Genomic DNA, 137,541 nt, shown 5'->3' with positions numbered 1-137,541 from the left:
TCCCTCCCTACATCTAATCAATCAGTAAGGAGTCATTTTATATAATGACTAATTTATTTATATTTACATTATTGTCTGTCTCCTCCTCTGGTGTGTAAATTTATTGTGGCCAGGAAGCATGTCTACCAACTCTGCTGTACTGTACTGTTCCAAGGGCTTCATACAGTGCTCCGTATGCAATAAACGTTTGATAAATACCATCTATGATGATGATAATGATGATTTTCATAATAATAATAATAATAATGGCATTTATTAAGCGCTTACTATGTGCAAAACACTGTTCTAAGCACTGGGGAATTTACAAGGTGATCAGGTTGTCCCACGTGGGGCTCACAGTCTTCATCCCCATTTTACAGATGAGGGAACTGAGGCCCAGAGATGCACTGTTGGAGCCAAAATCTTGGAGTAGTAGAAGCGTTAATCTTAGAGCCGTTTTGTTCCAATTTTAATTCTTTTGACACTTAAACTATAAACCATAGCATTGAACAATCTTCCTAGTTTTACACATGCCCATTCCCCACTCCACAAGGGGGAGAATGGGAACCCAAATTTCGAAGGTTAGGCTGAGTACATTCTGGAAGGTATTTCTTTTTGCAAATTAAGGGGGATTTCCACTTTAGCATCCTAAATGCCCTGTTCAATACGGAATCTGTGGGAACCTGATATTAAAGCCGGTGAACAATAGGCAACATGGATTGATGACTCAGGATATTCACAAGCCAGTATGATCAGTCTCCTGGTTTTTCTAATACTGAAGTTTTAGATTGTGACCTGCCATTTGAACCTATGGCCTTTGAGCTTGGTGGTTTTCCTGGTTAGTTTTGCCATCAACATTAATGAGAAAAAAAAAACTGGAAACGAACAAAAAAAAAACCCTTAAAAGGTTAATAATAAACCTATTATTCTACTATTTCTTTAGTATTGTACTTTCCCAAGCAGTGCTCTGCACACATTAAGCGCTCAATTATTGTTCTCCATTACAATGGAGGAATTTAGCAAGTGGCTTAGCAAGTGGTTATAGAAGAATGCTATTTTTAAAAAGTGGTTTGATGGCAATATAAAAACAAAATAATGAAAATAATTTTCATATCACTTTTTTCTTAAAAAAAGCAAAATGTGTTACATGAGTGAACAACTTTATTAAAAGGCTAGATGACTTTCTGATCTCTTATATCTTGGTCAGGATTTGAACTGAGAGACACCTTATCATCATCATCATCATCAATCGTATTTATTGAGTGCTTACTATGTGCAGAGCACTGTACTAAGCGCTTGGGAAGTACAAATTGGCAACATATAGAGACAGTCCCTACCCAACAGTGGGCTCACAGTCTTATCCCTAATGTAAAGTCCTTGTGGGCAGGGATCGTACTGTACTCCTATTACAGTGCTTTGCAGAGTAAGCATGTGATAAGTGCCATTGATTGATATTCTTAGTTATCATGTCTCTGTGAAATGCTTCTTTTAATTACAAAAATGAATAAAAGTAAAATTAAAATGGGGGAAAGTCATTTAAGTAGTAGTAGATGTATTTATTGAGCATTCATTTGGTACAGTGAACTGTACTAGCTCTTGGGAAGTACAGAATAAAAAAGTGACAAGTTCCATGCCCACAAAGAGCTTTATATTAATGTCTGTTTCCCCCTGTAGACTGTGAGCTCCTTGTGGGCAGGGAATGTGTTGATGTTATATTGTACTCTCCCAAGCGCTTAATCCAGTGCTTTGCAAACAGTAAGTATTCAATAAATATGATAATAATAATAATAATAATGATGACTTTGATATGCACCCCAGCCCCACAGCTCTTATGTACATTTCCTTATACTCTACTATTTCTCCTCTCTGTTATCTATTTTTATCTATGTCTCCCCCATCAACTCCACTGCATTCTATTCTCCAAAGTGCTTATTCAGAGTTCTGCACACAGTAAACAATAGATACCACTGATTGATTGGTTGATAATTACTAACAACATTTAAAGTAATCCAGCTATCTGTTCCTGTTGCTTCCTAAATCCTCTTTTCCAGGGAACATATTCTATTTCCAAAAATGAAGATGAGAAAGAACTACAATAAGTCTTGCCTCTCAATCCCAAAGAGCTATATTGTTTGATCCTCCAAGTTAGCAAAGAAGAAAAAAAAATTTCAAAGAAGAAAAAAAATCTCAAAGAAGACAAAGAACTAAATCTATTCTGGCAAATTCTTCTGACTGTTACAGTCCTGATGGTACCAAATAATCAACAATTATATCTTTTTAAATTTTTTATGGTATTTGTTAAGCTCTTACTATGTGTCAGGTGCTGTAACTAAGCACCGGCGTAGGTTCAAGCTAATCCTGTTGGACACAGTCCATGTCCCATTTAAGGCTCACAATCTTAATCCCCATTTTACAGATGGGGCAAGTCACTTAACTTCTCTGTGCTTCAGTTACCTCACCTATTGGATGGGGATTAGGACTGTGAGCCCTGTGTGGAACAGGGACTGTGCCCAACCTGATTAGCTTGTTACTACCCCAGCATTTAGAACGGTGCCTGGCACATAGTAAGTGCTTAACAAATACCATAAAAAATGAGGTAACTGAGGCACAGAGAATGTAAGTGACCTGCTCAAGGTTACACAGCAGGTGTGGCAGACCTGGGATTAGAACCTAGGTCCGTGCTGGGCAGAATTCCCATGAGTCATTAATTGTGACAACCTAAAAATCTCATTTTGAGGTGACTATGACTGTGTTTCCTCCATTTTGCGGATATATAACCTGAGGTTTAAATGATTTTTCAAGATCACAAACCCAGAAAATGACAGAATTGGGATAGATCCTATCAATTGTTCCATCAATGGCATTGATTGATTGATTATGAGCTCATTGTGGACAGGGATCCTGTCTACCAATTCCCAAGTACTTAGTTCAGTGCTCTTCACACACTAAGTGCTTAATAAATACCCCTGGTGAGGATGGTGATGATTGAGTGCTTACTGTGTACATAGGCATTTGAGAGAATACAATATAATAGGGTTGGTAAAAACAATCCCTGCCTTCAAGGAGTTTGACAGTCTAGAGGAGGAGGCTGACGTTGAAATCACTGATAGAGGAAGCATCATCATCATCATCATCATCAATCGTATTTATTGAGCACTTACTATGTGCAGAGCACTGTACTAAGCGCTTGGGAAGTACAAATTGGCAACATATAGAGACAGTCCCTACCCAACAGTGGGCTTACAGTCTAAAAGGCGGAGACAGAGAACAAAACCAAACAGTGGGAACATAAGTGCTTTGGGGCTGTGGGTGAGGTATCAAAGTGCTTAAGAGGTTCAGACTTAAGTACATAGGTGACACAGAAGGGAAGGAGAATAAGGTGGGGAAATGAGAGGTCAGGAAAGACTTTTTGGAGGAGATGTGATTTTAGTTGGGTTTTGAAGATGGGAAGAGTGTTGTCTATTGGAGATGAAAGGGGAGGGAGTTCCAGGTCAGAAGGAGGGTGTGAGCAAGGAGTCATCAGTGAGAAAGTTGAGATCAAGGTACAATGAGTAGGTTAGAATTAGAGGAGTGAAGTGTGTGGGCTGCTGGGGAGAGCTGATTGAGTACCTTGAAAGAAGTTGTGAAGAGTTGCTTTTTGATGCAGAGATGGAGGGGCAACCATTGGAAGTTTTTCTCTTTAGACTATGAACTCGTGGTGAGCAAGGAATGTGTCTACCAACTCTATTGTATTATACTCTCCCAAGCATTTAGTATGGTGCTCTGTAGTACCAATAATAACAATAACAACAATAATAATGTTTGTTAAGTGCTTACTATTTGCCAGGTGCTGTGCTAACCGCTGAGGAGGATACAAGTAAATTGGGTTGGGCACAGTCCCTGTCTCACATAGGGCTCACAGTCTTAATCTCCATTTTACAGATGAGGTCACTGAGGCACAGAGATGCCAAGTGAGTTGTCCCAGGTCATGCAGCAGATGTGGGAGAATGGGGATTAGAACCCAGGTCCTTCTGACGCTCAGGCCCATCCTCTTTCCACTAGAACCCACTGCTTTTCTAAGTACTCAGTGAACACCGCCAATTTTTGAGAAGTGGGGAGATGTGTGCAGAATGGTTTATTAGAAAAATGACCTGGGCAGCAGAATGAAGTATGGCCTGTAGTGGAGAGAGATTGGTGACAAGGAGGTCAGCGAGGAGGCCGATGCAGTAAATCAAGGCAGGATATGATAGGTGCTTGGACCAGAATGTTAGCAGTTTGGATGGAGAGGAAGGGGTGAATTCTAGAGACTCTCAGGGTAGAACAGACAGGATTTGGTAACAGGCTGAATATGTGGGTTGAATGAGAAAGATGAGTTGAGGATAATGCCAAGATTAAAGGGCTTGTGAGACAGGAGGGAGGGTTGTGGTGTTTAATGGGACAAGTCATGAGGAGGAGACAGAATGAGTGGGAAGTCAAGGGGTTTTAAATCCCCACTCTAGATTACCCTTTCTAAACCATAATTTGTAAACTGAATTTTCTACTTCTTTAAAACATGGGCATTAGTAAGCCATGCTTCTTTAACCTACCAAATTACCTGTGTATTGAGGTGAGACTATCTTTGAGTAAATCTCCCTTCTTTGCTGTCTAAGCATGCTCTATGCTTCAAGGAAAACAAGTCTGTTCTTGGTGATTTTGTCAGGTACACAATCTTCCCAAACAGTTGCCTTACGAAACTACACTCCTGATATCCAGGAAAAAAAAAAATCCATTCCACTCCCTCAAAATCACTTGAGATGCCATTCTCTTCTAAACTAAAGCTCAGGTGGTATAACTTTTTAAATGGCCCCATTAGGAATGACAACACATGTTACAAAAGTCAGTTAGGTATACACTTTCACTCGTGGCAAATTACTTGTTTACTTAAAGTACTGTAAAATACACATTCTTTCATTCAACCTGTGTTCGTATACGATAATACATATTTGCAGGTGATAAATTTGCAGGTGAGAAGGAGCAAGCATAGTGGATAGACAGAGCAAGGACATTGGAGTCAGAAAGCAGGGCCTGGCACAAAATGTCTTTACAAGCACCATTTTTTTTTTAAAAAGAAAGGACCTGGGTTCTAATCCCAGTTCTGCCCCTTGTTTGCTGTGTGACCTTGGGCAAGCCACTGAACTTCTCTGCGCCTCAGTTACCTTATCTGTAAAATGGGAGTTAAGACTGTGAGATCCATGCAGGACATCGACTGTCCAACCTGATTTGCTTATATCTACCCCAGGGCTTTGAACAGTGCCTGGAACACAGTAAGCGCTTAACAAATACCATTAAAAAGAAAAAGCGTCTGTAAGGCTCATTTGTAGATCTGAAAAAGCCTCTTCTAGGGCAAGTATCAAGGTACCCTCACAAACATTTATATTTATTTTAATGTCTGCCACCCTCACTTGATTGAAAGCTCCTTGAGGGTGGGGAATGTGTCTTTCAACTTTTTTGATTGATTGAGGAAATGGCCTGAAACCAGCATTGATTAGTGTGGATGTAGTAGACTGTAAACTCCCTCTAAACTGTAAACTAAATGTGTCTACCAACTCTGTTACACTGTACTTTTCCAGGTACTTACTACAGTGATACTAAGTGATACCACTGATTGATTAGGGAATGGAACATACTGGGCTTTCCAAATGCATCTGAGGAAAATTATTTCTCTCATTTTGATTTCAAGTCTGGAAGCATTTGGAAGTGACCAGTTCAAGGTGATGTGACCAGTTCTAATTTCTGTCATGGGACTTAATGAACATCCCACTTCTCACCTCTTACCCTCTCATCTTCCAAGAAACTAGTCCCCACCCCACTTTTCTCCCTATTTTTAATTGCTAACTCTCTAATGTTTTTTTTTCCCTGACTGTGGGGAAGCAGCGTGACTCAGTGGAAAGAGCACGGGCTTGGGAGTCAGAGGTCATGGGTTCTAATCCCGACTCCACGAATTGTCAGCTGTGTGACTTTGGGCAAGTCACTTAACTTCTCTTTGCCTCAGTTACCTCTTCTGGAAAATGGGGATGAAGACTGTGAGGCCCCCGTGGGACAACCTGATCACCTTGTAACCACCCCAGTGCTTAGAACAGTGCTTTGCACATAGTAAGTGCTTAATAAATGCCATCATCATCATCATGTTCAATTCTCCCCTGTACTATAAAAGTCCTTCCCAAATCCAGTTGTATTTTCCAACTATTGCCCCCCTTCACTGTTTCCATTCTTGTCTGAACTTCTCAGGCAGGTTATAAAACCAGCTGCCTTCACTTCTTCTCCTCCCTTTCTGATGCTCTTTAATCTGATTCCTACTCCACTTCACTGAGGCTGCACTTTCCTCAGGTTTTCAATGACCATGTTCTGGCCAAATCTAATTCTCTCTATCCTAATTCTCTTTGACCTCTCAGGTGCCTTTGTCATTATGGACCATTCCCTCCTTCTGGAAACTCTATTAATCTTGGTTTCACCAACACAGTTCTCACCTGGCTTTCCTCCTAACTCTCTGGTCACTCTTTCTCAGTTGCTTTTACTGATTCCTTTTCTGCCTCTCACCCCTTGATTGTGGATGTCACTCAAGGCTCTGTCTGGTTCATCTGCTCTTCTTATTTTGCCCTCATTTTCCTGAGGAGCTCATATGTGCCCAAAGTTTCTGCTACCATCTCTACATGAACTGCTTGTCATACCTATTTTGCTACCACTGAATCTCTCTCCTTTGCAAATCTTCCATTTCCTCTTGCCTGCAGCTCATTCTACATAAATATCTCCCCCCCGCCAACCTCCTTGATTACATAACCTCAATATTTTAAAGTCTTTCCACAACCTCAATTTTTCTGTCTAAACCCCAAACTTCTTGCCTAAATCCTCCCCTCTCCATTATTTTCCCATTGCATTTGGCAACACCTCCATCCTCCCTGTCTATTAAGTCCACAGTGTTAGTCTTGTCCTTGAATCCTTGCTCTCTTTCAGATCCCACATTTAGTCTGTTACTAAATCCCTTTGGTTTTTCCTATATATGTATCAGATTTCCCTGTTCTCATACTTCTAAATGACACCAGCCTGATCCATGAACTCTTCATATTTACTTACTCATATTTAAGCATTTCTTCCTCATTTCTCAAGATTATTTGGTGCCTGCTCCCCCATTAGATTGTCAACCTTGCCCACAGTCTGCCTCTGGCCTGAAGCTGTCTCCCCCTTCATGTCTGACAGATCACTCTCCCCACCTTCAAAGCCATATTAAAATCACATCTCCTCCAAGAGACCTTCCTCATCTCCCCTACGTCCTCTCCCTTCTATGTGACCCTTGCTCTTGGATTTGTACTCTTTATTCTCCTCACCTGAGCTTCAGAGCACTTACAAACATATTGGAAATTTATTTTAATGTCTGTCTCCCCCTCTAGACTGTAAGCTCCTTGTGGCCAGGGAACATGTCTATCAACTGTTATATTGTATTCTTCCAAGCCCTTAGTACAATGCTCATTAAATACGATTGATGGACTGATTGATAAACTCCTTATGGGCAGGAATCACACTTGCTTACTCTATTATACTCTCCTAAGTGCTTAGTATAGTGCACACTGTAGACACTCTATAAACACCATTGATTGATTGATTACCACTGCTTCCCTTTAGGATATAAATAAAAGGGATGAAGATACTAAGATAAAATTTTAATCTTCCTGTATTTTAGATGGAGCCATTAAGTTCACCATTGTCTCACTGTACCTCAAAGGGATCCTTCACTGTTTCTCCATCCTATGCTGAATTGCAAGGTGACCAGGTGTCAGAAACAAAGATTTAAGTCCCAAACTGTGATCCATCACCAATGCTAAATTTACAAATTCCCTAGCAGAGAAGACTGTGCCTCCAGAGGAGGGTGCTTAGTCATTCTTGTTTGGAGTTATTTTCAGGCAGGGATTTCTAGGACATAGCTGAGGGAGAAAATTCTTTCAGGCAAAAATAATCTCTGCTTTAGATTAGATTTTTGCTTCAAAGTTTGCCAGGCATTGATTTCTTAGCAAACACCACATATGCCATTATGATTACTATTTTATAGTATTTGTTAAGTGCTTACCACGTTCCGGGCACTGAACTAAGCACTGGGGTAGATGCAAGGCAGTCAGGTTGGACACGTTCCATGTCCAGCATGGGGCTCACAGTCTTAATCCCCATTTTACAGGTGAGTTAACTGAGGCACAGAGAAGTGAAGTGACTTTTCCAAGGTCACCCAGCAGACAAGCAGCAGAACTGGGATTAGGACCCAGGCCCTTTTACTCCCAGCCTTGTGCTAGTTCCACTAGGCCATGCTGCTTTTATTATTGTTATTGTTATTATTGCAAATGATAAGAATAATTCTAAATTTAAAATCAAAATCGATAATGTATTCTCCAGTCCAATTTTGGACGCATTCAGTGGGCTCTACGTTCAGCAGGAGCCAGCGAGACAATAATGCCATCTACTGGCTAGATAATCCAATTAATTCACAACCACCTAAGGAAAATCATAATCTAATATTTAGTACTTGCTACCAGATGGGCTCTTTTTCTTCCGGAAAAGAAATTCAGACCCATTGCGAGTGCTGAGCTAAAAGCCTGCAATTGGACCCTGGTCATCAAAAATCAAGAATTACTCTCCCTGAGCGGGTACTTTGTATTAATTAGAAAAGGCCTTACAACTAGATGAAAAAAGCTAGGGTTAATCAATCAATCAATCAATTGTATTTATTGAGCGCTTACTGTGTGCAGAGCGCTGTACTAAGCGCTTGGGAAGGACAAGTCGGCAACATAGAGAGACTGTCCCTCCCCAACAGTGGGCTCACAGTCTAGAAGGGGGAGACAGAGAACAAAACCAAACATACTAACAAAATAAAATAAATAGAACAGATATGTACAAGTAAAATAAATAAATAAATAAATAGAGTAGTATTTTGGGTTCAGTAATACTCACCTGCTGATCGCATGCTCTATCTTTGTAATGACCTTGTTACAAAAGTGAGTGTAAAATGCACCTTGAAAGTGTGGGAAAATCTATTTTGCATTGAGATTTGCATGTGTTCCAAATGTTCCTTTTCTCTGTCCTTGCATAAAGTGTTTGCACAACATTCCAAGCATATTTAATTTAGTAATGAATGTGGCAAGATTTCAAATTTTAGAAAATCCTGCCCTCAGCCAAGATAATTTCCTCCTTCCTAAAAGTAACTTTTCCATACCCCAGTAGCGCCTCTTATTTTCAGGAAATCCAGAAGTCTTCCTACCAATGCAAAATTTATGGAAACGCGTTGATTTCTGAGGCATAAAGTTGGTTTGTAATTGTCAGAGGCAATGAAGTAGCCATGATAAAGTGGAAGCAATCATACGCAAGACCTATGCCACGCCTAAAGGAGAAGCATTTTGTTTAGGATAAGAATGAACACTGGTGTGACGCCAGTCATAGGAGCAAGCTGAAATCATTTCTTTGCACTAAAAATAGCCTGACACCACAATAGAGATGATGCCGTCCCTCTGTAATTAACTCTGTAAGGAAAAGTTTTCAACATTGTACTCTGGTGCGAAAGAAAGAACAGTCCTAGCAACTTATAGTACTAAAATGAATGGGTGTTTGACTCTGGTGATGTCAAAAGAAAAAAAAAAGCCAACCCAGAAGCACGCATGTACCCAGAGACAAAGCAGCCATTACAATTCATTTAATCGTATTTATTGAGTGCTTACTGTGTGCAGAGCACTGTACTAAGGGCTTAGCACTATACCAAGATTACTAAGGTGTACTAAGATGTCAGATTGTCTGCCATATATTACAATCTGAGGGTGGAACTGTTTCTTAACTTGTAGGTTTCCTTGTCTTTATGTTTTTCATTACGGCAGTAGCTGTTTGCTCTGAAAAAAAAACCTGAATCAGCTGAGCCAAGAGGCAGAGGCCAGACAGTAGAAGTTTGAATACAAAAGAGTGAAATGGTGGATGAGGAATCAATCAATCATCAATCATATTTATTGAGCACTTATTGTGTGCAAAGCACTGCACCAAGCACTCCGGAAAGTACAGTACAACAAAGTTGTTAGACACATTCCCAGCCCACAAGGAGCTCACCGTCTAGAAGGGGAGAGAGACATTAATTTAAAGGAATGAATTATGGATATGTTCATAAGTGTTGTCGGGCTGAAGGAAGGGTGAATAAAGGAAGGAAATCAGAGTGATGCAGAAGGGGGTGGGGAAAGAGGAAATGAGGGCTTAGTCAGGGAAGGCCTCTTGGAGAAGATGTGCCTTCCACAATGCTTTGAAAGTGGAGAGAGGAATTGTCTGTCAGAAGCAGCGTGGCTCAGTGGAAAGAGCCAGGGCTTTGGAGTCAGAGGTCATGGGTTCAAATCCCAGCTCCGCCAACTGTCAGCTGTGTGACTTTGGGCAAGTCATTTAACTTCTCTGTGCCTCAGTTACCTCATCTGTAAAATAGGGATTAAAACTGTGAGCCCCCTCTGGGACAACCTGATCACCTTGTAACCTCCCCAGCGCTTAGAACAGTGCTTTGCACATAGTAAGCGCTTAACAAATGCCACCATTATTATTATTATTATTATTATTATTATATGAAGAGGGAAGGCATTCCAGACTATAGGCAGGACATGGGCAAGTGGTTGCTGGAGAGGTAGGCGAGATGAAGGTGCAGTGAGTAGGTTGGTATTAGAGGAGCAAAGTGTGTCAGTGGGTTGTAATAGGAGAACAGTGAGGTAAGGTAGGAGGAGGCAAGGTGATTGAGTGCTTTAAAGCTGATGGTAGAGAGTTTCTGTTTGTTGCCGAGGTTGACTGGCAATCACTGAAGGTGGTTGATCACCAAATAAGCAGGTTTAGAGAAAGAACTTGTAAAGAGAGTAGTTTTATTAAACACAAAAGCAATATTTTCCCTGAAGCATCAACTTATGATTCACAGTTAATACAAACCAGGGCTTTTTGTTCTTTGAAACTTTAAATCAAGTGCCTGTAGTATCAGTGACCATCGGATATGTTTTCTAGCCAGGGGTTTAATATGCTAATAGGTCCTTTCCTTGTTCCACGTACTTAAATTTGACCGTGTAGGTCACTGCAATCTGGTCTGGAAAAACGTAGAAACCTGAACTGGACAACTAGAGGGCAACTAAGTGGAGAAGTCAATTTTCTAACACTTTCAAGATGACCTTTGTTGGGAGGGTTAGAGCTAGCACCCAAACTCATTGAGTAATTTGGAGTAAGGAGGTTAGTTGAGAAGCAGCACAGCCTAATGGATAGAACAGGGGCCTGTGAGTCAGAAGGACCTGAGTTTTAATTCTGACTCTGCCACTTGTCTGCTATGTGACCTTGGGTATGTCATTTAAATTTTCTGTGCATCAGTCACCTAACCTGTAAAATGGGGAAAAAGACATGGACTGTGTCCAACCTGATTAGCTTGTATCTACCCCAGTGTGTAGTAATAATAATAATTATGATATTTATTAAGCGCTTACTATGTGCCAGGCACTGTACTAAGCGTTGGGGTGGGTTGGACATTTTCCCTGCCTATGTGGAACTTAAAGTAGCAAGAGCTTAACAAATACTATTAAAAATGTTTTCCTCTACCAGAGGGGGAATGGGCCATGGGTTTCCTCTCCATAAATATTTTAGACTCTGCATATGTAAGAAAGATTTTAGATCCTGTGCTAGCCAGTGGCAAGTCTTGAGTATGGGAGAGCTGTTGTCTGTCTGATGTGGGGAGGGAAGGAGTTCCAAGCAGGGGAAACAACAGCATGAGCAAGCAGATGGAGGTGGGAGAGTCAAAAGCGGAGTTTAGCAAGAAGGATGACTTGGGAGGAATGAAGGCAGTGGGTTGGGGAATAGTGGATGAAAAGAGCAGATAGATAAGGCCAAGGAAGTTGGTCGGTCTCCATTGCTTGGACTGAAATCACAGCCCTGCTCATCTGCCAGAGCTGCCACCACTTTTTTTTAATGGTATTTATTAAGCTCTTACCATGTGCCGGGCATTGTACTAAGTGCTGGGGTAGGTACAAGCTAATCAAGTTGGACTGTGTCTATGTTCCATGTGGAGCTCACAGTCTTAATTCCCATTTTACAGATGAGGTAACTGAGGCCCAGAGAAGTTAAGTGGCTTTTCCTAGGTCACGTGGCAGACAAGTGGTGGAGCTGAGATTAGAACCCAGGTCCTCTGACCCCCAGGCCTGTGCTCCAGCCACTAGGCCATGCTGTTTCTCATTTTTCCTATTCCTCCCTCCTCTTCCCTGCTTTCCTTAGAGCTGGAACTACTGCCAGGCTGAATCCTCCCATCCCTGCCAACTCTGACTCTAAAAGGAGGTGCGGGGGAGAAAGCAGGCCACCACCATATTCTACCGCCGCCCATTCCCCAGCCCCCACCCCGCAACACCCAGGAGCTGGGGTAGATACACCATCAGACTGGAGGAGGAAAGGTCCCTGACAGAAATATAAACAGAGGACACTGGCCAAGGGACCCTGTATCGCAACAAAAAGACCCCTAAATGAAGGTTCCCTTCAACTCTTGAGGGCAGGGAATATGTCTACTAACTCTGTTATATTGTACTCTCCACTGTAGTACAGTGCACTACATAGAGCAAACGCTCAATAAATATGATCGATTGATTCATCTAGTGGAAAGTGTCCCCAGGTCCAGAGTAATTCTGGAAAAGAGGTGTAAGTTTATCATGGAGGGATAATATAGGAGAGACAGGAGCAGGATTAGGGAAGGAGGACTTAGGTTTCTCATTCAGAGCCCAAAGAAGGGGGAGAAAGGGAGAGGACAGGGAACAAGAAAAGAAAAGAAAATATAAGAACAGGGAAGGGAGAGAGAAAAAAGGGGGCAGAGAAGAAATTGAAAAGGACAGGGAGGTAGGGAGAAGAACAGGGAAACTAAATGAGGAGAGGGAATAGAATGAGTCAGAGGTAGAAAAACAGATAAGAAAGACAGGCGCAGGAAGACAGAAATAGAAAATTTCAGAGAAGTAGTGATGGAGAGATGCAAAGACAGAAACACGGAGTTGAGGAGACAAAGACAGAGAAAGTTGTGATAAAAATACAGAGAAAGGTGAAGAAACAAAGGAACAGAGAAAAAAATACACAAGAACAGAGCAATGATACTGCCAGAGAGACCGAAATAAACAGTGGAAGAATTTATAGTAGGTTTGTGTAGTGCATAGTGAGAGAGAGAGATTAGAGGATAGGAAGGTGGGAAAAAGTGGGAGAGAGGGGGTAGCTAGGTAGGTGAGAGAAAGAAAGGGTAGGAAGTGGGCGTTATCTTCTGTTTAATCAATCAATCAATCAATCAATGGTATTTATTGAGCCCTTACTAGGTGCAGAGCACTGTACTAAGATCTTGGGGGAGTAGAATGCAACAGAGTTTAAAAAACACGAATGTTCCAAAGTGATTTGGGGCATTACTGAAGGGATATACAATATGTTGGGTATTTGTTTTTATTTGTAAAATTGTATTTCTTCCTCCTTATGCCTTTAGTGAGACCCTTCTAAATCAATCAATCAATAAATCATATTTATTGAGTGCTTACTGTGTGCGGAGCACTGTACTAAGCACTTGGGAGAGTACAATATTACAATGTAACAAGCACATTCCGTTTCCACAATGAGCTCACAGTCTAGAGGAAGACTCCTTTAAAAGAAGCTCAGAATAAGTCATATTTCATTAAAGTGAGCTTTTTTTTTTTTAAGAACCATTCTATCTAAGAAGGAGCATGACCTAATGGATAGGGCTCAAGCCTGGGAGTTAGAAAACCTCGGGTTCTAATCCCAGCTCTGCCACTTGTCTGCTGTGTGTCTTTGGGCAAATCACTTCACTTCTCTGGGCCTCAGTTACCACAGTAAAATGGGGATTGAGACTTTGAGCCCCATGTGGGACAGGGACTGTGTTCAACTAATTAGCTTTTGTATACTCCAGTGCTTAGTATGGTGCCTGGCACATAGTAAGCACTTAAAAAATTCTATAAAAAAGGATAAAATTATCAGGGTAACATTATAAGGTTAATTTTTAGGATTTTGCAAAAGAAAGTCAACTATTTACAGTTACCCATCCAGTCTATCCTGCTCCTTCCCAAGCATCTCTCATATGTAAACACAAAGTTTTTATATGTAAAAACTTATATGTAAACACAAACTAAGGAATCTCCCTTCCTGTTTTACAAGAACTAATATGAAATGCATGAACTTGAAGTTCTAGGCAAACATTTATGAAAGTTCTATGACGTTTCTATTTTCTCCTTCGTGGATTTTTCCATTTCTCTGTCTGTCTCCTTGAATCCCGGATTTTTGCCTTTCTTGCCTTTACTACCACTACTACTACCACCACCAATACTTGTTAAGAGCTTAGTATACTAAACTCTGGAGTAGATAGAATATAAGCAGATCAGACAAAGTTCACAGTCCAATGTTTGTCTCTTTGATTCTTTTTCTCTACCTTTCTTCGACTCTTTTGGACTCTTGACTACTAGATTTTGCGCATCTAAAAATAAGAGGATCAGTTTTCCTCCTGCTCCTTATTATTACTTACTGCCACTTAGTCCAAATTCTTGATGGCGGGAAGAGTTTCTTTTTATCTTACTTGACTTATGACTTTGGAAATACAATTATGTGACTCTTAGCTCAGTTTTCCAAAAGGGTAGGCCCTTAGCCTCGAAAACTACTGAAAGCTAGATTATGTAATCAATTTAGTATTCAAGTCCTCCGTTTCTTCTCATTTACCTGGGGTTTTCCTATCTCTTTTCATCAATATCTATTGCCAATTTTATAGTCAAGGAGATTATCCACTACTCCGGAAAAGGTACAGGGAGTGGAGAGATGAATGAACTTGTGGGGAGCGCATTCAGGTGGCAGCCCGGGGTTGCCTAATTGTTGTGGACCCCCTTAATGTGCAGCACTATGAGGAATCCATTTACTGGGAAAGGCTCTAGCAGCTCGTCCTCCCACTGTCTTTTATTAAAGCACTTATTTTGCTGGGCCTGAGTTTGGACCTAGAGCAGCAAGCTGGAGTCTTTGCCACCATCCCCAATAAATCATTTTGAACTGTGTGGTTGACCAAAAAAACCCAAAACAAAACAAAAAACTAATCCAAGAAGCTCCTGAGTGAGGGATAGAGGCGGGTGAGGATGAGAAAAGTCCAGATCATGACATGCAACTGGGAAGAAGATGAAGGAGCAGAAAGTAAATCCAACTCTGGATAAACAAGGATGATCACCCTTTTGCCCCCCAAATAGCTGCTTGACTTGTAACTTTAGAAATACAAATGCGTGATTCTTAGTTCAGTTTTCCAAAAGTATAGGCCCTCAGCCTTGAAAACAACTGAAAGTCTAGATTACATAATCAATTTAATATTCAGTTCCTCCATTTCTGCTCATTTACCAAGAAAAAAAGTAGAGGATCAATCAATGGTAATTACTAATAATAATAATGATGATGGCATTTATTAAGCACTTACTATGTGCAAAGCACTGTTCTAAGCACTGGGGAGGTTACAAGGTGATCAGGTTGTCCCACGGGGGGCTCACAGTCTTAATCCCCATTTTACAGATGAGGTCACTGAGGCCCAGAGAAGTGAAGCGACTTGCCCAAAGTCACACAGCTGACAATTGGCGGAGCTGGGATTTGAGCCCATGACCTCTGATTACAGAGCCCGTGCTCTTTCCACTGAGCCACGCTGTTTCTCTTATTGAGCTTTTACCGCATACAGAGCACTGTATTAAGTGTTTGGGAGACTACAGTACAGCAGTGATGGACATGTTCCCTGCCCACAATAAACTTACAGTCTAGAGGATCATTTGTTTCTCTTATTTATTATTGTAGAAAGGGTGAGGGGAAACTTCTTTTCAGTAAATAGCTTGCTCCGGGTGTTTTCTGAGCAGGCATTTCTGCTCACGGGGCTCAAACATGGGCAGGAAGGCTAAATAAACACAGTCCAGCTGTTTCTTTTGCAGCACAAGCTGTAATGGAGGGTGATGTTGTCAAGATCAACACCTGGGAAAGGTGGCAGCCCAAGCTTCTCTCTTTCTGAATTCTAACAGAGAAGCAGTGTGGTTTAGTGGAAAGAGCACGGGCTCGGGAGTCAGAGGACGTGGGTTCTAATCCCAGCTCTGCCCCTTGTCTGCTTTGTGACCTTGGGCAAGTCACTTAACTTCTCTATGCCTCAGTTACCTCAACTGTAAAAATGGGAATAAAAAATATGAGCCCCGCGTGAATGTAATCCTCACGTGGGACAATCTGATTACCCTGTGTCTACCCCAGTGCTTAGAACAGTGCTTGGCACATTGTAAGCACTTAACAAATACCGTGACTGTTATCATTATTAACAGCTAGTACTGGAGTCCCTCCCACAAGTGCAAAAGGGCCACAGAGAGGATGCTAATTTGATAATCAAATATTTGCCCCTTTACATCTTTAAATAATAAATATTACTATGGTATTTTAAGTGTTTACTATGCGTTAAGCGTTGTTCTAATCGCTGGGGTAAATCCAAAGTAATTAGGTTGTCCCACGTGGGGCTCCCAGTCTTAATCGCCATTTTAAAGATGAGGTAACTGAGGCACAGAGAAGACGTGACGTGCCCAAAGTCACATAGCAGAACAGTTGCAGAGGCAGGATTAGAACCCAGGTCCCTCTGAATCCCAGGCCCAAGCTGTATCCATTAGACCACGCTGCTTTTCTACCATCTGCTTTATTTTTTAACTTGTGGAGAGAAGGCCTCAACTTTTAACCTTTTGTTCTCGGGTCTTTGATTAGGAGACATCTCAATGGAACTCTCCGCTCATCTCTCTTCTTTAAATCTGGAACTTTTTTGTGGTGTGTGCCTGGTGCTTTGAACAGAGGATATAAAGCCCAAACACTGGGGGAGCAATTGTCCATTAATGGAAAAGAAGAAATAGAGCCTCTGGTGCTGAGTGTGTAATTCAGTTCCTCAACCAGAATAATCAAAAATTTTATGATGTTATTTAACAGAATATAATTAGGGAATCATTCAAGGTGACGACACAATAATACATAATTCTATAAATTGCGTGTTATAATTAAGCAGACAATCGCTAGCTGCAGATGACTTGTAAATCCAAATCACTTCAGAAAATGAATTGGGATAATTCACTGAACTCATTTGGTATTCTGAGATACTCTTAAGGGTTTGCAATAAAACCACACAGCAGGCGTTAGGGTTCAGGGAAATTTGTAACACCTCATCACAGGGATTCCTAATTTTAATGAGATAAGTACACTTTTTGGTATAACTTTAACCTTGAAATTTAAACTCCGCTTCCGTCAAAAGATTGCCCAAAGTTTCACAGCTGATAAGTGGTGGAGCTGGGATTAGAACCCACAACCTCTGACTCTCAAGCCCGGGCTCTTTCCACTAGGCCACACTGCTTCTCCCCCTTTCAAAGTCCTACTGAGAGCTCACCTCCTCCAGGAGGCCTTCCCAGACTGAACCCCCTTTTCCTCCCCTCCCCATCACCCCGACTCCCTCCCTCTGCTCTACCCCCCACCTCACAGCACTTGTGTATATATGTACATATTTATTATTCCATTTATTTTATTAATGATGTCTATATATCTATAATTTCATTTATTTCAATTGGTGGTATTGACGCCTGTCTACTTGTTTTGTTGTCTGTCTCCCCCTTCTAGACTGTGAGCCCATTGTTGGGTAGAGATTGTCTTTGTTGCCAAATTGTACTTTCCAAGCGCTTAGTACAGTGCTTTGCACATGGTAAGCACTCAATAAATATTATTGAATGAATGAATTTGGATCAAAAGTGGATCTAAACAAATCCTAACTTTTGTCAAAAGTAGCTCAAGATATTTTTAGAACTGTGTTTCTTACGTTCTCATTTGAACGATTCACACACAGTATAAAAGTTATAAACTATTTATCCTCCAAAAGAGAATGAAAGCTTGATAATCTTTAAAAGAAAATATGAACCTGAACTTGGGGGTGCTTCAACCATGATTAAAAGTAGCCCACTGGGCAGTGCACTGAGTGAACTTGAGTAACACTGGATTTTTATTCTATTTGCTATTAGAGCTTGTCCACTTCAATTAACCTCTCTGGGTCTCTATCAATCAATCAATCAATCAATCAATGGTATTTATTGAGCACTTACTGGGCAGAGCACTATTCTATACACTTGGAAAAGAACGGTTCGGCAGAGTTGGTAGACACATTCCATCCTTGATCACTGTCACCAATCGTATTTAATAAGCAATAAGCTCTGACTGCGGCCCACTTCATTCAATTTAAATATAAATTATTAACTGCAGAGGCAACAGCAGAAAAATAAGCAAAAAGTTGCAACTCATTCCTTTATCAATATATCAAAAATGTTCTCAAGGCCACATTAGCATTATTACCACAATCCCCAGTATAACATCAAGATGTAACAGGAAGATCATGGAGGGAGCAGGGGGACTTCCCAGACTGAGCCCCTTCCTTCCTCTCCCCCTCGTCCCCCTCTCCATCCCCCCATCTTACCTCCTTCCCTTCCCCACAGCACCTGTATATATGTATATATGTTTGTACATATTTATTACTCTATTTATTTATTTATTTATTTATTTTACTTGTACATATCTATTCTATTTATTTTATTTTGTTAGTATGTTTGGTTTTGTTCTCTGTCTCCCCCTTTTTAGACTGTGAGCCCACTGTTGAATAGGGACTGTCTCTATATGTTGCCAACTTGTACTTCCCAAGCGCTTAGTACAGTGCTCTGCACACAGTAAGCGCTCAATAAATACGATTGATTGATTGATTGATTGACTTCATTCAGTTTAATGTTTAAGGTAATTTTCTTCTCAACCCCCAGCAAGTTCACAGGAGCTTCTTGGCATCTGTAGTCTCTTTGGCTTTGTCCTTCAGATCCTTCAAAATGCTGTCCATTTGCGACTCGGGCTCGAAGAAGAAAGGTCTGGAGAAGCGGCATGGCTCGGTGGAAAGAGCCCGGGCTTTGGAGTCAGAGATCACGGGTTCAAATTCCTGCTCTGCCAATTGTCAGCTGTGTGACTTTGGGCAAGTCACTTCATTTCTCTGGGCCTCAGTTACCTCATCTGTAAAATGGGGATTAAGACTGTGAGCCCCCTGTGGGACAACCTGATCTCCTTGTAACCTCCCCAGCGCTTAGAACAGTGCTTTGCACATAGTAAGCGCTTATTAAATGCCATCATTATTATAATGCACCTGTTGAGAAGCTTGGAGCCATTCTCTGGGCTAGGACTATGCACCACAGCAGCACTTCAGCACGTAGTAGGATGGGAAAGAGGACAGGAAGAGATTAGAGAGGAATTTGGCAATACTGAAGACATTTAACTGTCTCATGGCTACCCTTCTCTCTGTACCTCAATTTTGTCTATCTCACCACCAACCTCTCACCCACATCCTGCCTCTGGTCTGGAACTCCCTCTCTCCTGATATCAAACAGACTCTTCCCCTCTTCAAAGCCTTAATGAAGGCACATCTCCTCCAAGAGGCCTTCCCTGTCTAAGCCCTCCTTTCCTCTTCTCCCACTCCCTTCAGCATCACCCTGACTTTGTCCCTTTATTCATCCCTCCCCCTGCCTCACAGCACTTATGTACAAACCTGTAATTTATTTATGTATTTATATTAATTCCAATCTGCCCCACTAGACTGTGAGCTCACTGTGGACAGGGAATGTGTCTGTTTATGTTGTACTGTTCTTTCCCAAGTGCTTAGGTACAGTGGTTTGCACATAGTAAACATTAAAGAAATATGATTGAATGAAAGAATAAATGAACCATACACCACCTAGTAGCTCAGCCATGTGTGTCATCATCTTGTGGGTCCCCTCGATAGCTTTGTTTGACCTGCTGCATGAAATGTTTCCTTCAGTTGTTTTGAACCTCCCATTTTCAAGCTTCAATGAGTGCCCCCTCATTCATTCATTCATTCATTCAATCGTATTTATTGAGTGCTTACTGTGTGCAGAGCACTGTACTAAGCACTTGGGAAGTACAAGTTGACAACATATAGAGATGGTCCCTACCCAACAACGGGCTCCAAGTCGGGGGGAGACAGACAACAAAACAAAACATGTGGACAGGTGTCAAGTCATCAGAATAAATAGAAATAAAGCTAGATGCACATCATTAACAAAATAAATAGAATAGAAAATATGTACAAGTAAAATAGAGTAGTAAATCTGTACAAACATATATACAGGTGCTGTGGGGAGGGGAAGGAGGTAGGGTGGGGGGGATAGGGAGGAGGAGAGGAAAAAGGGGACTCAGTCTGGGAAGGCTTCCTGGAGGAGGTTAGCTCTCAGTATGACTTTGAAGGGAGGAAGAGAGCTAGCTTGGCAGATGTGAAGAGGGAGGGCATTCCAGGCCAGGGGGAGGACGTGGGCCGGGGGTCGATGGTGGGACAGGTGAGAATGAGGTACAGTGAGGAGGTTAGGGGCAGAGGAGTGGAGGGTGCGGGCTGGGCTGGAGAAGGAGAGAAGGGAGGTGAGGTAGAAGGGGGAGAGAGGATGGACAGCCTTGAAGCCGAGAGTGAGGAGTTTTGGCTTGATGCGTAGGTTGACTGGTAGCCACTGGAGATTTTTGAGGAGGGGAATGTGATGTGAGGAACAACAATTCATTGTTCAGTCTGCCCAAGTCTTTCACGATTTTGTAGTCTTCAATCAGGTCCCCACTCAATCTTTGTCTTTCCGGAATGAAGAATTCTAATCTCACTATATTGGATAGCTTCTCCATCCCCCTGATCATCTTGGCTGCCCTTCTCTATACCTTCTTCAGCTCTACTGTGCCCTTTCTTGGTTGGAAAGTATATTGTGAACAGGACTCTTCACTCAACAACACAGTGAAAGTTGCTGCACTCCTGTGTAACTGACAAAGTCATGTCTTTTTTTTTAATATCTATTCTCTGATTGGAGTCTCTCCCCTCTCTCTCTCCCTCAGGTGAATGTGGAAATGTAGGCAGGTTAACCAAATCCGATCAGGTTGACGAGGAGAGAGGATCTGTAGTTGATCACCAGGTACATGGCCAACAGCCCAATGGCACGGAGGGCGTTCCCTGCCTACATGGAGCTTACAGTCTAGAGAGGGAGACAGATGTTAAAACAAATTCCTGATATGTATATAAGTGCTGTGATATGGAGGGTGGGGTGAATATCAAATACTTTAAGACTACAGATTTAAATGCAAAGGTGATGCAGAAATGAGGGGCGTAGGGGAAATGACAGCTTGCTTTGGGAAGGCCTTTGGGCTGACAGATATGAAAGAGGAGGAAGTTCCAGGCCAGAAGGAGGATGTGGGCAAGGGGTTGGCATTGAGATAGAAGAGATCGAGATACAGTGAGTAGGTTGGCATAAGAGGAGCAAAGGATGTTGACTGGTTTGTAGTTGAAAAGCAGCATGTCCTAGCATGGGCCTGAGATTCAGGAGGACCTGGGTTCTATTCTGGGCTCCTCCACTTGTCTGTTATGTGACCTTGGGCCAGCCAGGAACTCAGAAATCAGGAACATACTTTTCTATTTTTGCAGCTGAAGAACCAATTCAAAGTCTCTACTTGCCTCTGAGAGAACTGACTCAGATGACGATGACACATTCTGAGCTATCACAGCCTATTGAGTGTGGGCTGTGCCACTCTAAATGCTATGATCAATGAGCTCAAAGAGCCGCGTGCAAAACCGCTAATGTTTCTGAATTTTCTTCTTGGATGAGTGAAAGACAGCCACTGTGAAAAACAGGGAGTGCCGGCTCCAATAGAGAACTGGTGGTAACTTATTTCTTTAACTCTAAGAGGAAGTTTCCCAAGCAGAGTGGCATGGGAAACTGTATGATGTAATGTATTAAGCAAAGATGTGTAAGCGCCACAAGACATCCCTAGGTAAGAGTAGAACCCAGAATGACTCATCTGGGCCTCATCCTGGAGAAGGGGCTTTGAAAAGAGGAAATCCGACCTTAAAACCCCCTCTTCTTCTTTGCCATGCTATGCCCAGATTGTACAGGGAAGGTAGGGCTCACAAGAGATGGTTAGCTGCTATGTCCCCAGAAGGCCCTGCCCCTCCCGGAAAGTGGCACTCTGGAAAGCTCCCATCACACAGAGGATGGGGGAATTGGGAAATGGGATGGCTGGCAAGGAAGTGCAGGAGCAGAGGGGCAGAGGTGAGTAGGGTCCATGGCTACTCCTGCTCTCCCTCCACTGTTCTGCACTGCTGCAGCTATCTGGAGTCCTGCTCACCAGGAAAGAGAGGAAGCGATCCCCCCAAAGAGTTCTGTTGTTATTATTATTATTAGCACTAGTAGTAGTAGTAGTAGTGATACTAGTAGTAGTAGTATTCATTAAGTCCTTGTTGTTCTAAACTCCCAATAGCCCTCGCTGTAACATTGGCTACCTGCCTATCAGTCTCTTCAACTGCAAAATGAGGACTACACAACCTGTCTTGGAATCGTGGCAAGAATGAGCAGGATCACACCTGGAAAGCTCATTGACTGTCTAGAAGTCATGAGCTGTGACCTTACGGCCTGTGAATATAATCAGCGGCTTTGCTTTCATGCTTCCAATGGTGTGGAGTCCCTTTTTATTCACTTAATTTGGCAACAGAAGCTGAAACGTGGTCCCAGGGGGTAAGGCTGTCTGTTGTTTAGCTTCTGTAAACTGCAATGCTGTTCTTGGTGAGTGGTGGGAAAGCCTTACATTGCTTATAAACCAAGAGAGGCAGGAGGGCTTTGTAAAAAGAGAAAACTGGTCAGCAAATTCATTATTTTCTAATAATAATAATAATTATGGTACTTGAAACTGGTCAGATAATCCATTTTTTCTAATAATTATTATTATTATGGTACTTGTTAAGCACTTATTATGTACCAAGCATTGTTCTAAACGCAAACTGGTCAGATAATCCATTTTTTCTAATAATAATTATTATTATGGTACTTGTTAAGCACTTATTATGTACCAAGCATTGTTCTAAAGGCTAGGGGAGGTACAAGTTAATCAGGTTGGACACAGTCCCTGTCCCACATGGGGCTCACATTCTTATCCCCATTTTACAATGAGGCAACTGAGACCCAGAGAAGTTAAGTGACTTGCCCTAGGTCACACAACAGACATGCGGCAGGGCTGGGATTAGAATCCAGGTCCTTTTTACTTCCCAGCCCATGTTCTATCCACATATTCAATGGGATATGGGGGTAAATGACCAGCCACAGACAGACCATTTTCGTGGTCCCTTTCCAAAGATGGTCCTGCCCTGACCGAAGGTTACCTAGTTTGGGGAATGATAGTTTGGGGAATTCCCTGCCGGGAAGGGTATGGGGGTCTGGAGAGGGAGGCTTCTTGGGGAGTGGCCATCCTGCTCAATCCTTTCATTTTATATTCAGCCTCGTGGTTCTCCCCCTCTAGACTGTAAGCTCGTTGTGGGCAGGGAACGTGTCTGTTATATTGTTGCATTGTATTCTCCCAAGTGTTTAGTACAGTGCTGTGCATGCAGTGAAGGCTCAATAAATGCAGTTAATTGATTGATTGATGGGCAGAGTTGTGGGATCAGATCTGTGGCTTCCAGGGGAGCTCAGCCCCATACCCCCTTATCCTGGGGAGGAAGGAGGGCAGGGAGGGGACGAGGAGGAGATCTCAGGCCTGGGGGTCTCCTGTGGCAGGGGATGTGCTCCTGGAAGAAGAGGGAAGAGAAACCCCCTTTATAAAAGCGTCCCATAGGGATAAAAATATGGGGAAGCAGTATGGCATAGAGAAGCAGCATGGCATAGTGGATACAGCATGGGCCTGGGCATCAGTAGGTTGTGGGTTCTAATCCTGCCACTTGTCTGCTGTGTGACCTTGGGTAAATCATTTCACTTCTAATATGTTTTGTTTTGTTCTCTGTCCCCCCCTTCTAGACTGTGAGCCCACAGTTGGGTAGGGACCGTCCCTAGATGTTGCCAACTTGTACTTCCCGAGCGCTTAGTCCGGTGCTCTGCACACAGTAAGCGCTCAATAAATACGATTGATGGATTTAGTCTCTGTGCCTCAGTTCCCTCATCTGCAAAATGGGGATGAACACCGGAAGCCCCACGGGAGGCACGAACCGTGTGCAACCTGGTTATCTGGGATCTAACCCAACACTTTAGAACAGTGCACGGCACACCAAGAAAGCGCTCGACAAAGGGCAGAATGATTATTATAAACCGGCAGAGGCCCCTCCTCCTGCCACACCCACCTCTCCGATCCTAATTTCGATGCCCCTAGAAGAGGAGAAGTGTCACTGGCCCATCCCCTCTGCCTCCTCCTGCCCAGCCTAGACACTCAACCAGCTAAGGATCGGGGGAAACCTACAGACTCCTGACCAGCAGCAGCCAAGCAGCAACAAAAGCAACAGCTGCTGCAGCAGCAGCAGGTAGGGAGATTCCCAGGTCCCTACCCTGGCTGGTTTGGGGTGGGATCCCCTGGGAGAGAAAGCAGGAGACTGCCCGGGAAGCCCCCCCCGGGGGAGATCCTCAGCAGGATTTCTCTTCCTGGTTCAGGGAGAAAGAGCTCCTTGACAGCTCAGGGGTGGGGGCAGAGCCTTTGGCTCTCACAGCTCCAGAGTTCCCTGTGGGCCAGTGGATTTTTGCCCCAAGCTGGTGAACTCACCCCCCGGATCCAACCTGAGACTCGGGTTGGGAAGGAGGGAGCCGGGATTTGGGAATTGCGGCTGGTGAGGGTGGGCAGCCTGTTTGCCCTGAACCAAGGATGGTGAGGGGCAGAGGGGAGGTGGGGGCGAGGGAGCCAGTCCCGGGACTGCCAAGGTTGGACAGGAGGCCTTCCTTCCTCTCCCCCTCGTCCCCCTATCCATCCCCCCATTTACCTCCCTCCCTTCCCCACAGCACCTGTATATATGTATATATGCTTGTACATATTTTTTTTACTCTATTTATTTATTTTATTTACTTGTACATATCTATCCTATTTACTTTATTTTGTTAGTATGTTTGGTTTTGTTCCCTGTCTCCCCCTTTTAGACTGTGAGCCCGCTGTTGGGTAGGGACTGTCTCTATATGTTGCCAATTTGTACTTCCCAAACGCTTAGTACAGTGCTCTGCACGTAGTAAGCGCTCAATAAATACGATTGATGATGATGATGATGACAAAGCCCCGCTGCCCACGGGCATGTCCGGAGTCAGTAACAACTGGTCAAACAAACTGGAATTTCCCTTATTATACTTTGCGTGCCTTTGTGGAGATGGCAGATAAGGGGAAATTATTTGGGAACTACCAATAACGACTCGGGAGGCTGTTAGTGCTTTAACCCTTTCGTCGAAAAAGACCAGGTTTGGAGCCTAGGGGACCCCCTCTTTAAGAACTACTGGTGGTCCAGGATGCCCCAGTGTATCCGAGTTTAAAAGCAGCATCTCAGGACCTGATGTTTTTCCCAGCAATCTTCTGGGGGTGTGGTTCCTGTCCTCTGGTTGGTAAATTGCCACCACTGCTTTTTTCTGCCCCCTCCAGGGATTCTTTGGGGAATAATCTCTGGGCTGTGGTGTTGGAGGGCTCTTAAAATCAGGCAGAGCACTTAAGAACATCCTTTCTTATCAGCCTGCGATAGGGGAGAGGCCATCAGTGGACCTACTGATCTGCACTGATGCTGCTTTTGGGCTCCTATTCAACCCTGGCCCCAGCTTTCTGCTGTATCACTTTTGAGTTCGGTGGGAGGGGCCTCAGGATTTTCTGGGAAGACTTTTTTTGCTAATAGCGGGTGGAAAAGTCCCCTTGGAAAATAGATTTAGCCCCTGACATTTTGAGAAATTTTTTTTCTTCCTCATTTCTTGCTATATATACACAGACCCAAATGTCATAACTAGGCAAGCCTAGCATTAGTGGATTTCTGAATGATTAAATGCCACGTTTTCATGTTCTGCATCTGGAGATTGGTTGATGGCATTTTTCCAAAAATAACTCTTTTTAAGAGCAAGGATGGAGATGGGGAAAGAAGATGATTGGGTAAGTCTTTTTGCTAAAACTTAGTACTTGAGATGTTGTTATTCTTAAAAGTTTTACCCATAAACATGTGACACTGACATACTTCAAACCACACTTCAGTGTTCTACTGAATGTTTTGTACTTCCAGGATAGTTTAAACAGTTAGTGAAAACAGGAGCAACAGTTAAAGGGGAATATTTCAAAATAATCTGGAGCTCCTTGCTTTGGGATTCATCTTTAGTCTCATTAGTATGGCAACAATTTTCATGTTTGATCCAATTTACGGCACACACAACACTGGATCACTGGGTGATGGAGATCTGGGAGAAACAAGAGCAGTATTTTCATTTTGAGGGTTAATTGATTAATTAATTAATTAAGGTACCTGTTGAGCACTGTCAAGAGGCCTTCCAGTACTTAGTATAGTGACTGGTACATAGTAAGTGCTTAACAAATACCATAATTATAATTATTATTTCCTGATTAAGCCCTCTTTTCCCTGGCTGCTTCTCCCTTCTGCACTGTTTATCCACTTGGATCTGTGACTTTTGGACATTTGATATTCGCCCCACCCTCAATCTCTCAGCACTTATGTACAGATCTGTAAATCATATACTGTAAGTTAGTTATAATAATGTCTGCCTCCCTCTGTAGTCTGTAAGCTTGTTATGGACAGGGAACTTGCCTGCCAACTTCGTTGCCCTCTCCAAGAAGCCATCCCTGATTAAACCGTCCTTCACTTCCCCTATTCACCGTCCTCACACCCTCCTCATGCTCAGTAAATACGATTGATGATGATATAAATTCAAAAATACAGTATTTTACTCTGTTTTATTGTACTCTCCCAAGTGCTTGGTACAGTGATCTGAACACAGTAAGCACCCTCTAGCCTGTAACATGTCTGCAAACTCTGTTGTATTGTACCCTCCCCAAAATTTACTACAGTGCCCTGCATGTAGTAAGCACTCAATAAATACCATTGATGATGATGGTGATAAATACCATTGATTGATTAATTACTGTGTGCTGGAGTAGACTGTGAGCCCGCTGTTGGGTAGGGACCGTCTCTATATGTTGCCAACTTGTACTTCCCAAGCGCTTAGTACAGTGCTCTGCACACAGTAAGCGCTCAATAAATACGATTGAATGAATACAAGATAATCATGTTGGACTCAGTCCCTACCCGACATGGGGCACACAGTCTAAGCAGAAGGGAATAGGATTTAATCGACATTTTACAGATGAAGAAACCAAGGTACAGAGAAGTTAATCGATTTGCCTAAGGTCACACAGAAGAGACGTGGCAGAGCTAGGATTAGAACCTAAATCCTCTAACTGTCAGGCCTGTGCATTTTCCACTAGGCCACGCTGCTTCAGAAAGGGATGATAATAATGAGTTAGGGTGAATAGAGGACATGAGCAAACATTCAAATATTGAAATAAAGAGTTTGAAGGGGCCTCCCTTAGTGGGGCACTCATGGAATTTAACTTGCGGGAGAGAGGAGTTTGCCAATGCTGAGGAACTGTCAGAGACCAGATGTCCTCAGGCCAGATTAAGGATGCCAGCAGGCCTGGTGACAGACTTGAGGGAAGGGAGCTGAACAGTTGCATGAGGGGAAGTGACTTGTTTTCCACCATGCCTCTTTCTTACCTGGCTCCAAAGTGCTCTTTCTCTTGAAGCCAGAGTGCCACGGAGAAGAATTTAAGAGAAATTCCCCTGATCGATGTGACCCACTCAGGCAACAGATCACTGGAGAGCCTAGAGCTGGGCATCTGGGAGCAATTGCTCCATTGCACCAGGGTGGTGCTGAAAGTATAAAAGACCCATCCCCCCGATTTTACCTCCTTCCCTTCCCCACAGCGCCTGTATATATGTATATATGTTTGTACATATTTATTACTCTATTTATTTATTTTACTTGTACATATCTATTCTATTTATTTTATTTTGTTACTACATTTGGTGTTGTTCTCTGTCTCCCCCTTTTAGACTGTGAGCCCACTGTTGGGTAGGGACTGTCTCTATATGTTGCCAACTTGTACTTCCCAAGCGCTTAGTACAGTGCTCTGCACACAGTAAGCGCTCAGTAAATACGATTGATGATGATGATGATGATTCTAACAGGAATGGCGGCAGCCTCCACCCAAGCCGTCGATCCCGCCAGCTGACGCGCCCACTTTTCACACCACCACTGCCTCCTCGCCCCTATTCATTCAATCATATTTATTGAGCGCTTACTGTGTGCAGAGCACTGTACTAAGTGCTTGGGAAGTACAAGTTGGTAACATATAGAGACGGTCCCTACCCAACAGCAGGCTCACTCCCCTTCTGCCACCTCCCCAGAGATGAGCAGGCTTTTCGGGCAGGGGGTGTGGGTGGCCTCCAGCCATGACAAATAACTCGTCCTCTAGACCGTAAGCTTGTAGTGGCTAAGGAATGTGTCCGTTTACTGTTATATTGTACTCTCCCAAGTGCTTAGTACGGTGCTCTGCACACCATAAGTGCTCAGTAAATAAGATTGAATTGAATGAATGACTCCCAACACACAGCCCAGGGGCTCAGGGTGGAAAAAAATGGGCGAGATGAGGGGACAGCTACTGCTGACGGAAGAGACAGAGGGACAGCGGGGACTGTGGGTGGGCTGTCCACCCACAAATCCTCCTCAGGCCAGCCCCAGGTGATCAGCAGCATGACCCTCTCCCACCCATAAAGTCCATGTAGGCCCTGGTCGGTTTGTTTCAGGCCTTTTTCTTACACTGGAGGCAAATTCAGGCCAGTTCTGTTTCCTTTCTGCACTGTTAATCTGGTTAATCTGGACCTTATTGTATTGCTAGTGCACTGAACTAGGGACTTGGAGAGCGTACAAAAGGAATAAAAGATGTGAGTCATGGCCTTGAGGCACTTACAATCTTTCAGGGGACCCAAACTGACAACACCGGATGAGTATACCACAAATTAGGGGTAAGTGAATAGATATAAATAATACACAAGTGAATAAATAATGCACAATTGTACAAATACATAAATGCCAAGGTGACGGATGGGATGACATGACCTAGAGGTGGGGGGGTTAATCAAAGAATGCCACCTGGAGGGGATGATGTTTAAAGGGGCTGTGAAGGAAGGGAGGAGCATGGCATAGTGGATACAGCATGGGCCTGCACTTCACTTCTCTGTGCCTCAGTGACCTCATCTGTAAAATAGGGATGGAGACTGTGAGCCTCACAAGGAACAGGGACTGTGTCCCAACAGATTAGCTTGTATTCACCCTGGCGCTTAGTACAGTGCCAGGAACATAGTAAGTGTTTAAAAATACCATAATTATTATTATTGATTATTAATAAAAACAACAACTGGGGTATTTGCCAAGCGTCAGAGTAGATGCTATTAGATAAGGTCCCTGTCCCACAGAGGGTATTTGATCTCCAATTTACAGATAAGGGATCTGAGACGCAGATAAATTAAGTGACTTGTGCAGTCACAAAGCAGGCAAGTGGCAGAGCTGGGATGAGAACCCAGGTCTCCTGACTCCCAGCCCTGGGCTCTTTCCTCTGGACCACACTGCTTACATAGGAGGTGGTTTGGCGAAGCTGAGTAGGGAGGATAAGGGGGAAAGGTGTGATTGTTGAGAAAATGGAGAGTGGAAGGACAATTGATTGCTTGGGAGGTGAAAAGTTTGTGCCCAAAGGATGTGGTGGAAGGAAAGAGCAGAACAGTGCTTGGCACATAGTAAGCACTTCACAAATACCATCATTATTATTACAAACTAGAGAATAAGAAGGAGGTGTACCCCAAAAACTATTTCCAGTCATAGAAGAGAGAGAAGGGAAGCTTTGGGGAGAGGAAGAGCAGTATTTAAGCAGCTGGTGTAAGTTAAATAGAAATATCTCCCTTCCAACCGGGGACATGTCTGACATTTTAGCAGCCGGTATGGTTTTTGAGGTTATCCCTAGAGCCTATATTCTAGTTTGACCCACTCTGCAATATGCTATCAGTACTGTGGTCTCCTGCAGTCGGTGAACTAGTTTGCATCAGCACTTTGAAAGAGAGGGCCTTGGTGCAAGTGAATGAGGATCTGCTGTGACCTGATTTAACAGTTTAAGGCAATATAATACTGTTCACCAAGTTCAAGGCTGCCTCAGTCATTTTTTTTGAGTGCTTGCTTTGTGCAAAGTACTGTATTCAGTGCTTGTACCATGACCAAGTAGAGAAAAGAGCTTTAGTTATTCCCCTCAGGACTGATGCCCCCTCTTTATGGAAAGCTTGATGCAAAGTGCTGGCAAATACATGAAATGGATTTATTTTAATTCTCCCTGAGATATGCTTGAGTCAGGCACTTCCACATTGGATATGCTTGAGATGTGTACATGAAAAAAAAATGAACACTGTTCATTAGTTAGAAAAGGTGTGGCTGCTGACTGTTGTTAGAATCATGTCCCGAAGCCATTTCTGAACTGTGTTCAGCTTGGCACTGTACATTTTAAATAGTGTTGTCATGAAAGTAAGAACAGTTCTCATTGTAAGTGTAAAATATGGTTAATGCTCCCAAACGCAGAAGTTACTGCTAAAATCCAGGCCTTTCAGTGGTCCCCGGGAATTTTGGGGTGATGGCTGTACCCCTTACTGTTCCTGTGTGATTCCAGCAGGAGAAGACCTAGAAGATTATATTCTGGTTGGATAGTAATAATAATAATAATGATAATGGTATTTGCTAAGGGCTTACTATATAGCAAACACTGTACTAAGTTTTGAAGTAGATACAAGTTTAATCAGATGAGACACAGTCCCTGTCCTACTTGGGGCTCACAGTCTAAGTAGGAGGGAGAACAGATATTGAATCCCCACTTTACAGATGAGGAAATTGTGGCACGGAGTAGTTAAGTGACTCACCCAAGTGACGTTCATTCATTCATTCAATCGTATTTATTGAGCACTTACTGTGTGCAGAGCGCTGTACTAAGCGCTTGGGAAGTACAAGTTGGCAACATATAGAGACGGTCCCTACCCAACAGTGGGCTCACGTCTAGAAGCAAGCACAGCAAGCAGGTGGCGGAGCCGGGATTAGAACCCAAGTCCGCTGACTGCAAGAACCCCATGCTCTTTCCCCCAGGCCAAATAACCCAAATAGGGACACGTCCATTTCCAAAATGCTAACTACCAAGAATAGAGGTAGATAAGAGTTAATTCAATGAAGGATCGTTAGCAGTTCTAAAAACTTTTTGTTAAGCATGATACATAGCAATTATTTTCTATGTGATATCTGAAGTTAATAGATAAAAGCTCCATTTCCAAAATGCCAACTACCCTGAATAGAGGTAGAGAAGAGTTAACTCAATGAAGGATCATTAGCAGTTCTAAAAGCTTTTTGTTAAGCATGATACATAGCAATTATTTTCTATGTAATATCTGAAGTTAATAGATAAAAGCCCAGCTCCTACGGAATGAATGGTAAATGCAAACCTTTCAGGCCTCAAGTCAGGAGCCTTGGGAAGAAACAGGTTCTTCCATAGTTCTGCAGGGGTCCTCAACAATCAATCAAGCAATCAATGGTATATATTTAGTTTTTACTGTGGGCAGAATACCGCACTAAGTGCTTGGGAAGGTACAAAACAGAGTTGGTAGACGTGTTCCTTTCCTACCACACGCTTACAGTCTAGAGGATTGTATTCACAGGAACCCAGTGGTGGTTTCTCGCCAGAGTGCCTAGGCAGGCTCTCAGAGTGTGGTATGTATGCCATGGTCCTCCAGTGTGAAAAGCTGTGTGGCCAAGTGGAAAGAACACTTGCCTGAGAGTCAGAGGACCTGGATTCTAATCCTAACTCCACCACTTACCTGCTGTATGGCTTTAGGCAAGTCATTCAACTTTTTTCTGTCTCAGTTTCCTCATCTGTAAAACGGTTTCAATGCCTGTTGTCCCTCCTACTTAGGTTGTGAGCCCCGTTTAGGACAGGGACTGTATCCAACCTGATTATCTTGTATCTACTTCAGTGCTTAGTACACTGCTTAGCACGTAGTAAGCACTTAACAAGTAATAAATGATTTTCATGTCACACAAAGCAGAGATGAATGCCCAGGCCTCTAGCAAAGCTAATAGTTGGTGCCCAGCATGGGTTTTGTGCTCCTGTATGAAAAGGAGCATAAAATGCCATGATATTTGAGGAATCTATGTTCTGGGAGAGGAAACTCGGTTTACTTTCTTCCTGAACTTCCAGTTTAAGAACTGAGTGTCCCAATTTTCCTGGGAAGAGGGTTCATTTTACAGTGGGAAAAGTTGAGGCTGGCAGTAAGACAGAACTCGTGATCTGTCCCTGGAGCCAGGCAGGACTGTACCCAAACCATCTCGGTCAGAAGGAGGATGAAGGAGGACCCGCTTAGCTGCAAAGGACTCCACCCAGGCTAAATTGTGTTTGCCAAGGACATTATTATCCACTTGGATCTGTCCCCTTTGGACATTTATTATTCACCCCACCCTCAGCCCCACAGCACTTGCGGATGTATCTCTAATTGATTAATTTATATTAATATCTGTCTCTCCCTCTAGATGGTAAGCGCGCTGTGGGCAGGGAATGTGTCTACCAATGTGTTGTGTGCTGTATTGTGTTATAGAGAGAAGCAGCGTGGCTCAGTGGAAAGAGCATGGACTTTGGAGTCAGAGGTCATGGGTTCAAATCCTGGGTCTGCCAATTGTCAGCTGTGGACTTTGGGCAAGTCACTTAACTTCTCTGTGCCTCAGTTACCTCATCTGTAAAATGGGGATTAAGACTGTGAGCCCCCTTTGGGACAACCTGAGCACCTTATATCCTCCCCAGCGCTTAGAACAGTGCTTTGCCCATAGTAAGTGCTCAATAAATGCCATAATTATTATTATTATAGAGAAACAGCATGGCGTAGTGGATAGAGCATGGGCCTGTGAGCCAGAAGGTCATGGGTTCTAATCCCAGCTCCACCATTTGTCTGCTGTATCAATCAATCAATCGTATTTATTGAGCGCTTACTGTGTGCAGAGCACTGTACTAAGCGCTTGGGAAGTACAAGTTGGCAGCATATAGAGACGGTCCCTACCCAACAGTGGGCTCACAGTCAAGAAGGGGGAGACAGAGAACAAAACAAAACATATTAACAAAATAAAATAAATAGAATAGATATGTACAAGTAAAATAAATAAATGGAGTAATAAATACGTACAAACATATATACATATGTACAGGTGCTGTGGGGAAGGGAAGGAGGTAAGGCAGGGGGTGGAGAGGGGGAGGAAGGGGAGAGGAAGGAGGGGGCTCAGTCTGGGAAGGCCTCCTGGAGGAGGTGAGCTCTCAGTAGGGCCTTGAAGGGAGGAAGAAAGCTAGTTTGGCGGACGTGCGGAGGGAGGGCATTCCAGGCCAGGGGGATGACATGGGCTGGGGGTCGACGGCGGGACCCCCGCTGCTGTATGACCTTGGGCAAGTCACTTCACTTCTCTGGGCCTCAGTTACCTCATCTTTAAAATGGGAACTAAGTCTGTGAGCCCTATGTGGGACTGGGACTGTGTCCAACATGATTACCTTGTACCTACCCAGCGCTTAGAACAGTTCCTGGCTCATAGTAAGCATTTAACAAATACCATCATTATTATATAGTTAATGTATTGTATTGTACTCTCCCAAGTGCTTAGTACAGTGCTGTGCATACAGTAAATACTCAATAAATACCACTGATTGATTGATTGATTATTCTTATCACTGTTACAATGTAATGGCAATTGCAAAAAAGATCTTCCGGCATCTTAGGAGGAAGGAGATGGGTTTGGGATTGAAGACTTGGCAGCCCAAATTGACATTGCTCATTCAGTCCTTTATTTCCTCCACACTGACCACTGTCACTGGTGACCGGTTCTCTCTCCTCCGGGACCTTGTTTCCATCATTTTACCTGAGGAACTTGGTGGGATTTCTAAGAATAACAGCAGCCCTTCATTTTAAAACAGTCGGCATAATTCCCTGGAACTCGACGGCATTGAGTCAAGTCATTCTGCCCAGCAGTCACACAGACATGCAAAGCTCGTCAAACAAGTTACATTTTATTCCCCTAAACTGCTTCTTTTGCTGAGAGCCACTCTTAGAGCAGCCTCGCCAGTCAGATAACGAATAATAATAATAATTGTTGTATTTGTTAAGCGCTTACTATGTGCCGAGCACTGTACTAAGAGCTGGGATAGATAAAAGATAACCAGGTCCTACATAGGGTTCATAGCATAAGTAGAAGTTAGAAATAGGTACTGAATCCTCGTTTTGCAGATGAGGGAACTGAGGCACAGAGTAGTTAAGTGACGTGCCTGAGGTCACACAGCAAGTAAGTGCCAGAGCCAGGATTAGAAGTCAGGTCTTCTCACTCCCAGGCCTGTGCTCTTTCCACTAGGCAACACTGCTTCTCCAGAGGCCTTAACATTAGTAAGAGAAATAGACAACCAGCCAAAAAGCTCAATTGTGCCTGAAAAAATGGGGAAAGAAGGCAAGAGGTTTGGGCAGCTGCTGGGGTCAGAGGCTGTTTCTCTTCTCTGCTCCATAACAAGCCCTGCACTCAAAGCTAAAAAGAGGCTTTTCATAAAGGAGACCGAAGCAGAAACCAAAACTTTTAAGTGAAGAACTAATTGTACCAATATCTTCCCCTGTTGTATAATGGAATCTAGGACAAAAAAGCTTCCTCAACCAGGGTTAAAGTGTTTGAAAACCCACTTTGCTATAGGATTGCCAGGCTTTGAGTTTTAACTTCAATTAAGGGCCTGAAATGTTGAAGACAGACATATGGTAAAGATTTAAATAAAGCTAATTATCTGAACACATTTGATTCGGATAATTAAAACAACTGGAAGAATTCAGATGAACTGAAACAAATTGCTCAATTTTATTTTTTTCTGCAAATTTTTGGTTCTCTAAACAAGCTATTGATTACTGAAGACCTCTCCCCGCCACCTCACACATACAACCCACCGTCTCCACCCACCCTCCCATTCACCTTAGCAAAGTGTTTTGATGAGTATCTTTCTCTTTCTTGTGGTGTTTTTTCTGTTTTTTGTCTTTGGCCAAGGATGTTGGGAATCCAGAGAGCTCTCAAGAGTTTTCTTTGCACCACTGGAGAGAGATCCTGGTCTATATTAAGAGTAAACCAGGGAGTGACTCAGTAGGAAACCATCCGAAAGGAAAAGGGAGGAAAAAAGCTTTGACATGTGGTTTGTATAATCATTTCTATCTAAACTACTTTTTATTAAGACTCAAAACAATTTACCGTCCACATTCTAGAATTTCTGAATCATTACTTAGACTTGTAAACCCCATATGGGGCAGGGACTACGTTCAACCTGATTATCTTGTATCTACCCCAGTGCTTAGTACAGTGCTTGGCACACAGTAAGCAGTTACCAAATATCATAATTACTAATTATTGTTACCTGCCTCAGATGAGTAGGTGCTTCCACTGTAAACTAAAAATCCAGTTTGAAAATAGTATTTTATAGTCCCCACCACCACCAGACTCAGCCCCATCCATCTGTCTATCATAGAACTCAAAGCAAGTCATGCAAGAGAACAGAAAGTGTAGGTTCATTCATTCATTCATTCATTCATTCAATCATTTGTATTTATTGAGAGCTTACTGTATGCAGAACACTGTACTAAGCCCTTGGAGAGTACAATAAAACAGTAAACAGACACATTCTCTGCCCATAACAAACTTACAGTTTGGAGAGGAGGATACAGACACTAATATGAATAAATGAATTATAGATATGTACTTAAGTGCTGTGGGGATGCAGAAGGGAGTGGGAGAAGAGGAAAGGAGGCTTAATCAGAAGGCATCTTGGAAGAGATGTGCCTTCCATAAGGCTTTGAAGGAAGGGAGAGTAATTGTCTGTCGGATATGAGGAGGGAGGGCATTCTAGGCCAGAGGCAGGACGTGGGCAAGGGGTTGGCGGTGAGATAGTTGAGATCGAGGTACAGTGAGTGGTTAGCATTAGAGGAGAAAAGTGTTTGGGCTGGTATGTAGTAGGAAAGTAGGTGAGGTGAGGTAGGAAGGGGCAAGGTGATTGAGTACTTTAAAGGAAATGTTGAGTAGTTTTTCTTGATGCAGAAGTGGATGGGCAGCCGCTGAAGTTTCCTGTGGAGTGGGGAAACATGGCCTGAATTTTTTTTGTAGAAAAATGATCTGGGCAGCAGAGTCAAGTATGGAGTAGAGTGGAGAGAGATAGAAGGCTGGGAGGTCAGCAAGGAGGCCGATACAGTAATCCAGGTGGGATAGGATAAGTGATTGGATGAACGTGGTAGGAGTTTGGATGGAGGGGGAAGGCTGGATTTTAGCGATGCTGTGCAGGTGGAACTGACAGGATTTAGTGATGGATTGAATATGTGAGTTGAATGAGAGGAGTCAAGGATAATGCCAAGGTTGTAGGATTGTAAGATGAATAATAATAATAATAATAATAATAATGAAACTTCTTAAGTGCTTACTATATGCCAAGCACTGTTCTGAGCACTAGGAGATATAAGGTAGTCAGGTTGGACACAATCCCTGTCCCACATAGGGCTCATGCTCTTAATCCTCATTTTACAGATGAGGTAACTGAGGCCCAGAGAACTGAAGTGACTTACCTAAGGTCACAAAGCAGACATGTGGTGGTGCCAGGATTAGAACCCATGACCTTCTGATTCCCAGGACTGTGATCTACCCACTAAACCATGGGTGGTGCCATATACAGTACTGGGGCAACAGGGTTTGGGTGGGAAGATAAGGAGTTCAGTTTTGGACATGATAAGTTTGAGGTGATGGGAGGACATCAAACTAGAGACATCTCAAAGGCAGGAGAAAATGTGAGACTGCAGAGAAGGAGAGAGATTAGGGTTGGAGATGTAGATTTGGGTTTCACCCGCATAGGGGTGGTAGTTGAAGCCATGGGAGTGAATGAGTTCTCCTAGGGAGTGGGTGTAAATGGAGAATAGAAGGGGACCCAGAACTGAACCTGGAGGGACCACCGAAGTTAAGGGGAGGAAGGCAGAGGAAGAGCCCATCAAAGAGACTGAGAATGAGCGGACAGAGATAAGACCAGAACCTGGAGAGGACAGTGTCAGTGAAGCTGAGACTGGATTATGTTTCCAGGAGAAGTAGGTGGTCCACAGTGTCAGAAGCAACTGAGGGGTATATTGCATATGGGCTGAGAAAGGCAGGGGTTTCTATTAAACCAGGATTTGTACTTAGGTGGAAGCTGAGAAGATTGTGTTTTCATTTGGGTTTTAAGTGTAATTTGGGGGAGATCTCCAGATCATATTGGCCTTAGAGGTTAGCGGGGATAGATGTTGTGGTGAGAGCTGTCGGCAATCATATACTTTCAAAGATAAACTTCAAAGGCCTAACAGGGGAATGTAAGTGTCTTCCCTTGCCTGGATCTGTCCCTTCTCCGAATGGTTGGTTCCTCCAGCTATTTCGTGAAGGTGTAGCTTGGTATAGTATATTGACCACAGGCCTGGGAGTCAGAAGGGCCTGGATTCTGATCCTGTCTCTGTCACTTGTCTGCTGTGTGACCTTGGGTCAGTCACTTCACTTCTCTGTGCCTCAGTTACCTCACCTATAAAATGGGGATTAAAACTGTGAGCCCCATGTGAGACATGGAATGTGTCCAACCTGATTATCTTGTCTCTAACCCAACACTTAGAACGGTACGTGGCACATAGTAAATAAATACCATTATATAAATACCATTATATAAAAAGTGGGGATCAAGCAGTCACTCAATCAGTGTTATTTATTGAGCTCTTACTGTGTGCAGAGCACTGTACTAAATGCTTGGGAGAGTGAAGTACAACAGAGTTAGTAGACACGTCCCCTGCCCACCAGGAGCTTACAGCCTAGAGGAGTTTCTAGGCTGATTTTCCCTTGATAACACCCCTGGATGCCAGGACATTCTTCAGTAGAGTTTGTAAACATAATCTCTGTCCACAAGAAGCTTGAAATCTAGTCTGGGAGATGGCTCTACAATAACATAGAGCTAGAATCAGTTAGATCTGTCTCACAGGAGGAGAGTCTTAAATGCTGAGAGCTCTCACAGATGGAAGATGGTGTTCTTCCCAAGCGCTTAGTACAGTGCTCTGCACACAGTAAGCGCTCAATAAATACGAGACTTAAATAAATAAATAAATAACTACGATTGAATGAATGAATGAATGAATGAATAGCCCTCTAGACTGTAAGCTTGTTAAGGGGAGGGACCACGTCTGCTAATTCTGTTGTACTCTCCCAAGCACTTAATACAGTGCTCTGTACATAGTAAGTGCTCAATAAATACCACTGATTGATTGATTGAAACACAGAATGTTTCTGTATGTTGAAGCCAGGAGAGAGAGCCCATGGGTAGGGCTGGCCCATTTCAAACTCTGCCGTGTTGCATCATTGTATCAATGTGTGATTCGTCCTTGACAGAGCAATCATTGTTTCCATTCAGGAGCCTGTACTGTGACATTCCTCTGAACAGAAGGGGTATGATAACCCCTGAATTCTCTCCCTACTCCTTTCGCTCTTCCCAAGTGTTCTCAATCCTCCTTCCTAGGACTCAAAAGCTCAAGGTTATTTTTAACCTTTCTTTATAAAACTGCATAGGCTTTCATGGAATTTTTTTCACTCATTTGTGATTATAGCACACTCCCTCCTCCCCTTGCCCCCATAACGCCCTCCCCATTAAGACCTCTGGTGTTTTAGCTCCTTGGTGGCTAGGAAGTTCATCTTCATGCATAACTCAGATTTCTCTCTTGAAGCACACGTGTTGGTTTCTTCCCTTTCCGCTCTCCACACCCCACAACCTCGCTCCGAAGAAGCATAGGGTCCACTCTGAGGTTGTAGAGTGCCACCCTTTGCACTCTATTCATCCCACTCTAAGCCCCATAGCACTTTTTTTCATTTTTAAGGTATTTGTTGAGCACTTACTTTATGCCAGGCACTGTATTAAGTCCTGGGGTAGATACAAGCTAATCAGGGGTTTACAGTCTTAATCCCCATTTTACAGATGAGGTAACTGAGGCACAGAGAAGTTTAGAGACGTGACCAAGATCACACAGGAGACAAGTGGAACAGCTGGGATTACATGCCAGGTCCTTCTGATGTCCAGGCCCGTGCTCTTTCCACTAGGCCATGCTGCTTCTCACTTAGGTATATTATAATTTATTCATATTAATCTCTGTCTCTCCCTCTTGTCAGCAAGCTCCTTGTGGGCAGGGAATATGTCTACCTACCAATTCTATTATATTTTATTCCTCCCAAGCACTTGGTACAGTTCTCTGAACACAGAGTGCTCAATAAATACGAATGCTCGATCGATTGCAGATGCACAAAGGAACCAGACCCCTGAGTTGCGGACCCTGTGTGTCTGCCCTTGGGTACCTGTTCTTACTGTTAACAGGCTGTCTCTGAGAGGCCTTGGCTCTGGGGAGGGTTCAGATCTTGCCACTCCAGGTAAGCCATGGGCAAACCCTCTTCCGCCTCCCCTGCACCACCAAATCATGGCTACAGGAGCCAAGTATGGACCAGTGGGATGGAGATAATAATAATAATTTTAATAATTTTGCTATTTGTTAAGCGCTTACTATGTTCTAAGCCCTGGGGGAGATACAAAGTAATCAGGTTGTCCCATGTGGGGCTCACAGTCTTTAATCCCCATTTTCCAGATGAGGTAACTGAGGCCCAGAGAAGTTAAGTGACTTGCCCAAAGTCACACAGCTGACAAGTGGCGGAGCCGGGATTAGAACCCATGACCTCTGATTCCCAAGCCCGCGCTCTTTCCACTGAGCCATGCTGCACGCTGCTGAGATGTTGTGTGGGTTTGCCCTAGAAGTTAAATCAAGAGGTCTTCAACCAAAGTGGCCAATGGGTGGACCACTGCCTGGATTCCAGCAGTCCCCTCACCCAATTCTTTGGAGATGTTTTGTTAGCCAGATCTCAGGTGGCTGTTCTCTTCAACCAAGAGCTGGCTGCATGGCCAAGGGGAAGCCAACTGAATAGCATTCAGAGAATTGCCCACTCACGGGGACTTTATTCAGTCTAGACTTTGAATGGCTGAGGAGCATCCAAAGAACACCGTAGAACCCAGCATTTCTGATATTGCATCCTTTATCATTAATTTCCTCTGGAGGAGTGGGTGTGGGACTTAAGAGGTTCTTGGCATTATCCTTTACTCCTCTCTCTCATTCAACCCACATATCCAATCCATCATTAAATCCTGTCAGTTCCACCTGCACAACATCGCTAAAATCTGCCCTTTCCTCACCATCCAAACTGCCACCACGTTAATCCAATCATTTATCCTATCTCCCCTTGATAACTGTATCAGCCTCCTTGCTGACCTCCCTGCCTCCTGTCTCCCTCAACTCCAATCCATACTTCACTCTGCTGCCTGGATCATTTTTCTACAGAAACGTTCAGGCCATGTTCCCTCACTCCTCAAGACACTTCAGTGGTTGCCCATCCACTTCTGCATCAAACAGAAACTCCTCACCATTGACTTTAAAGTACTCAACCGCCTTGCCCCCTCCTACCTCTCCTCACTACTCTTCTACTACAACCTAGCCAGCACACTTTGTTCCTCTAATTCTAACCTTCTCACTGTACCTGCATCTCATCTATCTCACTGCCGAACTCTCACCCACATCCTGTCTCTGGTCTGGAACGCCCTCCCTCCTCATATTTGACAGACAATTACTCTCCCCAACTTCAAAGCCTTATTGAAGTCATATCTCCTCCAAGAGGCCTTCCCTAACTAAGCCTTCCTTTCCTTTTCTCCCATTCCCTTTTGTGTCAGGGCCAGATGTTGCTCTGTTTATTCATCTCTCCTCCCAGCCCCACAGCACTTATGTACACATATGTCATTTATTTATCATTATTAATGTCTGTCTCCCCTTCTAGGCTGTAAGCTTGTTGTGGACAGGGAATGTGTCTGTTTATTGTCGTATTATACTCTCATAAGCACTTAGTATAGTCTCTGCACCCAGCAAGCATTCAGTAAATACTATTGACTGACTGACTCCTCCACAAACACCTTATTTCTCTGACGTTAAGGAATCTCCCTCTGTGAACATGCTGGAATAACGCCTATACATAACACACTTGCTGGAATCTCTCATGCAGAAACCTGCCCGCAGCAAACTGTCAGGAGTTGCAGGGTTATTTATCATGGTTAACTGCAGACAGAACTTCATTGTTAGCCCCAGCAGCCTGGAACTGGTGAGAGAGGCCAGGGCTTTATGGAAAGGCACTCCTCCTGTCACTGGGGAGGTGCTCTTTGCTCTTTCTGTAGCATCAGATGAAGCCCTGTTTATCTCACTTAATCACGGAAGCCTTTGGGAAAGGTCTGGGGATGGGTAGTTTTCTGGAAGAAATTTTCCAGTTTCCAGAGTTTGGATGATTAAGGCGCTTTGTGGCATGCACTTAGGTGATCACTGGGAAATAATAAAATTATGGTATTGTTAAAAAGCTAACTATGTGCCAAACACTGTGCTAAGCATTGGAGCAGGTACAATATAATCAGATTGGACACAGTCTCTGTCCCACTTGGGGCTCACAGTCTCAGGGGGAGAGAGAACAGATATTTAATCCCCATTTTACATATGAGGAAAATGAGGCACAGAGAAGTTAAGTGACTTGCCCAAGATCGCACAGCAGACAAGTAGTGGAGCTGGGATTAAAACCCAGCTCCTCTGACTCCCAGTCCTGTGCTGTTTTCATTAGGCAATGTTTAAAAGATGGGAGACGACTCCCTGAAACTGCATGTTAGTGTTACAGGGCTTGATTCTGATACTCTATTGAGTGGAGACTGAGAAGATTAGATTGTCATAGCTAATCCTATGCAGATTTTAAGTGCATGTGAGTAGAATATTTTTCTCCTGCCCCCATCAGGGCCACCAAGTATCAAGAAGTTCCTCCATCTCCTTGGACTGGACTGAGGGCATGCAGCACTTTTGAGCAGGGAGAATGTCTAGGGACAGTGGGTTTTTTCATCAGCATCGACATGACCTCCAGATCATTTTTTTACAAAAATATTCTGGCCATGTTTCCTCATTCCCCAAGAAATCCCAGTTATTGCCCATCTGCCTCTGCATCAAACAAAAACTCCCTCACCATTGGCTTCAAAGCACTCAATCACCTTGCCCCCTCCTACCTCACCTCACTACTCTCCTACTACAACCCAGCCCACACACTTCACTCCTCTAATGCTAATTTTCTCACTACACATCAGTTTGGTCTATCTGGCCACCGACCTCTCTCCCACATCCTGCCTCTGGCCTGGAACGCCCTCCCTCTTGATCTCTGACAGAGAATTACTCTCCTCTGCTTCAAAATTTTATTGAAGGCACATCTCCTCCAAGAGGCCTTCCCTGACTAAGTCCTCCTTTCCTCTTCTCCCACTCTCTACTGCAACGCCCTGACTTGCTCCTTTTATTCATCCCCCTCCCAGCCCCACAGCACTTATGTACGTATCTGTATTTTTTCATTTTTATTAATATTTGTCTCCCCCTCTAGAATGCAAGCTCACTGTGGGCAGCCACACAGGAACTACCAGGAAGATTCTGGAGTCCACACTTTGACTTCTAATGAGTCAGCCATGGTCTACCTTCCTTCCTACCCCCTACTATCCCCCCAACATCTTTTAGACTCTTTTATTTTATTTTATTTATTTATTTTATTTTATTTCTAAAATCCATGATGCTTACCACAGGCTGAAGCAAAAAGAGATATTAATAGGCTCTTCTAATGGCACTGGAATGCCCTTCTATAAACATCAAGCCCAGATTTGGAGTTTGTCTCCCTCAAACTGGGCATTTTGGCCTCTTTGCTCTAGAACTCTTCATATTGACATTCCAGAGAACATTTCTTGAATTTTGCAATTTAGCAAAATTATCATCTCTTTTTGGTTGTATTATTTATTCATTCAATCAATCATATTTATTGAACACTTACTGTGTGCAGAGCACTGTACTAAGCACTTGGGAAGTACAAGTTGCCTCCTTCATCATATCCTTAGCCACCGAAATACCACCAAGAGGGTTAACTAAGAGCAATCAGGGAATTTTGGCCTGATTTCAGGCTAATTTGGCAATAAAGGACAATAATTATACTGTTCATCTATTCACCTGCCAATTCTCTGCTTCTGTGGATGTATAAACTAGGACAGATCCATACTCATCCAGTGATTCACCTCGAGGGCCCTTAAGTTCCTCTCTTGACTTAGCTGTCCAGAGCAATCATAATGAGTTAAGTTATTCATTCATATTGGCAAACTACCTGGCAATACCAATAAAATGGAATAAATTATAAATAAAATAATACAATGGTAGGGTGGGACCAGGACAGGTATCCAACCTGGTTATCTTGTATCTACTCCAGTGTTTAGAATGGTGTTTGTCATATAATAAGCGCTTAGCAAATACCATAAAAAACCCAACACTGGTTTATTTCCCCAGGTTAAATCCAGTCAGAAAATCATAGAGTAGAAGAATTACAGTCCTGAAGGGATCCCAAGAGATCTGGTTCAGGTGTCTGCCCCCTGAACGGCTCAGATGCTCAGAATGAAACAGTCAAGTGAAACTAAAAAAAGACCGTCTCAGAGAAACCCTCAATTTTATCTGCTAATGAATCTTTCGGTTTCTGCAGGCTTCTATCAAGATGGAGCCCGCAGTGTTTACCAGCTATTGAATGGATGGTTTCACTGCAGGTGTGAGAGGGGTGTAACTGGGAGTTTATTGAATTAGCCCTGAAGGTTTATGTGCTGAGTAGGTGGATCTCCCCTGATTGACAAAATGCTGGCCAGGGGACTCTCTTAAGGAGGAGTGGCCTGGATAAATACAAAGTATGACTCATAGTGTACATGAGCAATAGCCACTGGGCCCTGCTAAGAAGGCTGGCCTCATTTATTTAGTTTTACTGTCCTTGGGCAAGGTCAACAGTTGACTTGTTAGCCACTCAAGTCCAAGAGGATTTTTAATTATCAAGAGTACAAAATACCAATCAAGTCCAGCCTACCCATCCGGCAGGGCTGCTGGAAGGATAATTCAGTGAATTCATTCATTTAACTGTATTTATTGAGCACTTACCGTGTGCAGAGCACTATACTAAGCACATGGAAAGTACAATACAGCAATAAAGAGAGACAATCCCTGTCCACAACGGGTTTATAGTCTAGAAGACAGATTTACAGTCTAGCGGGATGCCCCCCACTCTCAGCGTTGGTAGCTGAGTCCCCACGATGTCTTTGGGATTGAGGTGTTGGTAGGCGATCGGCACAATTTGTACCACTGGGGCCGCAGGCAGCAATGGGGGCAGTGGCAGAGCCTGGGGCTGAGAGGGAGGTGTGGTGGAGTGATGGAGATGGGTCAGGCAGAATGCTGGGTGAGACTGTGACCTCTGACTCCTGTGGCAATTGGTGGGGAGGGACACTGTGGGAGGACCGATCAATTGTTTTACAGAGTGTCTTCTGTGAAGAGAGTATTGACCTAATAATGACAATAATAGCGGTATTTGTTTAGAACTTACTATGTGCCAGGCACTGTACTAAATGGTGGGGTGGATACCAGCAAATCACGTTGGACACAGTCTCTTTCCCATGTGGAGCTCACAGTCTCAATCCCCATTTTACAGATGAGGTAACCGAAGCACAGAGAAGGAAAGTGACTTGCTCAAGATCGTACAGCAGACAAGTGGTAGAGCTGGGATTGGAACCCATGACCTTCTGACCCAGGCCTGTGCTCTGTCCACTAGGCCATCCTGCTCGGAGAGTACAGTAGGGATAAAGGACGTCATCTCGGCCCTGAAGAAGCTTACAGACTAACAGGGAGTCCGACACAAAGCAATTTACAGAGAGGAGGAAGAGGACGGAAAGATAGATGTGTTGAAAGAGTTGGAGCTTAAATAATGCACATGTAAAATAAATAGGTATAAAAGTCCTGTGGGTTGTTGTGAGTACAGCAGTACGGAAATGGCATAGTGCCCTGGAGTGGAAATTGGGAGGATATGACTAAGGGAGAAGAAAGGTGTAATAAGAAACGTCTCCTGGAGGAGTTGTGATTTCAGGAGGGCTTCAGATGGAACCAGGAAATAGCCCAGCCAATATGATGGTAATTGAACTCTTTTCTAGTTTATCTGTATTCTCTTAGATAATAATAATAATATTTATTGAGTCATTACTGTGTGTCAAGTGTTGGGGTAGATACAAGGTAATCCCACAGTCTAAGTAGGAGGGAGAACAGATCCCCATTTTGCAGATGAGGGGACTGAGGCACGGAGAAGTTAAGTGACTTGCCCAAGTGGCAGAGCGGAAATAGAACCCAGTTCCTCTAACTCTCAGGCCTGTACTCCAGTAAGCCACGCTGCTTACTTTGCTTGGCACAAAGTAACCACTTAACATATTATTATTATTATTATATCCATGAGGAGCCTGGAGAGAGCCTGCCCCATTTACACATTTCTACCTCCTACTACCCACGACTCTGGCACTCTTATCTGCCCTCCTATTTTTACCCTGCAAAGTACCTCAGATACAGGCATGGGCTCACAGCCCTTCCATGGAATGTTTTTGGGAAGAATAAGGAGTTTCTGTGAAAAGACAAAGGGTCTCAGATCCGACTCTGCATATTAAAATCATAAGAAAGGCTGTTTGTTCTCAGTTCTTCCATCATACTTATAGACACAGTCCCTGGTACACATGGGGCACACAGTCTCAAGGAGAGGGAGAACAAGTATTGAATCCCCGTTTTACAGATGAGGAAACCGAGGCCTTGAGAAGTTAAGTAGCTTGCCCAAGGTTACATGGCAGCAAGTGGCAAAGCTGGTATTAAAACCTGGGTTGTCCGACTCCCTGTCCTGTGCTCTTTTCACTAAACCATGCTGCTTCTTTGGATTTGCAAAATTGTAAAGGTGTGGGAACAGAGAAAAATAACTTGGATCCACATCCTCTGGAACTGATTTTATAGTACAGGAGTGATGAGTTAACCAGATAATAATAATAACAACAACAATAATCACAATAGTGGTATTTGTTAAGCACCTACCTTATGCTGAGCACTGTGCTAAGCACTGTGGTAGGTATAATACAATCAGATCAGACAGTCTCTGGCCCACATGGGGCTCACAGAAAGGCAGAAACATCAATCAATGTCTACCACCTCTGTTATATTGTACTCTCCCAAGTGTTTAGTACAGTGCTTTGCACACAGTAAGTGCTCAATAAATACAATTGATCGATTTATTGAGTGCTTACTGTGTGCAGAGCACTCTACTAAGCGCTTGGGAGAGTACAGTATGACAGAGTTGGTAGACATGTTCCCTGCCTACAAGGAGGTTATGGTCTAGAGGGAAATCATAAGGATGATTGGCAGATGGTGATATGTGTGTCCTCCCAAAATTGAAATCTTCCTCAGTGCAAAAGCCAAAAATAAAAATGTCTCTGTCTTCTCTCAGGAGGATGATAAACCACTGGAATCTCTATGTGTCTAATTGGTTCAGAGCACGGGCTTTGGAGTCAGAAGTCATGGGTTCAAATCCTGGCTCTGCCAATTGTCAGCTGTGTGACTTTGGGCAAGTCACTTATCTTCTCTGGGCCTCAGTTACCTTATCTGTAAAATGGGGATTAAGACTGTGAGCCCCCCGTGGGACAAACTGATCACCTTGTAACCTCCCCAGCGCTTAGAACAGTGCTTTGCACATAGTAAGTGCTTAATAAATGCCATTATTATTATTATTACTACTACTTGGACAGCAGTCTGCAGAGGCTCTGCAGCCCATTCATGCTGACTGAAATGGAGGCAGTTCACTCTGCTCTTCTCTAGAGCAGGGGTTGTGTCTTTGGAGAATCCTGCATTCAAGAAAACCCACATCATCATCATCATCATCATCATCATCAATTGTATTTATTGAGCGCTTACTGTGTGCAGGGCACTGTACTAAGCGCTTGGGAAGTACAAGTTGGCAACATATAGAGACAGTCCCTACCCAACAGTGGGCTCACAATCTAAAAGGAGGAGACAGAGAACAAAACCAAACATACTAACAAAATAAAATAAATAGAATAGATATGTACAAGTAGAATAAATAAATAAATAGAGTAACAAATATGTACAAACATATATACATATATGCAGGTGCTTTGGAGAAGGGAAGGAGGTAAGATGGGGGGTGGAGGGGGGACAAGGGGGAGAGGAAGGAAGGGGCTCAGTCTGGGAAGGCCTCCTGGAGTAGGTTACAGCACAAACACCCCGGCCCATATTGCACATTGCACACAGCTGTTTCTTCTGGTATTGCAGCACATTGTCAAATTTCTTAATTTCCTAGCACCATTTTATCATACCCATGGAACAAAAAGCACACATAATAGACAGACTGCACGTAGGTCCATGTAGGTCAGGAATGTGCATAGCACTGTGGGTAGAACACGGTCCTGGGAGTCAGAAGGTCCTGGGTTCTAATCCTGGCTCTACCACTTGTCTGCTGTGTGGCCTTGGGCAAGTCACTTCACTTCTCTGGGCCTCAGAGGTTACCTCATCTGTAAAATTGGGATTGAGACCGTGCCCAATGTGTGTCCAACCCAATTTGCTTTTATCCACCCCAGAGCATATTACAGTACCTGGCATTTAAGTAAGCGGCTGCCATTTTCACCGTCAGTGGAAATGGTCAAAGTTTTTTATTTTGAAAAATGATCTCTTCTACCAGATTACGCAAATTCCTGGTGATTTCAGCCCACCACTGCCTGTTTCCCCATCTGGTGAGGAAGGGGCACATCTTACTGCTGTTCTGGCAGAAAGGAAAGTGGGCTTCTGGGACCATCAAGCCACCTCACGTCCCGTTTCCTGATGCTGCATTGCTCCCTGTAAATTGAACCTGCTCCCACTGAGAATTCCTAGATTTAGTGATTTTTCTGGTTCCTATGTGCTGTTGGTGACTCCTCTATAGTTCAGAACTTTTTTCTCCTTTTTGAATGCAAGCTCCTTGTTGGAAACTTGCCACATTGTTATTCTGTTCCTCCCAGTATGCCGCAATAAATCAATAGATTCTGCTACTATAACTACTACTACAGCTACCACTACTACTAATAATAATAATGGTATTTGTTAAGCGCATACTATGTGCCAGGCTCTGTACTAAGCACTGGGGTGGATTTAGGCTAATCAGGTTAGACACAGTCCTGTCCCACACGAGGCTCACAGTCTCAATCCCTATTTTACAGATGAGACAACTGAGGCATAGAGAAGTGAAGTGACTTGCTTAGGGTCACCCAGCAGACAAGTGGTGGAGCCAGGAATAAAACCCATAACGTTCTGACTTCCAGGACCGTGCTCTAATCCACTATGCCTTATTGCTTCCCAACTTCTACTTGTTTAGCAATCACTCTGGATGGACAGGATTTGTTTCTGCCTTCCTTCCTCACCTTAGTTCGGTGGAAGCAGGGAACTTTCTCCCATTCCCATCAGGTTATTTCCACACACTCCCTTGCCTGGGGCCTTCGACAGGTCCGAAATTGATTTTACCCTGTCTTCCATTTCCCTGAAATGTATTTGCAGAGACCTCTTAGTGGTGCATTTCCCCAAATAAGCATTGATTTTTTTAAAAAAAGGAAGAATCGATTAATCTTAAAAAAATAGGAATCAACCCGGCAGCTTTTAGGAATGGTGTTAACCAGCAAGCAGTGAAAGCACAATAGTGTGATCCCATTTGAAAAATCAAAAAGGTGAGTGGGAATGTACACTGCAGGCAGCGGGGAAGCAGGAAGGGAAGTAGAAGGGTAGTCTTGTCTTGGCTTATGCCTTTGAGTTGTCTTCGACCCATAGCAATGTCATGGACACATCTCTCCGAGAATACCCCACCTCCATCTGCCATCGTTCTGGTAGTGTATCCATAGAGTCTCTTGGTAAAAATATGGAAGTGGTTTACCATTGCCTCCTTCCGTGCAGTAAATTTGAGTCTTTGCCCTTGATTCTCTTCCATGTCACTGCTGCCCAGCACAGGTGAGTTTTGACTTGTAGCAGGTTGCCTTCCATTTGCTAGCCACTGCCCAAGCTAGGAATGGAATGGATATGCCTCTACCTGACTCTCCGTGCCATAGTCAAGGCGGGTAGAGTCCTGGGAACTCTCCAGGTGTGACCCTAAGAGGAGAAGGGTAGTAGGGGTTCTAAATTCATGGGCCAGGGGCTATTTCCAAGCCTGCCTTAACATCATCAAAATGGTGATTTCCTTGTGCAATGAAGAAGCCATAAGTTGGCCCCTTTGACTTTATGCAGAACACTCTGTATCAAGTAATGGGAAATTTTTTTTTTCCACTCTCTGGACTCTTGCTACAGGAGTTATATCATACGGATAGGAAAACGTCATCTGGATTCTTTTTTCCTTTTTTTAAAGGGGAGGGTGAAGGTCCATCTTTTGGGGTCGGAGGGTCTCTGGCTGTCTCTGTCACAGTCACAACCTTCCTTCCTTCCACTTCTCCTGGGAACGTCTGTGTGATTACCCAGAATAGCTCTCCAGGCAGAGCTGGTGTCTACTTAGAAGTGCGTCCCACTAGACTATTTATAACCCCAATCTGATAAAGCTGTAATGGGGAAGGGAGAAGAGAGGCCAGCCAGCAGCTTTTCAGGGCAGGCGGGATTGGGGAGGTTCAAGGAACTGGCACTCACTCCTGCACTCCGTCAAGACGTCAAGGGGATCGAGGAGAGATTCCGCATAGACGGAAAACTGAGTGGGGATGGAGGAAGTGGATATAAAGGATGCTGACTGGGTGAGTTGACTGGGAGAAGCCCTGGCGTGGGGTGGGAATTGATGGTGCGGGCAGATCCCTATACTGACCTGCCTGGTTTAGAGGTCCCGGGATTCGGAATGAAGCTTCCCCTGCTCTGCTAGCACTTTTCCTGAGGTTCAATAAATCAGTCAAATATTCAGTGGTTTTTATTGAGTACAAGCTGTGTGCGGAGTGCTGGACTTAGTGCTTGTGAGAGTACAATATAACAGAATTGGTAGACATGTTGCCTTCCTATTCTGAGAAGCAGCATGGCCTAGTGGAAAGAGCATGGTCTTGGAAAGAGGGTTTGGATTCTAATCCCAGCTCCACCACTAGTCTGCTGTGTGACCTTGGGCAAGTCACTTCACTTCTCTGGGCCTCAGTACCCTTATCTGCGAAATAGGGGATAAGACTGTGAGCCTTATGTGGAATAGGGACTGTGTCCAACCAGATTATTTTATAATCTACCCCAGCATTTAGTTCAGTGCCCGGCACATAGTAAGTGCTTAACAAATACCACAATTTTATTATTATTACTATTGCTATTATTATTACTTTTATTATTAATGGCAATAATGATTATAGTACTTGTTAAATGCTTACTATGTGCCAAACACTGTTCTAAGCACCGGGGTAGATACAAGGTTAAGAATCGGGCTCTCATTCTTAATCTCAATTTTACAGATGAGGTAACTGAGTCACAGAGAAGTTGAGTGACTTGCCCAAGGTAACACAGCAGAAGTTGTGGAGCTGGGATTAGAAGTTTACACATTCCCTTGCTTGCCCCCATTCCTGGGGCTGACCACATCCTTACTGCCTTGCCAGATATGATGGCTTTAGTTTGCAGCACTCAGTTTGGGCAGGAGAATCCCAGGACATGTGATCTGGCTCTCTGTGGGAAGGAGATTTCTCTTTATTACTTCTGGATTTTGATGCTTGTGCCTCCGTAGTGTTGAGGGTTGGGGAGAGAAAGGCCTAGAGAAATGACAGTTACCTTTTCTACTTTTTGCTGGTTGTGCTGGCCAGTGCCCCAAACCAACGAGCAGAGGGAAAGAAGAGGAGGAAGGAAAGTGGCTGAGCCCCGAGTTGGACCTGCAGTCCCTGGGTACTCAAGACTCGGCTGCATTTATGAGTCGAAACAAGAAGCAGACATACATGTAGCTTCTGAGACGCAGAATGGCTGATCCTTGGATAGCCAGAGGGGCAGGGTGAAAAAGAAGCCAATTGTAGGAGGAAACAGTTTTCCATAGAAGCTGTGGATTTTGGCAACAAGAGGCACTTCTGGGCCCCTGGCCAGTTCATGGTGTGGGCCAGATGGCTGCTTGCTAGACCATCATCTGGGACCAATCAGTAAATCAGTGGTATTTATTGAGTGCTTACTAGGTACAGAGCACCTCGAGCTTTTCCGCACTTTGACCGTGAAATAATAATGCTCCCCAGGCACCCAACACATGAGGAACCAAGGCTTGAATGAACATGAAGGGTGTTTTGGATTTGAATGATTTTTATTTTGTAGTCTCAGACTTAACCGGGGACTGACTTATAGGGGAATTACAGCAGCAGGGAAGCCCGTCATTCTTCGTTGGAAAAGAGATTTGGATTAGAAGGGACCTCGGGGTCAAACTTATAGTTCACAGCTCCCTTGGTTCCCATTCTCGCCCCCAACAAGGACAATTACAGAGCACTCACTTGGAATGCATGGCATGAAGCCCCGTAGGGAGGGATCACAAGCAGCTAAAAGAGAAGTCCAGACTCAATCAATGAATCAGTTATATTCATTACTGTGTGCAGAACACTGGACTAAGTGCTCAGGAGAGTATAATATTATAGAGTTGGTATTCATTCAGTAATATTTATTGAGCACTTACTGTGTGCAAAGCACTGTACAAAGCATTTAATTATGGTATATGTTAATCGCTTACTATGTGCAAGGCACTGTACTAAGTGCTGGGGTGGGTACAAGCAAATGAGGTTGGACAAAGTCCCTGTCTCGTGGAGCTCCCAGTCTCAAACCCCATTTTACGATGAGGTAACTGAGGCACAGAGAAGTGAAGTGACTTGCTCAAGGTCACACAGCAGACAAGTGGCAGAGTCAGAATTAGAACCCATGACCTCCTGACTCTCAGGCCTGTGCTCTAGCCACTGCTCCATGCTGCTTCCCAGGTAGTCATGTTCCCCTCTGACAGGGAGCTTACAGAGTATAGATAGAGTTTACAGTCTATAGGTTCCTGCCCTCAAGGAGGTAGCAGTCTAATGAGGGAGTTAGGATAGACCCAACCAAATCTACATTTGACTTTTAAATCTAAATGACTTTTAGACTGTGAGCCCACTGTTGGGTAGGGACTGTCTCTATATGTTGCCAATTTGTACTTCCCAAGTGCTTAGTACAGTGCTCTGCACATAGTAAGTGCTCAATAAATATGATTGATGATGATCTACATATCCGCAGATACTGTGGTGGATCCTGAAAGGAGGAGCACAGGGGGAGGAGATATAATCCCTGCTAGAAAGGGGATGAGATTCTGATGGGAGAGACAGGACATGTGCGCGTACACACGCGTACACACACACACACACACACACACACACACTCTCTCTCTCTCTCTCTCTCTCTCTCTCTTTGTGCTGGGGGAGAGACAGAGCGAGGAAGACATAGCCTGTACTCTCTCATTAAGTACATATTTATTCCCCCATTCATCTTTCCAATCTCTTTTCCTTCTATCTTTAAATCCATTTAATTACTCTGTGACTGTCTCTCCTTTGATTGTAAACTCCTTGAGGGCTGAGATTATATCTTTTACCTTATTATACTTCTCCAAGGGCATAGTGTAGAGCTTTGCACGCAGAAGGTGCTCAGTAATGATGGAGTCTCTCAGCAGGCACAATGGTTGAGCCTCGGGCAGGACTGAGAACCCGTGCAGAGTAATTGATCATAGTACTAGTGGCTTTTATTGGGTCACTAACCCTCTCTAATAAATTCTGTTGATTGATATTCTCTACATTAATCTCTAATCTCTCTATTAGCTAACGGTCAAATAAAGGAAATTGACACAACTAAAAACACTTAAATATCACAAAACCCAGATACAAAGAAAAGTGTACATAATTAATGCCAGAAGGGGATCCTGGGGTTAAGATGACTTAGATCCAGACAGAGTTAGTCTGGAAAGGCTTCCCGGAGGAGGCAGGCTTTGACTGGGAGTTGGAGGTAGGAAGAAGCAGTGTGGTCTGGAACTCAGAGGGTGTGGGTTCTAATCCCAACTCTGCCACATGTCTACTGTGTGATCTTGGGCAAGTCACTTAACTTCTCTGTGCTTCAGTTCCCTCATCTGTAAAACAGGGATTAGTACTGTGAGCCCTATGTGGGGCAGGGACTGCGTCTGACCTGATTACCTTTTATCTACCCTAGTGCTTAGAGCTGCGCTTGGCACATAGTAAGTGTTTAACAAATACCACAATTATTATCATTAAATTTAGCCCTGACTGTAAAAGGAGCCTGACATTTGTTATGAGCAGGGCTGCTGGGTTTTTGTATCCAGTGGGTGGGTTCACAGGCAATTTTGAAGAAAACCCTCCCCCAGAGTTTTGTGAAGTCTGATTATGGTGAATCTTGGCTCGTCTGTGTGCTTTAATTAGACATTAAGGGCAGGGGATTAATTACTTGCTGGCATTCATTCAGAAAGCTGTGCATCTGGATACTAAGAGATTCTTTTAAACCTGTCCAGTGGGTGATTATAAGACATTTTGGATTTATAGAAGCTTTTGCAGAAAATCTCAAAAGATTTTCCAAGCAAGTAGCAATCCCCCAGATGATCAGGCTCCCAGTGCCTCAGAAGGTTTGGAGGAGGAAAAATGGACAAATAAATGAGGGGAATGAATAGAGAAAGGGGAAGGGAGACTATGGCCTGGGAGTCAGAATATCTGGTTCTAAACCTTACTTTGCCACTTACCTACTGTGTGAACTTGGAAAAGTCATTTGACACTACTGTACCTGTTTCCTCATCTGTAAAATAGGGATTCAATATATGTCGTTCCTCCTACTTAAACTGTGAGCCCCTTGTGGGACAGAGACTGCGTCTAACCTGCTTATCTTGTACGTACTCCAGCACTTAGTACAGTGCCTGGCACAGAGTAAGCAATCTGTCCTGGGTGGGGAAATGCTTCTTTCAAGACCTCAGCACCAGGCTGTTTTTGTGGAAGGAGAGTGTGGAGGGGAAGGGCCGAGGAATGGGGGATGACCATTTGCCCGAAGGCAGAGCTTTGGGTTCCTGCTCTTTCTTTCCACCTGGTAAAAGACCAGCAGGGTTAGGTGCCCCTCAGCTGCATCACTCTGCCCAACCCACCTTGCTCCTGGGACCTGCAACAACAATAATTATGGTACTTGTTAAGAGCTTACTATGTGCCAAGCACTGTTCTAAGTGCTGGGGTAGATACAAATTATTTCATTCTTTCACTCTTATTCATTGAGCACTTACTGTGTGCAGAGCACTCTACGGAGCACTTGGGAGAGTACAGTATAACAATAAACACTTTCGCTGCCTGCAACGAGCTTACAGTCTGGAGGAGGAGACAGACATTCATGTAAATAAATAAACGGCAGATATGTACATAAGTACTGTGGGGGTGGGAGGGGGGATAAATATAGGGAGCAAGTCTGGGCCACACAGAAGGGAGTGGGAGAAGAGGAGAGGAGGGCTAAGTCAGGGAAGTCTTCTTGGAGGAGATGTACCTTCAATTTGTACTTCCCAAGCGCTTAGTACAGTGCTCTGCACATAGTAAGCGCTCAATAAATACGATTGATGATGACGATGAATAAGGCCTTGAAGTGGGGGAGAGTAACTGTCTTTCGGATTTGAGGAGGGAGGGCATTTCAGGCCAGAGGCGGGGTGTGGGCGAGGGGTTGGTAGCGAGATAAAGATCAGGTTAATCAGGTTGGACACAGTCCCTGTCCCACATGGGGCTCACAGTCTTAATCCCCATTTTACAGATGAGGTAACTGAGGCCCGGGGAACTTAAGCAACTTGCCCAAGGTCACATAGCAGACATACGGAAGAGCCGGAATTAGAACCCAGGTCCTTCTGACTTCCAGAGCCATCTCTATCCACTACTCCATCATTCTTCCCTCTAAAGACAGGAATAACTGTCCAAGCAGAGTTCTTTTTCTGGCCTCAGAGAAGCCCCAGTTCCCTGTGTTGTCCACACAAGAAGCTGCAAAACTGCTTTCTTTGGTGCAGAAGTGCGAGGGGCTCAAGATGTGCTTCTTGTCACCATCAGGAGATGGGGGCTCAGCAGGGCAACACTGGGGTCATTTGCTTCCCAACTCTCTCCTCCTGATCCACCACCCCTCTTGTGATGAAGTTCCTGGCTAGAAAGGTCCAGTACTACTTCTGGAATTTCCCTTATCACTTTGGAAATCTGCAGGGCAGCAGCAGCCCCAGGACGGACCCTGAAATCCATGGAGTCGACTTGTGAATCTAAACCGACTGCTGCTTTGTCCCTCTGAGTCCCGCTGCCTTTTTCCCATTCAGCAGATTCAGCTAATCCTCTTAAAGGCGCTCACACCCAAGAGGTGGGGCTGGGGTTTCCTAGGAAGAATATACTTCCCTGAACCACCTAAGCTGCCAACATTCCTCCTTGTGGGTTTTTTTAATAGGCTTAATTTTCTCTGCCGAAAGATGTCTTAGCTACCCTGCCAGGCGAGGAGCAAGAAAAATTAGTTAACTCTTTCCTGTGACTTCTTTTATTCTCCTCTCCCATACAGCACATACAGCATTGCTTTGCACACACCCGCGTTTCCAGTTGATTGTCCATTTGCAGAGTATTTTCTCTTCTCAACATGATTCCCGTGAACAGAGTGATTTAATTTCCCCAAATTGGTTTCTACCTGTAATGATAATAATTAATAATAAGTGATCCAGTGGGAAGCAGTGAGGTCTAGTGGATAAAACACAGGCCTGGGAATCAGAAGACCTGAGTTTTTATTCCAGCTCTGCCCCTTGCCTGCTGTGTGACCTTAGGCAAGTCACTTCACTTCTCTGGGCCTCAGTTTCCTCAATTGTAAAATGGGGATTCAATACCTGTTCCCCCTCCTACTTATACTGTAAGTCCCATGTGGGACAGGGACAGTGTCCCACCTGATTAACTTGCATCTACCCCACCACTTAGAATGGTGCTTGACAAATGATAAATGCTCAACAAATACCATAAAAAAAGAGTTATCTTTAAGTGCTTACTAGGTGCTGAGCATTGTGCTAGTTTGTGGCAGGGCAGAAACTAGCTCAATCAATGAATTGGTAGTAGAGAATTGAGAAGCAGTACATTCTGCTAGAAAGAGCACAGGCCTGGGAGTTGGAGGACCTGGGCTCTAATCCCAGCTCTGCTAATTATTTCCTGTTCACTCATTTAATCATATTTATTAAGCGCTTACTGTGTGCAGAGCACTGTACTAAGCGCTTGGGAAGTACAAGTTGGCAACATATAGAGACGGTTCCTACCCAGCAGCGGGCTCACAGTCTAGAAGGGGGAGACGGACAACAAAACAAGACATATTAACAAAATAAAATAAATAGAATAAATATGTACAAATAAAAAAATGAACAGAGTAATAAATACGTACAAACATACATACAGATATACAGGTGCTGTGGGGAGGGGAAGGAGGTAAGCCCGGGAGGATGGGGAGGGGGAAGAGGGGGAGGGACATCAAATGAAATGACGACAAAGTAGAAATAAATAGTAGTACAATTCACAGAAAAATATCAACCGCGTTTATCAATAAGTTTTTCACTCGTGATTCTTATCCTGGGGCTGGGTCCCCATCATACTTATCAAATGCCATTATTATTATTATTTATTCATTCATTCAATCGCATTCAATCTCCCCCTTCTCCCCCTCTCCATCCCCCCCGGCCTTACCTCCTTCCCCTCCCCACAGCACCTGTATATATGTTCGTACATATTTATTACTCTATTTATTCATTTATTTTATTTGTACGTATTTATTCTATTAATTTTATTTTGTTAATATGTTTTGTTTTGTTGTCTGTCTCCCCCTTCTAGACTGTGACCTAGGGTAAGTCACTAAACTTCCTCTGTGCTTCAGTTACCTCACCTGTAAAATGGGGATCAAAGCCTCCTCCCTCCAATTTAATTTGTGAGCCCCATGTGGGACAGGGACTGTGTCCAACCTGATAAACTTGACTTGTATCCACCCCAGTGCTTAGAACAGTGCTTGACACATAATAAACACTTGTTCTAAGTGCTTGGAAGTTTACAGTAGATGTAGAGAGACATGATACCGGCCCAAAAGGAGGTTAGAACTTAACTGCTTGTCACAATCCACACAGCTTCTTGGACACACTGCCCATTATGAAGTCATAATGGGCCCCAGTTTCAGCTTTGAGTGCCATTATACAGGCTGTAAGAGTGACCCAATGCCCCAGCCCTGTTCATTCATTCATTCAATCGTATTTATTGAGCGCTTACTGAGTGCAGAGCACTGTACTAAGCGCTTAGGAAGTACAAGTTGGCAACATATAGAGACAGTCCCTACCCAACAGCGGGCTCAGAGTCTAGAACGGGGAGACAGGACAACAAAACAAAACATATTAACAAAATAAAATAGAGTAAATATGTACAAATAAAATAGAGTAATAAATACGTACAAACATATATACAAAACATATATACATATATACAGGTGCTATGGGGAGGGGAAGGAGGTAAGGCGGGGGAATGGGAAGCGGGGGTGGGGGAGAGGAAGGAGGGGGCTCAGTCTGGGAAGGCCTCCTGGAGGAGGGGAAGGCCCTATCACCCTTGGAACATTGGCTCCAGGGATCCAAGTTCGATAAAGACCTAAGGGGTGTAGCAGGAGGTTGGAGGTTGGTAGTGTGGGTTGAACCATGTGTGACTTGAGTGACAGACACAGCAGACAGCTTCCGAGTTAAATGAACACAACAGCCTCCTTGCTGATGCCCAGACCATTTTTCTTCAATGTCATTTTTCACACAACGTCTCACCCCTCAAAAACTTCTAATGGTTGCCCATTCCTCTTCCCATAAGTCCAGAACTCCTGACCATTAATTTTAAGGCACTCCATCAGTTCCTTCCCTTCTACTTATCCACTATTTTCCTCCACTAAATCCCCAGCTTGCACTTTCCTGTCCTCTTAAGCAAGCTAGTCACTGTGCTTCATTCTCATCCCCTTCATCACTGACGCAGAGAAGCAGCGTGGCTCAGTGAAAAGAGCACAGGCTTTGGAGTCAGAGGTCATGGGTTCAAATCCCGGCTCCACCATTTGTCAGCTGTGTGACTTTGGGTACGTCACTTAACTTCTCTTTGCCTCAGTTACCTCATCTGTAAAATGGGGATTAAGACTGTGAGCCCCCCGGGGGACAACCTGATCACCTTGTAACCTCCCCAGTGCTTAGAACAGTGCTTTGCACATAGTAAGCACTTAATAAATGCCATTATTATTATTATTATTATTATTACCTCTTGTTCGTGCCTTCCTTCCTGCCTGAAACTCCCCACGCATGTCCAACAGATTACTGACCTTCCCTTGAAACCCCTTTTAATAATAATAATGATGATATTTGTTAAGTGTTTACTATGTGTGCCAAGCACTGTTCTAAGCACTGTGGTAGATAGAAGATGAGAAGCAGCGTGGCTCAGTCAAAAGCACGCAGGCTTGGGAGTCAGAGGATGTGGGTTCTAATCCCCGATCTGCCACTTGTCAGCTGTGTGACTTTGGACTAGTCACTTACCTTCTCTGTGCCTCAGTTACCTCATCTGTAAAATAGGGACTAAGACTGGGAGCCCCATGTGGGAAACATGATTACCTTGGATCTACCCCAGTGCTTAGAACAGTGCGTGGCACATAGTAAGCACTTAACAAATACCATTATTATTATTATCATCAGGTTAGACACAGTCTCTGTCCCACATGGGGCTCACAGTCAATCCTGATTTTACAGATGAGGTAACTGAAATTTGAAATTGAAATTTGAAATTGAAATGGAAACTGATTTTGAAATCACATCTTCTCCAGGGGGCCTTCCCTGCTTACTTTCTAATATCTCTACTTTATCATTTTTTAAAAAATTGTATTTGTTAAGCATTTACTATGAGTCAATCACTGTTCTAAGCACTGAGGTAGATACAAGCTAATCAGGTTGGACACAGTCCATGTTTCCACACGGGCTCACATTTTTAATCCCCATTTGACAGATGAGGTAACCTAGGCACAGAGAAGTTAAGTTACTTGCCAAAGGTCACAGAGCAGACAAGTGGCAGAGTCAGAATTAGAACCCAAGTCCTTGTTACTCCCAGGCCCATGCCTATCCACTAGACCACACTGCTTATTATGGTCTCACAACTTTACTTCTTTGCCACTTCGGAGCATTTAAGTGCTTCTTAAGTACTCTTGCCCCTGCCCCCTCAAACTGCACTGATGCACGTATTTTTATATTGTATTATTTCCTCCTACCTGTAATTGATTTTAGTGTCCTATGCCCGGCTAGATTGTAATCACCTTAATGGGAGGGGATTAGGTCATATCTAGCTACTGTCCCATGCACTTAGTACAGTGTTCTTCACCTCTAGTCGTTTGAGCTTCATGAAACAGGAAGGATCTGGTGTGTGAAAGTAGAAATATTTAAAGGTAGCTGGGGAGAGAAAGGAGATGTTGTGTTTGTGCGTGTGTGCATGCTACTGTCTCTGTTTCTTAAAAGTCAAATTAAATTTGCCTTGAAAACCCCTGGTTTTTCACGTGCTAGAATCACTCCAGTTTCCGCGGCCAGAGTCGGCTTTGACACATCGAGGGGTTTCAATTTTCTCTCCGTCTTATTTACACTACCTGGATTTGGGCCTACAGGGAAAGTCAGAAGGAGCTAAGCAAAAAATTCACGGGTTTTGAATCAGTGGCTCATTGGGAGCAGGGAACGTGTCTACCAACTCTGTTATTATTGTACTTGCCCAAGCCTTTAGGACAGTGCTCTGCACATAGCGCTCAATAAATAGATTGAGTGATTGTCTCTGCTTCTGTTGCTCCTTCGGCCTGCTCCCCTCTGATTCTGTGTTCCCGTCTCCATTTCTTTTCCCGTTCCTCCTCTCTTTCTTTTCCCGTTCCTCCTCTTTCCCACTTTTCCTCCCCCTCTGCTGGACATTTCTGGTAACTGATGTCGGCTGAAAATCCCTGTAAAGTCCATCCCAAACAAAGGAAGTCATTGAAATGCGTAAATCCCGATCCTTGAGTGAGCCTTGGAGGAAAGGAGAAGCTGGGCTTGAGGAGGAAAGCAATCTGTTTATAAACACAGATGATTAGCTATCAGGCCGACTGAACAGCTGAAGCTCTGCTGTTTTCACTCAGAGGTAACCTTTAAGCTTAAACTTTGGATTTGGGATTTTAGTTCACAGATGGCTGGAGTCCTGTACTTTCCCCTGGAGCCTCCAGTGGCCTGTAGCATTCTGGAGCTGGGAAAATTTGTCCGGCGATGCCGAGGTCTGGGGCAGCAGCATTAATAATAATAATTCCACATGCTGAGAAGCGAGAACCGGCTTGAAAACGTCTGGGGCTGAGCCCGGTTTAGAGGACGGAGCCGAGAACTAGATGTTTTTTTGTGCCGGGCCCATTTTCCCCGGGAATTGTATCCCTTTCATCTTCCGGCCTGGGTTAGTTATCAGTGGGAGGTGGTGGGATCCTACTGGGGCTGTTTCCCGAGGAGATCCCATTGGGAGCTTCCCCAGTCACAGGGCTGGTTAGGCCCGCCTGTCCCTGGAGACTGGTGGGGGTGTGTGTGGGGGTGTGTACCAGGAGACCGATGATGATGATGATGTGTGTGTGTTTGTCCCAGGAGACTGATGATATGTGTGTGTGTTTGTCCCAGGAGACTAATGATATGTGTGTGTTTGACCCAGGAGACTGATGATATGTGTGTGTGTCCCAGGAGACTAATGGTGTGTTTGTGAGCATCATGTCAGTTCCAGGATATGGACTGCAATTGTGTGTGTGTGTGTGTGCCAGGAGATGGATGATGTACATGTGTGTGTGTATATATGTCTGTGTGTGTGTGCTTGTGTCCGTGTCCCAGGAGGCATATGGCATGTGCTTGTGTGTGTCTTATCTATCCCAGGATATGGAATGCAATTGTGTGTGTGTGTGTGTGTGTGTGTCTTTGATCGTGTGTGTCCTTCTTAGCAGATACACAGGGAACGTCAGTCCCCACAGGGTTAAACAGTCAAATTATCTTTCTTAGCATGAAATATTTGCAAAGCAGACCATGGAACTAACAAAACCCAGGGATCCAAGTTCCCTCCCAGATACTCTGCCTGCTGGTAGACATTTTACTGTTGGAACTTCCCTCCACGTCATGCTTGTGAGGGCCCTCTCCCCACCTATTTCATTTCTCTTTTTTTAAGTGTCTCCTCTGTTCCAAGCACTCTATGTGCTAAGCACTGGGGCAGTTACAGGATGATCAGGTTGGACACAAAGAAAGAGGGAAAACATTTATTCTGCCTTCCTACTGGTGAGCTTTATCCTCCCATTGTTATCAATCACATGCCTGGAGTCAGTAACATATTGTCACCCTCCACCTTAGGTTCTGAACTTTTCGTTCCTGAAAAGTTAGCAGTCTGGTCTAAAAGAGAAGTGAGACCAAGTGGATGAACCCCTCCTATTCAGTTACCATATTTAGGAAGTCTCACCCTAGTTATACACAGTAGTAATGATGGTAAAGTGTTTACTATGTGCCAGGCACTGTACAAAGCGCAGATCAAGTTGGACACAGTCCCTGTCCCACGTGGGGCTCACAGGCTCAATCCCCATTTTGCAGAAGAGGTAACTGAGACACAGAGAAGTGAAGGGACTTGCCCAAGGTGACCCAGCAGATGAGCGGCAGAGCTGGGATAATGGCTATTCCTGGAATGAGGTAGCATACTTGCTTTATGTAACAGCACCTGCAAAGACATTATGTCTCCTTCAGACAATTGTTTTATTGCTCTCGTACATTATTAACTATCATTGAGCAGCTACAGAATGCCCAAGCTGCCCCTACTAAGTGCCAGCCACTTTGGCCATTAATGGGTCCCACACATTAAAAAAACAAAACAGAAAAAAGTGAGGGGGCACTTTACAATGTGCTGCACTCCTGCTCGCCCACTTGCTCGCTGTACTGCCTGCCCTGGTGGGAACACGACTGGTAGGGACGAGACTGTGAGTGGCACTGACCGAGCCACTAATACTATCATCAGTTCCTCTATAGAGGTTCTTGGTCCTGAAGTTCCCAGGGGGAAGCAGACTGAATCATGATATTTCTGATTCTCTGCCACACCTATGTGGGACCTACTCTCCCCACCTTGTCCCACCATCCTCCTCCCCATCCCACAGGGCCTGTTGGTCACTAAACGGAGCCCAGTTAATCAGCACGGTCAGCCAGTTCTCCTCCTGACAGACTCGGGCCTTCCCTGCCAGAGTCTCTCTGCCCCGCCTTTTTTTGTGGTATTTGCTAAGCGTTTACTATGTGCCAGACATTGTACTAAGTGCTGGTGTAGATACAAGCAAATCAGGTTGGACACAGCCCCTGTGTCGCAGGCGACTTACAGTCTTAATCCCCATTTTACAGCTGAGGTAACTGAGGTACAGAGAAGCAGTGACTTGCCTAAAGTCACACAGCTGACAAGTGGCGGAGCCTGGATTAGGACCCAGGTGCTCTGACTCCCAAGTCTGTGCTTTATCCACTAGGCTTTCCCACCCAGGTCTCCCTCTCTGGGTCAGCAAATTCTACTCTTGGGTCCCTTTCAGAAAGGAGTTTCAGGTCTTATATCTGCCAAAAACCAAAGCGTGCAATGGGGCAGAGATGTTTATCAAAATGACAAACTCAAGAGTTCTTTTTTTTCCCTTTCTCTCTCTCTCTCTCTCTCTCTCTCTCTCTCTCTCTCTCACTTTTCCTTTCAATCTGAATGATTTCTTTTGAGTTTCCCAAGCGGGGGTGGGGACCTGGCCGCAGGCTTGTGACACCGCCATAGACCAGCTCATGCTCCTCAACTGCACTTAGAAAACACGGATGTTTCCTCCTTTCAGGTCACCGAGGCTTCTTCTACCCTAATGGAAGCTCTGGCCCCAGGAAAGGAAAAAACAGCAAATGCATCACTCAGCAAGGCCGAGCAGTTCTTTTCAATCGCTAGCAAAGGCAGGGGCTTCCAGGGAAGATCATTAGGAAACATCGCGAACCAGTGGAAATGGGCAAAGCTCCATAATTAGGTGTCTAAGTACAAGGCATCCGGTTTGGGAATTGGGAAGGAGGATTATTTCACGCTCTAGGAGAAGTCCACCCTGCTCCTTGTTTTCGTAAGTGTGTTTTTCACTGCGGCCTGGCCCTGGTGTTGCTTGCTCGCCCAAAGACCAGAGGTCTGGCAGCCTGAGCTGCTCGACCCCACCTCCACACCCCTGGCCTGCCCCAGCTGGGCCCGATCAGGGTGAAGCTCAACAAATGTTGTTTGTGTGTTCTTCCTGTCCCTGTCTGGGTCGAGGCCACAACGTGGAGACCTGAGAGCAGTGTGTGCTGACCCAGAGAGGGAAAGTCGGGTGGGGAGGGTGGATGGGGAGAAAGAAGGGAGAGACTCTGGCGGGGGAGAGTGAAGGCTGTTGGGAGGAGAGCTGGGCTGCCTGTGCTGATTGAACAAGGCCCTAATTAGTGACCAACAGGCCCTTACGGGGAGAAGTGGGTTATGTTCCACATAGGTGTGGCAGGAAATAACAAATAAATAAATAAATGAAAACAAGCCACTTTTGGCTGGGGGTTGAGAAAAAGGACTAATATGATCAGCTAGAAAAACAAAGTGTTGGCAGAGCCAACTGAGAAATAATCAAAATAATGATAATAATAATGCCTTGGATCACGTGGCCCCTTTCTTTCAGGAAGCAAATGAAAAATGTTTTCACACGTATCTTGTTAACCTTCACAACATACTTGTGGGTCAAGGAAGGACTTTTTCTTCCCAGTGTTTAGATGGGAAAGCTGAGGGCCGGAGAGTTTCAGCGGATTTCCCGAGTTCACACGGCGAAGCGGTGGTTGATGCTATTCTATGAAGGTAGATTGCCCTCCCTCTGTGCAGCCAAGGTGGAAAGGATGACAGAAGAGTTCCCCAGGCATGCCGGGAAATTCATTGTTGGTGGAGGAATCTGCTTCCCTTGGGCCAGCTGCTCCTTTCTGAACAGCAGGCAGGGAGGCAGGAGCAGAAGACGGGTGGGCAAAGCTGGCAGAGCCTTTCTAGGTGGAGGGATGGAGTTCCCATCTGGCCCCTCTCCCTGCTGCACTGAGGGTTTTAATTTTCAGCTCCGATGGGGCAGCAGCTCTTTGTGACTGCAGCCAGCAGGGTTCCCCTGTCCAGTAAATGTGCTCTATGAGCAGGGGCCAGGGGAAAAAGATCATCATCATCATCATCAATCATATTTATTGAGCACTTACTATGTGCAGAGCACTGTACTAAGCGCTTGGGAAGTACAAATTAGCAACACATAGAGACAGTCCCTACACAACAGTGGGCTCACAGTCTAAAAGGGGGAGACAGAGAACAGAACCAAATATACCAACAAAATAAAATAAATAGGATAGAAATGTACAAGTAAAATAAATAAATAGAGTAATAAATATGTACAACCATATATACATATATACAGGTGCTGTGGGGAAGGGAAGGAGGTAAGATGGGGGGATGGAGAGGGGGACGAGGGGGGAGAGGAAGGAAGGGGCTCAGTCTGGGAAGGCCTCCTGGAGGAGGTGAGCTCTCAGCAGGGCCTTGAAGGGAGGAAGAGAGCTAGCTTGGCGGAGGGGCAGAGGGAGGGCATTCCAGGCCCGGGGGATGACGTGGGCCGGGGGTCGACGGCGGGACAGGTGAGAACGAGGTACAGTGAGGAGATTAGCGGTGGAGGAGCGGAGGTTGCGGGCTGGGCAGTAGAAGGAGAGAAGGGAGGTGAGGTAGGAGGGGGTGAGGTGATGGACAGCCTTGAAGCCCAGGGTGAGGAGTTTCTGCCTGATGCGCAGATTGATTGGTAGCCACTGGAGATTTTTGAGGAGGGGAGTAATATGCCCAGAGCGTTTCTGGACAAAGATAATCCGGGCAGCAGCATGAAGTATGGATTGAAGTGGAGAGAGACACGAGGATGGGAGCAAGGAGGGTGGTCCCAACCCCTCTTTCCCTGGCAGAAGAAGGTGGCGGCTGCTGCAGACCCTCAGCGGGGTGCTGGCCATGATTCTCCAGATAGGAGCGAACTCTGCAGCTGCGGAGGCTGGCTGGGCTTGCTAGACCTGGCCGGGTAGTTGTGCTGTGGAGGGAACTGGTTCTGACTCACCCCGCCCCGCCCGGCCCCCAGGGAGCACTCACGCTGGCTTGGAGAAAGAGGAAGGCCGGGACCCAGGCGTCCATAATGCGGGAAATACCCCCAGCCTGCACCCTCTTGCTGCCAAACCCATTTCTCCCCCAACTCAGAGGAGATTTTCCACTTCCCACCTCACTCCTCCTCATTCCCCATGCTTGGCCAGCCCACTTCCCTGGCTCTGCTCCTGGGGAAGCAGCGGCCGGTGGGTGAGAAGTCAGCAAGAGCCGGGGCTGGTTGTGATTCTGGGGCCTTGACTGTCTCCCTCTGCTTCCCGGGACCAAAGCCCAGCCACAGTGGGGTGCCAGGTCCTGGACCCCAAAGGCCCCCATAGGGCCGACTGAGCCCAGGAGAGCCAGTAAAAACCAGAGGAACTTCCTCACTTCAAGGTAAATTACCAGGTTCATTCATTCATTCAATCGTATTGAGTGCTAACTGTGTGCGGAGCACTGTACTAAGCGCTTGGGAAGTACAAGTCGGCAACATATAGAGACGGTCCCTACCCAACAATGGGCTCACAGTCTAGAAGGGGGAGACAGAGAACAAAACAAAGTATGTAGACAGGTGGTTCCTCATCTCCTGGCCTCTCCTCCCCTCCTACAGCCAGGTCTGAGTTCCTGGCCTTATGCAGGCTTCCCCACCCACTTTGTGAGTCAGTGCTTTTATCTTGAGGGAACTTTCCCAGCCATGAGGACGTCTTACCCCCAGTTGACTCTGTGGCTGATGCCCCCGCAAGCTGGCAGGGCCTTCTGGTAGGGACACTTTGCTTTGACAGTTGGAGCATGGCAGACTTCATCTGTGATTCATTTATTCTCTGGGCCGCAGGGCTTCCTGGCCACATCTCTGCAGTTTGTGCTCTGGCTGCTAGCGATGCTTCTCTTGCACGAAGTGTGCTAATTCGACGCTATTGCTCAAGAGGAGTCCCTTTCCCAAACAACAGGGGCCCAAAACGGATCTAACGCTGGCCGGCCAGGAGTGTCCAAGTACCGTGGGCTTAATGCCACTGGGCTCGGTCCCATTGTAGCTGACCCGGGGCCGGGCTGGGCCGGTGGCCTCCTTGGGGATTTTCAGAGAGGCAGCTGGCTTTTTCCATTACCAGGAGAGGTGGGTCTCCCCAGCCCCACTAGCCATTGCCCAGAGAGACTCACACAGCACCTCCGGCCAGCTCCGGATGCATCTGGACCTGGGGGGGGTCGGCATTCGGTTTTCCAACTGTCAGGGGCCGAATGGCAGGGTGGGCCAGGCCCTATCTCCATGCCGCAGAGCCGTCCTCTTTCTCCCCGGAGTCTCATCAAACACCTACGCCGTCTCTCCCACCCACCCCGACCTGTCCCCCGGCCCCACACTCCTCCAGGTGCAGATGAGTCCGTGGGGAGGGTGAGGGCGTCTCCCCGTCTGATGGTGGCCTGATTGTATCAAGTCCACTTAGCCCTGAGAGATGCCTCTCCCTCTGCCAAATATGCAGGCTCTTTTGGGATGGGTTTCTGGCTTCTCCTGCAGAATGATTTGATTTACTTTCCATAATGTCTTTGTCTTCGCCTCCCACTCCCATGTTCGGTCTTGTGCTTGGGAAAGCCTGTTGGGGATAAGACCGATGACGAGATGCTGTCCAGACAAGGTGATGGTGTTAGAAGGAGCTCACGTGAGCCAAGGGCGGGCTTCCAGAGGGCTGGGCCAGTCTCGGTGGCCTTATTTAATGGAGCGACCCAGCTGACTTGACAGGGAGAGAGAGTGTCACGGAAGGAACGGGTCTGCCCTCCTCCCCTCTCCTCCCTCAGACGGCTCCCGAGCTTGCAGAGCTGTGCCGCTTGGGCTCGGGGAGACGAAGTCTGTTGTAAAAATGCCTCTCAAGTTCCAGGGAGCTGGAGGGTATGGTTACCTTCTCCTCACAGTGCTCTGCCCTGTGATGCTGAGGGTTGGCCTCGTAAATGCCCTGTCCTTTGAAGACCTTGGCTATCTGGTTACAGCAGCTGTGGCGCTTTCAGCTGCGGTAAGTGGTGGATGCTCTTGTTACATATTGTTCTTAAGCCACTGAGGAAATCTTTGCCTGAGCTGGGGTTTTGGGTGGGGGTGGATGGGTTTGCTTTCTGCCTTCTTTATTTTATTTAACTCTTTATTATAAGTTTTTCAGATACAACGCTAGGAAAAGGGGAATAATTAAGGTCTAGAATGGAAAAACTGTTTTGTTGCTTTGTAAGTATCATTTTGATTCTAGATTTCAAGCTGGATCTTATTTTTTGTCCCTTTGCCTGTTTTACTAGGATTCATACTAATCCGCAGCATCCTTCGTCTCTCTTCCTTCATTCCCAGCACAACCTTTGCCTATTCCGCCATTTCTTCCTCTTTTGACAAAGTAACGGATGCATGTGATCCACTTCTCTCTTTCTGGGTTTAGCAGTAATGAACTTTGGATCTCCAACAGGCACCTGCAGATGGTCCCTGCCGCGGGCTCATCAGGGTGGGCGGACAAGATTGGATTGTCTGTGTGGGGAAGGGAGAGGGTGCCCTAAAGTTTTGACACCAGAGGAGGGAGTGGGGCAGAGGCAGGAAATTTGTCCGCAAGGAGGACATTGTTGGTTTGATGGAGGTGATTCTCCGTGGGAGCAGCATGCACGGGTGATAGAGACCTCCCTCCCAAAGAACCTGGGGAGCCACTGCTGTTCCAGGGAAACAGCATGTTGGGTCTAGGCTGGAGGAATTGATGTAGAGAAGGAAGGTGTCTTCCCCAAGGCTGGGGTGGCCCCCTATAACTAGATCAGGACTTTACTATAAGTGCTTAGAACAGTGCTTGGCACATAGTAAGCGCTTAACAAGTATCATAATTATTATTACCAGGCAAAGGGAGGTGGCTCAAGGTCCTCTGAGCTTCCTCTTGATGGAAGCCCAGATTAAGACCAGGCAGTGAAGTTGAGAGGTCAGTGGTCCCCTTTTCCCACCACATTTGGTCCCAGGGAGGGTGAGGAGGAATCCAAAGCAGTAGCTGGAAAGGCAGCAGCGTGCTAGTGTAGGACAGTTTGTCATTTTTTCTGTCAGAGCGTTTTGGCCTCACCGGCAGCTGACCACATCCATATTTAGAGCAGACAGAAGAGTGTGGGGTGGCCAATAAGGGAGATAGCTAAGAACGCAGAAAGCAGGAAATAAGAAAGTCAGAGTGAACCTAAGACACTGCACTTACTTTCCATCCTGCAAAGACATTGTAGCAGACACAGTTCAGGTGGCATTCTGGCACCACTCCAGTCAGCAGCTAGGGACTGTTGCGTGCCTGGGGGGTCCTCATGGGAGGGTGAAGGCATCCAAACCCCCCATTCTCTCCCTGACGCCAGTTACCGGTTGGATGCGGACTGGACGGCAGTGTGAAATGAGAGCTCCTCTTTGCATGTAGTGCCAGAGTCCTGATTCCCACTGGGTCCGAAACTTCCTCACTCTCACTTGCCGTGCCGTGATTTTTTCCATTCTCCACCCTCCCTCTTCTACTCACTGTTGCTGCCTCCCTTTCTCCCCCAGCCCGTCAGCATGGTGGTGGAGCACGCGGAGTTCCTGAAGGCGGGGAAAGAGCCTGGCCTACAGATCTGGAGGGTTGAGAAGTTTGACTTGGTGCCAGTGCCCAAGAACCTGTATGGGGACTTCTTCACTGGGGATGCTTATCTGGTCCTCAATACCATCAAGCAGAGGAATGGGAACCTGCAATACGACCTCCACTTCTGGCTGGGTAAGGAGCGGCCCGCCTGTGTCCCATGGGTCCTTCCCAGGGTCCCGGCCTGGGATTCTGAGGTTTAAAACACTATTGCTTTGCGAGGTAACTAGGTCCGGCTGGTCATGCCCGGGGGGGATCATCTGCCCAGGGCTCAGTCAGGGCATGGCAGAGCTTTGACTCCAGTCAATCAGTTGCATTTATTGAGCGCTTTCTGTGTGCAGAGCGCTGTACTAAGTCAAGCTCTTGGAGAGTACAAGATAACTGAGTAAGTAGGCATGTTCCCTGCCCACAAGGGACTTGCAGTCAGTCAAATCTATATATTGATCGCTTACTATGTGCAGAGCACTGTACTAAACACTTAGGTGAGTACAATACAATAACGAACAGACATTCCCTGCCCACAACGATCTTATAGTCTAGAAGGATTATCTATCATTTAAATGAGTGAATGATGTACAATCATTGTTTAAGTTTCCAAATTGACTCCAGACTCCAATCTCATCCCACCCTCATCCCCACTTCTCTGCAGCTCAAAGTGGTAGTTCTGGGGAGAGAAGAGTAGGGGCATGGGGAACATACCTTAGGCTCTCCCTCGCGTAAAGTCTTCCACATGTTTCCACACAGCATCAGTGTGGAAGTTGCTTCCCAGCAGCCCGCCCGGGCTGGGGAGGGGCAGGGCGGGGGTAACATGCATACCTGCTCTCTGGGCTCCAGGGAATGAGTGCACTCAGGATGAGAGTGGGGCCGCGGCCATCTTCACCGTCCAGATGGATGATTACCTGAACGGCAAGGCCATCCAGCACCGGGAGGTCCAGGGCTTCGAGTCTGCCACCTTCTTGGGATACTTCAAATCCGGCATCAAGTACAAGGTACGGGCTGTGGGCCGGTGGGATCAGTCTCTGGGCCAGGAGGGGTCCCCTTCGCAGGGAAATCCAAGGACCATCTCTGTCTGCCAAGAACGGGGAACCAATTCCCCTCCAGATGTTTTCTGGGAATGGAACAGGATAGAAATCGCTCTGCTCAGACCCTCGGAGGACTAACTTAATTGGGGGAGAGGGGAGGGAGGAAGGGAAGGGGAGGGTTGAGATGGAAGGCAGACAAACTTGAAATTTCCCTCTGATTGAAGGATGGGCAACCCAGCCCACAACTGGAGCTTGCCAAGTCTCACTGAGCTGACTTTAGAAACAGCTGGCCCTGGGCCCCCTCAGCCATTAGTTGCTTAAACTCTCACCTCCCTCAGGGAAACCAGACCCACACGGTTCTGATTCATTTACATTTGACTTGATCCAAATTTTGTTCACAAAGAGCCTCTTGTTGCCCAAGAGCCTTTGGAACCCCTCACTTGGGGTGAGTCTCTCTCTTAGCAACAGGAAGTTGTATTGTGCACATTAAAAAGAAACAAAAAAAAAATTCAGCACACACACACACACACTCTTGAACTATAAAGGTCCAGAGTCCAACTTGAAATTTAAACAGACCCAAGGCGATCCAGAGTGTGGCTGATCTCATCCTCCTGGACCTGATTGTGTAATCCTGCACCTCTGGAGGGGACCGAGGGTTTGATTAGCTGGGGTTGAGGTCCAGAGGTTTGTTTTCCACTGATTTCCCATTAGGAGGATGGTTTCAGATAGCCCCTGGGATACTCCCTTAGTGCCCCCCAACCAGTTCTTCTGGGATTGGGAAAATTCTGGGGTTAGGCAAAGGGCAGGTATGGACTTCAAGTTGGTGTAAGCCATAAAGCTAGACCTGACTCCCCCAAATCCCAACATTGCCTTCTGCAAGGACTTTGTTTTTCAATGGCCCATAGTAGAGAGAGGCTTGAGGGATTTGACCTTTCCGTCACTTTTTGAGGTTGGACACCCAATTTCTCGTGCTAAGGTCCTAATGCCTATGACAACTCACAGTGGGAATAGAGACTCTTGGATTCCATTCTAAGGCCCTGGTAGGTTTGTCCAGGGTTTTGAGTAGTTTGTCAAGTAGTTTAAAAGAGCAGAATGGCCTAGTGGAAAGAAGACAGGCCTGGAAGGCAGAGGCTCTGAGTTCTAATCCTGGCTTTATCCCTTGACCGTGGCCCAGTCAACTTGACTTTTCATTGCCTCAGTTTCCTCATCTGTAATATGGAGAATCAATACATGTTCTCCCTCCTACTTTCACTGTGAGTCCCATGTTCATTTATTCATTCATTCAATCGTGTTATAGGTACTGTGCCAACCTGCATATACGGCATATACTGTATCCACCCCAGCGCTTAATACAGTGTTTGGCATCTAGTAAGGGCTTAAATACCACAGTGATGATTATAATTACCATCCTGGGACTCTTAAATTTGGCACTCCCAGTCGGCACAGGAAGCATTAAGCCGACTGTTAAGGATTGGAAGGAGTGCCAAGTGCCCTCACCTCTTCTTGCGCTCTCTTGGAACATGCAGGCTTTACACCCCCTCAGGCCCCACACTCTAGTTATAAACAGATAACTAGTATTCATTTGGTTAAGAGTTTGTACAAATACTGCAATTGTACAATCAGAGGCATTTGAGCGCTTACTGTGAGCAAAGCACTGCACTGAGTGCTTGGGAAAATGGAATTAGCAGATCCGTTCCCTGCCCGTAAGGAGCTTAGAGTCCAGAACAGCAGAATATTAAATAACAGAATATTAAACTCAAAGCAGCAAAGCCTGCCTATCCATGATCTGGCAGTACATCTTAAAGCTAGGCGTGACCTCTCCGCGTAGTTCTGCTGTGCTTCTTCTGTGTCAGTTCCTCTGTGAGCATTGCCATCTGCAGGTCCTTCCAATCAATGAATCAGTGGTATTTATGGAGCGCTTTCTTTGGTGCAGAGCAGTGTACTAAGCACTTCTTGGGAGAGTATAATATAAACAGAGTTGGTAGACATGTTCCCTGCCCGCAACAAGCTGGTCCCCTCTGCTGAAGCCCAGTCTTCTTGGAAAATACCAGCTTGACCTCTGTTACCCTATCTGACCTTAGCTGGCAAGAGTTGCCCTTCCTGATGCTTGGGTTTTTGCCCACTTCCCAAGCTCCCTCCCCTCTGCCTAATCCCTCCAGCTGATGCCAGCCAGTGGGGCGAGCCTGCAGAACAGCTTTTTCCTCTGAGACTTCGTCTGAAGGGGAAGCAGATTCCCACGCTCCAGAAATGACTGGGCCTTTCCTCCTTTTCTGGATGAGGGTTCTTTCACCTCCTGGACTGTCACAAGGGGAATGCTGAGGGGTGGGGGCAGGAGGAAGGGAAAGGGATGGCTCAATCTGTCTAAAGTTTTCTGTCTGCGACCAGCATCGAGTGTTTGCCTTTGAACTACTCAGCAATTACCTGAAGCAGGGTATGTTGCCAACTTGTACTTCCCAAGCACTTAGTACAGTGCTCTGCACACAGTAAGCGCTCAATAAATACGATTGAATGAATGAATGAAGCATAGGCCTGGGAGCCAGAGGACCAGGTTCTAATCCCAGCTTCACCACTTGCCTGCTGTGTGACCTTGGACAAGTCAGTTACCTACTCTGTGCCTCAGTTTCCTCAACTGTAAAATGGGGATTCAATAACTAAAATGGGGATTCAATAACTAAAATGGGGATTCAATAACTAAAATGGGGATTCAATAACTGTTCTCCCTCCTACTTAGATTGTTAGCCACATGTGGGAGACCCGATTAACTTATATCTCTGCCTGCATTTAGAACAGTGCTTGACATAGTAAGCGCTTAACGGATACCATAAAAAATAGCCTCTGCCTGTGACTCCTTCCCTCTCACTGGAATGGAAACATTTAGAGAATCCCAGTGGCCTTAGAGATACTAAATATGGCTTGGATATCCAAGGGAACACAGGCATCCTCAGGAAACCCTTGAAGGGCTCTAAAGTCGGAATGGCTCCAGATACACAAAAAGAAGTTAGAGCTGGAAGCCAGTGTTGAGTAGAAAAGCACAGAGCTTTGCTCAAAAGGGAGGACCAGTAGAATGAATCATTCCCAACTGGATCAGCCATGCCCATGGACATGGAGTTCCTGGATCTGGGTTGTTTGTGGTCCTGGTCTGGATTGTAATTCTTCCAGGGGCAGGGTTTGGATGACCCCAACCCAAGGAGCAGGCTAGGATCCCCCAGACCTTGCTTGGCTCTGGAAAGGTGACCGCTAAAAACTCTGAGACAGGATGTGCTCTTCTTCCTGGCACTAACAGGGAAATTTGCTACGCTGCATTCTCTCTGAGATGAGAGATCCCAAAGGGACCGAGTGGATTATGCAAACCTCTGAATTTTTGCCCCCCTCCTGAGCAGAGCCTGGTGGTAAGGCAAAACCCAGGGACATGGAATAAAGGATGCCCCACCCAGCAGGGAGCCCCAAAATTCAAATTCAGAGGGAGTTGTCATAGAAGGGGTTTAGGAAGATTCATTTGTCACTTAAGGAGGCCCTTTGACTTGGGGAGAGGCAGGTTTCACCAACAGAGTGATCTTCCACACAAACAGCAAGCAGCTATGACCCCAAGCTCTGTATTTTTTTAATGGTATTTGTTAAATGCTCACTATGTGCAAGGCACTGTTCAAAGCACTGGGGTAGAGATGAGCTAATCGGGTTGGAGCCGGTTTATGTCCCACAGTAAGACTCACAGTCCTAACTCCCATTTCAAAAGTGAGGAAACTGAGGCCCAGAGAAGTGAAGTGACTTACCCAAGGTCACACTGTAGACAAGTGACGGAGCCAGGATTAGAACCCAGCTCCTTCTGACTCCAGCGTGGCACAGTGGAAAGAGCACAGGCTTGGGAGTCAGGTCATGGGTTCTAATTCTGACCACCACTGATCAGCTGTGTGACTTTGAGCAAGTCACTTGACTTCTGTGCCTCAGTCACCTCATCTATAAAATGGGGATTAAGACTGAGCCCCATGTGGGAGAATCTGATTACCTTGTATCTACCCCTGCACTTTGAACAGTGCTCGGCACATAGTAAGTGATTAACAAATGCCATCATCAGGCTTGTTCTCTATCCTCTAGACAAAAAGAAAAAAGGCCACCTGATATGCAAACTCAATCAATAATCAAAGTCATCAGTGATATTTTTTGAGCGCATACTGTCTACAGAGCTCTCTACTCAGTGCTTGGGAGAGTCCAGTAGAATTCATAGACACCATGCCTGCCCCCAAGGAGTTGATCTAGCATTGCAAACACCTCATTTATACATTTGCACCCTCCCTGAACCTTCCAGCTCCAGTCATCGTCATCATCCGTGAAAGGGAACTTTCTGCAGGTGCGCTTCCAGGCTGATCCTGAGTAGAGCAGCCATGCTTCTGCTCCCTCAGACCAGCTAGTCTTGAGACTCCTTCCAGGGCCGGGGTCCTGAAGCAAGAGGCTTTTAGCCATTTTGCCATATCCTCCAGAGAGTAACCACCACAATAATAATAATAATAATAATATTTGTGATATCTGTTTAGGTCATACCATGTGCCAAGCACTATACTAAGTGCTGGGGTGGATACAAGCAAATTGGGCTGAACGCAGTTCCTGTCCCACATGGGGCTCACCGTCTTAATCCCCGTTTCACAGATGAGGTAGCTGAGGCATAGAGAAGTGATTTGCCCAAGGTCACACAGCAGACTAGTGGTAGAGCAGGGATTCGAACCGAAGTCCTTCTGATTACCAGGCCTGTGTTCTAGCCACTAGGCAATGCTGCTTCTCACAGAATTAAAAAAAAAGTGATACTAAGCACTTACTATATGCTAAGCATTGAGCTGAGCACTGGGGTATATAGAGGATAATCAATTGAGTACAGTTTCTGTTCCCCCTCCCATTTAATTATTGTGGTATTTAAGTGTTTAATATGTGCCAGGCACTGTTCCAAGCACTGGGGTAGATACAAGATAGTCAGGTTGGACACAGTCCCTGTCCTACATTGCGCCTCCAGTCTTAATCCCCATTTTACAGATGAGGTAACTGAGTCCCAGAGAAGTTAAGAAGCAGCATGGCTCAGTGGAAAGAGCACAGGCTTGGAAGTCGGAGATCGTGGGTTCCAATCCCAGCTCTGCCAATTGTCAGCTGTGTGACTTTGGGCAAGTCACTTAACTTCTCAGTTACCTCATCTGTAAAATAGGGATTAAGACTGTGAGCCCCCCGTGGGACAACCTGATCACCTTGGAGCCTCCCCAGTGCTTAGAGCAGTGCTTTGCACATAGTAAGTGCTTAATAAATGCCATTATTATTATTATAGCCCAAGGTCACACAACAGACAAGTGGCAGAGCTGGGTCAAGAACCCAGGTTCTCTTACTCCCAGGCCCATCCCCTTTCCACTAGGCAATGCTGTTTCTCAGAGACTGAGCCCCACGTGGGACAGACCTGATTATCTTGTACCTACCCCAGCACTTGCTAAAATGCCTGGCACGTAGTAAGCGCTCAACAATTATCATCATTATTATTATAATCATTATTGTTTCTGTCTCTCACTGATTCGCTATCTAAGAGATGATTGAGTCATTAACTTCCTGATTAAGGGACTCTTCCCCCTTCCCTGAACTCTTCCTGGACCCTAGAATGGTCTTCGAAAGTCTTCTCCAAGGCCTAGCAGGGACTCTTCTGGGTATCTGAGGTACCAGGATCTCTTCCTTAGACAAAAGACATATGTTTTCCTCCAATTACACCCAGATACTCCTATCATTCAACACTGAGGAAGTTCAAGAATTGAATCAATCTAGACTAGATTGATTCTAGACTGTAAGGTCATTTTGGGCAGGGAATGTGTTAGATTATACTCTCCCAGTCATTTAGTACAGTGCTCTGTACATAGTAAGTGCTTAATAAATACCACTGATGATTTATCAATTATGTTTCAAGTGCTCTGTGCATATTCTCATACTCTATTGCTTCTCTTCTCTATAATTTATTTAAATGCCTGTGTCCCCCATTAGATTGTAAATTAATTTTTTTATGATTTTTGTCAAGTGCTTACTATGTGTCAAACACTGTACTAAGCACTGAGGTTCATACAAACTAATCAGGATGGGCACAGTTTCTTTTTTCACATGGGGCTCACAGTCAACCCCCATTTTACAGATGAGGTAACTGAGGCACAGAGAAGTGAAGTAGCTTGCCCAAGGTCACAGAGCAGACAAACGGTGAAGCTGGGATTAGAACCCAGGGCTTTCCAACTCCCAGGCCAGTGCCCTATCCACTAGGCAACACTGCTTCCTTGAGAACAGAGATCGCATGTACCAAAGCTATTGTGTTCTACTCTCCACTCCCTTCTGCATCACCCTGAATTGTTCCCTTTATCATCCCCAATCCCAGCCCCACAGCACTTATGTACATATCTGTAATTTATTTATTGATATTAATGTCTGTCTCCCCCTCTAAACTGTAAGAGTATTATGGGCAGGGAATGTGTCCATTATGTTGTTAAACCATACATCCCCAAGCACTTAGTAGAGTGCTCTGCACATGGTAAGTGTTCAATAAATACAATTGACTGACAGACTGACTACTCTCTTAGGAGCTTAGTACAGTTAGTACAGCTGAGCACCATAAGCCTCAATAAAAACCACTGATTGATTGATTGCCCTGTTTGAACTATGTATTGGGGAAGTTCCTTTCAATCTGTTAGACCCCATCTCAGCTATTTGAGAAATGTAATTTAAAAAGGGTTGGATTGTGAACTTTCAGACCCATAGAGACCTAACCTTCCCCCACCGCCTCCAGTCAATCAGTTCATTCATTCAATCTTATTTATTGAGCACTTACTGTGTGCAGAAGTCACCACTGATCTCCTCCTTGCCAAATAATAATAGTAATAATAATAATGATGGCATTTGTTAAGCGCTTACTATGTGCAAAACACTGTTCTAAGCGCTGGTCTCTACTCCATCCTAACCTCCTTGACCTCTCTGCATACGGTAAGTGCTGAATAAATCCGATTGAATGAATGAATGCAAAGCATTGTACAAAGCGCTTGAGAGAGTACAAGCAAACAATAAATGGACACATTCCCTGCCCATGAGCTTAGTCTCAATATATCCATTGCATTTTTTGAGTGTTGTAATAAGCTCTTGGGAGACTATAATATAAATGAATTGGTAGGCACCCTGCCCACAAGGAGCTTATAATTTAGAAGGGGAAACAGACATTATAAATAAGTTACAGATATGGGCATAAGGGCTGTGGGGCTAAATAGAAGGGGCAAATCCAAGTACAAGGGTAATGCAGAAGGGAGTGGGAGAAGAGGAAATGAGGGCTTAGTCATTTTTTTTACCCAAACTGTCAAACTCCAGGCTTTTTCATTGACTAACAACGGAAATGTCTTTCTCCAAAGACACTCAACAAGAGAGCCTAAGGGTTGATTCTCACTCCCTATTGGCCAAATGAAAAGAGATTCTTAACTGTTTCCTGACCCTACTCATATTGCGTTGGAAGCCACACAGAGTCTGTAGGCAGGGGAGATGTGTGAAATCAGGAAACTCAAACAGTTCTCATCGCCCCTGGTTTCCATCCTGGTCAGAGGGATTTTTGTTTAAACTTGTGGCAGGAAAACCCCTCACTTCCTCCACCCAAGGTGCAATGCCACTTCCCTTTATGAGCTAACAGTTGTAGAAGTAAACGAGAACCTCTTCCAGTTTCTCGTGAGCAAACTGGGAGCCAACTGCTTCCAGCAGCCCCACGGTAGTCTGGCACCAGCTGTCCTCATTCCAAGTTAGAATCTGTCTTCCTTGTTGGAAGAAGTTTGGTCTTAGTGACTGGGAGAAGGGCTTCTGAGGCTTTCTGGTTTGCCTCTCCCTCTCTTCCCCACCTTGACGGTGTCACGAGCGCCCCGGCTCATACTAACCAGGACTTTCATGGACTGAGGGAGCCTGACTGACATGTAGTAGAGGCAAACCACACCACTGACCCGGAGGTTTACTGTGGAAAGTTTTTGACTTAGTTTTACTAACATGCAAAGAAGTGACACATAAACACTCTCACTCACTCGCTCCACCAAGGGTCTACTACCAGTCTGCTGGTCAAAGGAGCCCATTCGATCCGTTCTGTCGTTGCTTCTTCTTTCTGCTCTCAAATGCTGCTGCCTTCGGGTGCTGCTGTCCCGCTTCCTTCTCTCTGCGTGCCTCTCCCTCAATGCTTGTTTCTGCTTGAATCCTTGCTCTCTTGCATGCTTCTTCTTGCTTCTCCTCTGTTTATACTTCTGCTCCTGCTCAGCTTGCTTCTTATGTGCCTCCTCATGATTCAAAACAACTGCCTTTAATCTGCCTTAGGCGTTGCAGCTGTGGCTTTACATGGCAGTCATTGATTGGTCCAGGCCCGTTACTGGGTAGAGCAGGGTGAGAAGGCCATGTCTCCTTCCATGCTCTGCCCCCACGGACCAGCAATCACCCATCTCAAGTAGAGCACATCACTGCCTTCACGAGTCTCTTCCAATATTATTAATAGTATTATTATTAATAATAATAACAATAATAATAATGATGGTATTTGTTAAGAGCTTACTATATACCAAGCACTGTTCTAAGCTCTGGGGAAGATACAAGGTAATCAGGTTGTCCCACATGGGGCTCACAGTCTTAATCTCCATTTTCAGATGAGGTAACTGAGGCACAGAGAAGTTAAGTGACTTGCCCAAAGTCACACAGCTGACAAGTGGCGGAGCAGGGGTTAGAACCTACAACCTCCGACTCCCAAGCCTGTGTTCTTTTCATTAAGCCATGCTGCTTCTCATTCTTATTGTTGTTCACAGCATCACAAACAGTCGCTAATAAAGCAGCTTGTTGTGGGCTCACCATAGATAGAATATTCAACCCTGGAATCTACATCACCCTTTCATTTCCCAAAAAAGCTTGCTAACTTCCTTTGTCCTCACAACAGCCTTGAGTTGCAGCAGAGGCCTGGGAGTTATTAGGACCTGGGTTATAATCTTGGCTCTGCCACTTGGCTGCTGTGTGACTTTGAACAAATCGCTGAACTTCTCTGTGCCTCATTTACCTCATCTGTGAAAGGTGATTGAGACTGTGAGCCCCATGTGGGACATGAACTGTGTCTAACCTGATTAGTTTGTAACTGCCCCAATGCTTAGTATAGAGCCTGGCACATAGTAAGCACTTAACAAACACCGTTAAAAAAAATTCCATAAAAAAAAAAAGGAGGCAGGCATTTTTGTCCCCATTTTATAGATACAGAAAATACAACCCAGGGAAGGTAAGTGACTTGCCTAAAGTCACACAACGAGTCAGGGTAGAACCCAGTTCTCCTCATTTCAGAGCCCTTTGTTCTTTCCACCAGACCATTCTGCCTCTGAGACTCTGCCCTGACATTCACCCACAGATCCCAAACCGCATAATTTTCAGGCTGGATTTCCTGTCTCTTGCAGAAAGGTGGTGTGGCATCTGGCTTCAAGCACGTTGTGCCTAACCAGGTGTCCGTACAGAGACTCTTCCAAGTGAAAGGCCGCCGGACGACCCGAGCCACTGAGGTTCCCGTGTCCTGGGAGAGCTTCAACACTGGAGACTGTTTCATCCTGGACCTCGGCAATGTGAGTTTTCACCATAGAGACAGGATCCTTCCCCTGGACTCATTCATAAATTCTTATCAGGCCTTGCAATTATTCAGGGACGGTCTCCTGGAAGGAGATGTGCTTTCAGGAGGGCTTTGCAGAGGGGGAGAGTAGCGCTCTGTCAGATTTGAGAGGGGAGGAAGTTCCAGGCAGGTTAAAGGAAGTGAGAAAGAGGTGGGATTTGGGAGAGATGAGGATGAGGAACAGTGAGCAGGTGAGTTTGGGAGGAGTGAAGAGTGAGAGCTGGGATGTATTGGGAGAAAAGAGTTAGGAATAGTAAGCCCAATCATTTTCCGGAATTGTGGACGCAAGCGGACATGCATCTGGCCTCTCACCCCTCTCTGGATCTTGTAGGACATCTACCAGTGGTGCGGCTCCAAGAGCAACCATTTTGAGCGCCTCAGGGCCGTCCAAGTTTCCAAGGGCATCCGAGATAACGAGCGGAGCGGCCGGGCCAAGGTGCACGTCTTGGAGGAGGGAGCCGAGCCCGAGAAGATGCTCCAGGTATCTGCTGCTTTGCCTCCTGGGGGTCAGAGTGGGAAGGGAAGCTGCCTTGGCCCCATGGCCTCCGGTGGTCACTAAGTGCCCCCAGAACTGGGGATATGGGTGGATGGAGACCAGACCCTGGGATGGGTCAACTGTTTTGCTCCCCGGGGGCCCAGAAATCAGGGGCATGGGGCTCCTGGCCTGAGGACGCTCACCCAGTGACCAATGCCCTGTTCCTCCTCTTCCTCTGTCATCAGATCCTGGGACCCAAGCCCAGTTTGCCCCAAGGACCGGATGATACTACCCAAGTGGACGCAGCCAACCGTAAGCTGGCCAAGCTGTACAAGGTAACGAGGAGCCGAGGGGCAGCAGTGAGGCCCTGGGAGGAGAGGTTGGAGTGAGGCCAGGGCAGGGGACCCCAGCATTGGCAGATGGCGGATGGGGCCTGGAAGCTGGGCACAAATCCTGGCTGCCATTTTCTGAAGGCTCAGCTGGCTGGGCTTCATCCTCACTTAGGATGGGCCTTAAAGAGACTAGCTGGTGACAGACGCCCCACACCCACACCAGACCAAGGCAAAGGCTCAGGAGAGGATGTAACATGGCTTCTTCAGGGCCTCCGATGGCAACGACCAGATGCCTTCAGGACAGAGGCCCCAACTCCAAGATTTCCTCATTACCCCCCCTTTACCCCATATACATCTGCTCGAGCTTCCAAAGAGATTGGATGTCTATGTTTGACCCTGTTGCCCTTCCCTAATCCCTCACTGTCCCCCCATACTCACACATTCTCTTTCTCTGTCTCTCTCTCTTTCTCTCTCTCTCATGCACACAAACACACACAATTTCAAACCTCCTAATCCCAAACATACTCCCCATCTCCTGCCCAGTGAGGTTGGGTCCGGGAGGGAGAGAGAGTTGCTGCTGTCTCTCCTGGACACTATTAAGTTTGCAAGCTCAGACCAGCATCTGTGCAGGCACAGCTGGCCAGGGGCTATGGCGAAGAAGGCTTGGAGGAGGGCAGTGCTGGGGCAACAGGAAGAATGGGTAGCTTTGAAACTGGAAGTCCCTGTTAGGATTTGGGGAGAATGTCCGCAGCCCTGGAGATACTTGGTAAGCAGCATGGCCCAGAGGAAAGAGCATGGGCCTAGTAATAATACTAATAATAATAATGGCATTTATTAAGTGCCTAGTATTCACAGGACCTGGGTTCTAATTCCTGCTCTGCCTGCTGTGTGACTCTGGGCAAGTCACTTAACTTCTCCGTGCCTCACTTATCTCATTTGCAAAATGGAGATTCAATATCTGTTCCTCCTCCTACTTAGATTATAAACCCCATTTGAGACCTGATTATCTTGCATCTACCCTAGAGATTAGCACAGTAGTTGGCATGTAGTAATCACTTAACTAATACTATTATTGTTACTACTATTATCATCATCATCATCATCATCAATCGTATTTATTGAGCGCTTACTATGTGCAGAGCACTGTACTAAGCGCTTGGGAAATACAAATTGGCAACATATAGAGACAGTCCCTACCCAACAGTGGGCTCACAGTCTAAAAGGGGGAGACAGAGAACAAAACCAAACATACTAACAAAATAAAATAAATAGAATAAATATGTACAAATAAATTAAATAAATAAATAGAGTAATAGAGTAAAAAAAATATGTACAAACATATATACATATATACAGGTGCTGTGGGGAAGGGGGGGAGGTAAGATGGGGGATGGAGAGGGGGGCGAGGGGGAGAGGAAGGGAGGGGCTCAGTCTGGGAAGGCCTCCTATTATTATAATTATTATTTATACTTCTTTGTCCTGCAAACCTGGAGGTCCCTCCGTGCCTCCTCCTCACTCTGTCTGTCCCGTTCAGGTCTCCAACAGTGCTGGGGCCATGTCTGTCTCTCTGGTGGCTGACGAGAACCCATTTGCCCAGGCAGCACTGAAGTCGGAAGACTGCTTCATCCTGGACCACGGCTCCAACAAGAAAATCTTTGTCTGGAAAGGTGCCCCCAGGGCAGGGTTGGTGTTGGTGTTGGTGGGAACTGGAGCTCCAGGGATGCCAGACCCTGAGAGGAGCCAGGGATAGTGTGAGAGGCTGGTGGGTCTTGGAGAAGGGAGGAGCGGGAAGAAAAGGGTTGGGAAATGAGGCACTAACAGAGGAGGTAAGGGAATTCTGGGGACTTGTGAGGGATGTGATCACCATTTAGTGGGAAAAGTAAACATTGGCAACAGCCTTAGCTGGCCTGTGACGAGGGGACAGACACTGCTGCCTCTGGGCCACTTATTTGGCTGCATCTTTGTTCACTGCCCGAGAAGCAGTGTGACTTAATGGAAAGAGCATGGGCTTGGGAGCCGGAGGCAGTGGGTTCTAATCCCGGCTTCGCCACTTATCGGCTGTGTGACCTTGGGCAAGTCACGTAATTTCTCTGGGCCTCAGGCACCTCATCTGTAAAATGGGAATTAAGACTGTGAGCCCCACGTGGGACAACCTGATTACCTTGTATCTCCCCCAGCACTTAGAACAGTGCTTGGCACATAGAAAGTGCCTAACAAATACCATTGTTATTATTATTATTTTAAAGAGCTGCAGATTACTAATAAATCCTTGGTAAAATGATTAGCAACCGTTTAGTCTATTACGAAATAGACTAAAAGGTAATTCAATTGGTGAGTAGCGTCATCTTTTTAAAAATCTTGCAGGCGCAAAATCAGTGGGTGGGGCCTTGGGGAACAGTGGGACAGTGGTCAAAGATTAGGGGGAGAAAAGGGAAGAAAAGAGAGAAAGCTGAGAAACATACAGGCAGAGGTGGCAGCTGCGTCTTTTTCTTCCTGTATCTAGTGGTCTGGGCCTCGGACAACCCCCAGCAGACCACCAGGCTGAGGCTGATATTAATGGCAACCCTGAAGCATGGCTTTCTAGGAGAAGCAGAGTGGTCTAGCGGATAAAGCATGGCCCTGGGAGTCAGAAGGGTCTGGGTTCTAATCCTGGCTCCACGACTTGTCTGCGGTGTGACCTTGGGCAAGTCACTTAACTTGTCTGTGCCTCAGTTCCCTGATCTGTAAAACGAAGATTAAGACTGTGAGCCCCATGTGAGACACAGACTACGCCCAACCTGACTAGCTCGTCTCTACCCCAGTGTTTAGTACAATGCTTGGCACGTAGCAAGTGCTTAACAAATACCATTTTTAAAAAAAAACAGAATGTAGTTGGGGAAGAACCAGCTGTTGGGTTCTGAAGTTAGCTGCTGGTTTGTCTCTCTAGCCCCTCCTTGTCCCCGCCCCCCTACAAGGAAGGTGTTTGGGAAACACATCTGGCCTGAGAGAGCAGGTAGATCAGTCAGTCGATCAATAGCATTTATTGAGGGCTTTCTGTATGTCCTGAATATGATACAGTGAGCCCAGTGCTCTGCACACAGTGAGTGCTCAAAAAATATGATCGATCAATTGACTGAGTACTGAGCTGGTCGGGTGGTAGAAGAGGGGAGAGGAAGATGGAGATTTCTGAGGAAGGATCTGAAAGTAAGTTATCAGGAGTGTCCACTTGATACAGAGAGGACTGGATAACCGTTGATGGTTTTGAACAGTGGGGAGGCGGAGCTTGTGGGCAGGGAATGTGTCTACCAACTCTCCTAAGTACTTAGTACAGTGCTCTGTGCACAGTAAACACTAAATAAATACCATTGATGAGAACTCTGTCCTAGTAAAAATGAGACTGTAAGCTTATTGTCTCTAGACTGTAAGCTTGTTTTGGGCAGAGAACCTTTCTACCAATTCTGTTGTATTGTACCCTCCCAAGCACTTAGTACAGTGCTCTGCAAACAGTAAATGCTCAATAAATACTACTGATTAATTAAATCATGGACTGGAGAAGGGAGAGACCAGTTAACAGGGTAAGGTAGTAGTCAAGCTAGGATATGACAAATGCTTGGACCAGTCAGTCAGTTTATTGAGACTTGAGAGATTATTCTGTAGACTTGAGAGATTACAGTAGACTTGGTAGATATGATTGCTGCTCTCAAAGAGCTTCAGTCTAGCAGAGAAAAAGACACTAAAATAAATTGCAGATGGGGAAATTAACATAATGTAAAAGCTACATTAAAAAGTACTATAGTGGGGTGCCAAAGGGGAGTAAGTATCCAAGTGTTTAAGTGATGTGGGAATGCTGAAGTGGCAGAGGTGGGGAAATAAGGAGGGAAAAGGAGAGATCAATCAGGGAAGGCCTACTAGAGGAGATGTGATTTTTTTAGAAGAGCTTTGAAATTGGAAAGAGCATAACAGTGGTCTTTCCAATGTGAATCAATCAATCAGTGCTATTTATTGACCACTTTATACAGAGCTCTTCTAAACACTTGGGAGGGTACAATACAACAGAGTGAGCTTACAGTCCAGGTGGGAGACAGGCATTAATGTAAATAATTAATTTATGGATATATGCTTAAGTACTGTGGGACTGAGGCTGGAGTGAATACTAAATGTCAAAAGGGTACAGATCCAAGTGCATAGGTGAAAGCCTCTTGGAGGAGATGTGAGGAGAAAGGAAATTCCAGACAGGAGAGAGGGAGTGAGCAAGAGGTAGATGGCTGCATGAGGGATGAATGTGGCACAATGACTGTGTTCGCTTGAGAAGAGTGAAGCCTGAGGACTTGATTATAGTGGAAGAGGAACAAGGATAAGTTGCTGGACAAGAGTTGAGTGCCTTTAAGCCAGTGGTCAGGAGTTTCTACTTAATGCGGAGAGGAATGAGCAACTGCTAGAGATTTTTGAGGAGTGGGGAATTGTGTGTAAAATGATGTTTTAAAAGAATGAGCCAGGCAGTGGAGTGAAGTATGGACTAGAGAGGGGCAAGGCTGGTGGCAGGGAGGTCTGCATGGAATCTGATGCAGTAGTCGAGTCAGTATATGACAAGGGCTTAGGCTAGTGGGGTGGCAGTTTGGATTGAGAGAAAGGGGTGGATTCTGGAGATGTGAAAAAAGAACTGGTAGAATTTGTAGACTGACTAAATATGGGGGTTGAAAGAGATTTGGGAGTTGAGGATGATGCCAAGGTTATGGGCTTTAGAGATGGAGAGGATAGTGGTGTTCCCTGGATTCTGGGATCTCCAGACCCTGTGAACACTAATGGAGGTACCTTGACTGCTGCTGACCCCTCGGGATCAGTGTGAGACTGAGCCGGGAACCGGGCTTCTGATTTCCCCTCCTGAGACACTCTCTCCACTCGCAGGCAAGCAGGCCAACCCTGAGGAGAGGAAGGCCGCTCTGCAAACCGCCACCGACTTCATCTCCAAGATGGGCTACCCCAAGGAGACCCAGGTGAGGGTCTGAGAGGAGGTTGGAATCTAGGAGGAGGTGGGAATGAGGAGTGGAGAGACCACAGGGACCCTATGAAAGGCTGCCTCTCCAACAGGAGGAGAGTTTCCAATGGGAATAGCTTCTGTTGGGTTTCCTGCTGTCCGTGACCATGAATGATGTCTATGTATCCGTTTCCTAGGTTGCTTGGTTGTTGCCCAGGAGACCTGACCCACAATCACCCTGTTGTCCCCCCCCTCCCCAACTTTCCAGATCCAAATTCTCCCCGAGAACGGCGAGACCCCACCGTTCAAGCAATTCTTCAAGATCTGGCAGGACCGGGACCAGACTCAGGGCCTGGGGGTGGCCTACCTGTCCAGCCGTGTCGCCAATGTGGAGAAGGTGCCATTCGACGCCGCCACCTTGCACACCTCCACCGCCATGGCCGCCCAACACGGCATGGATGATGATGGCAGTGGCAAGAAGCAGGTAGGGAGTCTGGATATCATCATCGTCATCATCAATCGTATTTATTGAGCGCTTACTGTGTGCAGAGCACTGTACTAAGCGCTTGGAAAGTATATGGGCTCCGGGGGCTCTCTCGGCCCAGGCCAGACCATCCCAGATGGCGGGCTGGCATTCCCTCACTGCATAAGTCACAGACTGCTCTTTTTAGCGTTTTTCCAAGATCCTACCCAGCTCGACCACACTAGCTGTCACTCTTTATGGGAGTCAGAAAGTCATGGATTCTAATTCCAGCTCCTCCACTTGTCTACTGTGTGAGCTTGGGCAAGTGATTTCACTTCTCTGTGCCTCAGTTACTTCATCTGTAAAATGGGGATTGAGACTGTGAGCCCCATGTAGGACAGGGACTGTGTCCAATCCTATTTGCTTGTACGCACCCCAATGCTTAGTACAGTACCTGGTACAAAGTTAGCGCTTAACAAATACCATTACTGTTATTATTATTTTTATGTTGTTATTATTAATTGCAGAGATGAGTTTGGGGACGCTGGGGCAGCAACCCCCCAACCTCCACTTTTCAGATGAGGCTGCCTGTAGTGGCAGTTGCCAAGTTGGGAGAAGGGGCCGACAGTGAGGAATCTCTCTCCCCTCCTGGGCTGGTTCCTCTGGGTGGGCTTCTGAGTGGAAAAGGGGCCATGTAGAAACATCATTTTGGGACATGGAAAAAGACAATTAATGAGCAGAGCTGAGGAAGGCTAAGGCCATCAGGGATTGTATGGCAGGCTCCAGAGCTTCCAGGGTCTACCTTCCCTCCCTGCTTGAGGTCGTTCGGCTTCAGCGTCTGGGGAATCATTTCATCATCATCATCATCATCAATCGTATTTATTGAGCGCTTACTATGTGCAGAGCACTGTACTAAGCGCTTGGGAAGTACAAATTGGCAACATATAGAGACAGTCCCTACCCAACAGTGGGCTCACAGTCTAAAAGGGGGGGACAGAGAACAAAACCAAACATACTAACAAAATAAAATAAATAGAATAGATATGTACAAATAAAATGAATAAATAAATAGAGTAAAAAATATGTACAAACATATATACCTATATACAGGTGCTGTGGGGAAGGGAAGGAGGTAAGGTGGGGGGGATGGAGAGGGGGATGAGGGGGAGAGGAAGGAAGGGGCTCAGTCTGGGAAGGCCTCCTGGAGGAGGTGAGCTCTCATTTCCAAATGGGTATATCGAGGGGTGGGGACAGGGGAGAGGGCAGTGTTGATTCAATAATAATAATAATAATGGCATTTATTAAGCACTTACTATGTGCAAAGCACTGTTCTAAGCACTGGGGAGGTTACAAGGTGATCAGGTTGTCCCATGGGAGGCTCACAGTTTTCATCCCCATTTTACAGATGAGGTAACTGAGGCACAGAGAAGTTAAGTGGCTTGCCCCGCGTCGCACAGCTGACAATGTGCAGGGGCGGGATTTGAACCCATGACCTCTGACTCCAAAGCCCGGGCTCTTTCTGCTGAGCCACGCTGCACCACCAGGTGGCACTGCTGGATTGCAGAGAGCTCAAAGTCAGGAAGGCAAATGCTTGAGCTAAGGCCCTTGTAATAATAATAATAATAACAATAATAATAATAGTAATACAGTTATGTTATTTGTTAAGTGCTTACTTTGTGACAAGCGCTGTTCTAAGCTCTGGGATAGATACAGGGTAATCAGGTTGTCCCACATGGGGCTAACACTTTTAACCCCGTTTTACAAATGAGGTAACTGAGGCACAGAGAAGTTAAGTGACTTGGCCAAGGTCACATAGCAGACAAGTGGCATAGCCGGGATTAGAACCCATGTCCTCTGACTCCCAAGCCTCTGCTCTTTCCATTAAGCCACGCTGCTTCTCTTGTAGTGCACTTATAGTGGACGGGCAGGCCATCCAGGCCATCAGCTAGGTCTCCCCATGTAGGGTGCAAGCTCCTGTGGACAGGGAATGTGCCTACCAACTCTGTTATATTGTACTCTCCCAAGCGCCTAGTACAGTGCTCTGTACAAAGTAAGTGCTCAATAAATTGATGGATTGCCTCTGCCTCTAGGCAGGCTTGGCCCTAAACCAGCCTTTTCTAAAGAGTTCACGAGAGAGGGAGAGCCCCAAGTCCCAGGATCCCTATTCCAGTATTCTTCTAAGTCTAATGGTTGGGAATTTTTCCATCTGTCTAGTCTCAGTCCCCCTGTGGTTTTCGCTCCTGCTTCAGTTGGATGTGGGTCTGACTCAGGCTTTGCTTTGACAGATCTGGAGGGTTGAGAATGCTGCAAAGGTGCCGGTGGATCCGTCCCAGTATGGCCAGTTCTACGGTGGGGACAGCTACATCATCCTGTACAACTACAAGCACAGCAACAAGCAGGGCCAGATCATCTACAACTGGTGAGGGGGCCTGGGGAGGAGAGGGGTGCTCTGCCCTAGCCCCGCTACCCTGTCTGATCCCTGCGACCCTGGACGGGCAAACCAGTGGATGGACTCCTTGACTCCCACTGATTGAGTCCCACTCTTTATCAACCAGTGGAAGCAGCATGGCGTAATGGATAGAGTATGGGCCTGGGAATCAGAAGGTTGTGGGTTCTAATCCCTCCGCCATCACTTGTCTGCTGTGTGACCTTGCGCAAATCACTTCATTTCTCGGGCCCTTAGTTCCCTCATCTGTAAAATGAGGATTGTGAGCCTCACGTGGGTCAGGGACTATGTCCAACCCAATTTGCTTACATCCACCCCAGCGCTTAGTACAGTGTCTGGCACACCGTAAGTGCTTAACTAATACCACAGTTATTATTATTGAGGGCTTACTCTGTGCTGAGCACTGTACTAAGTGCTTGGGAGAGTACAATAGAGTTAAGAAGACACAATCCCTGTTCTCAAGGAGCTTACAGTCTAGCAGGGGAAACAGACATTCATGTAAACTATAGGTAGGGGAAATTACCAAATGCAAGGATATGTACATGCACTTATACATACGTACAGGATTTTACTAGCATTAGCATGAAAGAACGTCATCTCCTGCCTTTTTTCCTCTCCTCTCACCCGCTGGCTGCGTGAGGGTCAGAACAGAAGCTGACCATGTACTCCATCTGCTCTGGCAGGGTTGCAGTACACATGTAGGATATGAAACCCACCCCCCACCCTCTCTGAATATGGGTGTGTGTGTGTTTCAGGCAGGGTGCTGATTCCTCCAAGGATGAAATTGCCGCTTCTGCTGTACTCACTGCCCAGCTGGATGAAGAGCTGGGAGGGACCCCAGTTCAGGTATGTACCGGCACTCATGAGAATGACCAGTGCTCCCTATACCTGCCCCCATCAGACTCCCAATGCCCCGCACACCTGTGCCCCCCATGAGAATCCCCAATGCCCCCCTATCTGTGCTCCCTGAGAATCCCAAGTGCCCCCCACAGCTGGGCCCCCCTGAGAATCCCCAGTGCCCCCCACCTCTTCTCACTTAAGAATCTTGCCCCATTCCTGGTTCTCCCCATCGGAGTTCCCCACTGGGCCACCTCGCCTTCCCTCTTCACCTGTCCTCCGTGTCTTAGTGTCAGACAGGACTGGGGGCTGGACCAGACGTCCAGTGGACCGGTAAGTGGGTGGAGGGAGGAGGAGGAGGAATGGCCCACTTTCTATGCTTTTCTGTGCCCCACCAGAGCCGAGTGGTGCAGGGCAAGGAGCCGGCCCATCTGATGAGCCTGTTTGGTGGGAAGCCCATGATCGTCTACAAGGGGGGGACCTCGCGGGAAGGCGGCCAGACAGCTCCTGCCAGCACTCGCCTCTTCCAAGTCCGCTCCAGCAGCTCCGGAGCCACCAGGGCCGTGGAGGTAACATCTCGGCCAAGTGTGTCTTTTGGGTTTAGGAGGTTTGCATCTGATCTTTGAGAGGTCATCTGGCCATTAACCCTGCCTCCAGGTTATGGTTAAACCAGGTGTCAGGGCTCATGGGTTTTCTCTTTGACTCCAAATATACTCATCCTCTTCCTTGTTTTTCTCACCCCTTCTCCCTACAGCTGACTCCGGCCGCTGGGGAGCTGAATTCCAATGATGCCTTTGTCCTGAAAACCCCCTCTGCAGCCTACCTGTGGGTGGGTCAGGGAGCCAGTGAAGCGGAGAAAAGCGGGGCACAGGAGCTGCTGAAAGTGCTGGGGGCCAAATCTGTGACCGTGGAAGAAGGCAGAGAGCCAGGTGGGGACTTCCTGCCAGCCCCTTCCCCCCAAGCTCCATACCACACATCCTCTCAGCTTCTTGCTCTCCATCCCCTCTGCTCCATCTTGGGTCCCTGAGTCCTTTCCCTGAGGCCTGAGGAGAGGGGGACCCATGCCAAGAGGTGGCTTGGTTTAGTCCAGGAGTCGCCTAATCACCCATGCTCACTGGGGTCCAGGCCAGTCTGGGTCATTGGGAGTTTGGGTTCCCCAGAGCCAATGTGGCTTAGTCACCTCACTCTGGACCTGCCCAAAGCAGTTGATTTCTCCATTCACACCCCAGGATTCCCCGATGTCCCCCGGGGTGACTGATTCCCATCTCCAGCAGTGCCAAGCTCCCCCAGCCTGAGCCTCTTCTCCTCAGGGAGGAGGAAGGGATTGGGACATACAAGTGTCTCACTCCTGAGTTGGGCTTTCCCAATGGACCTGGGCATAGAGGAGGGAGGGAAAAAGAAGTGAAGCAATGTCCGAAGTGAAGGTGGCACACCCTGGGAACTCCGGCTGGAGCTGGGTCAGATGTTCAGGATCCCTTCACTCCTTCTAGACCAGCCTTCTTCATCATCAATCATATTTATTGAGCGCTTACTGTGTGCAGAGGACAATCACCCCATTGTCCTTTTCCAATGGCAACAAGTCCTTTACTCCACCCCTTCTGCCCTCCCCTGCAACTCTTCTCCCTCAGGCTTGGCGGATCTGTCCTGCCCCGGGGCTGGGGTCCGTTTCTTCCTGATTCCATTCAGTCCTCTGAGCCACAGCACTGTAGCTGGAGGGAGGGAGAGACAGAGGAGGGGAGAAAGTCCACCCTCTTCCCTCTGACCCATGGCCTGATGACCCCCTGCCTAGCCCTGAAGTCAGCCCCTGGCTCTCCCTGACCGGCCACAGGACCTTAGAAGGTCAGGGGCCATCTTATCTGGACTTATTCTCACCCTCCTTGTCTCGCCTTCTTCTGTTTCTTCCTTCTGAGAAATGAAGCCACCTGTGCCTCAATCCCTCTGCTCCTGGGTTGAGGTTCTGCCTTGGGGGGCCTAACTCCAAGGCAGAATGCTGAACAGGTGGCAACCTCATGTTTCCCCTCACAGGCAGCTTCTGGCAAGCCCTGGGTGGGAAAGCCAGCTACCGCACGTCCCCACGGCTGAAGCAGAAGATGGACAGCCACCCACCCCGTCTCTTCGCCTGCTCCAATAAGATCGGGCGCTTCGTGGTGAGTTTGGGTGGAGGGAAACCGAGCCTCTCCCTTCCTGCTTCCTCCCATTGTGGGCCTCCGCTTGGCCATGCAGGTGCCGCAGGCTGAATGCACAGTGGGCCAAGAATTCACCCAAAAGCCAGATGGCCAGCTGTTCCCATGACCAAACTGAAGACCCTGGGGTTGGAGGTTTCACACCCTACATGGGTTTCCCCTGGAGCTGTGGAATCCCTTATGCCCCCCACCCCCGAAACCAGAAAATCTCAATCATTCAGTTGATGAATAGTTTATGGAGCATTTATCGCTTGCAGAGCATTGGATGAAGAAACAATCCCTGCCCACAAGTAGTTTAAAATTTAACGGGGGATACAGAAGCAGCGTGGCTCAGTGGAAAGAGCCTGGGCTTTGGAGTCAGAGGCCATGGGTTCAAGTCCCGGCTCCACCACTTATCAGCTGTGTGACTTTGGGCAAGTCACGTCACCTCTCTGGGCCTCAGTTCCCTCATCTGTAAAATGGGGATGAAGACTGGGAGCCCCCCGTGGGACAACCTGATCACCTTGTTAACCTCCCCAGCGCTTAGAACAGTGCTTTGCACGTAATAAATGCCATCATTATTATTATAGGGAAACTAAAATCAATTACAGATAGGAGCAGGCAGTAGAATATAAAATATAAATGTGTAAATATATTTATTTATATATAAATATAAAATATAAAGGTATGTATGTAAGTGCAGTAGGGTGGGGTGACCCAGGCTAGGTGACCTGGAAGCGCTGAAGTGGCAGCTGTGGAGGGATGGGGAGATATAAGGTGAGGAGATGAGAGTTAATCAGGGAAGGCCAGTGTGGTCTAGTGGATAGAGAACGGGCCTGGGAATCAGAAAGAACCGGGTTCTAATTCTGACTCCACCATTTGTCTGTTTTGTGACCCTGGGCAAGTCGCTTCACTTCTCTGTGCCTCAGTTACCTCATCTGTAAAATGGGGATTGAGACGGCGGGCCCCACATGGGACAGGGACTGCGTCCAACCTGATAAACTTGTATCGATTCCAGAGTTAGTACAGTGTCTGGCACATAGTAAACACTTAACAAATGCCAAAAAAAGGGGCTTCTGGGGGAGATGTGACTTCAGAAGGCAAAACTTGGATAAATTGGGTCACCTCACGTTCTCCATTCAGCCATTCTCCAGCGGCTCACCCCTCTGTCCGAGACAGATGTTGCTAGGGCAGTGGAGGGAATAGGTTTGCTCCAAAGAAGTCTTCTCCTCCAGAACTGGCTCGGGTGCAGGCTCTGCCGGAGCCCATGTCTTGCCATGGGCTGAGCTCTCCTCAGCCTCAGTCAGAGCCCTGGAGGGCTGAGCCTCTGAGTTTGCTCCTTCTGGGAGCACCTGCTGCCACAGCTGCCAATTACCACCTTCAAAGCTCATTCGCTAATTAACCCAGGTTCATGAACCCCAGCCATCTCCTTCTCTAGAAATAATAATTGGGGGTATTGGTTAAGCGCTTGTTATATGCCAAGATAAGCAGCGTGGCGTAATGGATAGACCATGGTCCTGGGAGTTAGAAGGACTTGGATTCTGATCCTGACTCTGCCATTCGTCTGCTGTTTGATCTTGGGAAAGTCACTTCACTTCTCTGGGCCTCGGTTACCTCATCTGTAAAATGGGGATGAAGACTATGATCCGTAATGTGGGACGGGGACTGTGTCCGACCCAATTACCTTGTAACTACCCCAGTTCTTAGTAGAGTGCCTGGCATATAGTAAGCGCTTAACAAATACCAAAATTATGATATTAATATTATACAATATTAGTCCCTGTCCCACAAGAGGCTTACAGTTTAAAAGGGAGGGAGAACAGACATTTAAAGCTGATTTCACAGTTGAGGTGACTTGAGGCACAGAGAAATTAATCGACATGCTTAAGGTCAGGCAGCATTCAGGAGGCAAGTGTGGGCTGGAACTCAGATCTCCTGGCTTCTAGTCCTGTGCTCTTCCAACTAGGACATGCTGCTCTCTGGTTCAAATCCTTGTTTAGATGCTTGGATCGTGGTAGCACCTGAAAGCGTTTTGATTTCTTTGCACGAGAGGGCTCTTTGGAAGAGGACATAATAATAATAATAATAATGGTGTTTGTTAAGTGCTTACTACGTGCAAAGCACTGTTCTAAGCACTGGGGAGATACAAGGCGATCAGGTTGTCCCACGTGGGGCTCACAATCTTAATCCCTTAAGATTGTGATTAAGTACAGTGGGGTGATTAAATACAGTGCTTAGTACAGTGCTCTGCACACAGTAAGCGCTCAATAAATATGATTGCATGAATGAATGAATAATCCCCATTTTACAGCTGAGGGAACTGAGGCACAGAGAAGTTAAGTGACTTGCCCAAAGTCACAATGCTGACAGCTGGTGGAGCCAGGATTTGAACCTGTGACCTCTGACTCCAAAGCCCGCGCTCTTTCCACTGAGCCACGCTGCTTCTCTACATCTTGCCCATCTCCCTCATCCCAAACAGAAACTGCCCCCTACCCCTCCCAAACAGAGAGATAGATATCTACCTCATTAGAGAACCACAGCCCTCTCATTTGGCAAGTTCATCCTATTGTCTAACCCATCATCCCTCCTGCTGTAGCTGAGTTCCCTGTTGTCCAACTCTGGCCTTCTTGGGGCTGGCACCCAGCTGCTACTCACCTCTACCTGTGTGGCAGGGAGAACTGTAATAAATTTCCATGGACTTTTGCCTCCCCGTTGATTGAGCTACTGATCAGTGAACGGTAGTCAGCATCATCAATGGTATTTATTGAGCACTCACTGTTTGTAGACCAGTGTACTAAGTGCTTGGGAGATTACATTACAACAGGGTTGGTAAACACGTTCCCTGCCCACAACGAGTTTACCATGTAGAGGGGAGACGGACATTAATATAAATGAATAATTTATGATATATAATTTAATTTATGGATATGTACATAGTGCCGTGGGGTGATTAATGACTAGAAGAGCCTCCCCGCTTACTTCCTGGGACCCAGACCTTGTCACACAGCCAGGACGCCAGCCAGGAGGGAATGTGGCTTTCTGATCACGCTTAATCTCTTCCCAGATCGAAGAGGTTCCTGGGGAGCTTCTGCAGGAAGACCTGGCTACGGATGACGTTATGCTCCTTGACACCTGGAGCCAGGTATGGATGGCATGGGGAGAAGGAAAGAAGGAGCAGGGGCTGGGAATTTGATCCTGACTGTGAGGGCACCCAGGTTGAATTCGCTGTTGTGGTGCTGGGAGATTCCTAAGTACCCTATCTCTAGGTATCTGAGACTCTCTCAACGTGGGAAAAACCAGCTTCCAAGGGGTACAGAAGAGCTGCTGCTTTGTCCCTCCAAGGCCTGGCTCCTCCGGGAAGCCATGTCTTGGACTTTCCCAGCCTAGTCGCTCCAGCCCAGGGTGGGATTTCCTAAAAGCAACCTCTGTATATCAGGGAGGGATCAGGCCAGCACCACCTTGGCATGTTTGTATTAACACTGGCAATAGTCTTATTACCCTGAAATGCTTTTTTTAAAAAAGCCCATTAGCCTGGGAGACTTAACGTTTAAAGCATCAGCAAAGAATGTTGAAATCTGTTAGGTCCTGAAGGGATGATGAAGGGCATTTCTTTCTCCCCTCTCCCATCTCTCCCCATCCCTCCCACCCTCCCTCCCTTCCTCTCTCCACCCTCTCCCCTTCTAACCGAGGTTCATCCAGCACAAAAGCTTAGGAGTTGAACTCTTTCTTTGCAGATTTTTGTCTGGGTTGGAAAGGACGCTGAAGAAGAAGAAAAGACTGAGGCCTTGTCATCTGGTAACTTCCTAGTTTCTGTTTTTACATGTGACCCACTCATTCAGGGCCATCTGGGCAGGGGAAGGGAGATCAGGTGTTACAGACAGGAGGGGTGGGTTCACCGGGTATTCCTACAGACCAGCCTCTCTCCTGAACAATGGCTTTGGGGCTTTCCACCTTTCTCAACCTCTATCCCCGAAGAGAATGTGAATAAACCACATTTCCGATTACAAGCCCCAGAAACTAAAGAGATGGTTCTAGTTCTACCCAGGAGATCTTTTGGGGCCCTAATTCCCAAAGCCTAGACCAAAAACCAGTCATTATCTTCATCTCAAGACTTGACCTGGTCAAGGGTTAAGTTCTTTACCCGCAGGGCCCTGCATGGAAAGGCAGATTCTCAATGGGAGTTAATGACGAGTGGAGAATCTCCCAGGATTTGGATATTGGCAGGAGCCTCTCCAGAGGTGCTCCTCTGTTTATACAACAGTGACAATCAGACTGCCTCAACTGCCTAGTTTGGACTTTAACCACCGCCCCCCTCCCTGGGGCACTACCAGGCATTGTTATTTATTAACGTGGAAAAGTTGGAATTCTTCCATATCTGTTTTCCCAGCCAGGGCCCAGAGGGCCTCTTGTTATAGCAGAGACAGAAAAAAAAGCCTTCAGGTTTTCCCCTCCCTCCATTTCCCCGTTTCTCTTCTCTGTGTTTTTCTAGCTAAAAGGTACATCGAAACAGACCCTGCTCACCGTGACAAGAGAACACCCATTACCCTCATCAAGCAAGGAGCAGAACCTCCCTCATTTGTGGGCTGGTTCCTGGGCTGGGATAACAATTACTGGACTCTGAGTCCCCTGGATAGGGCCATGGCCGAGCTGGCTGTGTAAGCCGACAAGAGGTCCACCATTTTCAGTGCCTTCCCGAGTTGTTCTTGCAGAGACCTGACTGAGTCTGGCAACTCTTGGGTTCTTTTTTTTTTTTTTTTTTACAATAGCCAAATAGCTGTGCAATAAAGTTCATTGCAAACCGTATCTTATCCTCTGTGCTTTGGATATTTAATATAATAAAGCTTATTTGGAACACGTGGAGACCAGGTTATCTGTGCTTTGTTGCGTTTCAGTCCACGTGGGGCATTGAGTAGAGCTGGATTCGGGGTGCGAGCACATTCTGACCGGGGAGGGGAGAGGCGGGTAGAGAAGGAGGTGTTTCTCGGGTCTCTGAAGTCTTAACAGAAAGTCTTAGACACAGGGTGGGCCAGGGGAAGAGTGTGGGCTCGAGGCAAGGAAGTTCCTTTGTTCCACCATTTACCTGGATCCCTGCCTTGGAGACAGTCAGGGCCAGGCAGTGAAAGTTATGCCCAAGAGCCACTCAATCAATCAATTGTATTTATAGATGCTTACTGAGTTCAGAGTACTATTCTAATTGCTTGGGAGAGTACAATATAACAATATAACAGACATATTCCCACTCGTCTCTATGTGGCCCAAACCAGCCCCTTCAAGTCCCCGTGCCCCACAACCCCTAATAATAATAACAATAATAATAATGGTATTTGTTAAGCACTTACTATGTGCCAGACACTGTGCTAAGCACAGGATAATAATACAGCAGGAAGAAAACAACACAAATGAGCTGAACGTTTAACTATGAGAAGCAGTGTGGCTCAGTGGACCAGAGCCCGGGCTTTGGAGTCAGGGGTCGTGGGTTCAAATCCCGGCTCCGCCACTTGTCAGCTGTGTGACTTTGGGCAAGTCACTTAACTTCTCTGGGCCTCAGTGACCGCATCTGGAAAATGGGGATTAAGACTGTGAGCCCCCCCCATGGGACAACCTGATCACCTTGTAACCTCCCCAGTGCTTAGAACAGTGCTTTGCACATAGTAAGCACTTAATAAATGCCATTATAAAACTATCCTTGGTTATTAAAATAAGGAGCTTAAAATGGAGTTGAAGGAGAAATTCCTTAACTCAAGTAGAACAAGGAGCAAGATTGCCTAGGGTGGGGTTGAATGTGGTGGTGACTCTCTCTAATCTCTTACTCAAAGCAAATAGCATTTCCTTCTGTCCAATAAAGACTGCAAAGCACCCCCATCGATAGCAAAGGCGGGTCATGGTTGGAAAGGGAAGGCACTGCTGTTTCCCTACTTTGCTTGTGTATCTCCCCTTAATGTAAACTGAGCAGACCAGTCCTCACTAGAACATCTTATCAGTTTCCCACCAAAAAAAACCACTGTTCTCACCCTAATAAAGATGAGCTGTTTCTTCTAGAAATAGCTCTTGGTGCTGTGCAGCGCTGAAAGCGAAAAGAGAAATGTAAGCTCATTTGGACATGGAATGTGTCTGTTATATTATTGAGTTGTACTCTTCCCAAGGGCTTGCACAGTGTCCAGCAAACAGTAAGCACTCAATAAATAAAATTGATTGATTAATTGATTGGGAACACTCGCTGTGAGACATGGAGCTGTGGCCTGTCTCCATGTCCTGCCCCTGCCTCAGTCACACCCTCCCCACCACCCCCTCCACCGCAGAATGACTATTCTGGGATTTTTTCTTATACTGGAGTGACTTCCAGTACAAGGTTTAACTGACATGACCTTAGACTGAACATTTTCCTCCTATTTTGAATTACTGAAGCATGTTTTAAATATTTTTTTTTTAATGAGCAAGGTATCTGTACCTCTGGAGCAAGAGGACTTGTGTATTAGGCCTTGGGAAAGAAGTGAAATATTATATCAGCCGTCTAAGCACTATTACAACAAGAAAATGTTTCCTTGCCCATTGTGTGGCTCTGGAGTTGGCAGTTTTAAATAGTTGCATGTAGTTTTAAAGATAGAAAGTTTATGACTGCAAGGTCAAGATTCTGTGAAGAATGGGCCCTCTAAAGGACTTTTATTGAAGGGTAGGGTGATTCATCAATCTTCTTCCTTACCTAAAAGGGAGCTGAGGTATTGTGCCAAGTAAGTGTCAAAATAAGTTAAAGATACGGTATTTTTATAATACAAATTTTATGGCTATTTGAATAATTACAATGAATTAGCAAAGATGTGGGCATAAGCTTAGGGTGCATGGGTGGTGAAAGGACAGATCCACCCCTGCATCTACTTTAGGCCTCTAAATCAATTTGGAGCCCCTTTAAAGTTACTTGCGTGACCCCATTGGCTTACGCAGCCCCCATCTCCTCCAAGTTTTTGTTTGCAACTATGGAAAACACACTAATAAGATCCCCCAACTCCCATGAACCCAATCTAGGTTTTGGGAAGGATTCCGATTTGTTTCTCTGAGCCATGTCGATTCCCACAAGGGCTGGGGCAACCATAGATGTAAACACCTGGGGACAGGTATCTTATTAGTGGGATCCTTTGGGGACGAAAGGGAATGATGCATTGTGCGGAATTCCGCCAACGGCGTGTTCTGTTCCCGAGGTTAGAAACTACACCCTTTGGTCAGATCTCTTCTTCTTCAGCAGAATGGTAAAGGAGTGAATTACTTGAGCAATTCCGGCAAGATGACCTTTGGTAACTTTCTCTGCATCCCTGGAAGCGGGGGGCTGTAAAACCTCATTGAGCTTGCAACATTTTGCTACCGTTTGACTTCATTTGGATAGGGGCAGGAGGATCCCAAATTGTTCATGCTCACGGATACAGCCATGGCTCTGCCGCTTTCCTGCTGTGTGACCTTGGGCTAGTCACTTAACTTCTCTGGGCCTCTGTTTCCTTCATCTGTAGAATGGGGATTCACTGCCTGTGTTCCCTCCTACTAGCCTGGAAGCCCCATGTGGGAAAGGGACTATGTCTAATCTGACTGCATTTCATGTACCCCATTGCTTAGCACTTAACATGCAATTGTTGATAATAATTATTAATAATAATTAGAATAATTATTATTCTTATTAGCATAAGAAAGAAAACGGTTGAATTTGAGTTTCCCCACCTTTCTCTCTGCCTCTCCCCTTGCTCTGGTGTAGAAAGGAGAGGCCAGAACCCGGGCAGGAGGAGAAGCCCATGAGTGTGGAGAGATAAGGGCCCATTGCAGGGCAGCTGACCCTCAAGGCCCAGCTCAGTTAACTATAAAGGGTGGGGTTCCAATCGATATGGGAACTTTTTCGGTCACGCCTTAAAAGGCCCCATATCACTTATTCGTTTCATACATTGTGGTCATTATCATATTTTTCTAAGCTCCTACTTGGGCCTCTGAGCCTTATATCAAGGCAATTTGTGTGAGTTAAAATTTTTTGGACTTAAAAGCAAGGCTGGATCACCCATTTTTCCTGGACACAGAAGCCAGAGGTGATCGTATTAAGAATTAAGGGCGGGTTTGCTTGACACAAAGCAAACCCAACCCCGGATCCACATACAATTTCACCCCCTACTCACTACCAGTCCAGGCTTCATTCACTACGGTGAGTTCTACCACCCAAACTGAGCTAAATGACAGCTATTTAAAGCTGGGAGGGGAAAAGAGGAAGCACTGTGAAAGGAACAGGGACACTCATTTGAGACATAAATAGACCTGAAGGTGAATTCAAATCAAGTTGAAGAGCAACAGTTTCCAGACTAAGTGTTCTCTTGGATACCTCCTACAGTGTAGACAGTCTCTGGCTGGAATCAATACATCAGTAATATTTATTGAGTGCTTACTGTGCCATCCTCTTGTCTCCCTATTCTGTTCTCCCTCTCTTCTGTATCACCTACGCATTTAAATCCAAACCCCAAACACCCTGATCTTCACTCCACCATCTCAGCACTTCTGCATATATCCTTATACTCTGCTGCTTCCCCTACCTGTAATTTGTTTTAAAGTCTTTCCCCCACTAGATTATCAGCTCAAGGGCAGTGACTGTGTCTTCTAATGCCATTGTACTCTCCTAAGCACTTTTGCACAGTGCTCTGCATACAGTAAGAGCTCAGTAAATACCACTGATTGAACGATCGATGACTTCTCCTTCAGACTAGCTGTGAGCCCATGTGAATTTGACCAGGAATTGTGGCTTCAGTTTACAGATGCCCCTCAGTAAAAGCTGATAGCTGACAGTGAACAGGCCAGTTTCGGTACTAATTTTGGAAAAGAGAAGCAGAAACTGACAAAACCCAAGTAACTTTCCCGGACAAAGTAAGGCCCAGGAGGTTTGCAATCCCCCAAGTAGGGCTCAGAGAGACCACCACTGGTGAAAATCACTCTTCCTGCATGCAGAGCACCGTACTAACCACTTGGGAGACTTGGTAGACTCGTTCCTTGCCCACAGTGAGCTTACAGGGAGTGACAGACATTAAAATAAATAATAGGTACGTGCATTACTGCTGTGGGGCTGAAAATGGGGTGAATATCGAGTGTTAAAAGGGTACAAATCCAAACGCATAGGCGATACAGAAGGGAGAGGGTGTAGGGGAAATGGAGAGATCAGTCAGGGAAGACCTCTAGAAGTTGTGCTTTTAAAAGAGTGGTTGTTGGTGGGTTATGAAGTGGGAGGGAGTTCCAGGCTGGAGGAGGGAAGTGGGAGAATATGAAGGGGTCAGCAGTGAGATAACTGAGAACTATTGTGGCCTAGTAGAACAAGCACAGGTCAGAGTCAAGGCACCTGACTTCTTAACCTGGATCCACCACAGGCTTGCTGTGTGACTTTAGGCACGTCACTATACCCTGCACCTCAATTTCCTCATCTGTAAAATGGGGAATAAAACCCTGTTCCCTCTCCCCCTTAGGGTATGAGCCTCATTTGGGATAGGGACTGTGTCCAATCTGATTATCTTGTCTGAATCCCAGCACTTAGTGTTTGGCACGTAAATGCAAAACAAACACCACAATTAATATTATAACTATTACAACTTTACCCTTTTTCAGAGGCCTTCTGCCACTTGCTTAAAACTGGGCTATGCCTTTCCATTTACAGCACTTATTCAACAACTGAGGAAACAAAAGAAGAAAATCCAAGGGAAAGTGGACCAATGGAAAGCTGTATACTTTATTCTATATATAATAGGAAATGCAGGCCCTAGGTGAATTCTTACAGTAGCGTCTTACTATAATTTCCTTTCTGATCTCCAGTCCTTCTCCATCATATTGGATCATCCAAACCTATAATCCACTGTGCTGCTGGGAAGCCAGAAATGAGGGCATTTTGGGATTGAGAGTAAAGAAGATCAGAAAGGTACAGCCCCCTCCTAGGCCTGAGACGAGATCCTTGACAAGAACCTCAAGCCGCATAATCCAAGGAGAATGTTATAAACAAATTCCAAAACAATAAGAATTAAAATTTAAAACAAAACTTGAGTTTAAATCTTAAGAAGATCCGAAGATTTCTAATAGAGATCCACATACCCAGCTCTTGCATGAAGGAAGGGGTCAGAGGAGGTTTTTCAAAATCAGCTGGCCCAGGCCATTGGGACCCCAGAGGGTGGTTTATTTTTTTGGTTGTTTGTTTGTTTGTTTGAGGAGCAGCAGCTCATCTCACTGTCTCCAGGACAATTTTCGGCCTCACAAAGGAGATAGTGTAGGGGCATGGTCACCCATGCCGGGCCATCAGGTTTTTCCTCCTTAAAGTGAAAAGCAATGGAAAAAAGTAAAAGGATGGTATTGAATTTGGAATTTAGATGCAAATTGTTGTTACAAAAGGAAGTGTTGCTTAGTGCCTCATTCTTTAATCATTCAATTGGCATGATTTGTCCTTTAACCATGAAAAAAAAAAAAACCATACAGGGCTGGACACCCAGTTTACATACTTTAAGGAAACATGGCTGATAAAAACGGGCCCAGGAATGTTCCCAATGTGCACTGGTATGTCATGTAGGGGTAAACAGAGGAAACTAAAAGACAACCAGAGTCCCTAATCCCCCAACCAGATATAGAAAAGCTTAGTCATTGCATGATTACTGTCATTTTTAAGCAAAACTATTAAAAAATTGCCACCAGAAGATACACAAGTCCTTTAGTGATTATATAGAGGGTCTGAAAGACAACGATAAACACTAAAGTTGAGGCTTGGAACAATTTATAAAACATTTCTATTTCAGAATACAAAGCAAAGTTAGTCTAAAAAAGGTCTTAGAGGCCTTGAAGTTATCGGGTTAGTCTTTTCCAAAAGCAAAGACCGCCTGCAACTGGGCAGGGTTTCTATGACGACCACTCAACTGCAGCCATGGTGACAGAGTGGTGGTTTGCTTGGAAACAGTCTCCATACTCTAGGGAGGCAAAATCAGGACGCTCCCCACAACACCATGGGTAGGAAAGAGAAAAAAGAGTCACTATCCCTTATAGTGTTGGGGTAGAGAAGGGGTGGGGTGGTTTGAAAATGAATGAGACTTTAGGAAAAATTTGCCTAGAAGGAGAGTGCCCAACCTAGAACAAAATCTATTCCATAATAACAGTGCCCTCTGGGTATCTGCTATTGCAAGGGAAGTTCTTGTTCTGGACTCCCGAGATGGATGATTAGTGCGGCTAAAACTCAAAAAAAAAAAAAAGGAACTTTAAAAAATGGCCATTGGGGGAAGGATTTAAGCTACAAAAAGGATTATCAAAAAAAACCTGGGGAAAATAAAAAATATACATTTGAAAATTTAAAGCAGGTTTCATATATAAACAGTTTGACCTCCTTCAGAAGTAGCAACTAACAATTTTTACGTCGCTTTGTGATTACTTTACGCCCTAAGCACATCGAAGTCAACATGTCACGGAAGAAAAAGGGTTAGAGCCGGGCTTAGATTTCCCCGCCTTCGCTCCTCGCAGGTTCCAGCCCTCGCTCCGGTTCACTGTGGCCAGCCCCGGCTTCCTGCCTCCAGCTCTGCAGGTTAGTGCTTGGCCATGATGCCCTGCAGCATATCGATGGGCAGAGGGAAGACGATGGTGGAGTTCTTCTCTGCAGCAATGGTGGTGAGAGTCTGAAGGTAGCGGAGCTGGAGGGCGGCGGGGGATTCGGTGATGACCATAGAGGCCTCTTTCAGAGCCCTGGAGGCATTCATTTCCCCCTCAGCAGCAATGACCTGTGGGACAGATGGAGGGTAGAGGCATACAAGAGCTGCCCAGCCTTAAAGGACTGGCTTCCTTCCCTACTCCCACTCTCTTAAGGAATTCAAAAGATAAAAACATCAAGAGAAGCAGTGTGGCCTAGTGATAAAATATGGGCCTGGAAACCAGAGAACCTGGGTTCTAAGGGGTTCTACTCCCTTCTGCATCAACCTGACTTGTTCCCTTCAATCAATCAATCGTATTTATTGAGCGCTTACTATGTGCAGAGCACTGTACTAAGCGGTTGCGAAGCACAAATTGGCAACATATAGAGACAGTCCCTACCCAACAGTGGGCTCACAGTCTAAAAGGGGGAGACAAAGAACAAAACCTTCATTCATCCCCACATCACACATGTATATATCTGTTATTTATGTATATTAATGTCTGCCTCCCCCTCTAGACTGTGAGCTCACTGTTAGCAGGGAATGTGTCTGTTGTTGCATTGTACTCTCCCAAGCACTTAGTACTGTGTTTTGTACACCGTAAGTGCTCAATAATTGCTATTGAATGAATGAATTGAATTAAAGAATAATCCCAGTTCCACCATTTTCCTGCTGTGTGATGTTGGGCAAGTCACTTCACTTCTTTACACCTCAGTTTCCTTGACTGAAAATGAGGGATTCAATACCTGTTCTCCCTCCTACTTAGACTGTGAGTCTTATGTAGGACAGCAGCTGTGTCTGAACTGATGAACTTGTACCTACCCCAGTGCTTAGAACTGTGCTTGACACACAATAAGTGCTTAAATACCATAGTAAACTAGAAAAAAAACACAAAAAGAACCCCAAATGCTGTAAATGTTCCTTGCTGTGAAACACACAAATGCCCGGACTCTACAATCTGTAAACAGGTCTGACAGAATAGAGGAGAAAAGATACTATTTAGCTCAATGTTGAGATGGGGCTGGGGTAATCTTAGAAGTGGTTAGTTTTGACTGTAATATGGGTTCATTTCAATATATCCTGCATTCTTCTTGCCCTGGATACCATGAAAGAATACAACTTGAAAATTTTCTGCCATCCAGTTAGAGTTCCATAGCATGTGGACATATTTCCTAGTTGTCACTAGCCAGCACACCAAAACTCTCCCTTTTACTGACACCCAGGAAAGTCATTTGAAGCAGAGTTTTTTCCTTATCTCCCCTCGCTCTCCTTTCATTCATTCATTCAATCGCATTTATTGAGTGCTTCCTGTGTGCAGAGCACTGTACTAAGCGTTTGGGAAGTACAAGTTGGCAACATATAGAGACGATCCCTACCCAACAGCGGGCTCACAGCCTAGAAGGGGGAGACAGACAACAAAGCTAAACATGTGGACAGGTGTCAAGTCGTCAGAACAAATAGAATTAAAGCTCCTGTTTCCTGTTTACTCCTGTTTCCCCACCCTTGGACTCATTCACCTCACTGTACTTTAAACTTGGGTTTCAGGCATGATCCAGTCAATCCACTCCCTTCTGCCTTATTTTGTTGATCTCCTGCTACAAAACCTGCACGTTTTGTTCCTCTAACACCAACCTACTCTCTGTACTTCAGTCTTGTCTGTCTCTCCACTGACCACTTGCCCATATCCTCCCTTTGGCCTAGAACTCCTTGCCCCTTCATATTCAATAGACCAGTACTCTCCCCACCTTCAAAGCCCTACTAAAATCGTATCTACTCCAAGTGGCCTTGCCTGACTAACCCCTCACTTCCCCTATTCACCTTCCCTTCTGTGTCACTTATGCACTTGGGTCTGATCCCCTTCAGCACTACATATTCAACCCAACCCCAGTCCATTTCCTTATACCCTGCCGTTTTCCTGACCATATTTATTTTATTGTCTGTTTCCCCCTCTACAACATGAACCCCTTGAGGGCAGAGTTCGTATCTACTAACTATATTGTACTGTAATCTCCCAAGCCTTTAATACAGTGCTCTGCAAAAAACAAGCACTCAATAAAAACCATTGGTTGATGACTCTCCTAGCCCCAACTCGCTGTACCAGTCCTCCCTCCGAAGCTTTTTTTAAAATTTGTCAACAATAATAATGATAGCATTTGTTAAGCGTTTACTGTGTGCAAAGCATGTTCTAAACGCTGGGGAGGATACAAGGTGATCAGGTTGTCCCGTGTGGGGTTCACAGTCTTAATCCCCATTTTTACAGATGAGGGAACTGAGGCACAGAGAAGTGAAGTGACTTGTTCAAGGTCACACAGCTGACAAGTGGTGGAGCCTGGATTAGAACCCAAGACCTCTGCCTCCCAAGCACATGCTCTTTCCATTAAGCCAAGCTGCTCAACCCTGTTCTTCTCCAGCAATCACCACCCAGGATCCCCAATGCTGTGGGAACAAGACTGGGGTCTGGGCTGGAAAGGCCTGGAGGTAGGGCTTGTGAGGGCCGGGGGGAAGGCGCCAGCCCTTGCCCGCTGCCCATGGCTTAGTGAGGGCTGGAATGGGATCGGTGCCATAGAGAATGGACAGGAACAGGGTAGGGGGAGTGGGACAAGTTTAGAAAAACAAGGCAGGTGGGATAAGTTCATAATTTTAGGGTGAGGGTCTTTTTGCGTGTACAGGAACTGAGGTGGAAACAAGGGAGCCAGAAACAGGACACCAGTTTAAAGGATTGAGGATGGGAGGGTGAGAAGGCCGGATGAATAAAGGAAAGAAAAAAGGACTTATTGCCTGGGCAACAGGGGAGCTCCCAGGAATTGTGGTTTACTGACCAGTGACAAGCTAGCGAATATGAATCATGCCAGTTAGAGGTTTCACGAGAACGGGGAATCACACAGGGCGTGCCTTTCAGAGAAAACTGTACTGCACCTGATGCCCAAGCAAACATTATAATTCAACAAAACCATGAATTGAGGAAAGAGGAGGGAAAAGTGGTGACTAAACAAGCTTTTGTCACCAGAACAGTAGAGTGCTGGTTTAGCTTTTCACATTGGCTCATGCAAGTGCTTACTTGTCCGAACACAGTCTAACCTCAGAAGGATCTCATGCCAGATGCAATCAACACAAAACCTCTTGGCAAGGACTCCAGTCCCTCTGACTACAGGGTAAGGAATGAGGCCTTTTAGGAAACAGAAAATTTGCTACCTTCTGTGCCAAGCAGATGTGAGAAATATCACTGTCTTTATAATAAACAAACTCATTCTCTCCACTGACGGATTCCAGAGATGTAGAGCAGGTTGCTTTTGTGTATCTTTCACTCTTTTTGAATCTGATAGAACTATTTACTTGTCACAGATTGAAAGCTAACCTGCCCTTGCCCAGCCTGGTGGGGTTTTTCCCTCTGCTATCTGCTGCCTGCCCTTGAGAAAGGCACCTAACCTAACCCAAGAGAACTCCCATCAGCAATTTTCCCCCTTCATTTCCCTGGTCACAGAGCTGAACCTACAGAGAACTAGGAGACATTCGTTCTTCCAGCTTTCCCTGTGTAAGAAATAGGGATGAGAATTTTTGCGTACATTCCAGCTCAGAAACAACTTTTATAGGATCGTGTGCAAGGATAGTCCAAGGGGAAGAGGGAGCAGAGCTCCAGTGCTAGCTGATTAGCTTAGAGTTTGCTGGGCTTCCACGGGTAAAATAATCAAATCTTTCATCAGGCTTTGTCCCTTAATCACTGTTTGGTTTTCCAAGGGCATAAAGGAAAGGGGAAGACTAGAAGAACTGCCGGAACCTTTACTCTCTTCCTCTTTTGTCCATCCCTTTTCCCACCCTCCTGAGGTTTGCTTCATGGGGGAAGCTTGGAAGAGAACCTTTGTTTTCTCTAAAGTTGGAATCGTTACCTTGGCCCTGGCTTCCCGGGCAGCTTCTGCTTCAGCAGCCATAGCTCTCTGGAGTTGCACGGGTAACTTCACATCTTTAATCTCCACCCGCTCCACTTTGATCCCCCAGTCATCTGTAGCATCATCCAGAGTGGCCTGGGAAGTCAGAGGAGCAAAGGTGAATTTCCCACATGCACTACTAGAAAGTCCCAGGAGTACTATACCATGGGTGTGGGTACTTGTAGAGCTTTTTCAGGGGTGCACAAGGCAGATTTAATCAAACACAGATTTTTAATTCATGATCAGAATTGGGGAAGTGAAGGGATTTCTCGCTCCTGGAGAAAAAAGACTCAATTGGGGATGCCTGAACAATACCTGCCTTCCTAAACATCAAGGAACCACACAATCAGTGCTCGATTTGAAATGAAAGAGGGTCATGTTCAGAGGCAGGGGTTACATAATTTCACGTTTCAAATTTGGATTGATTTTGAATGTGCGGCATTATTATTATCATTGTTATAACTGACCGAGCCCTACTGCCCAGGCTCTGAGCCACCAAATCCAAAATTCCCCAGGCTGAGTACCGGCAAGCCCTGGAACAAATTAAGCATGAGGAACAGCACTATTATTTGGTAGTGAAAGTGCTGGATGTAACTCACTGGTGTTGGAGAGAGCCAAACAGGGGTTCCATGGGCTACATTCCATCCCTTCTCTCTGCAGACAATTTCCCAAGCAAAGTTGACCTCTGCAGAAACCCTTTCCCACAAAGTTTGGTTACGAAGACACCATACAGTCAACAATGTTCTGACCTTTCTAAGGTGTAAAATGGTTTCACAAAAAGGAAAAATGTAAGATCGATCCCATCCTGTCCTCCTGGGAAATCAAAATTGAAAGATTTCCCAGCTCGTTTCATTTCTGGCTTGTTACTGAACAGGCAAGCTACCGATGTTGTTGGTACCTGCATATTGTGTGCGATCTCTTCACGGTCAGAGAGAATCTGAGAGAGGTTCTTGGTGCCCAGGACATTTCGTAATGTGGTTTGTGCCAGAAGTCGGGTGGCGGAGTCAGCGTTGGTAATATTGGCCACAGCCAAGGTGGCATTCTGAACCCGGTAATAAACCACGCCATCCACACTGACTGTCACGGAATCCTTGGTGAGAATCTGGAGGATGAAAACACCTATTTAATGTCTACTGTCTAAATGATAAAGAACAAAGCATAGGGCATATAAATGATATTTCAGCAAAGAATGTTTGCTACAACACTGCTGGACGTTTCAGAATTTTCCCCCTAGATTTTTTAAAAATGTTTCAGACGACTTGAAATGCTGGAATCCCCAGGGCCAATATCCAGGTTGAGCGTAACAAAAATATTCCTAAAGAGCAGCTAGGAGTTGTAGTCTTACAAAGGAAAATCCTGTTCATTAAACCTATTAACTTCACCAACAGCTTCTGTTGTGACATCTCTTTAGACAGAAGTTTTCACCACAAGTGAGTCCGCTATAGTCAGTTCAGGTTATCAAGAGCATATGTGGAGTATCTTCTGAAAATCTTTTAAAACAGGAGAGATTCTCATCATCGTCTACAGTTCGGGTCTACCTGTCTCTTCCATTAGATTGTAAAACCCTTGAGTGATTTGTTTTCTACTTTTACTGCAAGCTCCCAAATGCCCAGTACAGTGCTCTGCCGAGTAAGTACCAAAGATGATAATGAATTAAGATCAGCTTAGTAGGCAGTTGATTCTTCATCTCATTCTTCAAATGCTGGTCTGGTAAAATATACTGGACCCTGAATCTGTCCTTTCCTCTCCATCCAAATTGCTACCATGTTAATCTGAACACTTATCTTATCCTGCCTTATTATATCAGCCTCCTTGCTGACCTCCCTGCCTCCTGTCTCTCCCCACTCCAGTTCATAATTCACTCTACTGACGGGTCATTTTTCTACAAAAACATTCAGGCCATAGTTCCCCATTCGTCAAGAACCTCCAGTGGTTGCCCATTCACCTCTCCAGCAAACAGAAACTCCTCACCATTGGTTTGTCCCCTCCCACCTCACCTCGCTACTCTCCTACTACAACTCTGCCCGCACACTTCTCTCCTCTAATGTTAACCTTCTCACTGCACTTTAAGCTTGTCTATCTTGCCACCAACATGTCACCACCCTGCCTCTGGCCTGGAACGCCCTCCCTCCTCATATCTGATAGACGATTACTCTGTTCCCTTTCAAAGCCTTATTGAAGACACTTCTCCTTCAAGAGGCCTCCCCTGACTAAGCCCTCTTTTCCTCTTCAACTCTCTTCTGTGTCACCCTGACTTTCTCCCTTTATTCTTTCCCACTCTGGTCCCACAGCACTTATGTACATATTTATTATTTATTAATTTATATTAATGTCTGTCTCCCCCTCTAGACTGTAAACTCATTGTGGGCAGGGAATATGATTGTTATATTGTTATACTGTATTTTCATAAGCACTTAGTACAGTTCTCTGCACACAGTAAGCACTCAATAAATATGATTCACTGGCTGACATGAATGTCCACTGTTGCACTGTACTCTTCCAAGTGCTTAGTACATAGTACTAAGTATACAGTACTTAGTATAGTATAGTAAGTATAGTACTTAGTACACAGTCTTCTAGACTGTGAGCCCACTGTTGGGTAGGGACCGTCTCTATATGTTGCCAACTTGTACTTCCCAAGTGCTTAGTACAGTGCTCTGCACACAGTAAGCGCTCAATAAATACTATTGAATGAATGAATAGTACTAGCTCTGCACACAGTAATTGCTCAATAAATATGATCAATTGACTGATTGATTCAGAACCAGAAGCCTAGCAAGTGATCTGGGGAAAAGGGACATGGCAAAAATTTTATTTTCAGAGGCCCAAATGTTGTTTAGGGCACCAAGAACTCCACTGTCCTGTAGCAGCAGGGGTGGAGCCAATCTGAGCCCCGGGAGTCCCTATAGGACAGGGACCTCCAGGCTCCCTATAGCCCCCGCCACTAATCCATCCTTGCCCTCCTCCTACCGGAGCACTTATAGGACTTATAGGGAAGCAGCATGGCATAGTGGATAGATCATAAGCCAAACTGGGTTCTAATCCTCCACTTGTAGGTAGTTCCTACAAGTAGTTCCACCACTTGTCCGCTCTGTGACCTTGGGCAAGTAACTTCACTTCTCTGTGCCTCAGTTACCTCATCTGTAAAATGGGAATTAAGACTGCGAGCCCCATGTAGGACATGGACTGTGACCAACCTGATTCGCTTGTATCCACCCCATCGTTTAATACAGTGCCTGGCATTTAATAAATGCTTAACAAAGATGCCCCACTGCCCTGCAGGAACCTTCAGATCTGATCTGATTCTAGGGAAGCAATGAAAGACTGTGCTTTAAATTGTTATCTTGCACTAATGAATTTGAGATATGCTATTATCTTGCATTTCACTATTATTGTTCTACATTTCTTTTTACCCCCATTTAGAATATGAGCATGGGGGTGGGTCAGGGACCCAAATCTGCTTAACTTGTAATTACCCCAGTGCTTAACCTGCTACTATTACCATTCTTATCCACCTGAGAACGTTTTCACTCTGAGACTGTTGTTCGTTTCATGGGTACAGTGAATCTCAAAGGCAATTTGAGAACTGGCAATGGGGGCAGAGGCAGGTGCCAATACAATTCCCAGATTTGCAGCCCACCTACAGAACTTACACATGGCTAGGGACCTCCAAGGCACCAGTTAATCAGTTAGACGATCAATGATATTTATTAAGCACGTTCTGTGTTTAGAACACTGTACTAAGTGCTTGGGAAAGTACAATACAATGTACAGAACATTTTCTTCACAAGCCAGAAAGAACTCTGACTTGGAAGAGGAGAGCTAGCTTTATATAATTTTTTTAAGAACTCTGACTTGGAAAAGGAGAGCTGGCTTTATGTAATTTTTTAAAATACTATTTGTTAAGCACTTACTATGTGCCAGGCACTGTACTAAGCACTGGGGTAGTTAATCAGGTTGAATACAGTCCATGTCCCAGATGGGGCTCACGGTCTTAATCTTAAACTCATTGTGGACAGGGCAAGTGTATTGTATTCTCCCAAGCCTTTAGCATAAGAGCTTCAACATATATCGTTGATTGATTGAATGTTAGATTAATCCCCATTTTACAGTCGAGGTAACAGGCTCAGAGAAGCTAAGTGACTTGCCTAAGGTCACACAGCAGATAAATGGGGGAGCCGGAATTAGAACCCAGGTCCTCTGATTCCCAGGCCCATGCTCTTTCCACTACACGATGCTGCTTCTCAATATAATCTACATTGCCAGTACATGGGTGAAAATAAATCGTACCCTAGGCTGTTTTGTGAAAATGATAACTACTACTATATTCCAGCAGCAGAGACTTGCACCATACTCTTAGGATTCCTTTACTTTCCTTTTCCACTGCAAGATTTATCTTGGGTCCACAGAATTTATCTATTGCACTTCAAAGATGGTCAAAAGGGAAAGGAAAATGTAACTGTCTGCCAGGTCACATCCTCCCCTACCCCGACCCCCGCCGCCCCTGGCAGCCTCTCCAGAACCCAAACAGCAGCTGGGACAAAGCTGCCCAACAGAACCCAGCCAAGAGGCTGCCAATATGAAACATGTGGGACTCCGGTTATTTGGCAGAGTAGTTCATTCCAAGGAGATTCAATCTGTTCTGCCAAACGGGAACAAGCCTAGAAACAGAGGGATTCAGCCAGATTTCCCTTGAGGTTGGTAAATCAGGATGCATCAGCCTCCCTGCCTATGATTCCAACATCTCGTGTCTCCACTAGAAAAGGGGGGAAAAAATGGAGATTTTTGGAAAAGGCTGCTTTGTAGCTACAGGGAAGATTGACCGGAATGTACCCGGTGGTGGGATCTGAGAATGAATCTGATTTGTCAGAGTCAAACACACATTAGAAAGGCCTCCCCCAGCCCTAGATCCAGTGGCAGAGTTCTTTAGTCCCATCTTGCAAATAAGGCAACCAAGGTGTGGGATTACTGCTGACAAATTTACTCTTTGTGATAAGGTAGAGTCCGGAAAACTAGGCGTGGATGCAGGTGGTAAAATGTACCGGCCACACCTTTAAAATAACAAATGTGATTTTGGGCTGCTTCTGCCATTCTTTGCTTATTACAATGTAGCCAGGGCCATTTGAGCCACTATTTGCTCTTCAGGCTCAGGGATTACCGGTTTGCATTGCTCAGGGACCAATTGTGTCTAAAAATGATGCCAAACGAATCCAAACTGGCTTAAAAAGAGAAGATCGAAGATAGAAAGAGCATACTGAACAACATTTTCTTTAGGAAATCCATACAGACAAGCTGGAGAGAGTAAAGGGCCACCTTACCTCCTGTGGAGGAATATCAAATGAAATTGTCCTCATGTCTACTTTGATGAAACTGTCAGTGCAAGGCAGGATGAAGAACAAACCTGTTCATAAAAGGAAGGAGTCAGAGGGTGACAGCGATACCAAAATAGTTTAGCTTCTCATTCAGTTCAGCAGCATTTCTCAACTTGTGTTTCAGGGGCAGGGCTCGCCTTGGCATTTCGAGTTCCATTGACAGAAGCCTTTCTCTTTAAGGAGTGGCCCCTCAATTAGGTGGGGAATTCTCAGGGACTCTAGTAAGAGAGTATTTTTAGAAGGGCAAGACTCCCTAAATTGGCACTTCTCAAGTCATCTGTGGCCACTGCTGTTGGCTTGGCAAAACCAAAATCTTATAAGAGAATGCTCTGCCTCTCTTAGAGGGAAGATAAGTTGGGGAAAGCTCATAGCAATAGCTCAGTGTCTTTGATGCCAGGGTTACATTGAGAGGGAGTGTGGGGAGGGAGTGAACAGGAGACGATCACAGAGACAGAGTTAGTGCCACGGTCAGCTAATGTTATGGCTGAAAGCCACCTTCCTCAGCTGAGCAGACAAGGCAGGGTTGAGAACAGGCAAGATATCTTGGTTTTCCAATACTGACCTGGCCCTTTTGCTCCCCCTTGCAAGATGCGCCCCAGTCGAAAGATAATGGCCCTCTCATACTCTTTTATGATCTGCAATAGAAAATGCTCATTATATAAAAAGAAGTTTGAACAGTAACACAACTAACTAGCAAAGACCTTACTCTAAAGAAGCAAAATGCCCTACATCCTTTTTCTAAATAGACATGATGTAAATCGAAAGGAACTTGCTCAATAAGACATTATATTATCTGTTACAGGAAAAGCACAGAGAAGGATTTGTGGAGTTTTCTTTTGTAACCTTCCAAGTACCTACGAGCACAATCTGCACCGAATGAGTGTATAAAATAAGTTTCTCAAGGCACTAGGTTTGAAGATCTGTAGGTCATATTCTGCTTAATGGGGAACTCCGCCTTGATATACTGGCTGAAAAAACTGGAAAGTTATCAGCTCTCCCTGCAAATGTTACCACCTCTTCAGGGACTAGAAGGCCTAGGCAAAATATACCAAAGGAAAGGTACCTTCTTTACAACTTTTTAATGAATCTTATTTTCAATCAATGAAAAATAATTTGATGGGACTGTAGAAGCAGTGTGGTCTAATGGATAGGGCAAGGGCGTGGAAGTCGGAAGGACCTGGATTCTAATCTCAACTCAGTAATTTGTCTGCTGTGTGACCTTGGGCGATTCACTTAACTTCTCTGTGCCTCAGTGACCTCATTTGTAAAATGGGGATTAAGACTTTGAACCCCATATGGAACTTGGACTGTGTCTAACCTATCTTGTATCTATCCCAACACTTACAGCAGTGCTTAGCACATAACAATTATAATAATAACAATAATAAGTATTATTATTATGGCATTTGTTAAGTGCTCACTATGTGCTTCACTTAAGCGCTTAACAAGTACCATAAGAAAAAGCCCCTCGAAACTGGAACTCTCTGCATCAAGCGGAAACTCCTTACCGCTGGGCACTGCTCAGCACTTAGAACAGTGCTCAGCGCTTAGTGCTTTGCACATAGTAAGCACTTAATAAATGCCATTATTATTATTATTATTATTAAGACACTCAATCAGCTCTCTCCCTCTAAACCTCACTTCTCCACTACAACCCAGCTCGCATACTTTGTTCCTCTAACGCCAGTTTACTGTGTCTCAATCTCATCTCCTTTGTCTCTGACTCTTTGCTCACCCCTTCCTTCCAGTCTGGAACTTCCTTTCCCTTTGTATCTGTCTGATCACCACTCTCCATCTTCAAAGCCCTCCTAAAATCATATCTCCTCCATGAAGCTTCCCTGATTAAACTCTCATCCCCTCAACCTATGCTCCCTCCCTTCTCCATCACTTATGCACTTAAGGTTCATGTCCCCTTTGAATCAGGGAAGCAGCAAACTCTAGTGGAAAGAGCACAGACCTTAGAGTTAGAGGACCTGGGTTGCAATCCTGGCTTCACCATTTCTCTGCTGTGTGACATTGGGCAAGTCACTTAACTTCTCTATGCCAGTTTCCTCAACTGTAAAATGTGGATGAAATATCTGTTCTCCTTCCTATTTAGATTGTGAGCTCCATGGGGAACAGGGACTGTCCAACCTGAATAACTTGTATCTAATCCAGTGCTTTGAACAATGCTTGACATATAGTAAACATTAACAAATACCATTAAAAATTCCCTACCCCGACTTCCACAGCACCTTATATACATACCCTTGTACTCGGTTGTTTTCCCTACCTGTAATTTGTTTAAATGTGTCTCCCCACCAAAAATATAAGCTCCTTGAGGACAGAGATCATGTCTGTCTACTGTACTCGCCTAAGCACTCTGTACATTGCTCTGCACACTGTAAGCTCTCAATAAATAATAATAATAATAATGATGGCATTTGTTAAGTGCTTACTGTGTGCAAAGCACTGTTCTAAGCACTGGGGAGGTTACAAGGTGATCAGGTTGTCCCACGTGGGTCTCACAGCCTTAATCCCCATTTTACGGATGAGGTAACTGAGGCCCAGAGAAGTTAAGTGACTTGCCCGAAGTCACACAGCTGACAAGTTGTGGAGCCAAGATTTGAACCCATGACCTCTGACTCCAAAGCCCGTGCTCTTTCCACTTAGCCACGCTGCTTCTGATTGATTGATTTTTTTCCTTAAGAGAGCAAACTAAACCCTTCTAAATTCACAGAATGATTCAGTTTGCACAAATGGAAAACAAGGGATGGAATTTAGTGCAATTCTGACTTCAAGAAAAAAGTTGACAAGTTTAACATTGCCTTACCCAAAATGCATATTATTGTAGAACTAATCTTTCCCTTTTAAAACCTAAAAGAGATATAATTTACCTTTATGCACATCCATACTGAGAAGGGGAACGTAATAACGGTGAAGATAAATGAAACCACCACTAAAATCCATCCACATGGGCCCAAACCAGTACTGGGGCTTTCTATAACGAGAACAAAAGAATATGTCATTCATGTTATCGAAAAAGAAAACCCAAAAAACCCCCAGAATTGCTGACATTCCCTGTTAAAGTATAGGAAATGTCTATAGTGTAGCGATAAAACAAAGAACTAAAAGACATTGAGTCATGTAAGAAACTATTATTTCCTTGACTAAACTGGATTTTTCATAGCTGGAGTCCAAGACAGGAAAGTCAAAGTTTTTTTAATGTTGGAGAGCAGGGACACTTTACCCACATTACTATCATTTCCTGTTTGCCTCAATCATTGTCATTACTGAGCAAAGACAGAGGTTATAAAGCTTCTAAGCTAGAAAGAAACAAGAGGAAATCCCACGTCAAATATTCTTACCGCAAAAGGCCCCGTGACCAACTCCCCAAAATATACAATGGCCCATTTCTTCCCATGGCAAAGGGTTTTGAATGGTGGTACTGAGGAAGCCTGAAGAGAATAAAGGCTGGAGGGAGAGGTTGCTGAGATAAAAGGGCAAATAGAGAATCTATTATGAATTAAAACAAGCACTCAAGCAAATAAAAACACCAAGACATTTTGCTCCACATTTCTTCTCTTTCATTTCTCTGATTCAAGCATCAAAGGTATGGATTGTAAACTCTTTGAGGGCAGGGAACAGTGTCCCCCGAAGTGCTTTGTACAATACCCAATCTGTGATTGACACCATTAACTGTTATGGTGCTAGTCAAGGATCCAGAAACAGACCATTGATAAAATCGTTCTGTTCAATCAATCAGCGGTATTTTCTGAGCACTTAACTGTGTGCAAAGCACTGCACTAAGCACTTGGGAGAGTGTTGTGCAATAGAGTTAGTAGACATGACCCCTGCCCTAAAGGTCTTTATGGTCTAGTGATCGTGTTCGAATTTTCTGTTCCCAGACACTAAATTTCCCTCCCCACAGCACCTGTATATATGTAAATATATTTGTACGTATTTATTACTCTATTTATTTTATTTGTATCTATTGATTTTATTTTGTTAATATGTTTTGTTTTGTTCTCTGTCTCCCCTTTCTAGACTGTGAGCCCGCTGTTGGGTAGGGACCGTCTCTATATGTTGCCAACTTGGACTTCCCAAGCGCTTAGTACAATGCTCTGCACACAGTAAGCGCTCAATAAATACGATTGATTGAATGAATGAATAAATGTAGCCATTCTCTGCCGTGTCTTTCATGGGAACAGAGATGACCCTAGGTAACCCTGAACAACTCATTTCAAGACAAGCAGGGGAAGAGAGCTAGCTTTTTAATTGACAGGACATATCCAGAGGAGTCTTCCAGTATGATATTTTAAAGGAGCCTAATATTAGATTATGACGACGACATAAAATAGGACCTGGCTTTAATGATGGTTTAGTGTCCGTGGCAGCATTTCAAGACAGCTGTATCCAAACTGGGAACGCAGAAAGTGAAATCTGATATTCCCCAATAGGAAATGCTCTTATTTCCCAGAGAGGTTCTTTCTGACAACAGACAACCATGAAGCTGGGTCGGAATTTCCTGGATGAGACAGACTCTAAAATCCAAGATGATTGGTATTTCTTCTTAAGAACTTTTAAGTGCTTTCAGGGGGAACAATCCTTCACCTACCTTTCGTACAACTCACTAAACGGAAAGGAAATGAGATTATTTCCACACCTCTCTGCAAAGCCCTTACAAACCATCGACCCAACCCAATCCTAATTACAGATATGATTCGAGAAGCAATCTGACCTAGTGGATAGAGCACAGGCCTGAGAGTCACAAGGCCTTGGGTTCTAATCTCAGTTCTGCCATTAGTCTGCTGTATGTCCTTGGGCAAGTCACTTACTTCTCTGTGCCTCAGCTACTTCATCTGTGAAATGGGGATTAAGACTGTGAGCCCCATGTAGGCCAGGGACTGTGTTCAACCTGATCATCTTGTATCTATCCTAGCATTTAGCACAGTGCATAGTATATAGTAAGTGCTTACAAATACCATTAAAAAATAAAAAAATAAATGTACCTTAGACCTGACACTCCTGAATTAAAAGTGCTAAAATGCAGACTTTTCATGGTTCATTTTTTCCCCTTAGGTCCTGTTCTTCCTGCTTGCACCACACTTTTGAGCTCACAATTTCTCTTTGCACTTTTTTTTAATAGTTTTACCTACCTTATTACTTGAGCACTTCTTCTTATTAGTAAATAATTTTATGACTACCTCCCCAACTAGACTGTAAACTTCTTGAGGATAGGGAGTGTTTTTTTTTTTTTCTATTATACTCTCCTGAGCATTTAGTATGGTACTCTGCACACAGTAGGTACTCAAAAGGTACTTCTTACTGCAGACTCTCAAAGAGGAATCCCAAAGAGGATACAGTTACTTAACAGTTGAATTCTGGCTACCCTGAAAGCCAGGGCCATTCATGATCTATTTTAGATTCAGTGTTTTGTTGTGAACATTCAAACAGTTCAGCAGCAAGACAAAACAACTAACTGGTTATTCTGGGAAAGTTATGGATGAAGTTCCACATATTTCACAAATCAAATGTCTAGAGAGTAATGATCATAAAAATTGCCAGTTTTGGTAGAGCTATGTGTAGCCCATTCACACACAAACATCACCCTCACCATTCTTCTGGGAGGGGCTGAGGTACGGCAGATGCATGGAGAAAAAATAGCACATGCACAAAAGTTCCCGTGCACTTCAAATCAATCAATCACTGGTATTTATTGAGCACTTAGGTGCAAAGCATTGCACTAAGCACTTGGGAGAGGATAATTCAACAGAGTTGGTAGACAGGTTCACTGTCTACAAGGCTCTTACAGTCTAGCGGGGGAGACAGATATAAAGAAATAAAGAAATAAAGCTGTAACTATAAATCCCTGCAGCTCTCAGGGCCAACTACCTTTACATCTCCCTATTCCTCAGATGAGGCTGGACTCAATTAGTCCTGGCCAGAGGCTCTTACTCCCGGGATTTGGGCTCATGTTCCTACAGTTCCTATGCTTTTCAGAGACAAAGCTCCAACAGCTCTGGTGAGGCAGTTACTCCAACATCTTCTAATCTGGAGCCCTGCCTGGACCAAAACCCTGGAGTCCAGCTCTCAGCAACCAAGATCATGAGGCTCCTGGGCTGGGCCCAATCTGGGGTTTGGGCAGCCCTGTCTGGATGATGCAAGATAGATGTAAGCACCTTAAGGGCAGGGATCATCATACTCTTCCAAGCGCTTAGGACACTGCTTTGCACAGAGTAACTGCTCAATAAACACTATTGACTGGTTGATGGTGTCTTCCTCTCTAGACTGCAAGTTCACTATGGGCAGGGAACATATCTACGAACTCTGTACTGTAATGTATTCTCTTACTACGTTGCTCCAGCGAATACCACTGAAAATGATGTCTGGAATGTACACATGGGAGTACATCTGGGCTCTGATGCATTTTTAAATTACCAGGCATACCTAGATTTAGAGTGCAAATGACTTAATGGCAGGAGTCATGCCTTTTACCCTAATGGAGAAGCAGTGTGGCCTAGTGGAAAGTGCACAGCCCTGGGAGGCAGGGGACCCGGGTTCTAATCCTGGCTCTGTCACTTACTAGTTGTATGACCTTGGTAAGTCACTTCACTTCTCTGGGCCTCAGTTTCCTCATCGTTAAAATTGGGGATTCTCCCTCCCATTTAGACTGTGAGTTCTATGTGGGATAGGAATGTGTATCCGATCTGATTATCCTGTACCTACTTTGAGTATTTTGAATACAGTGCTTGGCATATATTAAGCACTTAACATGTACCACGATTGATGATGATAATAATAATTATAATGATTATCTATTGTATTTTCTCAAGCACTTCATACAGTAGATTCTCAAAAAAATAAAACTGGTGAGAGGTTTTGTTCAGAACAACTGCACAATAGCATCCTAGACACTCTTTGCCAGCGGTCACAGTTCTCCTTGTCTGGGTCTGCAGGGGGTACAAAGAGGACCAACATTAGAAGGGAGGTACTCTGGGCCTCTTGCTCTGGCCTGGTCCAAGCCCAGTCATCCTTCTCCTTTTTGGCTGGGGTCTGACATGGGCCCTAACATATCATCAAATGGCAAGTAAGAGTGGAAACCCAACTTTCCCTACTGAAATTACATTACAGTCATTTCCTTGAACTGTTCGCTCCCTATTCAAAACTTCTATTTTCAAAAGCAGGCTTAGGGGAAGGAGTTAGGTAACTTTTCAGGACACTAGTTAAGCAACTGCAGTAACTGTCTTCTTGGGAAACCTAGCTGTTTGGTGATATGATAGAAGCACATACCTAAAGATTAAGTGCACAACAACCCTGGATGGAAAATACCATACTTTGGCATTCTCTTTTTGCAGGTGAGATTCCCAGGAACTCCAAAAGAGATAGCGAGTATCTGAAGAAAACAACTCCCTGGCAATAAACGTTCACTCCACCAGGCTGGGTGCTGAGGGCTGGGTTTCCCCCCAAAACTAATTTTGTTGACCTCCACGATAAGAATACACTGACCTAAACCCCCAAACTGCTCTTTTCTGTATTTTACCTTCAGTGCTCTGTGATACTAACCTTGCAATTCCTCTTCTGAGAAAGAACAAAATCCAAATCCAAATTTATCAGGGATTATGGTCTTGGAGTGCAATGATGCTGGGGGAATGGGAAAAGGGGTGCTGTTCTCATGGACAGGAGGCCCATTAGAGCAATACCTCGTGAGCAATACCTTCCACTGTTAGGGCTCAGCCAAGCATGTGGCCACCTCTGTAAAGCAGGGGCAGTGATATTGGGGGGATATTAGCACTCACCAGCACCCCTGACCTGATGCAGTTGACCCGAACCTGATCATTTTATCAGGGTCAGCAGTGGGTCACACATATCCCCCTCCTGAAAGGGAACCAGGCACTGGGCACTAGATGTAAACTCCTGCAGGGCAGGGATCATATCTACCAGCTCTATTGTACTGTAATAATAATGTTGGTATTTGTTAAGTGCTTACTATGTGCCAAGCACTGTTCTAAGCACTGGGAGAGATACAGGGTAATCAGGTTGTCCCATGGGGGGCTCACAGTCTTCATCCCCATTTTACAGATGAGGCAACTGAGGCCCAGAGAAGTTAAGTGACTTGCCCATAGTCACCCAGCTGGCAAGTGGTGGAGCCAGGATTAGAACCCACGACCTCTGACTCCCAAGCCCATGCTCTTTCCACTGAGACACACTACTGAACTCTTCAAAGTGTTTAGTATAGCACTCTGCACACAGTAAGTGCTCATTAAATAGCACTGATTGATTGATTGATAACTGAACCCGAGACACCAGTTAGCATAGCCCTTGAGGGCAGAGGGATGTTAAAAAAATAAACATAAAGATGGAAAAATGTGTTTGAAGGTCAAGATGGAAACCAGAACTATTGAATAAAGATCTGAAGCCTTGTCCCTCCCTTATCCACCTCCTGAGAACCTAAGAATGCAGTGTGTCTCACTGTAATCCTAATCATCATCATCAACAACTTTTATTGAGTGACAACTAAGTGCAGAACACTGTCCTGTGTGCCCGGGGAACATACAACACAGCTGTCTCCACTGGAAACTAAATGATCTTAATTAGCTCCCTGTCACCATGTAAAGGATTATTTACAATTCTGGCACCAGGAGAAAAAGAGCTATTTGTCAAATGAATTGGGGAAGGAAGAAAAGAGAAATGATCAAGAGTCGATGATTTCTATTCAGGGACTTTTGAACTCGATACTACTAGTAACCAAACCAGGGATGAAATGTTCACTTTTTTATGGGAACCATTTGAATAATTGATGAGTCCAGGGTATTGTAAATCCCTGTCATTACCACTATCATTAATTAATACGACTGACTATCCACTGGGTTATAACTCTCACAGATGAAAGAACAGGTCTTTAATTACATTCTGTCCAGTTTCCTCACTGGGAAAGTATGGAACCATATGGTTTCACAGTTCCTGAAAGCACAATACAGTTGCTGAGTTTTCACAGGGCAAAACAAACCTTTCAGTCAATGGATGCCTACTGAGTGTAAAATCCTGTAGTAAGCCATGGTTTAATGGATAGAGCACAGGCCTGGGAGCCAGAAGGACCTGGGTTCTAATTCTGACTCTGCCACTTGTCTGCTGTGTGACTTTGTACAAGTCACTTCACTTCTCTGTACCTCAGTTACCTTATCTGTAAAATGGGGGTTAAGACTGTGAGCCCCATGTGGGCTATGTCCAACCCGATTTGCTTGTATCTACCCCAGAGCTTAGTACAGTGCCTAGCTCATAGTAAGTGTTAAATACCACAATTATTATAAGCCCTTGAATAATGTCTCAGAAACAGGACTCATAATCCCTGTTTGGCAAGGCGCTTACAATCTGTTAAGGGAGGCAGACAGACAAAATTATTTACAACTAGAAGAAGCAGGAAGACAAACACGGATATAATGGGTAGTATTACAGCGGTCAGGTTGAATAGCTAAATGAATAATCGAATACACATGTAAAGGCATATATGTACACTGATTTAAAGGGTACGAATAAAAGACACATACTAATGGAACGAAGGTTTGGGGATTTAATCAGGGAAAGCTTCCTGGAGGTGGGATTTTTTTCTATAACTGATGAGGGAGGGCTAGGAGAGTTGCTGAGCTGAAGACAGAGTTTAAGTATAGCAGGTCAGAGTGAATTTGAAGTGCAGAAGTTGGATTGGCACCTGGATTTCCCCCAGCTGTATTAGGGTAGAAGCAGATGAAGGGAGCTGTGGGGGTGATGGAGAGCTGAGGGTTGGTGGTACAGGAGCAGTGGAGGGACAAGGGAGCAACAGATTTGAGTTTGGTGGGGAAAGCAAAGCTGAAAAGGTTCACTTTACTATTAAACAGCATCAAATTCTTGCACCAACCAACTACACGGATAGAGTTGAGAGGGAAATGGATGGTTCTGGAGGCATATATAGAAGTCTCCGCTCCCATGATGCCAGAATATAATAATAATAACGTTGGTATTTTTTAAGCACTTACTATGTGCCAAGCACTGTTCTAAGCACTGGGGTAGATACAAGGTAATCAGGTTGTCCCACGTGGGGCTCACAGTCTTCACCCCCATTTTACAAATGGGGGAACTGAGGCAAAGAGAAGTTAAGTGACTTGCCCAAGGTCACACAGCTGACAAGTGGCAGAGCCAGGATTAGAACCCATGACCTTCCGACTCCCAAGCCCGGGCTCTAGCCACTAGGCCACGCTGCTTTCCACGTTTTGGGCCTTTTCAGTGGTCACCTCTGTGCCCATGCCCTCTGCAGCTGCCCTGAAGTAGGGGTTAGGGAGGAGAGTGGATCAGTACACTCCCCAGAATCCAGAAATAGTTGTTAAAGCACTTACTATATGCCAAACACTGTTCTAAGTGCTGGGATAGATACAAGGTAATCGGGTTGGACACGGTCCTTGTCCCACATAGGGTTCACAATCTTAATCCCTATTTTACAGATGAGGGAACTGAGGCACAGAAAAGTTAAGTGACTTGACCAAGGTCACACAGCGGACATGTGGCAGAGTCAGGATTAGAACCCTTGTCATCTGATTTCCAGGCCCGTGCTCTTTCCGTTAGTCCATGCTGCTTCTACTGGGGGTGGGATAAAGGGAGCAGTGCCAAGCCCCCAGCACCCACAGCCGGCAACTGTCAATCAGTCTGACTCCTGAGGCAAACATGAGACTCACTTGAGGTCACACACTCCTCGAACAAAATCACTCTGCCTGAACAACCACAAAGTGGATGGCTGCCGATCGAGTGGCAACAGAAACTGCTGTCACAAATACTCCATTTCTGCTTTGAAAATGAGGCTGGAAATGCTACTGTTAAAACATGTGTGGCTCCAAGATTGGGGGGGCAATTTGATGCTTGCTTTGCCCCACTCCGACAAGACCAGAAGCTAAGTGCCCGGTATATCCATGACAATCTATCCACTCCTCCCAGGGGAAAGTACAAACCTTTGTAGTTATATAATAGCTAACAGTTTGATTCATAGTCACATGCATCATCACATATGGGAGATAGAGTAGACTAATCAAGGAAATGTTTTGCCCCTAATCTACTATGGCCTGGGACTCTGATGTTAGTATTAATCTCATAATTCATAATAAACAGCAGTTCTTTGGGGTGAATAGTATGGGGAGGGTTTGACAGAGACATGAACCAACTGGTCACAACAGGAAACTTAACTGAGTGAGGAATTTTGTTGCCTAATGGATAGCGCACGTGGCAGTGAGTCATGAGTCCCGTGTTCTAATGAGTTCAGGTTTGCCACTTCCCAGCTGAATGACCTGGGGCCAATTATTTAACTTTTCTAAGCCACAGTTTCATCATCTGTAAAATGGGGATTTTACAGATCTCTCTCCCCAATAGACTGTGAGCAACCATGCTGGGGACTGTGCCTTATTAGATTGTATTGTATCTATCCCAGTACCTAATACAGTGCTTGGCACATAGTAAACCCTTAACAAATATTATTATTATATATTTTGGGACATCAAGACATCAAACTAAAGGTCTGGTTCCTGAGTCCACCAGACATCAAGACATCAAACTAAAGGTATGGTTCCTGAGTCCATTCCATACATACATATATATGAATGTAAATATATACATATAAAATAAAAAATCATTAAAAAAATACAGATTCTTTTCAGATTCTTAGCCCTGGCAAGTAGTTAATTTCTGAATAAGGAAAACTTTAAACATAAAAATAATAAAAAAATTATGTTCTTTGTTTCTAGCACCAAATTCTCCAGGCTCCCATTCACTTCGTCCTTCACCTATTCAAAGCAAGATATTAATATTAGATCTGGTGAGAACTTGCTTAAATGAAAGCCTGCTGAAAGATGAGGACAAACTAAAAGAGACAGATGCAATTCTATGAAATAAAGAGATTGTGCTTTCCAACCCAAATATCCCCAGCAAGACAAAAATGTAAAATCCAAATCCTGGAAAGTACAGATGAGTTTTAGTATGGTAATGATAATAATAGTGATACTTATCCTGCATTTACTTATTGTCAAGCACTGTGCTAAGCTCTGGGATAGATATAAGATAATAAGATCAGAATCAGTCCTTGTCACTGATGAGACTTGCTATCTAAGAACAAGAGAGGACAGGCATTTCATCCCTACAGATAAGAAAACGCAGGCAGAAAGCCTGAGTTCCACCTGCCTAAGGTTGCCCAGCAGGTGGAAGAGCTGGGATGAGAATTACAGTCTTCTGTCTCCTAACTCACAGTCTTTTCAGTAGACCACACTGCCTCAAATATTCAGTGCCTTGCCATTTTATTTTTACGAATGAAATAAGACTCTAAGATTCAGGAAAAAAAAAGTTTTGCCTTCCTTGTAGCAGTCTGAAATATGGCCGGTTGAGTACCATTCAACACGTACTTTGCTCATATGCCAATTTGTTTCACCTACCAAGAACAGCTAATGAACAATATTGGTCTCACTATAAATCTAGGAAGACCCTTAAAAATGATCCCAAATATTTTTTCATTGGTGTTTACCCATTACAGAAATTTTATCCAGATGATTAGAGAGTTTAAGAATGCTACTGCTGGAGCTGACCGTATTATATTCTCAGGGTCGGGGCAGATTAAAAGATGCTTGAAAAAACTTACAATGGCTAATGTGCTCATTAAGCCCAAATGGACCATTTCCAAACATGCAGAGCAGCTAAAAGTTCCTTCTTTAGGCTTATTTGGAGCATTTTGTCTGGAAGTCTTCATAAAGGTCGATAAAACTTCACTAAGCCTAATTCACGGTAGTTTTGAGAGGAAGCATTGTTCCTACCTATCCTACTCATGGGAAACTGTGGCATGGGGAAGGTAACTACTCTAAGGTTACCCTGAACTGTGAAAGGAATCCAGGGGTCCTACTTCCTAAAACATCTGCTAAGATTTTTCAGCAACTAGAGAGCTAGGACCTAGTTCACAGCCATGAGGGTCCCAAAATCTCTTGAACAGCCCTCCTTGGGATAGGCAAAGTGGCATGGCATAGTGGATAGAGAATGGGCCTGGGAGAAAGAAGGTGATAGGGTCTATCTAATCCCGGGTCCTCCACATGTCTACTGTGTGACTTTTGTGTTTGACATAAAGTTATTAAGAAAATATGCTTTATTTTCCTTCATAACAATTTATGAAGAGGATCCCATTTTAATCTTACCCACTTGATTTTGAGGCTTACAAAATAGAATCGTAACATTTGATCAGTTTTGAGAACTTTTTCTATGATCTGAAATGAAGAACAGTCAGTAATTGGCTTGCTGGAACATGCAGGTGATCAACCCTCTTAACCAGCGTGGATTTAAGGCGATAGACTTCTGATAAGTATTATGTGATTCTCTTCACCCACCTTCTCTGAATCTTCTGCTTTAGTCTGTGACTAAACAGGTAGAAATGGCTAGCGTACCAAGTCTTAAGACCCGGAAAACAGTCCTTATTGCTTACCCCAACCCTCTTTTGTGATCAATTATTTCTAACAAACTAAAAGGCTGAACTGCTTCAGGTGGTGCCCCATAGCAACATCATTTTAATTTCTTTTTCTAGCTGGTTGATAAACTGTGCATTTCCATATCTTATCAAATTTATAAGTAACCCCAGGAGCATATGTAGCCACTGACATGATACTGTTAAAGGAGGTCTAGATGCTAACAATCAGGCATGTTTACTAAGATTAATTATTGAAGAAGTTATGCGGACTCCAACAATATGATCAGCTAGGAACAACCCTGAGTTAGTGCAATAAACAAATCAGTCCCATGTTTCTCCTTATTCTCAGTTCTACATATCCCCTTAGGGATTCATTTTGTTGACATGGTTTTAGATTATAATTAAGCTCATTGCTAAACGGTATGTCTTTGCAAGCCACTACATTATTTCATTATAAAGATGATGCCAGGGTGGACAGAATGAGTGGACTGTCAGCAGATAACACCGCAGGTGGAACTCAGCTTCACCATAGTTACAGGTCCCTGACTAGGTGTGACCCAACTAAGACAGTGCAGTCTGGGGCAGATCACACACTTAGTGAGGACATAATTATGATTTTCCTCCACCGTCCCACAAAAACAGCCAACATTCCCTGACCTCAAGATCCTAATGAAAACCAGACTCCTCTCTGCCTTAAATTTTGTTAGGTTGAAAATGTTGACCATAGGCTGGCTGTGAAACCAAAGTCTCAACAACTCGCTTCTTGCCACTTGCTTTTAGGTTTCAAAGAGTTGTAATCTTAGAATGTGTATGCAAAAAGCACAGGATTATAGATCAAATTTCCTGCTTCAACCTCTGCTGAGTGGGACCATTAACAAGAACCAAACCAGCAACAGTCACTGTCATTGCTCACTGTCAATGATTTGTTAAGTTCTACATGGCTAGTTCCAGGACAAATATGATAGTAATAGATTGGAGAAATGGAAATTTGAAGATGGGTGAATGAGAAAGTGGTAAAACCTCACCCTGGCCTGGACAGTCTGTGACTATGTACAAACCTCTAATAGTTGCCGGTTCCTGTCCACATCAAACAGAAACCTCTGACCACCACCACCGGCATGAAGGCATTCAAAACAGCTCTCTCACGCTTAATGATCCACTCCTTTTTCCCATTACACCCCAATTTGCACTCTTTGTTCCTTTGAAGCTAACCTACTCACTGTGTCTCATTCTCATCTATCCCACTGCCAAACTCTTGCTCGAGCCTTCCTTTCCTCCCTGAATCTCCCACCCCCTTCACATCTGAGAGACCATTGCTTTCCCCATTTTCAAATTCCTTCTTAAATCATACAACCAGGTGACCTTTCACAGTTGATTTCTAATCTTCCCACCTTGTATACCCGAACTGCTACTGCAGCACTTCTGTGCCACCTAAGTATTTGGGTGCTTACTTTCCTCCCTCAGCCTACCACTTACATACATGTCTTTAACTACTACTTCTGCTTATCTGGAATTTACTTCAGTGCCTGTCTTCCAGTTTGATTGAAAACTCTTTAAGGGCAGAATCATGTCTATTAATTCTACTGAACCCTCCCTAGCACTTCATATAGTGCTCTGTACAAAGTAGGTGTTCAATAAATTCAATTGACAGATGTAATGAAAAGGAGTCGAGAAGTGGTGGAGCTGGCTTCTTGCCATCTACTCCTTCTGAAGTGACCCTGGATCAAAGAAAATATTTACTCTTCATAAGCTCTCCAAAATTAAAACCCAAAACGATCAACTTCATAATAATAATAATATTTGTTACATGCTTACAATGTGCCAGGCACTGTACTAAGTGCTGGGATAAATAGAAGCAAATTGGGTTGGACATAGTCTTTTGTCCCACATGGGGCTCACAGTATCAAACTGCATTTTACAGATGAGGTAACTGAGGCACAGTGAAGTGAAATGATTTGCTCAAGGTCACACAGCAGACAAGTGGTGGAGCTGGGATTAGAACCCATGACATTCTAACTCCCAGACTCATGCTGTATCCCCTATGCAATGCTGCTTCATAAAACTTAAAATACAATGCTTCCCCCAAAGCTCTGGGGTGTCCACGGCTTAGCTATTTCTGACCACAGCATATCTAGGGGGGGCCTCCTCATCACCTGCCAAAGTAGCCTCTTCTAAATACCGCTTTCCATCATCTATCTCAATCTGCAACAGAACCAGCAGCTACCTTGGAAGACTCCCCATTTTAGGCGGTTCCACAGGGCAGGCAAATCATACGGGGCCAGCAGAGATGGGGGTGTGGGCAGGGAAATGAGGAAGTGTGGCTTTCTGTGGAGGAGGATGATAGGAAACGTATCTTGATGGTGAACCCTCTGCTAGATGGGGTAAAAGGTCTCTAGAAAGTTCAGGGAAACCAAATGAAGACAAATGACCCATTAGAAGGCAGGGGAGGCCTTCACAGGGATCACAGACCTGGAACATTTTTTCTTGAGGTCACTGGTACTTGTATTCTCTGGCTACAAAGGGAGAAGGGTACCTCAAGGAACCAAGCAATAGAGAGAAGCAGTGTGGGCTAGTGGAAGGAACACAGGCTGGAGGGTCAGAGGATCTGTGTTCTAATTCTGCCTCTGCAAGTCACAACTTCCCTGTGCCTCAGTTTCCTCTCTGTAAAATGGGGGATTCACTACATGTTCTCCCTCTTACTTTGTGAGTTCCATGTGGGACTGGGACTGTGTCCAACTAGATAGACTTCCATCTACCCCTGGACTTAGAACAGTAGGGGTAGATAACTTAAGAAATACCATTACCACTATACTAAGTACTTGAAAGTACTAAGTACTGCACATAGTAAGCGCTCAATAAATACGATTGATTGATTGATTGATTGAAAGTCCCCTTTCAGGGTCACATCCGGAGAGTTTCCAGTACTCTACTGGTCTTGGCTTTGGGAGGGAAAGTGAAGCAGAGGCATACACATTCCATTCCTACCTTGGCCGGTGCCTAGTGAGTGGAAGGCAATCTGCTACAAGTCAAAACTCACCTGTGCTGGGCAGCAGCAGCATGGGATAGAGTCGAGGGCAGAGACTCAAGTTTATTGCCTGGAAGGAGGCAATGGTAAACCACTTCCATATTTTTTTTTTTTACCAAGAAAACTCTATGGATACACTACTAGAACGACTGCAAATGGAGAGTAGGGCGTTCTGGGACAGATGTGTCCATGGTGTCGCTATGGGTCGGAAATGACAACAGCATAGACAAAACACTTGAAAGAGTAAACAGTCCAAAACCCTCCTCTCAAGAAGCTTGCAATCTAACTGCAGACACAAAATAATTTGCTGAAATACCCTGCTTCCCAAGGAATTGACAGGGAGGATGGAGAATAACCATTGACACATTATAATACATGCTTAAATAGTAGAATTCATTAAATGTTACATCAAATACATAAAATGTACAAAAGTGCTATAGGTGGCTGTAGGTACATAAGTGCTGAAGTGATCATCTGGAGGCTATGCCCTGGGGAGAAGAAAAAATAAGAAGAGAGAAAGCTTCCTGGATTTCAGGAGTGCTTCGAACATGGAAAGAGCCGTAGTCTGTCAGTTTTTCAATCATTCATTCATTCAATCATATTTATTCAGTGCTTACTATGTGCAGAGCACTGTAGTAAGCGCTTGGGAAGTACAATACAGCAATAAAGAGACACAATCCCTTCCCAAAACGGGCTTACAGTCTAGAAGACAGGGGACAGTTTTGACAGGGAAGGGAGTTCCAGACAAGAAGAAAGGCATGGACATTCATTCAATTGTATTTATTGAGCACTTACTGTGTGCACAGCACTGTACTAAGCGCTTGGGAAGTACAAGCTGGCAACATACAGAGACGGTCCCTACCCAACAACGGGCTCACAGTGCAGAAGATGGGGTCAGGATTGGGAGAATGGAGGAAGAGGCAAGAGGGATCATTTTGGCAGGAATAAAAACGACAAGCCAGGGTACGGTCGGAAAAGAGAATGGATAACGAGAGAGCTGAAGAGGCACCTTAAAGCCAGGTGCAGCAGCATGGTGTAGTGGATAGATCACGGGCCTTGGAATCACAGAAGGTCACGGGTTCTAATCCTAACTCCGCCACTTGTCTGCTACGTGCCCTTGGGCAAGTCACTTTGCTTCTCTGTGCCTCAGTTACCTCACCTGTAAAATGGGGACTGCGGCTGTGAGACCCATGTGGGACAGGGACTGTGTCCAGCCCGATTTGTTTGTACCTACCCCAGCACTTAGTACAGTGCCTGGCAGAATAAGCGCTTAACAAATACCATAATAATTAATAATAATAATTCGGGGGGTGTCAGAGCCTGGACCAGGGTGGAGGCCGTTTGAATGGAGAGGAAAGCGGTGGATCGGGGAAATGTGGAGGAAGAACCGACATATTTATTATTCTATTTATTTTATTAATGATGTGTATATATCTCTAATTCTATTTATCTATTTTGATAGTATTGGCTCCTAATTGTTTTGTTTTGTTGTCTTTCTCCCCCCTTCTAGACTGTGAGCCCGTTGTTGGGTAGGGATTGTCTCTGCTGCCGAACTGTACTTTCCAAGCGCTTAGTGCAGTGCTCTACACACAGTAAGCACTCAATAAATAGGATTGAATGGGCAAATTGAATGTTGAAGCCGAATGACAGCGCGGGGTCGTGGCTATTTGTGACGTCCTGGGCTTCGGCATTGACGATGGTGATGGAAACCTGTTGCCTTTTTCAAAAACGATGTGGGCTCCAGGATGATGATGACGATGGTATTTGTTAAACGCTCACTTTGTGCCAAGCACTGTTCTAAGCGCTGGGGGGGGGGGTTACAAGGTAATCAGGTTGTCCCACATGGGGCTCACAGTCTTAATCCCCATTTTACAGGGGAGGTAACTGGGGCCCAGAGAATAATAACAATAATAATAATAATAATAATAATGGCATTTGTTAGGCGCTTACTACGTGCCAAGCACTGTTCTAAGCGCTGGGGTGGATACAAGGTCATCAGGTTGTCCCACATGGGGCTCACAGTCTTAATCCCCATTTTACAGGGAAGGTAACTGAGGCCCAGAGAATAATAATAATAATAATAACAATAATGATGGCATTTGTTAAGTGCTTACTACGTGCCAAGCACTGTTCTAAGTGCTGGGGGGATACAAGGTAATCAGATTGTCCCACATGGGGCTCACAGTCCTAATCCCCATTTTACAGGGTAGGTAACTGAGGCCCAGAATAATAATTTGTTAAGTGCTTACTACGTGCCAAGCACTGTTCTAAGCACTGGGGGATACAAGGTAATCAGGTTGTCCTACATGGGGCTCACAGTCTTAATCCCCATTTTACAGGGGAGGTAACTGAGGTCCAGATAATAATAATAATAATAATAATAATAATAATGAAGGCATTTGTTAAGCGCTTACTACGTGCTAAGCACTGTTCTAAGCGCTGGGGGGATACAAGGTAATCAGGTTGTCCCACATGGGGCTCACAGTCTTATTCCCCATTTTGCAGGGGAGGTAACTGAGGCCCAGAGAATAATAATAATAATGATAAGAATAATAATAATATAATTTGTTAAGCAGTTACTATGTGCCAAGCACAGTTCTAAGTACTGGGGTGGATACAAGGTGATCGGGTTGTCCCCCGTGGGGCTCCAGTCTTCATCCCCATTTTCCAGAAGAGGTCACTGAGGCCCAGAGATGTGAAGTGACTTGCCCCAAGTCGCACAGCCGACAAGTGGCGGAGGCGGGATTAGAACCCACGACCCCTGACTCCCAAGCCCGGGCTCTTTCCACCGTCTCCGGGAAACAGGAATGGTCCGGAGAGCTCCCATTTCATTCATTCATTCAGTCGTATTGATTGAGAGCTTACTGTGTGCGGAGCACTGGACTAAGCGCTTGGGAAGGACAAGTTGGCAATATTCATTCATTCATTCATTCAATCGTATTGATTGAGCGCTAACTGTGTGCGGAGCACTGGACTAAGCGCTTGGGAAGGACAAGTCGGCAACATAGAGAGACGGTCCCTACCCACCAGTGGGCTCACAGTCTAGAAGGGGGAGACAGAGAACAAAACCAAACATATTAACAAAATAACATAAAGAGAATATGTAAAGTAAAATAAATAGAGTAATAAATACGTAAAAAACATATATACAGGTGCTGTGGGGAAGGGAAGGAGGTAAGGCAGGGAGGATGGAGAGGGGGAAGAGGGGGAGAGACGGTCCCTACCCAACAGCGTGCTCACAGTCTAGAAGTGGGAGACAGACAACAGAACAAAACATATTAACAAAATAAAATAAATATAATATGTACAAGTAAAATAAATAGAGTAATAAATACGTAAAAACATCTATACATATATACAGGTGCTGTGGGGAAGGGAAGGAGGTAAGGCGGAGGGGATGGAGAGGGGGAGGAGGGGGGAGAGACGGTCCCGGCCCAACAGCGGGCTCACAGTCTAGAAGGGGGAGACACAGAACAAAACAAAACATAGTAACAAAATAAAATAAATAGAATATGTACAAGGAAAATAAATACAGTAATAAATACGTAAAAACATATAGCGTGGCTCAGTGGAAAGAGCATGGGCTTTGGAGTCAGAGGTCATGGGTTCGAATCCCGACTCCGCCAATTGTCAGCTGTGGGACTTTGGGCAAGGCACTTCACTTCTCTGGGCCTCAGTTCCCTCATCTGTAAAATGGGGATGAAGACTGTGAGCCCCCCGTGGGACAACCTGATAATGATAATGGCATTTATTAAGCACTTACTATGGGCAAAGCACTGTTCTAAGCGCTGGGCAGCACGCTCGTCCCCCTCTCCATCCCCCCCATCCTACCTCCTTCCCTTCCCCACAGCACCTATATATATGTTTGTACATATTTATTACTCTATTTATTTATTTTACTTGTACACACCTATTCTATTTATTTTATTTCTGTTAGTATGTTTGGTTTTGTTCCCTGTCTCCCCCTTTTAGACTGTGAGCCCACTGTTTGTACATATTTATTACTCTATTTACTTATTTTACTTGTACACATCTATTCTATTTATTTTATTTCTGTTAGTATGTTTGGTTTTGTTCTCTGTCTCCCCCTTTTAGACTGTGAGCTCACTGTTGGGTAGGGACTGTCTCTCTATGTTGCCAACTTGTACTTCCCAAGCGCTTAGTACAGTGCTCTGCACACAGTAAGCGCTCAATAAATACGATTGATTGATTGATTGATTACAAGGTGATCAACTCCCCAGCGCTTAGAACAGTGCTTTGCACACAGTAATTGCTTGATAAATGCCATCATTATTATACAGGTGCTGTGGGGAAGGGAAGGAGGTAAGGCGGGGGGGGGATGGAGAGGGGGAGGAGGGGGAGAGACGGTCCCGGCCCAACAGTGGGACTAGACTGTGAGCCCACTGTTGGGTAGGGACCGTCTCTATATGTTGCCAACTTGGACTTCCCAAGCGCTTAGTCCAGTGCTCTGCACACAGTAAGCGCTCAATAAATACGTTTGAATGAATAGTCAGCGCTTAACAAATACCAACATCATCATTATCATTATTATTATTCTAGACTGTGAGCCCACTGTTGGGTAGGTACCGTCTCTAAATGTTGCCAACTTGTACTTCCCAAGCGCTTAGTCCAGTGCTCTGCACACAGTAAGCGCTCAATACGACTGAAGTCAGCGCTTAACAAATACCAACATCATTATTATTATTATTATTATTATTATTATTCTAGACTGTGAGTTGGGTAGGGACCGTCTCTATATGTTGCCAACTTGTACTTCCCAAGCGCTTAGTCCAGTGCTCTGCACACAGTAAGCGCTCGATAAATACGATTGAATGAATAGTCAGCGCTTAACAAATACCAACATTATTATTATTATTATTATTATTATTATTATTATTCTAGACTGTGAGCCCACTGTTGGGTAGGGACTGTCTCTAGATGTTGCCAACTTGTACTTCCCAAGCGCTTAGTCCAGTGCTCTGCACACAGTAAGCGCTCAATAAATACGATTGAATGAATAGTCAGCGCTTAACAAACACCATCATCATTACTATTATTATTATTATTCTAGACTGTGAGCCCACTGTTGGGTAGGGACCGTCTCTATACGTTGCCAACTTGTCTTTCCCAAGCGCTTAGTCCAGTGCTCTGCACACAGTAAGCGCTCGATAAATACAATTGAATAGTCAGCGCTTAAATACCAACATTATTATTATTATTATTATTATTATTATCATTATTATTATCATTATTCTAGACTGAGCCCACTGTTGGGTAGAGACCGTCTCTATATGTTGCCAACTTCATCATCATCAGTCGTATTTATTGAGCACTTACTGTGTGCGGAGCACTGGACTAAGCGCTTGGGAAGTCCAAGTTGGCAACATCTAGAGACAGTCCCTACCCAACAGTGGGCTCACAGTCTAGAATAATAATAATAATAATAATAATAATAATAATAATGATAATAATAATAATAAAATAGTGGTATTTGTTAAGTGCTGACTATTCATTCAGTCGTATTTATTGAGCGCTTACTGTGTGCGGAGCACTGGCCTAAGCGCTTGGGAAGTCCAAGTTGGCAACATCTAGAGACAGTCCCTACCCAACAGTGGGCTCACAGTCTAAAAGGGGGAGCCAGAGAACTAACGAAATAAAATAAATAGAATAGATATGTACAGGTAAAATAAATAAATAATAAATAATAATGAATAAACAATAGAGTACAAACATATATACATATATACTTGTACTTCCCAAGCGCTTAGTCCAGTGCTCTGCACACAGTAAGTGCTCAATACGATTGATGATGATGAAGTTGGCAACATATAGAGACGGTCTCTACCCATAAATAATAATAATAAACAATAAATAAATAGAGTAATAAATAGGTACAAACATATGTACATATATACTTGTACTTCCCAAGCGCTTAGTCCAGTGCTCCGCACACAGTAAGCGCTCAATAAATACGATTGATGATGATGAAGTTGGCAACATATAGAGACGGTCTTGACCCATAAATAATAATAATAAATAAACAATAGAGTAATAAATATGTACAAACATATATACTTGTACTTCCCAAGCGCTTAGTCCAGTGCTCCGCACACAGTAAGCGCTCAATAAGTACGATTGATGATGATGAAGTTGGCAACATATAGAGACGGTCTCTACCCATAAATAATAATAAATAAACAATAAATAGAGTAATAAATATGTACAAACATATATACTTGTACTTCCCAAGCGCTTAGTCCAGTGCTCCGCACACAGTAAGCGCTCAATAAATACGATTGATGATGATGATGAAGTTGGCAACATATAGAGACGGTCTCTACCCATAAATAATAATAATAAATAAACAATAGAGTAATAAATATGTACAAACATATATAGTTGTACTTCCCAAGCGCTTAGTCCAGTGCTCCGCACACAGTAAGCGCTCAATAAATACGATTGATGATGATGAAGTTGGCAACATATAGAGACGGTCTCTACCCATAACTAATAATACTAAATAAATAGAGTAATAAATATGTACAAACATATATACTTGTACTTCCCAAGCGCTTAGTCCAGTGCTCCGCACACAGTAAGCGCTCAATAAATACGATTGATGATGATGAAGTTGGCAACATATAGAGACGGTCTCTACCCCTAAATAATAATAATAAATAAACAATAGAGTAATAAATATGTACAAACATATATACTTGTACTTCCCAAGCGCTTAGTCCAGTGCTCCGCACACAGTAAGCGCTCAATAAATACGATTGATGATGATGATGAAGTTGGCAACATATAGAGACGGTCTCTACCCAACAGTGGGCTCACAGTCTAGAATAATAATAATACTAATAATGTTGGTATTTAAGCGCTGACTATTCAATCGTATTTCTCGAGCGCTTGGCAGGTTTGGCAGGGTCCCGGGCTTACCGGTGAAGGTGTCCGGGACCCGTCGGGTCTTCGAGTCGGCCATGGGGACGGCTCCTCCGGGTCCCCGTCCCTCTCCCCTTCTGGACCGCTCCGCTCTCCTGCCCCGGCCGGACCCGAGGACCGCACCCCAACCGCCCCGCCCAGGACACGCCCCTTCTCCGAGCCCACCAATAGGCGCCCGGCACGGCCGCGGAGCCACGCCCACCGGCCACGCCCCACACCCGCACCCGCCAATGGGCGCCCTGCACGGTCGCGGGGCCACGCCCACCGGCCACGCCCCACCTCCGCGCCCACCAATGGGCGCTCGGCACGGCGGCGAAGCCCCGCCCACCTCCCCGGGAGCTGCTCTTTCTCCCCGCCCGAGGGGACCGGCGGGGAGAGGAATAATAATAATTCATTCATTCATTCATTCATTCATTCATTCATTCATTCAGTCGTATTTATTGAGCGCTTATTGTGTGCAGAGCGCTGGACTAAGCGCTTGGGAAGTACAAGTTGGCAACATACAGGGACGGTCCCTACCCAACAGTGGGCTCACAGTCTATAGCAATAATAATGATAATAATAATAATAATAATAATGTTGGTATTAAGCGCTGACTATTCATTCAATCGTATTTATTGAGCGCTTACTGTGTGCAGAGCACTGGACTAAGGGCTTGGGAAGTACAAGTTGGCAACATTGGGAAGTACAAGTTGGCAACATGTAGAGACGGTCCCTACCCAACAGTGGGCTCACAGTCTATAATAATAATAAGAAGAAAAGAAGAAGAAGAAAAGAAGAAGAAGAGAAAAGAAGAAGAAGAAGAAGAAGAAGAAGAAGAAGAAGAAGAAGAAGAAGAAGAAGAAGAAGAAGAAGAAGAAGAAGAAGAAGAAGAAGAAGAAGAAGAAGAAGAAGAAGAAGAAGAAGAAGAAGAAGAAGAAGAAGAAGAAGAAGAAGAAGAAGAAGAAGAAGAAGAAGAAAGAAGAAGAAGAAGAAGAAGAAGAAGAAGAAGAAGAAGAAGAAGAAGAAGAAGAAGAAGAAGAAGAAGAAGAAAGTTGGTATTTGTTAAGCGCTGACTTCATTCAATCGTATTTATTGAGCGCTTACTGTGTGCAGAGCACTGGACTAAGCGCTTGGGAAGTACAAGTTGGCAACATTGGGAAGTACAAGTTGGCAACATATAGAGATGGTCCCTACCCAACAGTGGGCTCACAGTCTATGATAATAATAATAATAATAATAATAATAATAATAATGGTATTTGTTAAGCGCTGACTTCATTCAATTGTATTTGAGCACTTACTGTGTGCAGAGCACTGGACTAAGCGCTTGGGAAGTACAAGTTGGCAACATATAGAGACAGTCCCTACCCAACAATGGGCTCACAGTCTAGACTAATAATAATGATAATCCAACAGTGGGCTCACAGTCTATAACAATAATATTAATAATAATAATGTTGGTATTTGTTAAGCGCTGACCATTCAATCGTATTTATTGAGCACTTACTGTGTGCAGAGCACTGGACTAAGGGCTTGGGAAGTACACGTTGGCAACATATAGAGACGGTCCCTACCCAACAGTGGGCTCAGTCTATAATAATAATAATAATAATAATAATAATAATAATGTTGGTATTTGTTAAGCGCTGACTATTCATTCAATCGTATTTATTGAGTGCTTACTGTGTGCAGAGCACTGGACTAAGCGCTTGGGAAGTACAAGTTGGCAACATATAGAGACAGCCCCTACCCAACAGTGGGCTAACAGTCTAGAATAATAATAACAATAATAATGTTGGTAGTTGCTAAGTGCTATGTGCAAAGCACTGTTCTAAGCGCTGGGGGGAATACAAGGAGATGAGGTTGTCCCATGTGGGCTCACTGTCTTAATCCCCATTTTACAGATGAGGGAACTGAGGCCCAGAGAAATGAAGTGACTTGCCCAAGGTCACACAGCAGACATGTGGGGGAGGCGGAATTCGAACCCATGACCTCTGACTCCCAAGCCCGCACTCTTCCCATTGAGCCACGCTGCTTCATATAATGTTGGTATTTAAGCGCTTACTATGTGCAAAGCACTGTTCTAAGCACTGGGAGTTTACAAGGTGATCAGGTTGTCCCACGGGGGGCTCACAGTCTTAATCCCCATTTTACAGATGAGATAACTGAGGCCCAGAGAAGTTAAGTGACTTGCCCAAAGTCACACAGCTGACAAGTGGCGGAGCTGGGATTTGAACCCATGACCTCTGACTCCAAA

At 45.0% G+C, this 137,541-nt stretch overlaps 2 protein-coding genes and 1 non-coding gene across 6 annotated transcripts; 2 read left to right on the top strand and 1 right to left on the bottom strand.

Annotated features, from left to right (window-relative positions):
• Positions 1–24,250: 24,250 nt before the first annotated feature.
• GSN (gelsolin) lies at positions 24,251–95,812 on the top strand. 4 transcript variants are annotated; one of them, XM_038744736.1, is made up of 17 exons: positions 24,251–24,346; positions 68,549–68,753; positions 69,453–69,607; positions 79,078–79,239; positions 79,615–79,764; positions 80,004–80,093; positions 81,625–81,757; positions 84,975–85,063; positions 85,313–85,528; positions 87,793–87,926; positions 88,709–88,799; positions 89,189–89,359; positions 89,545–89,719; positions 90,816–90,937; positions 94,017–94,094; positions 94,687–94,747; positions 95,442–95,812. In XM_038744736.1, exons 2-17 carry the CDS (start codon positions 68,558–68,560, stop codon positions 95,609–95,611), a joined length of 2,193 nt encoding a protein of 730 aa, XP_038600664.1. In that variant the 5' UTR covers positions 24,251–24,346; positions 68,549–68,557; the 3' UTR covers positions 95,612–95,812. The 4 variants fall into 4 exon arrangements, with proteins under 4 accessions (XP_038600664.1, XP_038600662.1, XP_038600663.1 ...); XM_038744734.1 differs by lacking the exon at positions 24,251–24,346 and adding an exon at positions 49,534–49,671; XM_038744735.1 differs by lacking the exon at positions 24,251–24,346 and adding an exon at positions 59,939–60,042.
• A 4,850-nt stretch (positions 95,813–100,662) lies between these two features.
• On the bottom strand, positions 100,663–135,398 carry STOM (stomatin). Its single transcript, XM_038744999.1, has 7 exons — positions 135,301–135,398; positions 114,778–114,881; positions 112,464–112,536; positions 111,848–111,930; positions 107,428–107,631; positions 106,491–106,625; positions 100,663–102,696 (listed from the first exon to the last, which is right to left on the bottom strand). Exons 1-7 carry the CDS (start codon positions 135,341–135,343, stop codon positions 102,505–102,507), a joined length of 834 nt encoding a protein of 277 aa, XP_038600927.1. The 5' UTR covers positions 135,344–135,398; the 3' UTR covers positions 100,663–102,504.
• On the top strand, positions 128,226–128,363 carry LOC119927430. The gene has a single exon (XR_005450433.1). It is a non-coding gene; the product is annotated as a small nucleolar RNA SNORA7 (small nucleolar RNA).
• Positions 135,399–137,541: the final 2,143 nt, after the last annotated feature.

The sequence above is a fragment of the Tachyglossus aculeatus genome, chromosome 4 (genome assembly GCF_015852505.1).
Source record: "Tachyglossus aculeatus isolate mTacAcu1 chromosome 4, mTacAcu1.pri, whole genome shotgun sequence".
NCBI classification, from domain to species: domain Eukaryota; kingdom Metazoa; phylum Chordata; class Mammalia; order Monotremata; family Tachyglossidae; genus Tachyglossus; species Tachyglossus aculeatus.
This window is presented reverse-complemented; position numbering and strand designations above follow the sequence as displayed.

Bases quoted from the DNA above. Each gene is read 5' to 3' on its own strand.
- GSN (XM_038744733.1), top strand. From the start codon at position 66,885: ATGCCTCTCAAGTTCCAGGGAGCTGGAGGGTATGGTTACCTTCTCCTC. The intron at 79,765-80,003 runs GTATCTGCTGCT...CTCTGTCATCAG, and splicing joins AGCCCGAGAAGATGCTCCAG to ATCCTGGGACCCAAGCCCAG. The intron at 85,529-87,792 runs GTAGGGAGTCTG...TTGCTTTGACAG, and splicing joins ATGGCAGTGGCAAGAAGCAG to ATCTGGAGGGTTGAGAATGC.
- STOM (XM_038744999.1), bottom strand. From the start codon at position 135,343: ATGGCCGACTCGAAGACCCGACGGGTCCCGGACACCTTCACCG. The intron at 114,882-135,300 runs GTAAGCCCGGGA...TTCTCGTTATAG, and splicing joins GGTCCCGGACACCTTCACCG to AAAGCCCCAGTACTGGTTTG. The intron at 112,537-114,777 runs GTAAATTATATC...TTTCTATTGCAG, and splicing joins CAGTATGGATGTGCATAAAG to ATCATAAAAGAGTATGAGAG.